We start from the raw sequence: 144,179 nt of genomic DNA, 5'->3' as shown, positions 1-144,179 counted from the left end.
GAATTTCACATAACTCACGACTTTGAAATGTTTAATCGTTGAAATGTTTAGTCTACTATGACAGCGGCAATGCCATTAGCTACCACACAACTCGCATACTTGCATAACTAGTTCTAGAATTAAACAAGATTTGCAATGCCTAAAATGCATCATTGTCGATTTGTCTGGGTTCTGCAAAATTCAATTGGACTCAAATTCTCCGCCAATCATCCCTTTGCAATGATTTGTACTATTACCAATCAATAAAGAAATTGCCATGACCTAAAGAAATTGACCTATTTGTCGTGCAACTTGTTAGGCGACTAAGGCGAGTATTCGTATGACTTGGATAAAGGCTGATGTTTGTATTGCATATACCATATAAAAGGAGTTTTAAGTTCATAAATACCAGAAAAACAAAAACCTAATCAAGTTGAGGATTGGTCCCAAGATTGATCATGCTGCAAGCGTTGTTGTAAGATGAATAGTCATTTTTATTTATCTTAAATTTATGATTGTCATTTTGTATATGTTAAAGGAACTTTAGCTCATAACTTTTCACTTATATTTTAGTAAAAATTTAAGTGATTTCAATGAAACCTTTCTTTTTTATTTAAATTGTATCCAATAAAAAAAGCTATGTTTTTTCATGCTTGATTTGGTATCATCTTCTTAACATGTAACATTACTCGCATACATTTGCCAAGAGGAAGCAAAACCATATCATGTATCTGCACTTTCACTGTAGAAGTTTTTATACCGTCAACCAATTAGCAATCATGTTTAGTATGACTTGCAAGGTAGATATTATCTAAGTAATCAAACTTATAATGTGTTATGAGGAGTGTTAATAATACACTCTTTAATACACTCACTTTCATTTATTAGAATTTATTGAAAACTATAAAATCAAAAGAGATGGTCATTAAATAGAGCAGGAGATTCACTAGATTTTGTGTTTTTCAACAAATTTTAACCAATTAGAGGTTGTATTTAAAAGAGTATGTTAGAGAATGTGTTGTTAACATATCTCATGTTTTAGTTTATGGGATGATGGTGTAAAAATATTTTACATATATTTACTCTTGTATATTATATACACGAGGAGACTTGTTTCAGTAAAAGTGATAGGCTCCAGGATTGCAAGATAGCTTTGCATTTTGAATTCGAAAAAGGAAGAAAAGCTAGATGCTATGTTGGATGGAGAAAAACAATGATGAACAAGGTAGGCTAGTAAAAACTGAAGTGTTGGAAAATGGAAACGAACCTTTTGTTAGTATCCAATTGCAAGGTATGGGATGTGAGTTTCACATTGAAAGTATGAGATTCTAGTATAAGATTTATAAGGCATTGGATTTTCCAACCCCAATAGCTAGCTTTTGTGGTGTTGTTCTTCCAAGATTCTTATCAATTGGTATGAGTCATCCACCATGTGTCCCAGTTGTGAACGAGCAATGTGGGTGTTGACACCGGCATTGCAATGTTCACCCAAGTCTAGTCAAAGTGGCTAGTACACAGCCAGCTCGTGTGGGCGCCAGGCTCATGGTGGGATGTTAGATCCAATTGCAAGGTATGAAACTTGAATCCTATATTAGAAGTGTAAAATTTTAGTGTAGGGTTCATAAGACATTGGACTCTCCAACTACAATTGCTAGTTTTTGTGACGTGGTTCTCTCAGGTTCTTATCACCTTTTGTCAAATGTAATTACTTCTATGCTTATGTTACCTTCAATTTTAGGCTGTTTGGATTATAGTTTCAAAAGTGATTTTGTGAATTCTAATGCACATATAAAGAAAAAAATTGAACTTTTCCAACTGAAATTCAAACATGCACTTAATTAATACAATTCTTGACGGCACCTCCAAACTAAAGGGGAATTTTCATTCTAAATTTCTAACTCTTGGTAATCTTGATTGATTTTATTCGATAAAGATTCGGTGAAAATGCATCCCTTATATCGAGGAAGCATACAATTTGATTCCTGAAAGATGCCACTTGTGCTGTTTTGGTTTCCCAAAGTTGTACAAATTGGCTCGAGTGGGTGAACTTTTTAGTAAGTTGGTAACTTGGCAATGTTGAATACATACACAAACATAATTGCAATTGTTTAATTTCTGAGTATTTGAATTTGTAAGATGATGAACGCACAAGTATGCTTTATTTCTCTGTTGAGTCAACGGCTGCAAAATGTTCTTCTCTACTAAAGCAAAATATGTTATAAATATATATATTTTTTCTTTTTCTGACTATTTATGAATCAATACCAACCATATACAACTATGTAAACCGTTAGTTTTACACCAATGCAACTCTTCTGTCATTGTTTCTGGTATCTATTTAACATAGTGTCTCAGAGTGATAAGAGGACATAGTAGGTCAATGCCACTGGCAAGGCCATGAGCATTCCCAGCAAGACCCTGTGACCAAAACAAGAACAACATCTAATCTTAGCTAGTCTATATGCAAAGGCTATCAAAGAGGTATGCTAAGAAGTTTTACTGACCCAGTGCTTAAAATGCCTGGATGGACATTATACTCTCTGGCAAAAACAAAAGGAACAATTCCTTGGGGTAGAGCTGCCTGCACATACAAAACCATATAACGTCAAGTATCTTTCCATAATCTGAAAAGGGATAAAATTTCAGTGTTTTAGGAGTATGTAATCCTTCCATTAGAATCACGACACCTGACATTTTTTTTTCCCAATTTTAATTTTTTTAGATAAATATAGGGGGAAATATTCAAACTAATTAAATATTATTAACTGACAAAGGAGGGAGTAACCATAATAAGATTTTAAAATTTGTTCCTAAACAAGAGTACAAAAAGGAAAGAAATCATCACCTGAACAATTGCCACTTTGAGCATTCTATCTCTTAATCCAATCACAATGGAGGCTACAGCCATTATGGCAGGCCCAACAAGAAATTTCAGGCCCATTGCCATCAGTGTCATCCTTGGCCCACATGTTATGATGCGGGAGTTTGATGCCATAAATAGACCTGTTGAAATTTCATTCGAGAAATAGGTAACAAGGCTTATAGTAGTAAGTTTTAATGCAACTCTTGATTTGTTATTTCAATAGTTCATAACAGGAACCAATTGATTCATTCTCTTACCTAAGCTGAAAGTTGCCATGCCTAGACCTCCACTGGCCAATATGTCTATCGACTGATTAACAACATCTGGCATATCCACTCCCCACCTGCAATAATAGGCTTATCTAATTATCCTTATTTCTCCCTTAATGATATGTAAATATAGTAAGATTTTAATTTCTATGCACTATCGGCTTAAAAAAAATCACATTGTCAGATCACTGTTGATATAACTTTTAAATATTATTATAAAATTAATAAACTTATAATATATGCCAAGTTAATGAAAAAATTATTTCTCATATAATGATTTATATCAATGACTTGAGTGAGGGAAACAAATTTGATGAGACATGATAGAACTTTATGACTCTTCAGTTTACTTACCTGAAGTGTATGCTTGCCCAAACAAGACCAATGAAAGTTGCATAGGTATTGGGATTAATGATTAATTTATTCCCTACTTTCATCAGAATGAGCAACATCCTGGTTTTCCTCTGCGTTCCATGTTCTGTTTCTTCGTCTTCTTCTTTTGTTTGTATTTCTTGAGAAGTCTCAGATTCCCCTTTAAGCAGAAAGCAAGAACATATAAATAACACCACTTCCATTGCAGTAATAGTAATGTACGTACAACCATAATAATGCTTTTTACCGGAATAGTTTGTATATAAATAACACCACTTCTATTGTATTATTTGTCTCTTAAGCACAAATTACAATGATGAAATGATTCTCTTCAACAAAAGTACTCTTATTAGAAGATTTAAAATGTGGTCACAAATTAATTGAGTATTGAGGCTAAATGCGAATAAATGAATAATAAATATTTAAGGAGACATTTTATATGCAGCGGAAAGAATACTACTAACATGAAGCTCAAATATTTAAAAGTCACAGAACATTGTTTAACTAATTTAATGCACTGGCAATAAGATAGATAGTTTGTGAACTTTTAATTGCATTTTAGAGGAATAAGTATTCAAATGGAATCTGATCGAAGAGAGAAAGAAAGAAAAGAATAGAAAAACAAAGAGAAATATAAAATTGGTTCTGGCCCCACTTTGATTGTCATACATTACTTCAGTTGACTGAAAAAGAATAATTTTTAAATACTTAATTTAAAACTGAAGAAAGGGTATATAATGTTATTTATTGTAACAGATATCAAGTAAATCAATCAGTTTTGGATTAGGATGTGCTTGAAAATCGGAAGGGGAAAAATGAAAAAAATTTGTCATTTTTCAGTTTTCACACCCCTTTTTATTCCACTCATACCGCAATACACTTTTCAACATAACATGCAAATCAACAAAATCTACATACTCACCTGTTTCTTGTGATTGAGGAGGCGCAACAACAGGCATGGTCCTTGCAGGAATTGCAGCATCAAGCTCATGAAGAAACAACAACAAATTGTACCACACCATGCTCTGGAGAAAAATAATCTGGGGCAGGAGAACAGAAGCCTCATCTCTATACATAGCCTTCATGAGTGGAATTCCAAGGATCAAAGTATTAGGAAGTGTTGATAGTGAGAGACCAGTTATGATCCACTTCAAACCCCCTCTGCCCCTGATCTTGATGATTGCTGTGAACACTAGAAATGCAAGCAGCTTCTGGACAAAGTCTGCATACATGAGTTTGAGGCTCATTTTGAAAATGTTGTTGGAGGAAATGACTTGGAAGGACAAAATTGGGACTGAGAAATTGGCCACAAATTTGTTTATGCCAGAACATTGCTCTGGTGTGAAGAGCTTCCACCACTTCACAGAGATGTAGGCTAGAAACATGGTCACATATAATGGGACAGTGGCTGTCACTACATGATAGACATCTGCTAAGGAAATCATGATGATGCCTAAGCCTAACTAAACTGTTGAAAAAATTTGGACATCTACAGCTTATAATATGCTATCCTACATGCTTTTTTAGGCTACTTTGCTGAATTTTCAATTACTAGGATAGAATAATCTCACTAGGAGTAGCATAGAATAATCTATTTTACAAGATGCTTCTTCACAGTGACCTATCACCCTTTTCTCTATTCTTCTCCTAATGGCCCCCTGCTTTTTTGAGCCATAATAATGAAATAAATAGGCTTTCTCTTTTACCCTGATTTAAATATGTGAATTTATTAATTATTCATTTCTGAAATATATATTTTTCTTATACAATAACAGCAATGAGGTTCGAAAATTTAGGAAATCATATAAAACTATTTAAGTTCCCGTTACTAGACTAACCCTCTTTGATTATGTATTATAGATTTCGGTCTATATTTTTCAGAGTGAGATAACTAGTTTCTTTAAGTACGTTTTTCTCATTTTTTAATACATATCTTATAAAAAATATTTGTTAATTCGTTATTCAATTAAATGAGACTTTTTTTTCCCTTAATTTTTAAACAACACAAATTTTATCAATTGTCATATAATATAATTAGATGTTTACAAATTACAAGAGAAAAATAATCTTTTTATTTTTGTGTCTTGTTATGGATATCTTTAATCTATTAGGTCAGAAACTAATATCGCTTATAGTACTGTGAATACTCCTGACTTATTTTTGCATGATGTCTTAAGTATTTATTGGTATTTTCTAATCACCTAGAGAAAAATAATCTTCTATCAAATAAGCCATTTTTTAAAAGAAGAATAATATAAATGTTTTGAAAGTATGTATTGTTATATTTTACTTTACGTTTTTATAAAAATAATAATATATCAATTAATTAATCTTCTATTATGTTTTTCTAACGCATATTTGAATATTTTTTATATTTTAAAAAATATTAAAATAATACATGAAATACTTGCTAATATATTTGAAATTAGTACCTTGGTTTTTTGCAATTTGTAATAAATAAATTCCACTGACCCTGAAACTGATAATTGCATGTTTTTGATGCGGCATATATTTCTGTTTATGTCTCTTCTGTATAGAGAATCTAATTGATTTTTTTGGATATCATGATTTTATAACTATGCAATAAAAAGGAATATTAATCAATAAATAAAAGTGGGGGCATTTATGTTCACACGAGCTAAAGAAGATAGATTCTGATTTTGATCTTGACATTTCTTTGGATTCATAGATTCTTCAGCGAATGAGACCTATAAATATGTAAAGATTTCCAATTGCATGCTCACCCAAAGTTCATAAATCCTAGTTAGATCGATTGGAAAATCATCATAGCTTAATTTGGTTCTTTTTGATTATTTTTTTTTTCCAAAGCCAAGGATAAAAGTATTCATGTGCCCTATTTTCCATTTATCTTCTACATACAAAGAAACTTTTCAATGCAGAGAAGAATAAAGAAGTGAATTGCAAGTGAAGTAATGAAGGACTTGGTTAGGAGCAATGTTAATGTGAAGAAGAATAATTTCCTAATTTCGATGAAAAGTGCAAGAATATGTGTTCCAGCAGGGAATTTGCTTTTCCAGAATCAGATTTTTTTTCGCCACAAAAAGACCCATCTCCACTATTTTTAGGGTATGTGAATGCATAACTATCCAAGGTAATAATTATTATGAGTTCAAGGTACTAATTGTGGTTTTGTTAACTGTTTCTTTTAAAGATCACAAAAAATGAACAATGGAGAGTGCTAAAATGTTGCCAATATAATAATTAGGTAAAAGACAATCATTATTTTGCAATATTTTGTAAATGCTATTAAAACTAAATGTGTCAGTCTTAGTATGTCTGGATATAATTTAATCAATGTTATTAATTTAAGTAGAATTAAGCTTGTGTACCTTAATTAAAAGTTTGAGATTATAGACTAATGAATAAAAAAAATATGTATTTGAAAAAACAGACTTCATTTAAGATAAATAACTAAATTTATTATGAAAGATTAATCCTTAAAAAAATCGATAAAGATTTTTTTTTATAATGATAACAGTTAAAAAAGAAAAACTAGAGTTCAGGAATTTTACCCTTTCCTTCGATGCTGCAACATTGCACATCCGTCAAAGAGCATAATCAGAGCAAAGAAAACTTATTGTCTACACAAAGTTCCCAACAGAATGCTTATAGGCCACACAAATCACAACTTAACTATTAATCCAGAATTGCAGGCTTTAATGTTTCCAATAAAGTTTTATATTGCTAATAAACTATTTCATTTAACAACTTTTAATTTTTAAATTACAAACTAAAGAAAGTCTCAAAACAAAAACAAAAAAAAAAGTAAATAGGATAATAAGACATTTTGTTTAAATTAAGTGCAATTATATACATTTATATTAGGAATAAAACAACTTATAAGATTTACATAGAATACACATGTATGTTTTAATAGTCACATATAACATTACAATTGTATCTATATTATAAATATAATATATATTATTAAAAAAATGTAAATATATACTATAATGATAAACAATAAATATTATTAAATCTCATTTAAAATTAACTCCAAAATTATGCATAATTATATGTTAAATTGATTTATACTTACATACATTGTATCTATCAAAACATTTTTTATATATGTCACTATATATAACATTTCTAATAATATAATCAATTTAAAAGTCATGTATATTTATTCTATATTAATTTTGATCATTTAAATAAGATCTAATAATAAATATTTATTATTCTCATTTATCTGAATAATTAAATATTACATATATTATCATTAATCAAAATTTCTTAATTAAAAGTAGAGATAAAATTGAATTAAAAATGAAATGGAGACTAAAAGTGTAATTGTAGCATGAGAAGCTTTTGACTATATATTAGCCTATCACTTAGATTTATTTTCTGATGTAGAACTCTACCAAGTAGACTATCAATGCTAAAATTAGTCTTTTGAAAGAGATTTAATCATCTATAAACCTTGTTGTACATTCTTTAAGTAAAGCCATTTTTCTCGGCGATTCTGTATTAGAGAACTATGTTATTGCAAGATTTGGCTTTCTTTTCCGGTCTTTAGGTATTGTTTATATATTTGGCCTTTGGGAGATTGAAAAAAGCTCAAAACAACATTCCTTTCCTTGTTTTTAAAGTTTAAAAGTGACGAACTTTAATTAATTCTTGCATCTCTTTTTTCTCCTATTTTAAAGTTTGCAGCTCATATCAGAACCTCTTATAGCTCATATAGGGGTCTTTTCCTTAAGAAGAAAATTAGACTTCCCTTGAATTTTAGCTAAGGTATGAGAATAATTGTTTATTTAGTTATGACAATTTGTCTCCTCGTTTTACTATCCAACTAATCCATTTTGTTATTGACTTCATAAAAGTAAAATTTACATGTTCGACTCATCACATTATGTTATTAAGTATTACATAGTTAATAATAGTCATTCTAACTTCAAATATTTTTTATTTAATTATTTTTGGTCCTAGCAGTATAGTTTGTTTTTTAGTCCCTATTAAAAAATATTTGATCGCTCCAATGATGAAAAATATAAACTTTAATCATACAAAGATCTATATATACAAAATTATAGCATATTGTTATATAAATATAGAAAGAATGAGAGAACAGAATTTATACAACTTAATAAAGTATTTGTTTGTCTTACTCTTCATGAGATTCAAATAAATATTATAAAAGGCACTTGAATGAGAAAATTATCTTTAGTTACAATCATATTAGTAAATAAAACATTTTAACCATTTGTTGGGATAACAATTAAATAACTAATTGTATGAGGATAGGAACCTCTCATTAAGTATTGATGAATAGTCTAACCTATCACGGACTATTCAGAATAAAAACTCAATACAACATCTATCCGATAATTAGGTGTTATAACAATAACTAGTGGCCATTATTAATTATTAATATATTAATATTAATAATTAAAAAATATTTCTTAATAATTGATTAAAGTTAATTTATAAAATTAGATTAATTAAATAACTAATCCAACAATCTCTCACTTGGATAACATTAGTCAATTATAAAAGTATAAAATTTTATAATTAAAATATCAATTATGGTCAAAGCATACACCAATTCAAATGACAAAAATACAAACATTTGACATTGCATAAATAATTCCCATAAGGACATATATCATCCATGCCAAGAAGCTTATATCTCCACCAAGAGTAAGATGGATAAAAAAATTATTATTAAATTAAAATAAATATGTTAGTCCCAAAATGGTCTAAGCATCTAAAATGCTATAAGAGATATGTATAAAAAATAATGTTATTTTATACATACCTCTAATGGTATGATTTTAGACTCCCATTGATCTAAAATATCAAAACTTAACCAAATAATTAATTTATATATTTCAATAAACTTTAGTAGTTAAGCATTTGATCGGTGGACTCACAATATGTTTTCTTTAAAGTTCAACTAATTATGAAAATTGTAAAGGCCAGAAAGAAACATTGTCCACATGTATTTTAGTACTCTTAATAGCCTAATACCAAATCTAAATACATATGGTTATATCAATAATCAATAAATGTTATACAATATTTAACATTTTATTAATTTGAGTTTCATAAAATAAGTGATTATGTAAATTCAGAAGCAATTTGGAAAATTATATATTTCCTATTAAATAAAAAATGTTACTCTAGATTAATGTGGCCACAAAATACCAATAAGGAGCAAGTATATAAGATCATTAGTTCAAACATAAAATTTGTAAGTATTTATACGGTGCAAATTTGTACTCGATAGGAGTACTATCACAACAAGCACTTTTATAGTGTAGAAATTATATTTGATAGGAGTTTTGTATCTACAATGTACTTATAAATTTTGACTACACAAAATTTGAATTCTTAGGTAAAAGAGATGCACAATATAATTGCATGTAAAAAATTTAATTGTTCAATTCCTAACAAAATGGTCTTAAAATTCACACAATATACTTAAATGCCAAAAAATTAATTGTGCAAATGGTCATAACATTTTCTTAAGATATCTACCAAAATACAATAATTTTATATATCTCAATATAATAGGACAAAACTAAATAACCAAGTCCTTTTTAGAGTATGTCAAATGATCATAAACTGTGCACACAAAAAAATGTCAATATTAGTTAATTTTGATAAGTCTTGAGACATAACAAAAGTTACATACTTCCACTAATCCGCCATATATCAAAATAAGATTAGAATTCTCATTAGAATCCCACTAATCCTAACATAAAAATTTAGGATACTTCAACTGACATTGAAATATGTTAGAATAATAATTCATATTAGTGGTAGTTATTTTGTTTGTTTTAGACACATGGAGTATTGAGACTGCCTGTTATAAATAGTAATACGTGAAAGTGTGTATACGTACATAACTTCATATTCTTTATAGAAAATTTTATTCCTGAATTTTCTCTCTTTTACTTAACAACTGGTATCAAGAGCTATAACGATCCTAGGAATTAGTTCAAGAATGGGTCAAAAAGGTGGCAATCTTCTGGCAAATCTATCGATCCTCGACGGCAAGAATTGGCATCGGTGGTATGCACAAATGAAGGTGATACTTGGGTATCAGGAAGTCCTTGAGATAGTGGAGAAAGGGTATTCACCGCTTGCAGAAGATGCTACAAAAGAACAGAAGGTCGCATATAATGAGAATAAGAAGAACGACTGCAAGGCCCTATGTTTGATTTACCAGAGTGTGGATAATGCCCATTTTGAAAAGATCGTTGGAGCAAATTAAAACCTCATCGGAGGCATGGAAGATCTTAGAGAAAGGAAATGAAGGAGCGGAACAATTGAAGAAAGTGCGTTAATGCATAGACAATTTGAATTGATGCAAATGGAGGAAAATGAGAGAGTGGCTGAGTTCTTTAATCGTGTCATTACTCTGACTAATGCAATGAAGTCCTGTGGTGAGAAGATCACTGATCTCACCATCATAGAGAAAGTTCTACGTACCTTGACCCCAAAATTTGACCACATTCTGGTGGCCATTGAAGAATCAAGAAATGTGGAAATCTTGAAAGTAAAAGAACTCCAAGGCTCACTCGAAGCTCATGAACAACGACTTCTTGAGCGCTCAGGTGGGAAGGCACCAGATCAAGCACTCCAAGCACAAACATACAGGAAAAGAGGAGCTCGTGGTCGAGGAGGGGGAAATAAAGGAAGGGGTCGTGATAGGGAAGCCAAAAATAATTCAAATAAAAATAATGAAACTCAAGATATTTCAAAACTGAGCAAGTCGATGTACCTGAATCTTCAAGAAGAGGAGGGTACAAGGGGTATGAAAATAAAAATAAAATAAAATAAAAAGGTTGACCAAAAGACACTTAAGTGTTTCAATTGCGAAAAGATTGGACACTTTTCATCTGAATGTCAATACCCAATCCAAAATCAGAATAATGGAAAACAAGGAAATGAAGCAAATATGGCCAAGGAAGTAGATTCTGAAGATGATGTTCTCTTGTTAATGATGAATGATATTAAAGAATCTGGGGGCTCAAAAACCTGGTATTTGGATTCGGGATGCTCCAACCATATGACTGGTCATAGAGAGTGGTTAATACACTTTGATAAAAGCAGGGAAAGCCAAATAAGGTTTGTTGACAACAGGATTATACAAGCAAAAGGCACTGGAAACATTTTGATCAGGAGAAAGGATGGCAACCATGCAATGATCAAAGATTTCTTGTATGTTCCAGAAATGAAAAGCAACCTCATCAACATTGGTCAGTTGATTGAAAAAGGCTTTAGTATGAACTTGCATAAAAGAATCTTGGAGTTGTATGACCCCAAGCATAGAAAGGTTCTCAAAGCCCCACTCTCAACCAACATAACATTTCAAGTCACAATTGATACACTAAACTCCCAATGTCTATCAGCTGAAACTGAGATGAATGACTCTTGGATATGGCATATGAGGTATGGACATCTTAACTTCAAAGATTTAAGCATGCTGCATACTAAGAACCTAGTCAATGGTCTCCCTCAAATTAAAAATCCAAAAGTTGTATGTGAGATATGTCTTGTTAGCAAACAACCTAGATCAGCATTTGGGTCTTATGTCCCTAGTAGAGCCAGTGATTTGTTGAATGTCATTTACTCAGATGTATGTGGCCCCTTTGAAGTTTCCTCTCTAGGTGGGAACAAGTATTTTGTCTCATTTGTAGATGAATTCAGCAAGAAGTTATGGACCTATCCACTTAAATCTAAGAGTGAAGTATTTGATAACTTTAAGGTGTTCAAGATACTAGTGGAGAAACAGTTAGGGAAAAGTTTGAAGATCCTAAGAACAGATGGTGGAGGGGAATTCACTTCTAGAGAATTCGAGAATTTTTGCAGAGAAAATGGCATAATCCATGAGATCACAGCTCCATATACACCTCAACATAATGGTGTTGCTAAAAGAAGAAATAAAACCATTATGAATATGGTTAGAAGCATGATAAAAGGCAAAAATCTTCCACTAAGTTTTTGGGCTGAGGTAGTGGAGACAGCTACCTATATACTAAATCAATGTCCAACTCAAAACTTAGTTTTACTAGTACCAGAGGAGGTTTGGTTAGGCAAAAAACCATTAGTTCAACATCTCAGGGTCTTTGGAACCTTATGCTACACTCATGTTCCAGATCAAAAACGAAGAAAGCTAGATGATAAGAGTGAAGCCATGATTTTTATTGGCTATCACCCTACAGGCTCATACAAACTCTACAATCCCAAGAAAAAGAAAGTAATCCACAATAGAGATGTACAATTTGATGAATTAAAATACTGGAAGGAAAAAGACAACCAGAAGGAGCAAACAATTGTCAGCGTGCATGTACCTATGGAGAATTCAGTTAGACATCAAGATGAAGCTATACCACATGAAGAAGGTGATGTTGAACAAAACACAGAACAAACAAGATCAGAAAGAATAAGGCTAAATGCCTAATTTGGTCCCTTATAATATTTAAAAGTTTTAATTTAGTCCTACTTTAATTTTTAGTATCAATTTAGTCCCAAATTATTTAAAATTACTGCAATGTGGAACTTTCGTTTAAATTTCACAAACGATGTTTACGAGTGTCCAACGTGGAAATTCCTACATGTGGCTTCCTTTCCTGCGTGGCTTCCTTTCTAGCGTGAGAGAAGAATCAGTCCATTATTCATTGCAATTCCAACGTGGCTTCCTTTTCCATGTGGATCCCCAAACTTGTCATTACATAAAGAACACCATATTTGCCTACTTCAAATAAAATACCCTTCTAAATTGAGCCAAGTTGTTACAAATTACATACATTAAGACCAAATTCAACAACAATAGAAAACCAACAACAATTATCAACAACTTCATCCACCATTTTATTGACTTCATAAAACTTTGGAGATTGTTCATCTTTCTCCTTTGTCTAGCTATCAACAAATCCCTTTCATCCACATATTCCTCTAAAGACCACTTGAAAAAGTTGCATCCTTATTGTTTAGCATCACCAAACTACAAAATTTTTAACCGAAGTCACAAAACCCAAATAAAAAACTAGGGCAAAATAAAATTAATTAACATACATTACATACCTTGTAATTTGGACAACCCCAAAATCTTTTACTGGCATTTGCAGACGTCATTGTTGTTTGCAACACAGCAACCTCCCCGCAGTAGCAACAAGGAACAAAAGCCCTACTACCTTCAGACGCACCTAAATTTGTTGAGTTCATTGGGCGTGAGTTAGATGACATTCGCAACATTTTCGTTGTAACACACTAAACCATAAGTTCAAATCCCACAAATCGCAAGATGGGGAGAAGAAAAACTAAGAAGAAGAAGAAAAAAAAAAAAGAAGGAGGAGGAGGAGAACAAAAACATAAGTATCAGAGCATTAAAGAAGAAGAAGAAAACCTAGCCACGAATGCATCTACTTGGCATCCACGTTGTCAACATTTAACACCGTTTATGGAATTTGGACGGAAGTCCCACATTGCAATAATTTTAAATAATTTGGGACTAAATTGAAACTTTAAAATATTATAAGGGACCAAATTAGACATTTAGCCAAAGAATAAGGAGAATGCCTGCAGGACTCAAAGATTATCACATGTTCCCTGACAATGCAATCACAGATGATGGTGAGTTTGTGAATATAGCCTTAATGGTTGCTATAGAACCTGTACAATTTCAGGATGCCGTTAAAAAGAAAGTATGGTCAGATGCTATGAATGAAGAAATAAGAGCCATAGAAAGGAATAAAACCTGAGAGTTAGCCACTCTACCAATTGGAAAAACTCTTATTGCAGTCAAGTGGGTTTATAAAACCAAACTGAAGCCTGATGGTAGCATAGACAAGCACAAAGCTAGGCTAGTAGTTAAAGGGTTCATGCAAAAGGAAGGAGAGGATTACTCAGAAATATTTGCACCAGTGGCTAGATTTGAGACTGTGAGGTTACTAATAAGCTTGGCAAGTTGGAAAATTTGGAAATTAGATGTCAAATCTGCATTTCTCAATGGCCCTCTAGATGAAGAAGTTTATATTCAGCAACCCCCTGGATATGAAGTCATAGGTAGTGAAGACAAGGTGTACAGACTTAGAAAAGCTCTGTATGGACTGAAACAGGCTTCAAGGGCTTGGAATAAAAGAATAGGCTCTTTTCTACATGGTGAAAACTTTAAGAAATGTACTGTGGAGCATGGTATCTATGTAAAGGAAATTAAAGATGGTGGAGTCCTGCTAATATGCCTCTATGTGGATGATTTGTTGATTACAGGGAGTAATTCAGCTGAGATAGAAAAGTTGAAGGACAATCTCAAATCTGAATTTTGAAATGTCATATTTAGGCTTGTTATCATACTTCCTTGGTATTGAGTTTGTTGAAACTAAGGATGGAATAGTGATGCACCAGAAGAAGTACATTAAAGAAGTATTGAAGAGGTTCAACATGGATCAATGTAATGAAGTATGTATTCTAGTGTGGAAGGAAATCTAAAACTGGATACAGGTGATCATAAAGTTTCAATAGATGCCACGTTGTTCAGACAACTAGTGGGATGCTTGAGATTTGTTTGCCATAGTAGACCAGAAATCTCATATGGAGTTGGTCTTGTCAGTAGATTCATGAGTAATCCAAAGCAGTTTCATTTGGCAGCAGCAAAAAGAATTTTGAGGTATCTCAAAGGAACACTTAATTATGGCATATTGTTTCCTCATCAAAAAGAGAAAGGTGATCTATACCTGGTAGCTTATTCTGACTCAGACTGGTGTGGGGATAAGGTGGAGAGAAGATCTACTTATGGCTATGTGTTTCTACTTTGTGGTGCCCCAATTTCCTAGAGTTCAAAAAAATAATTTGTAGTTGCTCTGTCTACTTGTGAAGCTGAGTACATTTCAACTTGTAATGTTGCATGTCAAGCATTGTGGATCATGTCCCTTATTTCAGAATTGAATCTGAAGATTGATGACTTTGTGGAGCTGCAAGTGGATAATAAATCTGATATTGACTTAGCGAGGAATCTTGTGTCCCATGGACGTAGCAAGCATATTGAAACTAAGTTCCATTTCTTAAGGGATCAAGTTAGCAAAGGGACAATAAGGTTGAAACATTATAGGACAGATTTACAACTTGCTGACATAATGACAAAGGCGTTGAAGGCTAATAGATTCAAGTTGCTGAGAAATATGTTGGGTGGTGCATATTTGATGTAATGTTGCTTGTATAGGAATTAAAGGGGGTGTTAGAATAGTAATTCCTATTAGTGGTAGTTATTTTGTTTGTTTTAGACACATGGAGTATTGAGACTTCCTGTTATAAATAGTAATACGTGAAAGTACATATATGTACGTAACTTCATATTCTTTATAGAAAAATTTATTCTTGTATTTTCTCTCTTTTCCTTAACAAAATATTCTAATGATATAAAACTTATTGTGAAATCATAAGGATTTCGAGTTATATTTGATGTGAGTCTAAAACTCACTATGTTTCTCACAAACTATCGCAATCCTTAATATAAGTCTCCAAAACAAAGTGACACAAATAATATATTAAGAGAAAATTATATCATTGAATAAACACATTATATAATAAAAAAAATTATATAAATATTAATACACTGATAGGATATAATTATTATTAGTATAATATAAAATATAATTAAATTTAACATTTAATTATTTAATTTCAAAAATATGCATAATTATACTTAATAGATATATAAGTGTATTGCACAAATTATCAACAATTATACTTGACAACAATGTTATTGTTTATATTTTTAAAAAAAATCATATTCATCTCAAAATAGAGCTTTAGAATTAATAAGATGTGAAATCCTCCCTCTATAAATTAAAATCAAAATAAAATTATGAACTATAATATTATAATGAGAAACTAATAAATTGATTGTAGAGTTCAACAATTTTATAATATTATCATATATAACCGGATATTTATAATCTTAAAAGGACAAACATCATTTATTTACAAATTTATCCGTATATATATATATATATATATATATATATATATATATATGCAATTATATAATAAGTTAAAAGATATTAAAGATTTTACTACTAACCTCATAGAGTTGTATAAGATCAATGGACTTTAATGACTCAATAAAATATATAATGTCATCACAAAAGAAAAGCTCCAAATATAAATCATTATATGTGATTCATATAAAACAAAATGGTATAATTTATTTATAATGAATTATAACCACACATCTGTTGCTTTAATAATAATAATAATTATTATTATTATTATTATAAAAATAAAATGATTACTAAATACTAAAAAATTATTATTCTTCAATGACCTTTCATATATTTTGCAGCAACTTTAATAATGTATTAAACTTGAATTCAACGACTAGGAAAAGTAAAACTACGAACTGTTTATATTGTTGCAATAAAGATCCTTTATTATATATCATCATTACATAATATACATGTATAAAAAAAATGTATACTTATCAAGGGTTTTGATGCACAACAAAAAAATCAAGAGAACAATTAAATAAATTTTGCATATCATTTGTTTATTAGCAAGAATTTTGAGCATACATAAATTGAGGTTTAAAATAAACTTACAAAACAACTTTTATTTCTCTCAATCTAAGAGATGAAATCACATGATTTTATAAAAGGGTTCTCTATTAAAAGGAAAGAATCATCGATTAATTTTTGGTTTCATGAAGAAAAGAATTAATGCAATTTATAATAATAAAAAAAATAAGATCACAATAAAATCATATTTCTCTCAAATCAAACAATGACTTACTACAATATTTAAGGTTATTTTCCATGTATTAACATAAACTCTCAATTAATTTTACAAGAGACAAACAAAATGAATATATGAATCTTTGGGTTAATTTCTTGAATTAGAACAATAAGGAAATTAAACAATAACATGTGGTAAGATTTGTTATACTATTAGCTATAAAATTTACCTAAGTTCGCTCTCATACTGATTGATGAAAAAATTTAAGCCCTAATATATACAAACATCATATAGATACAAAATTATAAAATATTATTATATAAATATAGAAATAATGGGAGAATAGAATTTGTGCACCTTTGTAAAAAATCGACAAAAATGCATACTTATCAAGGGTTTTGATGCACAACAAAATATCAAGAGAAAAATTAAATAAATTTTGCATATTATTTGTTTATTAGTAAGAATTTTGAGCACACATAAATTCGAGGTTTAAAATAAATTTACAAAGGAAACAACTTTTATTTCTCTCAACCTAAGAGATGAAATCACATGATTTTATAAAAAGGGTTCTCTATTAAAAGGAAAGAGTCATCAATTAATTTTTGGTTTCATAAAGAAAAGAATGAATGCAATTCATGAAAAATAATAATAATAATAAGATCACAATAAAATCATATTTCTCTCCAATCAAACAATGACTTGCTACAATATTTAAGGTTATTTTCCACGTATTAACATAAACTCTCAATCAATTTTACAAGAGAGAAACAAGATGAATATATGAATCCTTGGGTTAATTTCTTGAATTAGAACAATAAGAAAATTAAACAATAACATGTGGTAAGATTTGTTATACTAATAGCTATAAAATTCACCTAAGTTTGCTCTGATACTGATTGATGAAAAAATTTAAGCCCTAATATACAAACATCATATAGATACAAAATTATAGAATATTATTATATAAATATAGAAAGAATGGGAGAATAGAATTTGTGCACCTTTGTAAAGAATTTGTTTATCTTGTGCTTCATGAGATTCAAACAAATATTGTGGAAGATACTAGAATGAGTCTTCAATCACAATTAGCTCAACAAATAAAATATATTAACTATCTATAATGATTAAATAACTACTTGTATGAAGGTAGGGACTTCCCATTGGAGATAAATTGAATAATCCAACCATCACAAGTTATTTAGAACAAAAGTCTAATATAACATCTATCAAATAATTAGATGTTATAATAATAGCTATTGAGCATTATTAATATATTAATATTAATACTTAAAAAATATTTTTAATAATTAATTAATGTTAATATTAATTAAATAAAATAATTCAACATCTACATCTGTTTTTATATTATTTTTTTCCTCTCATTATCAGTGAGATATTATGTCCTTAGATGGTGTATACAAAACTTTACCTCAACCTACTATTTATTTATTTAGTTTTGCAAATATTTCATCTCGCATTAATGTCAGTTAATTAGTACACACATAATAAAAAACGTAAAAAGAAAAGAAAAATTTGTCGGTGCAATATAACAATCAAGTTCTTATATGTAAGAGAGAGAGAGAGAGAGTGAGAGTGAGAGAGAGACTAAATTATACATTTGATCTTTCTATTTTTGTCAATCTGTAGTTTCGGTGTCTTTATTTTAAAATAGAGACATTTAGGGGGGTGTATTGGTTTAGGATTTCGTAGGATTTTAAAAGACTTTTTTTGAGTAAAAAAGTTCATTGGTATTCAATCAGGATTTTATGTCACTTAAAAACAATCCAGTGGTATTCAATCTGGATTTTTAGGATTTTTTAAAGAGTCCATTAAAATCTACTGGTATTCATTTGAGATTTTTTACAACTTAAAAACAATCCATTGGTATTCAAAAATTTAAGGATTTTAAAGGATTGTTGTGTGAGAGGGATTTTGAAAGACTTTCTAGTGTTATCTATAAATACCAGATTCATAAAACAATCCCATCCAAACCCATCAGATTTTGAAGGATTGTTTGAAATGATTTTTCAAGTGTTTTAAGAATTTTCAAGTGAGTTTTTCATCTTTTTTTTCTATGCTCCTGTCTTCTCCATTTTTTCTCTACTAATAATACTACACTATTGTTCATTGCTCATATATAATACTATTCTCATACCATTCTCCTATTTTGTGAAACTCTAATATGTAAATGATAGTGTCATTGACTTGTTTTATTTTTCTGTTCGTTCTCTTTAATTGACTTACTTTATTTTATTCTATGTAGTTGAATTTGTTCCTTTATATAACACAAAAAAATACTTGAAATTTTAACTTTTAAGTGGTAATTTTTTTTATGACACACGTTAAGAAAAGAAAAAGGTGAAAGATGAAATTGATATCATAATCTCAACAATATATATATATATATATATATATATATATATATATATATATATATAAGATGAATTTGTTAGGGTTTTTGTGAGTAGAATGAGATAAAAATGGATCTTATTAGGGGGAAGAACCCTTTTAGCATAAAAATTGCGAATTCTCTCTTTCCCTTGAATTTGTTACTCTTATCCCTCCTCCTTTTATGACTCAACAATTATTTTATTTTTTTTACTATGAATTTTTCTTTTTTATTTTTATATTATGAAATTAAGATTTTTTATATTTTAAAAAAAGAAAATTAACATAAGACATTGCAATATCTAATTTTTTAGGGTTTAGGATTTATGCCTTCATTAACTTATTTTTTAAAAAAGAAAATATTGTTAAAATATTTGTTAGAATAATTTATATTTATAAATATCGTTAAAAATTATCATATATATATATATATATATATATTCTCTATATCTAAATACTTCTGTTTATATAAAAAAAATTATATATCTAAATATTTTTTCAGTATCGAATATACTAATTTTTTTATATAAAAAATTATCTTATGTTTCTATATTTTCGTTTTTACATTTTTTTTTATAATAACTGAGGTATTTGATCCATTTGGATAGCAAAAATATATTCGATCTTGTATGATGGTGTGCTTCTAAAAATAATAATATAATTTTATTGATTTTGTCTATTATCCGTAATTATTTATATAACTATTTTTTAACATATATTGTTTTAGTAATTCAAATGGGAGATTCACAAGGAAATAATAAAGAAAAATGAAAAGAGAAAGAAAACTGTGAAGCTTGGAATAAGGATGATTCCGATGAATTGTTACAATTGATAATGGATGCTATAAAAAGAGGATAGAATATTATAGAGAATTATTATTATTATTTATCTAGACATTATTTTTTTTATTTATTATTTTTATCTTTGACTCTTTTTAAATTTGAATGTATAATTTTTTTTAAATCTTATCAAATGTCAAAACTCCACAAAATCCCACAGAATCCATTAAAATCCTAATTTAAAAGTCTTGCAGAATCCATTAAAATCCTGATTTTAAGTCTTGTAGAATCTTGCAAAATCTTAAAAGTCATGAAAATCCTGCAAAGTCTTTTAAAATCCGCAGGATTTTTTTTAACTAAAAAAGTCCTTTAAAATCCTAATCCAATACACCCCCCTTAGTCCCTTATTTTTTAAAAATACAAAATTTTGGTCCTACCATTAATTTAATATTTGTTGATCCTTGAACTTTGATGTTATTTGGTAGTTTGTCATCACTTAAGTAACATGATATTCAGCAATGTCACATATACGGATAAAAATTAAAAAATAACATACAAAAATATAGATATTTTCATTTTTTAGTTTTTTTATTTATAAATATCATGTTACTAAATGTTACATCACTTAAATATGAATAAACATTAAAACTTAATGATTAATATATGTCAATTTGACGGGAGAATTAAAATTTCATATTTTTAAAATTAGAGAAATTAAATATCTCTATTTTAAAATTGAGAGACCAAAATTGCGGATTGATGAAAGTAGAGGGACTAAAAGTGTAATTTAGTCAAAGAAAAACATAAGAAAAACAACTTGATGGGTTAATCTAGGAAAAAGAGAGATGTCTCAACAAACCAAAAACAGTTTTCACCTAGATGAAGAATATTATGCTAATTCAAAATGATGTAGATGTGGAAAAAGGAGGGTTAACAACACATTTTTTTAATTTATCACACACTCCTTTTAATAAACATTTTATTATTGGTTAAAACTTATTAGAAATCACAAAATGGAAAGAAAGACATTAAATAACGAGGAGTGTGACCCAATAAAAATTTACACATTTCAACAAATTTCAAACAATAGTAAAAAGTGTGCTCAAAAAAGCAGTGAAGTCTCTGAAGGACCAATAATGCAAGTGGTGTATGGTGCACCACTTTTATTTACCATTAGATGTATCCAATCCTATTAGCATATTATACATCCTATCACACAAGATCTAAACCCTCCACTGTTACCACTTACCACACTATTTTCCTCCGAATATTTTATTGAAATAATATTTTTTTAAAAAAAAATTTACCCAAAAAGCATTTGTTCCAATTTATTTATACAACTAGCACGCTTTATTGTTTATGTTCAGAACGGGTCGTTCTGATATCAGAACGGGCCGTTCCAGATAAAAAAATAACACATGACGAATGGATTAGAACGGCCCGTTCCAGATCAAAATGGCTCGTTCTAGATTCAAAAATAACACATGACCAGTTGAACCAGAACGGGCCGTTCTAAATTCTGAAGAGTCGTTCTACCCAGATGGGTTGACATATGGAACAACAGACGTGAGCACACATTGATGGGTCATCCAATGCAAGGCCCATTGTTTCACACACGAGAATACATGGAATGGCACATGGCCAATTCCATCTATTTCCTATTTGTGCTACGACTACTACAATGCGTTAGTCTTCTTCAATGATGAAATCACTCAAACAAACGAAGGGGATACTTTTATCCTCTAACCCAATATTTTTATCAGTTAGTTCACGTATCACACTTGATGCGTTGAAAGCTAAGATCCAAACACTACAAGAAAAATGCCGATTTCCGACGAAAACAGGTAAATTTCCGACGGATTTTTCTTTTTCCGACAGATTTCCGACGGATTTCAATCCGTCAGAAAAAGTGGCGTCGAAAAAAAATCCGTCAGAAAAAGTGGCGTCGGAAAATAACAACTCTCATATTTAGCCTCTCAAGGGTTCTATTTCACAATATTTCACTATTTAGCGTGTTTTATCCTTACTTGTGCAATTTCTGGAAAACTTCCCAGAAGGTCATCCATCCCTGTACTACTCCAGGTCAAGCACGTTTAACTGTGAAGTTCTGATGAGTAAGCTACCGAAATGTATATATATGTTGTCAGTATAACTTGTACAAATTAATTCATTTAAGTCATCCTCAAATATACAATCTCATATTTGTACTATAATAATAATATATAATAATTTTATATTACGAATAATAATAATAATATATTTAATTATTCTTTATTTATATGTACTTACTTTTATAATTAACATCTACTTATTTCTATTTAAAATTATAATTTAAATTATTTAATTTTATAATTTATAATGATAATATAATTTATAAAATTATAAATATTTATTTATTACATACTTATAAATTAAATTTTAATATTTTTAATAAATTATTAATTAATTTAATATATTTATTTACCTTAAATCAAACATATAAAATTCAAAAAATGTATTTATCCTTGTTTTTTTTCTTCTAATTATCAACTATTAATAAAATACTAACTTAAAATCTTATCTAATTATATATAATATTCTCATATCAAATTTAAAACTAGATATTAGTTATACAAAAGTATTAAGATCATATAGTAAATTGTCAATAAGATTTTACTTAAATAATTTAAAATAATTAATGTTTCAATTATATTGTTAATTAGCAAATAATTTATTCCAAAACTAATTAATTTTTTTATATTAATTATTAGTAAAATTTAATAACTTTTAATTTAACAATTAATTGGATCGATGAAATTCAACATACACCATGAGTTATTGAGTGGAATAACTTTACCAAGAGTTATTTTGTAAGTTATCTTAAATCAAACATATAAAATTCAAAAAATGTATTTATCCTTATTTTATTTTTTAATTATCAACCATTAATAAAATACTAACTTAAAATCTTATCTAATTATATCATAATATTTTCATATCAAATTTAAAACCAGTTCTTACATTTTCGACAAATATAAATTTGTCTGAAATATTCTATCAATAATATAGCTTTTCCTACAAAAATTTTCTCATCGAAAATATAAATTTTCCAACAGATTTAATTTTGTTTTATAAGAAATCATCTTCGATTAATATAACATTTTGTATATATGATTTAAGAGTAAAATATTTTCAATTTAACGGTTAAATTTACAAAATTTACATTTAATATAAAGTTATTGAGCGGTGTAAGACTTAGTAAAATTTACACCATTGTAATTATAACCCCCCTCATATATATATATATATATATATATATATATATATATATATATATATATATATATATATATATATATATATATATATATATTAAATGTGACTTTTACTAAGTATTACACCGCTCAATAACTTTATGTTAAATGTGAATTTGGTAAATTCAACTGTTAGATTGAAAGTTCATATCTCTTATAGATTATATATACAAAACTTTATATTAATCCAAGATGATTTGATACTTCATTTTTATAAAACAAAATTGATGTAATATATTCATTTCAAAATACACTAAAATATTAACACTTTGATTACCTTCCAGTTATTGTTCAATTTTAACAAAATTTGATATACACGTATAAGGTGATATGAACTTTCAATTTAACGGTTGGATTTACAAAATTCACATTTAATATAAAGTTATAGAGCGGCATAATACTTAGTAAAAGTTACACTGATATAATTATAACCTCCTATATTATAAATATATATATATATACATACATATATATACAGGGACAGATGCACGTTTGGAATAGTGGGGCACTTGCCCCACTACTATTTGACATATACATAGTTTTTTATCTAAAAAACTAATATATTTTAAAAAAAATTATATTCTAATAAAATAAATATATAGATTCAGAAAAAATGTTTATTTATTTGATATCTGTCAAATTTTTTAAGGAAATTAATTCTCATGTGATAAAAAAAATTTCTTAATAATGAATTAATTTTTTAAAAAAGTTTAATTATAATATATATATGTATATATATATATATATGTCTTAATATTCACATATATAATATATATTAAAATAAATAATTTTTTGATAAAATAAAATTTGTAGCATGCATTTTTATGTTTTGTGTTTTTTATTTATTGTATACGTTGATTGAAAAAATCAAAATAGTAAAATTGTATACATTGATTAAAAAAATAAAAATAAGAAAAATCAGAAGATTTATGTTCCATTTAGAATTGTTATTATAAGATATATTTTAAAATAAATTATCATCTAAAAATATATATTAGATATTAAAAACATATTTATATCATAAATAAATTAAACTTTATTTTTATAAAATTTAACATATTTATTTTTATATTTTTAATAGTGTTAAATTATTATAAAATAAATCTTTATGATTGTAGTTCTACCCAAACATTTAAAAAATGTCTATGATAGATAAATAAGTCATACTTAAAATATAATTTTTTAAAGAAAGTTAGGTTCAAACCAACTAAATTATAATAAAATATAGTGTGACCTAATTTATTTTCATCTTTAATACTAATCGTAGATATAAAAAACTTGTAATAAATAATTATAATATATATTTATACCTTTAAAAGATATATAAAATTTTTAATACTACAAATATATATAAAATTAAAAATAATAAATTAAAAATAAGAAATTAAAATAAGAAATTAAAAATAATAATTAAAAATAAGAAATTTCCGACGGATTTATAATTTTGTCGGAAATTTTCGACGGAAATATAAATCCGTCAGAAATTTCTGATGGAATATTCCGTCAGAAATTTTTCGTCAAAAATTTCTGACGGATTTATTTTTTTGTCAGAAATTTTCGACGGAATTTTCTGTCAGAAAGTTTCCGTCAAAAATTTCTGACGGATTTATATTTTTGTCGAAAATTTCTGACGAAAAATTTCCATCAAAAATTTCTGACGGATCCATACCCATCGGAAATTTACATTTTTCTTGTAGTGAAAGAAAACTCAACTTACCACAACCACATTGAGTTGATCAACTTTACTTTCGATATCCACAAGTGGTAGGCGGAGGAATGCTTAATTTTTGGGTTTTCAAGCTTACCGATGACGAAGACGTTCATGGTATGATTCAAATGATTTGTGCCCTTAAACATCTTACTTCTGCTCAACTATATGCAGATCTCACACCAATAAATTCTTCCTATGAAAACCAACCTTCTTCCTATCAAAACAACCTTCTTCCTATCAAAACCAACCTTCTTCCTATCAAAACCTACCTTCTTCCCATGAAAACCAACCTTGTTCATATGAAAACCAACCCTTTTATTATGAAAACCAACCTTCGTTAGACGAATTTTATACACATGGCTCCTTTACCAACCTCCTTACATACATTTGGAGTCCCACAAGAAGAAGAAGAAGAAGGAGTCCCTAAAGTTGGAGTTCTTGAAGAAGAAGTTGGTCCTTTCAGTGAGGGGGAAGACGATGCAAGACTCCAACAAGACGGTGAACAAGACAAACAAGATCTTCTTCTACAACAATCTCAGCACGTAAGCACATTCATTTTCCCATCACACATGCATAATGTTGATTTACAAACAGATTTCACCAACCCTGAGTATAAACATGCACTTGACCATGTTGACGTCGAGTACTCTTTTGACAGCCTATTTTAAGGCATGACTTTCAACACAAAGGAGGAAGTCCAACATGTTTTAAATGCATACCATATAAAGAAAGGTATGTATTACATGGTGGAGAAATCTTCACCGACATTAATTGTTGCACGCTGTGTTAACATTACATGTGATTGGAGGTGCAGAGTGGTTTTTATTACTAGAAGCCAAAAATGGGAGCTTTGTAAGCTATCAGGTGAACATTCTTGTTCATCCCCTATTATCACACAAGATCATGTTAACCTTGGCTATGTATATATCAGCAAAAGTATTCTTGCTTTGGTGGAGAGTGATCCATCAATTTCAATTCCAACAATAATAGCACACATCAAAAGTGCTGAAGGCTACACAATCTCATACCACAAAGCGTGGATGGCAAAGCAAAAGGTAATTGAAGACTTACATGGCAACTAGGAACAATCTTACCATGATTTACCCAAGTTGCTCAATGTCATAAGTGGATTTCTTAATGGATTTGTTGTTGAGAAACAAACAAGGCCACTATACAACCGACAAGGTGAGATGGTTCATGATTATGTTCAATTCCATAAAGTATTTTGGACATTTAAACCTTGTATCGATGGGTTCAAATACTGCAAGCCCATTGTTCAAGTTGATGGCACATTCTTGTATGGAAAATACAAAGGAACTCTCCTTGTGGTCGTGGCTCAAGACGGTAACAAAAAAATCTTTCTAATTGCCTTTGCAATTGTTGAGGGTGAAACAACAGATGCATGGTTTTTCTTTCTACATTATCTCAAAAGACATGTTTGCCCTCAAGATAGCCTTCGCTTAGTTTCCGACAGGCATGAGTCCATCAAAAATGCCTAGGCTAGACAAGGTAGTGGTTGGACACCCGAGAATTCAGTGCATGTGTTCTGTATTCACCATATTGCCCAAAACTTCATGAGGCATTTCAAGAATGCAGAACGAAAAAAATTAATCATCAATATGGGTATGTACTTCTTAACATTAATTACTTTTATTTGTTTGACCATATTTCAACAATACTAAATTGTTCATTTTTTGCTAATCTCATTTCACAGCTTATGGGATGACTGAACCAAGATTCAATTACTACTACAACACACTAAGGAGCGAACCAGAAATTGAAGGTGTAATTGAATGGCTCAACACCATACCAAAAGAATAATGGACTCTTGCATGGGACGGTGGTCGACGATGGGACACATGACTACCAACTTGGTTGAGGCAATTAACTCCATTCTTAAAAAAATAAGAAATTTGCCAATTTCTACAATTATCATGTCGACTTATAAGAGATGTAATGCCTTATTCATCCAAAGGGGGAAGGAAGTCGATGCTAAACTTAGGGCTGACCAAGTTTATACTGAAATAATCAATAGGGCCATGAGAGATGCAGAATTAAAGGCTAATAGTCATCATGTTCTCGAATTTGATCGTCACAGTACACATTTTCTGGTGTAAAAGACCATTAACCCAAGGGAAACACGACCTACTGGAAATTTCACGGTTAGACTACATGACAAGTGGTGTGACTATGGGAAATTCCAGAAGCTACACATGCCATGCTCCCATGTTGTTGCTGCATGTAAGCATGTTCACCATAATTATAAATCTTACATAGATCAGGTATACACATTAGAGTATGTTTCAAATGTGTATAATGAATTATTTGGTAAACTGTCCAATGAATCTTATTGGCCGGATTGTGAAGAACCACAAATCATACCAAATCCGGAAAAAATTAGAAATAAAAAAGGTCGTCCAAAGTCATCCAGAATACGCACTAAAATGGATATGGTTGAACCAGGACAACCAAAAAGATGTTCTCTCTACAGGAATGTAGGTCACTCCAAGAAGAAATGTTCTTACCGTCAAGGTAGTTCAAGTTAACAAGCTTAAAATGTTTTGTAATTCCAAATGTTGTACTTTGTTTTCTATTATTTTATATAAAAATATTGTCTTTTATTTAATTATTTAATTTTATTCTAAAAACTTAACTAAATAATTTTTTAAAAAAATAGTATAATTATTTTAAAAATCTGAAAATTAAAAATTGAAAAACAAAAAAATAAATATAAAAATATGGAAAAAAAACAAAAAATGAAAAAAAAACCCAAAAATATGAAAACAAAAACCAAAAAACAAAGAAAAAAAACCAATAGAGAAATCGGTTACTGGGTAACCGATTTCTCAAAGGGTTTTTAATTTTTTTTAAAAAAAACCCTTTGAGAAATCGGTTACCCAGTAACCGATTTCTCACCTAAGCCTCAAAAATGGGTTATTTACGTAAATAATAATGGGCCTAGGTTATTTAAATAAATATAAAAAAATAGTATATTAAAAAAAAGTCCATTGGAGAACCAGAAGAAGGCATATTAGAGCAACTCCAATGAGAGTTGTTTGTCCCATGAGCAACTCAAGCCTCGGTTTTTTGCCATTGGAGGACTCTGACATGACAACATGAGTTGCTTGAAGAAAAGAGAGAGTTGCTTCCTGAAGCAACCATTCCTTATTGAACATATTTGGGAACGTTTCAGAAATAATAATGATAAAAAAATAATTTTGTATAGTATTTATGTATTTACTATTGCTTTATTTTATTTTTAATATATACTTATTGTGTATTTTTTTCTCGTAATTTATTTTCTTTCATTGTAGTGCAATTATCCTTTTTAATAAAAAATTAAATTTGGTTCATAAATGATTAGGAAAAAAAATTCTAAAAGTTAAATTTCTTAAAATTTTTTACCATTAAAGTAAATTTGTGTTTGAGTTGCTTTTCATTGGAGATGCCCTAAGGAATTTGAATGGTCAGCGACAACAATGTCGTCAAGGATAATAATTAATAATATTGTTAACAATTTTTTAAATAAGGATAAAATTGTAAATTAAACACAAACAATCTCAATCATCCAATTATTTATTTATATATCCAATGATTCTGATTTATACTTCATTCATGTACCACCTAACAAAAAATTTAAACTTACAAAACTTCCTACCTCACGAAGCACATTAGTGGTGCTTCATTTTAGAATTTTCCAAGAAAAATATATTGTTAGCATTATCTTATACAAAAATGTCATGCATTTATATACTGCAAAAATATCATGTAAGAAGAAAACAACTTTTAAAGGCGAATTTGAAACAACATTTCAAGACTTTACTGGAATCTAGATAATGTGTTTTGTTCTCGTTTTTGACACTTAAATGTTTTCCAATTGGGGAACATGTAGGGACCATGAGATTCTACTTACTTCATATATATGGTTAGTTTTTGCAATTTTTTCTCTTTCAATTTTGTGTCATGTAGGACCTTAAGATTCTAAATTTTTGTGATGGAAATTTTTTTCTACAAATTTTATCTTCTTTTATCAATTGGGGTTATGTAAGGACCATCATAGTTTATTTTGTTTTCAATTATTTACTTATGCAATTCATAGTTTATTATAATATTTGTATGAATAACTTTTTTGTTAAAATATTCATTGTGATGGTGACATTTGGATGAGACTCAACACTACAATACAAAGGTGGACAAGTCCACATAATTGATGATGTAAGAATATTCTATTTAGTGAGCATATATCATCTATTTGAGAAATGATCTTATTTAAGGAGTACTAACAAAAGAGTTTGATTAATGTGAAGTTGATTAGTAAGGATTTAATAAGAAAAACTCAAAGAAGGTCAAGTAATAAAAATACAAGAAAGAGGAAGCGTCCAAAATTTTGCTAATCATTATACCTACACAATCTTAATTATATTGTTCTAACATGCCCTGTTGTGTCTCCTCCTAGTATATATTTTTAGGACTAATGTTAGTGCTTTCATTTTGTAATGATTTTGTTTAGTCATTGATTTTAGCATTTCATTAGTTCGTTTTCATGTTGTAGAAATGTGTCATCCTCTACCCAAGAGTTTTTGTGAATCATATCCTATTAAACTTTATTTCAAACTCTTTTTGTCATCTCCTTTATTATATATATATATATATATATATATATATATATGAGTGTATTAGTATATGGGTAGAAGATGTCATAATCATTCTCACATATCACAGATGATGGATTTTGTGGCCTTTTCTGTCTGTTCCACAACCATTGGTTCCTCATGAGGTCTTCATTGAATAGAGATATAAGGTGTTTTTTCTTACTTGTTGTTCCTTCTTTCTCTGACGTTGTATCTCTGTTAGTCTTTTTGATCTTTGAATCGTAGTAAAGATTTGCATTTAAATTCTTTTATATAATTAAGCCTTTTTTTAATATTAATATCTAGAAATCACGTATATGACAGAAAATTTGCAAAGACACAAATATGCCAATAACATGTTACAATTGAGAAAAGCGAACAGTGAGGGATATGTATGTACATTATGTTATGTATATATGTAATACGGTTAAAGCACCACTTATATAATGGATAAATTATCAACTTTTGAACTCTTTAATCGAAAATTCAAATCTATATGATATATAAAAGAGATAATGCCCTTTAATTTTGACATTTTTCAGACATTTATATCTTTTTATTATATATTATTTTTTTCTCACCATTATATGTTATAAAGTTAAAATAGAAAATAAAATATGTATAAAAAAATAATTAATCCTATCAAAAATGATTATTCTCTTAAGATTATTTTACTATTTTTCAATTATATATTACACCCAAAATCATTTTAGCTATTATAACTTGCAATTTTCTCGATCAGAACAAAATTTACACCGTAACTAGACTTGACATTTTTATTTTTATTTTTTTGCCAATCAGCCAAACAAATTTTCTTTTCCTTAACATGCAATTCACAGTGTCACCAATTAGGAGATACATGCAATGCAAAGTGCAAACGAAAATAATTAAACGCTTGTGTATTTTGAACACCAAATTACTTTTCATAAAACACCTCGATAACACTTCACTTTTCATTTCTAATTATTTTGTTACCTCAATCTTTTCACGTAGTACACTAGAAGAAGGAAAAGATAATGTTTTAAGGATGTCTTGAGAAACATTCATGTTAATGAAAGAAGCAAAAGAAAGCTTGTAATAATAAAAAAAAATGGAAGTTAATTTATTGCGATTTTAACCCAAGCAACAACAAAACCTTTGGTTTTTTGTGTCCTCAGTCTTGGAAGAGCACAATATTGTGTGTGTTGCAGAAGATATACAAGAGGTCTACGTAGGTTATATCCTCCAACTAATAGACGATACTGAATTCATCATGCTCATGCATCGGTCAAGGGTCAAGGATCCTAGAGGATTATCCTACACATCTTCTGAATAAAAATAAGAAAGCAAAAACGAAATGTTGGTTCTCTAACAAGGCCTGCCAACGAAGCAATCTAGGGCACCAGCATGGCGTGTGAGCCTGCTAACGTGAGTGCCATCTCTGGGCTTCATGATGAGACCCTTGTTGTACGTCAACTTGATCGGTGACCCTGAAGAGATGAAGGTGGCCCCGTTCATGAAGAGGTCCATTTCAGATTGCCACTGCCAATTCTTCCACACATCGGGTTGGGCGTAGTCTCGGTGCGTGATCACCTTCGCGGCGTCGTTGTTGGGAGCGATGAAACGGTTTCCTTGGCTCAGAATGGTTGGCCCTGAGCTTCCTCCGATGGCGTACATCATCCAGTGAGTGTAGTCGTTGTTGAGGACGTGCACGAACCCCCACCTGCACCTCGGCATCCTCTGAATCAAACCCTGCCCGAAGTGGTTGAACGCCACTGTTATCTGCATGATCTTGTCCTTGTCGTACATGTCATTCGCACCGAACAGCATGACATCGTTGTGTTTCGTCATGTGGCAGTTTGAGATGGTGATGGCGGTCGAGGCCTGGATCACGTCGATGAGGCCGTCGGCGCAGTTAGAGAGGGAAACGTGGTCGATCCAAATGTTGGAGGCTCCGAAGATGGAGATGGCGTCGCCGTCGCTCCTCGTCCTGAACCCGACGTGGTTGTACGAGTCTCTGATCATGCCACCGTCCTTCGGGACAACGTTCTTGATGCGGATTCCGTGGACGATGACGTTGTTCACGAACTGCATCGTTATGCCAGCGCCGTCCTTTATCTGAACGTTGGCGCCGCGGCCGTCGATGGTCTTGTCGGAGGAAATCATCAGCTCCTGTTTGAGAGTGATGATCATGCTGCGCTGGAACGTGATCCACAGTGGGCCCTGTTGGGTCACGCCGTACCGGAGGGTTCCGGGCTTAGGGTTCTCCATGTCGTCGTCGGACTCGTCGGTCACCACGTAGATGGGCCCGCCCAGCCCGCCCACGGCCCTTCTTCCGAACCCTTTGCCGCATTTCGCCAACTTGTAACGGTCGTTCGCCCAGTTAGGGTCACACCTCCAGCATGTGTCTATGGGGTTTGTCGCCTCACATGCCTCATCTCCTGTCTTCCTCTGCCTTAGTTCCCTCCTCTTCAGTGTCGCGTTATTCAATGCCCTGCATTGAACACAAAAAATCTAATATCAAATCATGAATTTATCAGATGAGCAGCTCAACAAGTATCATGGTTGACAAGTGGATCCAAATTTAAGATTCTTTGTGTTGAAGGTTTTCCTAACGATAACTCTGTATGGAAGAGAGTTTAACATGAAAGGTTAAAAGATGTGTCTCATTGTCGTGAGGTCATGATGGAGTGTTAGTACAAGTACTTATGGCATTATCGGATAATACTCGTAAATTAATAATTTCTGTTGCAAAGGATAAATTATGGGCTATTGCTCCGGTGCCCTCTTATTTGAAGGGGTTTTGGTGCCCCTCAGTACAAAAGTTGGGTTTTTAGGGGCAATAAGGTAAATTGATAGCCTTCGGACAATTTATCAATTTACCTTGTTGCCCCTAAAAACCCAACTTTTGTACTGAGGGGCACCAAAACCCCTTCAAATAAGAGGGCACCGGAGCAATCTCCTAAATTATGATCTCTTGTTTGAGAAGAAGATTATTAGGATGCAAGCAAAATTTCACATCATTCAAACAAAAAGATGGACATGAATTTATATATACAGAATTGTTTTTATTAGTAGAAAGATCTTTTGGATGGTATTCAAAAGTAAAATCATGAGTTTTAGAGTTCAGAACGGACAATATCTTAGAAACATACATACATGAGTATATGTTAAACACAAAATAAATGATACTAAAACATGTTTTTGAACTAGAATTCATGCAAGCATATATGTTGCAACGTATACGTACAAGTGAACATGGAAATTGAGTTCATCGGTGACATCTATAGGCGATGGGATGTAGGACTCTAGAGCGCGTTTTTCTGCTTCTGCAGCTTGGGCTTTCAGAAAATCATCGAACTCACCAATGCCAGCCTCAAGGCATGGAATAATGGCGAAAGTGGCCAAGAGGATTAGAGCAACCTTATTTGCACTTCCAACCATTATTCTTCCCATGCCTTGTGCTTTTCTTTTTTTCTTACCTTGGCTCTCAAGACGTGGCTCTTTTTGCCTTTTTTATTTTTTATTTTTTTTATTTTTTTAGGCAAGGTTTAGCCAAGGTCTTGGGATTTGTTGGTTAAGCCCTTAACGCTCAAAATCAACAAGACCTTGGCACGCCTGTACCACTCAAACCAAAGTAATTACTTGGGCACTTAGCATAATGCTTGGTTGAGTCCATCCTTCATATAGCACCAACATGCTTATATAACAATGGTGGCCCTTGAAAAGTGTCGTATGCTTTCAAATTTAGCCGCGCAAAGAGTGCCCAATTATTCGTTCTGTTTTAGAAAGTTTAATTGTAGTATTAGTTTGATTTGATGCATTCTTTGACAGTTTTCCAAATATTCAATGTTTTATTATTGGCCTCATGACTTTGTCAACATTGCCAGAATGGTACATAATGCACTCCTTTGGAGAAAATATTGGATTGTATATTTTTCCCACCCTTTGGTTTAGTTGGTCAACAATAATTTATAGTATATATATATATATATATTAACTTAACCTCATATAAACGGATAAAATTGTTCAAACTTTGATTGATATGTTGATAGTAGTATTAATATTAGTCTCCAACACGTGTGTTACTTTGGCCTATTATGAGCAATGCAATCCATTTAATTTCATAATATTCTAGAAAAATATAATATAATATGTCATATATATGGGTTTTTATGTTTGATATATTTGAAAGGATGGAAACTATAGCCATATTAAAACCGGTTCAGCATAACTAGTTAATTTCTCCAAGTATTGAAATTTTAATAAGTATTGAAATTTTAATAGTGTGTTTGGATGAGAAATTTTATAAATTCAAGGAATTTTAAATTATTGGTATTTGAATTACTTTGATTTCAATTTCTATCATTCTTAAAATATTTTGTTTGGATGAGTCAATTCAAATTTCTTAAATTTTAAATTGTTAGGTTGAATATGATAATTTGATTCCATCATATAGTAAAATTGATTTTAAAAATATATTTATATGTTGAGATTTTTAAATTAAATTTTATAAAAATAAATATTAATCCATTTTTAAATATTTAATAATTTTAAAAATTAATATTAGATAATATTTAATAATTTGAAAAATTAATATAAGATAATATTTAATAATTTTAAAAATATTTTTGAATATCCAATAATTAAAAGAATGAAGAGATAAGATAAAATATATAAGTGAAATAAGAAAAACAAATATGAGGAATTTCAAATTCTCCCATTTTTGAGAGAATTTGAAATTCTACTATTTTAAGGAATTTCATAAATGTTTGGATTTTAAATTCTTTGTAAATTCCTCATCCAAACAAAGTATTTCACCTCAAGAAATTTAAAATTCTTCAAATAAATGAATTACCCTATATAAATTCCTCATCCAAAGGAATTACCTTATATAAATTCTTTAAATAAAGGAATTTAATAAGTGTTATGGTGTGTTTGGATGAAGAATTTTACAAATTCAAGGAATTTTAAATTCTTGGTATTTGAACTACTTTGATTTCAATTTCTATCATTCTTAAAATATTTTGTTTGGACAAGTCAATTCAAATTTCTCAAATTTTATATTGTTAGGTTGGATATGATAATTTGATTCTATCATATGATAAAATTGATCTTAAAAATATATTTATATGTTGAGATTTTTAAATTAAATTTTTTAAAAATAAATATTAGCTAATTTTTAAATATTTAATAATTATAAAAATTAATATTAGATAATATTTAATAATTTTAAATATAATTTTGAATATTCAATAATTAAAAACATGAAGAGATAAGAGATAAGATAAAATATATAATTGAAATAAGAAAAAAAAAATATGAAAAATTTTAAATTCTTACTCTTCTGGGAGAATTTGAAATTCTACTATTTCAAGAAATTTCACAAATGCTTGAATTTCAAATTCTTTATAAATTCTTCATCCAAACAAGTTATTTCACTTCAAAAAATTTAAAATCCTTTAAATAAATGAATTACTTTATTTAAATTCTCTATCCAAACACACTATTACTTAATGTATATATAAGACATGGAAGAGAAATGGAAACCTGATTTTAACCAGGTGTAATTTCCATTAAGGTGCAGCTCCAATGAAACAAGTTATTTTTTTAATACTAATATTATAAGAATCATAATAATGGTCTATAATTGACTAAAATTTTATTTTTATAATTTTATATAAAAAACAAAACATTAGAGATAGAAAGTATGTGTTTGCTTCTTTGTGGACGTCGAACCATGTTTATTTATATATTCACGTAAGAATTCTCAATTTAACGTGGAAGAAAGTAAACAACTTTATATTGATGCATGTTATATTTTCTTCAAATATTACCCTCTTTCTTAGGTAGTTATTAAAATATAAAAACTATTTAAGTAGTCTTAAAAGTATTAAATGTCATGGTAAATAATCTTTCGAATATCAAAAAATATTTTAAATTTGTTTTCAAATTTACTAAAAGAGAAAAAAATAACTTACTCCAAATGTAAATCTTAACTTATTTCTAAAGTTTACATTAAATTACAACAATCTAATGATTTATATATTGATCAAGTCCACAATTTAAAAAAAAAAATACATAATATGTAAATTAAAGTAAGAATATTTTATATATATAAACTTAAGAATTATATTAACAAATTTTAAATGTTTTATAAATTACTTAAATCAAATATTAATTTGTTCTACGCGCTTTATAAATAAAGTTATATGATATAATTTGGAGAAAAAAGAAATATTTTTTTAAAAAAGTAAATATGAAGTTAAATCTTAAAATATGTGTTGAATTGGAAAAGGCATGAGGTTTATACGTAAAAATTATATATCTTAAAAAGGATAGAAAAATGTTTATCATATATTAATAACCATATATTTCCAAAAAAATAATAGTCATGTGTATAATAATATTTGTATACCTTCAATAACAAACATTTTAATTAAACTAGAGTAACAGCTTGTGTCGTGCATGAATATTAAGTTTATAGTCTTTATTTTTATATTATTGTGATTTTTATGTATTTTTATAATTATTTTTTTATTTTAGAATAAATTTATTTTAGTGTGTGTGTGTATATATATAAAATTGAATATTGATAAATTTAATTTATATAAACATGCATCCCAAAATTTATATATATATATATATATATATATATATATATATATAATTGGTTATGTAAGTACAAAAAAAAATGTGTTCATGTATATTGAAATTAATATAACATTAAATTAAAAAAATAAACAGATAAAGAAAATAACAATCTAAACTATTCATGTAGCATTGCTACGCCTTGGATGTTAGCAAGATACAAAATGATCGGTGTCTTCAAACACTATAAAGACTTCGTTACAAGGAGCACCCTGTTTAGTTAGGTAGGCGCAAACATTCTCCTCTCCGAAGGGGAAGTTAGAAAAATGATAAAATAATATAATAGACTAAATTATATTTTTATTCTTTATCTTATTTTTTTATATTCATTTTAATTATATTTAGATTAATTTATTTTTTAAAATAATAATTATTTTAAATTTAGTGACATAATTTTAAATCAATTTTCAACTGATTCAAAATATGAAACTTGTAATATTAGATTTAATAATATAAGTTAATTATTAATCAATAGATATTAATATGAAAAGACTAGAAATTATCATACATGAAAACAAAAAAATAACAATTATAGGCCTCCAACCCCAAGTGTTACTGTTTTTCTATTTGTAATCTCCTTGTTAATCTTTTTATATGTAAATATCAATGTTTATGCCCCCCTCTTACCCCAAACGCACTTTCTTTTGTTTTACTCGATGAACAAAAAATATTTGGTGGCCCAGACGTGAAGTAACACGTGAAGCTCCATGCATTTTTTGTGTACCTCTCCCCTCCCCTATCTGAAAAATAACAAGTAACACGTGAAGCTCCATACATTTTTTGTTTTATATTGCTCTACCACAGAGCCTGGATTCAGGAGTATTTTGTTAGTTACACTGCCAACATGACGAACTATTTATTTGTATAAATAGTTTTTAAAATTATTTATTTTTGATATTTTGAATTTTTTTATTTATATAGGCCAAAAAGCCTATTATCTATACAACATCTACTTTTCTTCTTTCTTATCTTCCTTCTATTTCTGTCTTCGTTAGTTTTTCTTCCTATATTTATCTCACGACATTCAATTCGTCGAAAAATCGTTACAAATCCTAGATCAGGTCACAAACTTCATAGGCATTGTCATTTTAGCCCATATGCTAATAAATTGGGCTACAAACACGGATCATTAATGTAATTAAACACAACAACTTAGTCACCACAGCAACCTCACCTTCCCCTGCCTTCCCTAAAGCCATGCAAAGCAACTGGCGTTTCCAACTCCCCAGATTACAAAACTTTTGAGCACGTTCCAGTGACCTTTTACAAGTTATTATCAAGACATTTCAAAAGGCATAAACTTGGGTCATTTTACGTGAGTAGTTAACTTAGCCAGCATCTAGAAAACTGCATAAACTAGCAGGATTTTTCACAATTTTGAAAACAGCCTTAGGCACTGTCAGAATCATTTCCTGAATCAATATTCATGGGTTGGGGATTCTTGTACCCACTAATCTCATCTTTGTAACGTTTTTTATCTGCCCGTGCTTTTTCCTCGTATGGTTCCTTCTCTTCCACTGTGCATTCAATAAGTAAAACAATATACAGTTTAGTCCCCAAAAAGTATAAGCTCGGATATAAATGATACTCAATGGAACAGCATGAAATCAAACAATCGGCAACCATACCTGACATCTTTTTCCATTTCTCTCCAAGTACTCTTCCCACATCCGTAAATGAAATTCCAGGATTAGTTTTCTTCAGATTCTGTCAAACAAAATTCAGGGAATATTATGTAGAGAGAACTATTTCGGGTAGACTTTGTTAAAGGTCATTTGGCTACTGAGTCCGGTCTTAAAAGCATGCCTCTTTTACTTGCATTAATTAGAGAGTTTGTTGGATGATCTCATTATTATCTATTTTACCCGGCATTGTAAAGATTTTTTTTTTTCCTTTCCCAGCCTGAGACTTCTATGTTCTCCACCAAAATATCCAGTAGAGCAAACAAAATGAAGTACACAATTCTACATAAACTACCACTGTAACCCAGAGCTATGCAGAAGTGATGTGATAAATATTCCCATCCAAAAACATACAGCACATCTATATGATATACAATAGAACACACCTCTCTTTCCAATTTAGAAAAGAACATGAAACCAGACATTGCCCTCTTCGGTGCATTTGGGTCCTTTTTCTTCTTCTGTTTTTTCTTCTTTCCATCTTCATCATCTTTTGGTTTCTTTTTAGAAGTAGATGCCTTAGAAGGCAGGTCCTTCTTTGATTCCTTTTTGGCAGGCTTCTGAAAATTGGTCATATTAAGCTTGTCAGACACCATATATTTAAAGAATATAGAAGAATCACAAAGATAACAAACAAACGCAAACAAAAATCACTTGCCTCTTTCTCATCACCACTATCACTGCCATCAGAATCGTCTGCCCCAGAATCATCAGTGGGAGAACCTTCATCATCCTTGTCAGCAACAAAATCAGAATCCTGTAGACATTTACCACCATTTAATGTATACAGAAACAAACACTAGTGAAATCCGGCCACATTTAACCCCCCCAACCAATGACCAAAATGGTGCCAAGATGCATAGAGTCCATACTGAAAACGTGTACAGAAGCAAATGTCAAATGCACACAAACACAATAGAAAGCAAAACAGACAAAATGAATAAACACTTAAAATAGAAGAAAGATCAACTGCATGAATTCAATAATTGCATAAACTGAAACCTAAGCTTTAGGTTCACCTCAAATTTTTTCACAGCCAACTATTTTCAGATGTTGGTCAACATATATAAATTTGTCTCCTTGATTTATAAAACTAGAAAACTTATTAACTAAATGCTACTCAAACTGAAAGATAAGGATGAAAAATATATAAAAATATCTGTTTGATCACCTCCTCATCACTTTCATCTCCACCAGCTTCATTTTTTATGCGCTCAAGATGTGGATCAACAGCATCATCATCATCATTCTCGAGAACCTTCTTTATACCAACAGTGGGTTGGGCATCTCCCAAGTTCAAAATTTTCAAGCCCTTCGAACTGCATGTGCAAGAAAAAAAAAAGCAAATTATTTATATAACAATTAGTTGTGTGTAAAATTTGGCATTAAGCTAACAGTTACCTGATAAATTCATACAAATTGTGGTACTCGTTTCTCTGAATATTACGGAAGAGATGCTCTTGTTCAGATTTTAATCTGATAAGAAGGTCAAAATAATGCATATTGGAACCACCAGCAGCATGCCGCTCAAATTCCACATAGTCAATCTAATAGGAAAGGAAAAAACAATGAAAACCTCCATTGTGTAAATATCATAAGCGAAATCTATCAACCAGTAATTGACATCTGGTCCTCTGTAAGCACAATCAGATTTTACCTCTTCATGAAGAATAAGAGTTGGAGGTTTAGGTAGAAAGAAGAAGCTCTTCTCAAGGGGATACAGAATTCCATCTTCAGCTTTTAAAGATGATTTCACTGCATAACCATCTTGACAACTCCTAAATTTTCCAGGCTTAGTCACTTTAGCACTGGACAAGCCACGTAATATTGTGGTGAACACTTCATGAATAAGCCCCTGATTATTATTTAATTGAAAATTAAATGCATCAGCAACTGCATCATGTGACATGTATGACCAACAGTTACCAAATTCATGTCATCTAAAATATGCAAGCTACTATTTTCCATTTTCTCAGGCAATCCTATTAGAATAGTATCTCAGGTTTACTGACATGCGACTCAATCAATACTTTAAGCAATACCTTATAAGACAGCTCCAACTTGTCTTTGTACTTTGAGTTATAAAGATCTTCATTTATTGCCAATTCACTTTGAACAACATAATCAGTTTCAAACTATACAAAAATGAGAAAAACAATGTCAGATTCAGAAGCAAGTAAATAAACATCACATAAATTGGCAAACAATGAACCAGTTAGCAATTACCTGCATCACAATATGAGGGTACAAAGTTTGTCCCTTCCGAATAGGGGGATCAAGACTAATAATGACAAAGGTATGTGGTTGATTAGACTACAGATACATGGGAGAAATTGTCAGTACACTTAACAAGTCCAAAGAAAAGCATCATCAATTTAACGACAAAACTGGCTAATGGCATCGAAATTTTACTTTTCACAATCATTTAATATGAAAACAAATATTAGTGAAATGAAAGTACAGGACCAGGAAATGAACCTTTGGTAGTAAAAATAGGCGAACCACACTGCTATACTGGATTTTGAAATCATTAGCCTGTCCCTGAAGCCGCAAGAATGACATGTGTAACTCCACACTGTATCGTCCCCTGCATAAAAGTACAATTTTTTTATTAATAATACTCAATATATTTATTGAAAGGAGATATACAATCAATACAAAAGACAACAATATGAAGCCAAAAATACTTGTATGATATGTCAATGCATTTAAAGACAATACCTTGGTGTAAGGATTGCAATACCCTCAAATGTAACAACAGCATCTTCACCTCCTGCGCCAACATCAGCCATAGACATTATTTTGTCACGGAAAACCTGAAGCACAAAAAATTTAAATGTCAGTTAACCAATAAATTATTATAATACAGGATCTTTCGTAGTCAGGAACAAACTCACCTGAGCAGGAGGACGATTTTCATCACCAACAAACTGGGTGTTGGAATTTGGTATGTGGAAACTTATCTCCATCAGTGAATCTTTCTGAGATCATAACATATACAAAATTAGACCATAAAAAAACTCAATTGAATTGAACCTAATAACTAGAGTCTTCAATATTGTGCAAGTCCAAACTTGAATGAGAACAATTTTCTTGCAAAAAATAACCGCCAGGTTGGCTAAACTCTATGAATTTGTTACAACATATAAGACAACATAAGTGCATGAAAATATAGATATACCTCATTAGCTCCGGTTGTGTCATCCACATGAAACTCCAAGATCACATCATTCTTCCCTTGAAGCTGCGTTTGAGAGACATCCGCTAAAGACACCTCAAAAGCTTGCTTTGAACCAACCATAAAAGCCAGCATATTTCCTGAAATGGAAATAGAAACATAAGGACATCCACTACTCTACTAGCAGTATTGCTGTAAAAGAAGTCGAGTCAAATTTTATTAAACAACCTCCACCATAAAGAAAAATGCTTTGATTGCAAAAGAAGAAAACAAAAGAGATAAAGTTGATCTTTAAAAATTCAACCACCTCCACCACCCAAACAAATACACAAACATTTTTTTATACTTAAAATTGCACTTAATGTGATTACTGAAGTGGAGGTAGTGGTGCCTAAATGCATTTGACACTAGGTAGTAGCACCACATAAGTTCTCAACCTTTCTTCAAAAGTTCATATATGGAAATCATCCAAGAAAAAACAATGCCCTACAGGAACAAACTGGATCATATCAACAGAATTTCTTTCAAAATAGGAAAGTTCTACCCTTTACTAAAAACACAACATACAATTTCCTCCAAGAGCTGCAGTATCAAACAGAACATAGTGCAAAACTAACTTTTTCCAGAGACACTAAATTTACAAAATTTATAGCAAATAAGGATGACAAAGAGAGATGCTTGAGATATATGTGTGATGCGTCATGCAGATAATATTAATTACAACTCATAAGTCGGTTCATATATCACCAACCATTTAGATCAACTTCTCCCCAATTACGCCCACTAACAGAAAGCTGCTTCTCCTCTACCGTTATTCCACAGGTGTTTTGGAAAAAATTGGTCAAACTTGCAACATCCTACAAAATACATATAAAAAGAAATGTGAGAAATTAAGACCCAGCATTCAATAGCAATCCAAGTCCTCTATATATAGATTTGTGTTAATAAAAGGAACAAAACATAAGAAACCAAACCAACAGTTTGAATTCTTATTTCCACATCAAATGTAGGAAAATATTCAGGAGGGAAAAAGTGAGTAACCTGGTCACGAAATCCAGTGAACTTGTAGTACAACCCATCTTTGATTTGAACACCAAGTTGGTTAGTCCTTGGAACCTTCATCCATGTGACCCCCATTATGTCGGATTTATCAACTTCAATTAATTTGCCACCACCCTGTCTCTTCCATATAATTCCTCCAGAATATATTTTTATCTGCCCTGGATTCTGCAATCCCAATTACATGAAAAGAGAGGTGTCACACATCTCAAGTGCTAATTTTGGTCTCATATTCACAAATTCAGCAGAAGTTTTCGATTCATTGACTCTAATTACTATTAATTTTAGTTAAAAGTAATAAAACTGGTAAAAACTTGAAATGGAACAAGCAACGCAACTATGAGTAGGGGCTATGTATATTGGGTCTGTTCCTACAGACTATTAAATAAATGGCTCATAACACCAAATGAAATCACCTACTTGTAGAAGGTAGAATAGTTGGAGCCAAAAATAACTTTGCATTAACAAGGGTTGTTAGCGCAAGTGGTTCAATAATCAATGATCAAGTTCAATCCTTGACTTCAACATAGAGTCACAACTTGAAGTACGACTGTACCTTGTAAAAAGGAGTTATACCTCTTTATTAAACCCCAAAAAAAATACAAACCTTTGCACTCACTTGCTTGGTAGTTGGTATAACTAAAAAAAATGATCCGAATGAAAAAAATTTAGATTATCTATTTTCTACACAGGTTTTAAAAAAACCTGTCCAAGGCAGCGATTTTGCCACCAATGTCAAGGCTTTTGGAGTCTCCACGACCCCAATTCCATCCGATTCGACTTCATTCGACCGCAATTTAAAACATTGTTTTCTCCCGCCCCCAATTTTCATCTCCTGGATAAAGCACTCCCTTAGGGTTTTGAGAGCGAAACGAAACAGAACCCACTAGTGCACAAATTTCCCGCAGTAGACACCAAAAAATAAAAAAGAAACAGAATTTCTAACTTACTTACAAAACAAACAAAAAAATCTAACCTACTTAGAAAACAAACAAGAAATGTTGTACAATAAAATAATAGTAACAGCAAATAGGGATAAAGCAAAGGTGTGAGCGATAGATGTAAAACGAAATGGAGCAGAAACAAAAAATTAGGGTTTAGAAAAGAGAGAGAGAGAGAGAGAGAGAGAGAGAGATTACGGTGCCTCCGCGGCCTCCGAGGGTGATGTTGTTGAAGAGATGACCGTCCGTCATGGCTGAAAGTGAGAATGAAGAATTCGCATACACACTTTTGAAGGCTTCTCAGTTATTATGAGATTCAGATAAATGGCTGTTATACAAGTCGAACGCGCCAAGCCTTCTAGTTCTAGGTTTCTCTTACCCACGCTTAACTCTCCAAAAAAAGCAATGAATACGTATTTCGTTTCTACACTGTATTAAAAGAAAAATATGTATTTTTATAAAATAATTTTAAAATATAAAACAAAATGCAATAACTTATGAGAATTGAGAAGATTCATGATGTAATAAATAAAGAAAAAATATATATATTGTATATTGATGCAAGAAAAAGTAGTTTCGCAAGGTTATAGAAAATGAACAAATATTAAAGTAATTCATATAAAAATAAAAATCAAAAGAAATTATTGAAAGAGGTATCATCTTTATATAATGGTTTAAATATTTTCAAAATTATGTTGTTATCTTATAATGATATCTTATCATGATTTATAGTGTTGCAACCTAGATCGCAACGGGATCATAAAAATAAAAATTAAACCAATGAAGTCGTTACTAATGTTTATTTTTATGAAAAAAAATATTAAAAAAATCACGAAATAGAAAATGATCTACAAAAATTAAATTTTTGAGTTTGGGAGTCAATTACGTGTAAGGAATGTATTAGCATCTCACAACATTGGTCTTAAGACGATTATCTTTAATTAATTAAACAAATTATTTATAATATTTATCTCACCCTAAATTAATTGAAATTAACTAATAATCAAATGTTTTTTATTTAACTAGTGTATTTATTTTATAAAAAAAATCAGAATTACTATATATATATATAAAGATAATATTATTTTTTGGGACTCGACAAGATTTATTTCTTGCTCCTACGTATCTCCATGTGTAATAAAGAATCAGAGTCACGTAATTTTTTGTAGAAAATATTTGTGTATTGATATATTTTTTAATTAAATTTTAATTTTTATTAAATTTAGGATTCTTGAACTGTCCCAGCTCATTCACCCTAAAATATAAAATTGATTGAGGTGTACACCAAAGTCAATTCAATAAAATATTTAATTTTAATTATAATTATTGATATTATTGTTACTATGGTATATACTTAAAAGATTTTTGGTTGGATATTTTTATTTTGGAGAAAAATCTAAAGATATCAAGTTGTCATAATTTGTACCTTAAATTCAAAGGTTAAAAAGATGTCATATCTAATTAACTATTCCTCAAATAAAATCTTTGATATAATAACTTCAAATATTTATGTTGAATATTGTGATAATATTTTTTTCATATTTAATTATGCATTTTTTAATTTTAAATTTTTTTTTAAGATAATAAGTTGTCATAACTTACATTCTTAAATTCTAGGATTAAAGGAATATCACATTTAAATAATCTCCCTTTTTTATAGATATAATTAATACTAATATTAATAATATAATATCACAGTAATTATTATTATTATTATTATTATTGTCGTTGTCTAAATGGATTAAAAATTATGTAAATATCTGACACATTTGTATAAAAAAAAACTTAATCAAATAAAACCAATTAAACTAATTTTGTTAAAATAAGAAACAAATACCATCATCTAAGATTAAGGGAATGCCACATTTAAATAATTTGTTTTGTTTGTTTTTTTTCTTAAAAAGATAAATATTATTAATATTAATATAATAATAGTAATAATAATTACTATTATCAATATCTTTAAAGTAACATGAGAACCTAATATATGGATGCAAATAAATTAATTAATGATTTTTTAATCCTTTGTTGTAAAGAAAAAACAAATAAGATAAAATTTGTTAGTCATATTCATATTTGCGCATCTTGGAAAAAGGAAAAGAAAAAATTTGATTGAATGGTTCCAGGGCATATTTGTTTTTAAATGGGCTTAGCCCACATAGTTCCCAAAAACCAAAAAAAAAAGAAGAAAGAAAACAGTGGCATTAAGCCACTTTGAGCCCAGAACGCCAAAGCATAAGGCATGTATAGAAGAAACGGATACAAGGCCAAAGCATGCTGCCAAAAAATAACAGCTTGTGTAGTTTGCAGTTCCAATAATTACTTTATCCATGACACCAAAGCCAGATTTTTACACTAACATAGAAACCGTAAAGGATAAGGAAACATATTTGTTGATACAGAGGAAGATTTGACTTCCCTATTTTTGTCTTTTTCTGATTTTTTATTATTATTTTTATTTATTATTTATGATTATTGTGTGTATTTTTTGAGTTTAAATCTAGTTTGTAAATTATTAATTTGAAATTTTTGAGAAATAAATTAATAAAAAAATTAGTGGAATATATGGCTTGACTATTTATCTTATATAATTAGTGGATTTTTATTAAAAATAAAATAAAAATAAGATTAAATGATAAAAGTATGTAAGTCCAAATTTATCCTTAAACTTTAAAATTTTGAATTCAAATCTTAAATTTCATAAAAATATTAATTTTAAAATTTTTAATATATAAAAGGGATAGTCTTTTTAATAACTACTTGATTGATGGACTATTATTCCCTTTTATTTATTAAAAATTAAGGGTGTGTTTAGTTTTGAAAAACATTTATTATTTTCATTTAGAAAATAATTTTCATTTTCTAATTTTAAAATTTAGAAAACATGTTTGGTTTAACTATTTCAATAAAAGTTCATAAAATATTTTTGGCATAAAATTTACAATCAAAATATTCTCTATATATGAATTAGAATAATATTTTTTTAAATAGGCATCAATTTAATAAAATGACTAGAATTTTATATTTTTTTTAAAAATTGAAAGATTAAATGTCTCTATTTTAAAATAAATAGACCAAAATTATGGATTAACAAAAATAGAGAAATTAAAAATACAATTTAATCTATAAATTATTTATCGTGAATATAAAATATAATTTAATGTTTAAAATATCTATTATACAAATTTTAAATTTGATTTATATATTCAAACATAATATTTATTTGTGGGTATATAATTTATTATAAATTTTAATTATATATAACAAATATTTAACTTATACATTATAGTGAGTAAAATACTAATGTGTGTGTATATATATATAACTAAAAATATTTTTATCAAGGGAATCTAAAGATATGATAGGCTTTATTAGGGTTTTGGAGGAGTCCTTTGTGGAGAACGAAGACTCTTTGACATGTTGCACCAAGAAAGTGAAGATGAAAGATGACTAGGTTGGATCAGATGCGATTATGTTGGAGAAATAGGATTAGGTAGGAAGGAAAGTTGCTATCAAGAAAACTTATGCTAACTATCTTCTTTCTTTTGATGGTGGAAGGATATTTTTGGATTTTCAAAGTCTCATCCAAGAGATGAAATTTTTCGATGATGAAAACAAGTTTATGGACGATGAAATGACATGGAACGCAAGAGAGGTTGATCCTCACCCTACTATTCCTATCTCGCCGAAAGCATTTGAGAAATGGTACTCTCTTTAGAAAAACTTTCTCATTATCAATGTATTGGGCAAGCAAGTCACCCTCAAGATAATAGAGGACAAGATTCAACGAGAGGAAGCTAAAGCTGGTGGATATGGGGCATTTGGTAGAGAAAAAAGTTTTTTCATACCCAAGAATCATGAGTTTTGGGAATTAAAATTCTTGGGATATAATTCCTAGGAATAGCTAAAATCTGTTTGGTTACTCATAAAGGTTATTGAAAATAATCGGACGGGATTCTCGAGAATAAAAATTTTCATATTTAGTTACAATAGTATATTTTTTGGTATATAAATATGTTTTACAAAAATATCCTTTATTAAAATAATCTCATTAGATATATTTATTTACTCAAATTTTATTACAAATAGGACATTAAACTATTTTAAAAAGTTGAAAACTTATAGTTAAAATTATTTAAATATAGAATTCAACAAAATAAATAAACAAAGAAAAATGTTACATAATAATTAAGAAGGATAAAAATATACTACTACATTTTATTCCAATATAAATAAATAATTAATTAATTATTAACAAATACTATTAAATTATAAAAACAAAACAAACTTTAATAATATTATTAAAATTAACAAGGTTGATAAATACTAAGATATAAAAAAAAAAAAAAATAAAGATATTGGAGTGACTAGGGAGAAAGAGAAAGTGATGGCATCCTTGCTTGCATTGATGAAGAGATGACACTCAATGGCAAGGGACACCTTAAACTCCTTGGATCATAGCTCCTCAAGGGCATCTTTGATGGAGGGATTGGCGGAAATGGAAGTGTGGATGAAGTGTTTGATGGAATGCTTGAGAGGTACTCTAGGGTTTGGCTCACTCAAAGGTAGATGAAGGTCACTCCTAGGGTTTTTACTCAAGGTGGAGATAGGTAGGTTTCTTGGCCGAAAATGACCAAGAAAGACCAAGGAAAATATAAAGGCACAAAAGGCTTACTCTATATTAATTTCCAAAGTATTTACAAGAAGGCTAGCCTAGGGTATTTACAGAAGGGGGGATGCATTTAGGGTTACATTTGATAGTGCATGGCCAAGTAATGCAATCCAAATGCACTTCAAATGAAACCTAAATTAATCCTAGATGCTACTTGGTGCCCAAGGATGGAATCTTTGGGTTTGGTTAAGCTACATCCCTAGGTGCCCTCCACTCACTTGGGCCTAAGCCTTGCCAAGTCAAAAAATAAATCCAATGCCACCAAAAAATCATGTCTAGGCCTAGTTTCCAACCTTAATAAAATACCCTAGCTATAAAATAAAATCCTATAATCTAAGACACCCCATAATACAAGGGTAAAATGAGAAATACAAGTAAAAATAAATTTTATGACTAAAACACCCCAAAATACAAGGGTAAAATAGGAAATTAAAGACAAGGAAAAAAATAGGAATAAATACTATACTAATAAAAACTTAGGAGCTAAGGCCCAAAAGTAGTCTCATTACTTTTAAGGTTTTCAAAACTAACCCATTCATCTTTCCTCCTTCTATATATCACCTCTTGGTCTTCTTGGCCTTAGTGTGATTCCATCAGAAAGAGAGAATGAAACGGAGAAAGAAGGAGTGAGAGTGACAAAGAAAGAGAGGGGGAAAGAGAAATAGAAGGAGTGAGAGATAGGGAGAGGGGGAGTGTGAGTGAGAAAAATGGAGAAAAGGGGAGAAAGAAAGAGATAGAGGGAAGGGGAGACGGAGTGATAGGAAAAAAGGGGGAGTGAGAGAGACAAAAAGAAAAAGAATGGAAAAAGAAAGACTTTTTATTTTAAAAAAAGATATTGTGTTTTTTTTATATACTTACAACTTTCATCTTAACTCGAAAAAAGTTGGATTTTCACCTGTTTATGAGAATCTTTTCGTGAAAAAATGAGATAAAAATGGTTATCGATAAATTACATTCTTGGGAATTGTTTTTTAAATAACTACCAAATATGAAGAATCAAGATTCTCGATTTAAGATTTTTAAGAAAGAGAAAAACATTTTGTGTATCAAATGCTCATAAGAATAGCTCTTGGTAAAATTATTTTACTTAATAACTCACGGTATATATTGAATTTCAATAATAAAACCCTTAAAATGAAAGTTTTCAATGCATAAATTAAGTGTATAGGTTTTAAAAAATTTGAAAATTATTTGATACCTTCTTTCATTAATTCAACTTATTAGATAAAAATATTTTATACGTTGATTTGAATCTATATAATAGAGTATCATATGATTTTAAAATTTTTTAAAAATTTGTTAACTTTATATATACATTAAGAACTTTTAATTTTCAATTAGATTGTTAAAATTCAACATACACCATGAATTATTGAATGGAGTGATTTTATCAGCGGTTACCCTTGGAGTAATTTGATCAGCGGTTACCCTTGGAGTAATTTGATCCCTCAGTTTCATCTATTTTTAAATATAAAATATTAAATTGTATTATTATTTACTTGTGATTTTAAATTTAAAGTTTGTTTTTTGCTAGGCAAAAGTGAATAATATTAAAAAGGGAGTACACGGGGTACTCTAACCCATACAAAGCTAAAACATAACAGAGTACATTAGTAATAAATCACCAATTCACCAAACAAGAACCACTAAAACAAACCATACTTCTGAATAAATATTTAAGCTAATTACAAAGAAATTTACCAAAACTCCAACAGCTAATAACTGACAATTCAATACTTGTGATACACCAAAACTAGATGTAACAAACTTGTAGCACATGGACGTGGAGATAATGACAATTAAAAAAACCACCAGCCAAAACTTATGATGTCGAAACAAGGAGCCAGAGTTTGCAAATTATAACCAAAACAACGGGCACCCCTTCACGAAACAACAATCACAACAGGTAGCAAGCTCATCTTAAAAAATTAAGACATGCACATGGTTGTGTATACCAATAAGAGAATTGATAGCAAAAATTGTGGTCTTTAGCCTTTAACCATTTCTAGGAGTGAAGCTTTATCAGTTCAAGCAGATCTGTTGTAGAAAAAATCTTATCGAAAAAAATAACTGCATTCCTTGCTAGCCATAAGCTCTAGAGGACAGTCAACCATATCATGGACCATTTATATCTCATGTTTGGGTTACAATTGGGCAACCCCAAAAATTGTGCAAAATGAGTAGTGTATGTATTTGGCAAAACAGAAGAAAAACCACACCATTCCAAACAAAGCATCCATATATTGTAGGCAAAAGAACACTCAAACATAATATGTGAAGCAGTCTCCACCTGATGTGTACACTACACACACCCAACAACAGAATTTGGGATAACATTCCTCTTAGCAAGATTTACCTTTGAAGGAATTCTATCAAGCATCACCTTCCAAGCAAAACAAGAGACCTTAGAGGGAACTAGTCTGCACCAAATAAACTTATGCAAAGGTATCTCCGCATATATAGAGTCATTTATAATGGCATGATAAGATGATTTGACAGAATAGAAACCTTCAAAGTCAACTTTCCAACACCAAGTATCATCAATATTATCATGAAGTTGAATCATACTCAAATCCAGCAATAGCAAGGACAATTGTGATAACTCCCACTGAAATAATGACCTTCTCCAACTCCAATTCCACCCAAATCCACCTTCTCTACGAACAAACATATTCGAAACTGAAATGTCCTTAGTAGTAGTAATAGTAAATAGCCTACTATACCGATCACAAAAAGGTGTTGAACTACACCAAGATTCTCTCCAAAAAAGAAGTGTTTCTCCCGTTCCCCATAATTCTAATACACCGTGAATAGAACCAATCCCAAGATACATTAGCACCCTCCTCAATGCTCCATAAATCTAACCACCATCTAGACCCAGTAACCCTCATACCCTCCTTCCTCAAAGCAGACACCACATAAATAGATGTAACGACTCTATTCCAATAAGTCTCCCTCTCAACTAGTAGTCTCCACCTCCACTTTCCTAAAAAAGCCAAATTAAAAGCTCTCAAATCTCTCAAACCCAAACCCCCAAGGTGTTTATCTCTACATGTAACATCCCGAATTTTCTATTGGTAAATAGTTAATTATTATTTATTTTATATTTGTGGAGATTATGTTCTTATAGTTATTTTAATGGGTTTTATAGAATGTTTTAAAGGTTTTTAATAATTATTAGTATTTTGATAATGAATATTTATGAAAATTATTTTTGTAATATTTTGATTTTTAGTAGTCCAAAATGGGTCGTTCTCAAACTGGAACGGGTCGTTCCAGACTACTAAAATGACCTAAAAAGACTAGGTTGGAACGGGTCGTTCCAACACACAAATTTATGAGTAATATGTGATCCCAAAATGGGCCGTTTTAGTCTAAGAACGGGCCATTCTGGATATGAAATTTGCGTAGGACGAATGAATCCAGAACGCGCCGTTCTGGATTCGAAACGGACCGTTCTAGCCACATCTGATGCTTATAAATAGAATGCTCTGGTACTCCAGAAATGCATTTTTTTTCACTTTTGACCTCTTTTCTTCTATACTCTATGAAGACCAAGGGAAACTCAGAGGAGGAGATTAGCAAGGTCTTATTTTGGTTTCAGCTCCTACATATCGAGGTAAGGGGGGAGTGAGAAACCTTGCTCTGGGTGTGGGGATGTATGTTGGGTAGTGGGATTGACCCCCACTCCTATGTTTGTTATATGCTTATTTATGAGGGATTTTTCCTAATTATATATGTTCCTTCTGTTTGCTCTGTTTATATGTAAATATAAATGTGTAATTTGAGATCTCTATGGGTTCTCGTGGGAAACCCTAAGGAAATGCATTGGTAATTATAAGAGACAAATTTTAAAAGTTTTGTTTTACCTTCTGAGTTTTCTGTTGTGTTCCTTGATGTTTGCTGAGTGTAAATATGTGTCTAATTTTGAAAATAAACAAGTTTTGATATGAATTAGAGTGCTCTATGGGTTCCTGTGAGAACCCTATGAGAAACAAGCATATTCTTAATATTTTCTATTTTACCTTCTGATTGTTCTGTTGTATTCCTTGTTGTATGAGATGTATGAATATGTATTTAATTTCGCAAATATATGAGTTTTGATATGAATTAGAGTGCTATGTGAAAATGGTGAATATGATGTGATAATGTGATAATGTGAATGTGATGATTTGAATATGATCATGAGAATATGATGATGAAATGTGATGATGAGATGTGATGATGTGATGTGTTGGTGACATGATGATAATTAGACATGATAATGTGATATGGGAATGAGACATGATAATGTAATATGGGAATGAGACATGAAAATGTGATATGAGAAAAGCATGGAATCTTGATTGACATGCATCATATGCATAAATGTTTTTAAGGGTACGATATGGAATACACCGCTAGAGAAGGCCCCTTAGTGTAAAAGCTTTGAGGATTAGTCCTTGGGGATAGCTTGGTTTGTAAGTCCCAGTCTCGTCCATTGTGTGAATGGGATGTATCTTGCGCGACTTAGCTATCCCGACGAGACTCTGGTAATATGTCCTTCTAGTGAGAGTGCGCAGAGGGTGTGACCCGGCATGTACTCCTAGACTACTCTTCATGTATTGCTAGCGGCAATATGCCATGTGATATGTTACTGACGCCACATGCATGATAATATGTAGTCCGTGTCCATACATGTGCATTTTTAATGTTATATAATAAATTGATATTTTTATGTCTTGGATGAATGAGATGTGATATTGTTGTTAATATATCTATGTTATACCTATTTTGTTTGTGTTTGACTATCCGGCGTATATTTCTACACTGTGAGCCAGAGTGAGATGTTTCTCACTCCCTTTTCTCTTGTGTTGTTTTTCTTTGACTGTCATACAGGTGATTATCAGCATGAGGCTGAAGATGTTGGTGATGAAACTTAGGCTTCTATATTGGGATTTGCTATGATAGGACATGTGACATTAGGCGTAGATAAGATTAGATTAAGATATTTTTATTAAATTATTTTGGAAACTTTAGTTTTATTTCTTTGTAATTTCCGCTGATTTTGTTAAGTTATGGATGTGGTACTCTCGTTCTGAACACGTTTGATATTTTAATTATGAAATATTATGTTATTCAAATTTTATTATTATATGTTATGGTATGCGGGGTAGAGGGTGTCACACTACATACCTCATCCCATGAGACCCATGCTAATTTCCTATGTTCATCATCCCCTCCCCCAAAAAATTTTTTAAATAAAGATTCAAGATGAGAAATGATACCAGAGGGAGCCTTGAAAAAGGAAAGAAAATAGATCAGAATGGATTATAGTACTGATTTCAAGAGGACTAGCCTACCACCAAAAGACAGCATTTTGCACTCCATTTAGATAATCTTCTCTGCATCTTTTGAATAACAGGTTGCCAAGTCTTCAACCGCTTTGGATTTGCACCAATAAGTAACCCTAAATATGAGCACGGGAAAGACCCAACTTTATAATTAAGGAATTGTGCCATAAGCTCTAGCCACTGCAACTCAACATTTACTCCCAGAAGCTTACTTTTAAAGAAGTTGACTTTTAGGCCAGCCACTAACTCAAATAGCTGTAAAATAGCTTTTATAGCCCAAACATTGCTTAAAGAAGCATCTCTCACAAAAATTGTGTCAATTTTAAATTTAAAGTTTGAACATGTAATATTTGTCAATTAAATAACAACTAATATTTTAGTTTGTAAAATACATAGACTAAATATTTATTATATGTAATTAAAATTTACAATAATTATATATAAATAAATATTATATTTAAATATATAAATCATATTTAAAATTTATATAAATAAATACTTTTAAACATATAAATTATATTTTAGATTTATAATGAATAATTTATATTGTAACATAATATAGTTTTTATTTATTGATAACTTATTTTAAAAATATTAACATTTAATTCATATATAATCATAATAAATAAAAACTAAATTAGATAAGAAGTTAAAGAAAATTCCTAAAAATTCTCTTGACAACAAAAAAACTACTAAATGTTATGAATAATGATTAGTGGCTCAATTAGGGGATGCTAATATTCATTATCAATCATTATCATTTATATTTTCGTTATGTATTATTCCCTTTTTGTGTAATTGTTCAGTTATCACATGTACTTATAAATAGGTTAGTCCTCTCCCAAAAATAATACATCAGTCAGATTCTTTTTTTCATCTCATATTGTTTTGTTTGTTCTCTCTACTTTTTTTTTTTTTTATAACACGTTATCAGCACGATAATATTTCCTCTATTGGTGTTATAACTACAAGACAAAGCTATGAAGAATTTTTATGAAGAAAGTCATATTTTTCAAAATAAATATTTCAAGGTTAGCTATTCATCTTTCATAATAAGAATTTTATCAAATATTTGTATTGTTTACATTGTTATGTATTAAAATAGTTTTGAAGACACTATAGTTGTCCCGAAGACACTATTAAATAAAAAAATTTATACATCCTTGAAATGTGTCTAGAAGATACTATTAAAAGAGAATATTCAATCTCTTTTAATTTATTATTTTTTTCTCACCAGAAGTGAGAAATATCAATATTTCATTGACATAATATATTCTGTCATTATTATGTAATCATGTTTTTCATATTATGTATTTGATAAAATATTTGTATTTTTATGATTGTAAAATTTATTTAAATATAATTGATTTTAAAGACAAAATAAAAAAAAAATTACAAAAATATTTTTGTAACGGTCTAAAAGACATTGTCAAATAAAGACATTTTAATATTTTTTTTTCTCACCAAAAGTGAGAAAATGATGAAAAAATGAAAACGAAAGAATAAATTTTCTCATTAGAAGTGAGAAAATAATATGAAAAGTGAAAATTAAAATAAATTTCATTAGAAGTGAAAATTTTGGTATAAATATATTACATTGTATTTGATCCTTTGATATAAATGAGGTCACACCGGAAGTGGAATAATTCTGTCAATGTCATAATTATAATGTTGAATAATATTTGAGACACTTATAAAAATTGACAAGTGAAACGTGTCCTTAAGCCTATTTAGGTTTTGTGTGATTTCTTAAAAGGATTATGAATTTTCCTACAATTGTAATTTGATATTGTTCATGATTAAATTGATTGAAATAATCAACTTGTCATGTAATTAAACTCATGTGTTACGTCATTGAATCTTAAAGAGTTTGCCTTCAAATCCTATTGATAAAACTGATATTATTTATTTTTATGTTATGTGTCTATTATTTTAATTGATTGAGATATCATTAAATTATAATTTGATTATGATTTGTATAAGAATGATAGATTTTAATAAAACATGATCAACTTTTATTTCCATAATTTTTTTCGATATAGCATTTATTGGGAAAATAATTTTCCTAATTTTTAGCATTAGTTTTTTTCCCTTTAAAATTAGCCTAGCAATGCCATAAATATATTTTTTACATATATTTTTAGAAAACATTTTATCATTTTTTATTAATTATTATAATGAGAAAGTTTTTTTTCTTAAATAAGAGAAAGATGTAAACATTAAAGAGCTATGATTTTTTGAAAAAAAAATATAATTGTGTTGTATGATTACTGATAGTTAATTTTAATATTTTTTATTTGTCTTGTATCATTCATTTCCTAAAATGATAAAGCAGTGTTAGTGAGATATATCTTTTAAATATTTTTTGTATGAAGCATTTATTTGTAGATAATATACATGAGATGATATAAAAATTAGTATAGATTTTGACATTAAATTGATGTCTAAAGATACATAACAAGAATGTCATTTTTATAATTAGTGATTTCTTAATTTGAAAAATATACTATATTTTTTATACATCTATTTTGTTCCAGAAGTAGCAATATTTTAAAAAAAATATATTAAGAAATATCCTTAGTTGATTTGTTGTCTCTTGAAGACTAAAACAAAATATTGGGATTTTTTTATGCAAGAGACCATTTTAACTAACATTATTTCATTCCCTGAAGTGAATGTTCTAATGTATTAATTTTTATCTTCTCATATTTAATTATGCGATAAATTAATGTTATATGGTACTACAAATATAATTAAAGGCTCTTGAAGAGATAATATATTATTACTAAAAGAAACGAAGTTGCATATTAAAAACGCATTATATTTTTCTAAGTCAAACAAAAACTTATTAAGTTTCAAGGATATTCGTTTAAATGAGTTTCATATTGAAACAAACAATGAAGGGAATGTAGAATATCTTTATATCACGAAACTCCACTTGAATAAAAAAAAGTATTGGAAAAATTATTTGTTTTCTCCTATAGACTGTATTGCACGTATGTTAATACAATTCAAACACATACTATTGTAAACTAGAAGTTTACTAATCAAAATAAATTTGGTGTTTGGCATGATCGATTGGGTCACCCTGGGACTATTATGATGCGAAAAATAATTAAAAATTCATGTGGACATTTATTGAAGAGTCAAGAGATTCTTCAATCAAATATTTTCTCATGTACTGTTTGTTCTCAAGGGAAGTTAATAATTAAACTATCACCAGCAAAAAAATGAGAATGAATCTATCTTATTTTTAGAACGGATACAAGGTGATATTTGTGGACCAATACACCCTATGTGGATCATTAATATATTTTATGGTTTTAATTCATGCATCAACAAGATGATCACATGTTTGTTTATTATCAACTCGCAACCAGACATTTGCGAGACTATTAGCTCAACTAATTATATTAATAGCTCATTTTCCTGACTATCCAATTGAACAAATTCGTTTGGATAATGCTGGTGAATTAACATCTCATGATTTTAATTAGTTGATTTTCCCAACATTAGGGGAGAACAAAAATAGCAAGAAAAAGATATTAGTTGGAATGAATTATCACTATCTAATCTTGATCCTCGTACAAAAATAATGTGAACTAGAAATTCAAAAGATAATTCATTTGCAAAATCTAGCCAACCAATTACCAAATGTATTCACAGATCCAAAAAGGGTGACTAAGTCATATGTACTAGTGGCTAATGCTCCAATAAGAGTCGAAGTCCCTGTTGGACAATCTAATACTGCAAACGAGTCACAAATACGCCTGAAGCGTGGTAGACCAATTTGTTCCAAGGATAAGAATCCTCCAATAAAAAAGGGGGTTAAAGAACAAAATGACCAAATTGAGGATATAAAAACTCAAAAAGATTCCTTTGACATAACTAATATTCTAGTTCTAGAAGAAACTCAAGTACTTGAAATTATTGAAAATGAAGATATCTCAATAAATTATGTTATGAATGGAATACGATGAAATCAAAATAATGTCAATATTGATGACGTGTTTGCATATAATATAGCACTAAATGTAATAAATGATATTGAGGATCAAAAACCAAAGTACATCAACGATTGTCGACAAAGAAATGATTGGCCAAAATGGAAAGATGCAATTGAGGCAGAATTAGACTCGCTTGCTAAGCGAAAAGTTTTTGAACCAGTACTACGTACACCAAAAGGTGTAAAACCAATTGGATACAAATGAGTTTTTGTGCAAAAACGAAATAAAAATGGTGAAATTGTGAGATACAAAGCAAGATTAGTTGCTCAAAGTTTTTCACAAAGACTCGATATTAATTTTGAAGAGACATATTCACATGTAGTGGATGTAAGTATTTTTTGATATTTAATTAGTTTGGTTGTACATGAAAAACTTAATTTACACCTAATGGATGTAGTTACAACATATTTATATGACTCTCTTGATGTTGACATTTATATGAAACTCCTAGAAGGATTTAATTTGCCTAACAATGCAATTCCTAGAGACGATTATTCAATCAAGTTGAATAAGTCCCTATATGGGCTAAAGTAATCAGGTCATATGTAGTATAATCGACTTAGTGAATATTTGTTACAAGAAGGATATAAAAAAATCCAATTTGTCTGTGTATATTTATAAAAAGATCTGAAAATGGATTTGCCATAATTGTAGTTTATGTAGATGACATAAACATCATTGGAACTCCTAAAGAGCTTTCAAAAGCAATAGATTGCTTAAAGAAAGAATTTGAAATGAAGGATCTAAGAAGGACAAAGTTTTGTCTAGGACTGTGAATTGAATACTTAGAAAATGGAATTCTTGTGCATTAAGAAACTTATATAACAAAGGTGCTTAAAAGATCCATTTAGACCCCAAGAAAAGATGAAGAAATACTTGGTCCCGAAGTACCATATCTTAGTGCTATAAGAGCACTAATGTACCTTGCTAATTATACACGACCTGATATAACATTTGCTGTTAATTTGTTAGCAATACATAGTTGTTCACCTACATGAAGACATTGGAATGAAGTTAAACAAATCTTTCGTTATCTTAGAGGTATAATGGATATAGGGTTATTATATTCAAATGTTCACAAACTAGAACTAAATGGTTATGCAGACGTACGTTATTTGTCAGATCCTCATAATGGTAAATCACAAACAGGATATTTGTTTACAAGTGGTGGTACAACCATTTCATGGCGATCTGTAAAACAAACCATATCAGCCACTTGATCTAATCATGCTGAAATTTTAGCATTACATGAGGCAACTCGTGAATGTGTTTGACTAAGATATGTGATTCAACACATACGAAAAACTTGTGGTTTATCTTCTGGAAAAATGACATCGACAGTTATATATGAAGATAATGTTGCATGTATCACACAATTGAAAGATGGATATATAAAGGGAGATAGAACAAAACATATTCTACCAAAATTATTTTTTTACTCATGATCTTCAAAAAAATGGTGATATAAATGTTCAACAAGTCCACTCAAGTGACAACCTAGCAAATCTATTTACAAAGTCACTTCTAAGAAAAGTTTTTGAACAATTGATACACAAGATTGGACTCCGTCATCTTAAAGATTGTATACACGAGGGGGAGAAATAAATATTTATGGATGATGTGTTCTTTTTCCTTCACTAGGTTTTTATCCCACATGGTTTTTCCTAATAAGGCTTTAACGAGGCACATTTTAAATATTGGACATCTAAGGGGGAGTGTTATGAATAATAATTAGTGGCTCAATTAGTAGATGCCAATATTCATTATCAATCATTACCATTTATATTTTTGTTATGTATTATTCCCTTCTTGTGTAATTATTTAGTTACCACATGTATTTATAAATAAGTTAGTCCTCTCCCAAAGATAATACATCAGTCAGATTCTTTTTTTCATCTCATATTGTCTTGCTTGTTCTCTCTACTTTTTGTTTCTTTTATAACACTAAAAACATTTTTGTCTAAGATGAATATTTGTATTTAATATTAAAAATCGATAATTTAAGATTTAGGGTATGAAATATATTAAATTATATTAATTATATATTTTTTAATTCTTTTTAATATAAACCAGTTTAATTAATTTAATAAGTGACATTAACTACAACTGCTAAACCATCAAATCGTTAATCAGATTCCTTGGATAATTGATTCAATTTTTATAAGTCTATTTTTTTTCTTTTATTATACATTCCTTTCACTATCATAATTAACTGTTGGAATAAATACTTTATATTTTGACTACATTCTAAAGTTTTTTTTTTTTATCCATAAGAATTAGAGAAATACGACATTCAAACTTAAGTCTTTTTGCTTTTATTTCCAACCCCTTTTACTCTTTCAATTACTAAACTCTAGTGATAACATTCTAACTAAAACTTCTAGTGATAACATTCTGAATAATATACTTCATCATTTAGTGCAAAATAGAAAAGTCATCATGTCTTAAATTTTCATTTCATTTTATTCTTCTTTACTTTATTTCATCTGCTTCAATTTATTTAATGTGATAAAAGTTGAAACTGGGAAGATATTCCACCAAAGCTTGGAGCAAAAGAAATTCGCTTTGAAATTTTCAATTTAAATTGAATTCAACCATGGCTTGGAGCAAAAGAAAATATTCCTTTAAGTACATCAATCCAACGGCCATAAACTTCCATAACCCCACTCCATTTCCAAATCAAACGGTCCACGTCTTCTTCCCCTCAAATAAATAAATAAATAAATAATCATTTTCCGAAATTAGGGTTTCAACTATTACATATATTTTCTCCCCCAAAGGGTTTCTATTGTTCACACTCTTCTTCGTCCATTTCCATTTCCAATTCTCTGTGCAGAAGCCATGTCTAAGGGTCCTGGTCTCTACTTTGACATTGGCAAGAAAGCCAGAGGTTTTTCTCTCTCTCTCTCTCTCTATATATATATATATGATTCTGTTTGGATATTTTAGTTCTTTAGTTTTTTAAAAATCTGCTTTTTGATTGTAGATCTTCTATTCAAGGATTACCACAGTGACCAGAAGTTCACCATCACCACCTACTCACCAACTGGAGTTGTAAGTTATTTATTTATTTATTTATTGTTATTATTATTATTTGCATTTTGAATTTATTTTTAGGACTGATTGAGCCGTGTTTATTTATTTATTTATTTTTGTTGAAGTGTGTGGTGGTGGTTGGGGTGAATGTTGTATTGGAAGATTTCTTGTGTAGGGAAGGGTATTTTTGTTGTGGTTTGTTAGTTACTCTTAAAATTTGCGGGGCTTGGATTATTGTAAGGTGATGGTGTGTTGTTCTGATTTCTGAGAATGACACTGACTATATCCGTGGCTTGTGCTGCTTCAGGCTATAACATCCTCAGGGACCAGGAGAGGTGACCTTTTTGTGGCTGATGTTAACACCCAGTTGAAGAACAAGAACATCACTACCGATGTCAAAGTGGACACTGATTCTAATGTAAGTTCAACCTTGCTGTTTGGAATGTTTTGTTCTTCTCTGTACTTTAGGGCCTGCAAAAATTGTGAAACTAATTTTGGTGGTGGATATATGTTTTACTACTACCCTTGAGAGGTGGGATTTTGGTTGGTTTCGATTTGTTGGTATATGTTCATGTTGCGGAAGTGATAAAATGGTCACTTCTGGCTGCCTTTTTCAAGGTGTTTATTTCTGTTTTCTAATAGTGTGTTTGGGAACCTGTTTGCAATTTTGCATTTGCAAATGTGAGTTTTTGTTTTCCAAAGCATAAAATGAAGAAGCAAGAATTTGTGTCTTTCATGTTCAACATCAGTTTCCATCGATTCAACCGGCAACCAAAGACACTATAATTGTTTTCAAACCACACACTCAACTTTTTCAACTAGTCCACTTGAGCCCTGCTAACTACTTATTTGTAATTTAAGCTAAAAGGGATGTGCAATATATGTAAGGTAGAACTGCAGTCTAATTTTCCAACATCACTATATCAAATTAAGAGATTGGCTAAGGAGATTGAAACTAGATACTTTTAGAATAAATTCCCAAGTTGATAAATATTGTAATTTAAATTGGGGGGCTCTGGTTACATGCAGGCTGAAATTGAAGTGTGTTTTTACATGTTCCCCCTCCTTTACTGTATCTGTTTGTCTGTAATTATGCCAATATCCTTGATATTCATATCCATTCAATACAAAAGAGTTGTTTGTTCTAATTTTAATTTCAGCTTCAGTTGGCTGAGGAACCCTGTCGGTCCTTCATGTCTGCATATATGACTATTAAAATTCATAATTTACTACAGATATCCAATGCACTATGCCTAAACTTGATTTACATGTGACCATTAGATTGATGGGGATATTTGAGGAATTTTGTTTGTACAATTTGTGCATCTTAACCTGCAATTTATTTGTTTAAACTTTAAAGCCAGCATCATGTCAGGCTAATTCTTGTGCTTGGTGATTGATATTGAGTAATCTCAACCAAAATCATATGCTTCCTGCTTCTATATCAGTTTGCTTTTATCTTATTAATTTACCCAGACCTGTTCTATTAAATGTAATTTCACTGAAGTTGATAATGCATTTGCATTGCAGCTTTTCACAACTATCACTGTTAATGAGCTTGCTCCTGGTCTGAAGACCATTCTTAGCTTCAGAGTTCCCGATCAAAGGTCTGGAAAGGTGAGATAAGTTGGTAACTTTGTATGATAAGGTTTGATTCTTCACAGGAAAGCATGATATGATTTACTAAATTTGAGAAACAAACCTCGTCATGAAACAGGTGGAAGTTCAGTACCTGCATGACTATGCTGGAATAAGCACCAGTGTGGGTTTAACAGCCAACCCAATTGTCAACTTCTCTGGCGTTGTAGGAACTAATGTACTTGCCCTTGGTACTGATCTTTCTTTTGACACCAAAATTGGGGAGTTAACTAAATTCAATGCTGGATTGAACTTCACCAAAGATGATTTGGTTGCCTCATTGACTGTGTAAGTAATTTTTGTCCCTTTTTTAGAGGATGCCTCTAATTGAAGTGTCAGCATTTGTTTCATTTGGTCACTTCGCCTTCTATAAGTTTAAGTTATCCTTTACATTTGAGAAAGAACTTTGGAATTTTTAAATTGATCTTGAGCTTGTTCTGCTTGTTAATGATTTGGAGAGAAGTACTGTTGCAGTTTTCTAATGCTTCAGAGCTGATTAGCAAACCTTCTGAAGCTCCATTTTTCAGCAGTTCTTTCTTTCCACTTCCCCCCCCCCCCCCCCCCTCCCCCCCACCCTTTTAGTTGTCTGTATACATGCTTCTGGCTTCTGGGATAAGGTTACTGTTGTTGTTGTTGTCGTCATCTATTTGCATGTACTGACTTCACTCAGTGAGATAAAGTTTTGAGCCTGTTTGAATACGAGTTTAGAAGAGTTTCTGAAAGCTTTTCTACTGAAAATGAAAACTTTTTTCAGCATAGGAACTCTGAAAAGCTCTTTTTAAGCTTGTAGCTAAGCAGGCTCTTTGTTGTATTATTTTCCTATTTGAATATGCTGAAAAACTCTTTTTCTCAGGTCAATTGTGTTTTAACTGATTGATAGTATGAGCTTACATGTTTGGTGGTATGATGAATTGTTGTGTGCAGGAATGACAAAGGTGATACCCTGAATGCTTCATACTACCATGTAGTCAATCACTTGAGCAACACAGCTGTTGGTGCTGAGGTAAAACACAGATTCTCAACCAATGAGAACACCCTTACACTTGGCACCCAGCACGCGTTGGACCCCTTGACAACTGTGAAGGCTCGTGTCAACAACTTCGGCAAGGCAAGCACTCTCATCCAGCATGAGTGGCGCCCCAAATCCTTCTTCACCATTTCTGGGGAGGTTGACACCAAGGCCATTGATAAGAGTGCGAAGGTTGGATTGGGTTTGGCTCTCAAACCCTAGGGAATTAATTTTGAGCCATTATGGCAAGAGCATTGAGGTAGGCATTAGGAAAGCACATAGTTGTCTGTTGGACTGAATTGTTTGTTTGAGGTTGGTTGTTGTTTTGAACGGAAGTGTTCGTCATATTTTGATTGCATTTGAGCAATTCAAGGTTGTATAAATAAGTGATAGACTATTTCTATAAACCAAATGTTACTCGTAAATGAACACGAGATTTTGCAAATATCCTTTGATATGGGGAATCATTCTCATTATTGATGTTTTAACCCGTCAGATTCATAATTAGTTTTACAGGTGGAGTGTATCGATGGAAATTGAACTCCTGCATTTAGAATTGACAAATGTTAGTGATAGTACTTTTTAGACACATTTTGAACTATTCTGACTGATTTTGTTTTGGAAAATATAATTTGAGGGTCTAACTTATTTAATTACTCTTAAAATTTGGTAGTATCTAATAAATTTAAATTAAGTGTTATTGTTTTTTTTTTTAAATTGAGAAAACTATCTTTCTTGTTGAATATTATTTATTATTGCTTAAAATTTATTAGAGATTATGAAATAATGGCTGGGAAATCATTAAATAAGGAATTGAAATTATATATTTGTTGATTTTTAATAAATTTTAGTTAATAAAAAAGGGTGGTTAGTATTTCTGTTAGAATTTATATTTTGTAGCTTATTCAATTGATATAAAGTATAAACTCGTACAAACATTTTGGGACGTTTTGTATTTTATGATTTGAAAGCTGTCATACTCATTCGCCTATTCAATAGTACTCGTTTGGTTTTAGGAGCAAAGTGCAGTCACAGGGATAGTTTCCAGTTGAGATGAAAGATTTCACTTTTTCTGTCGAAAATAGTTGATTCTACACACGATACTTTTTGTTTAATCATTACACGAGACCTATTAAATATATATGTGGACATTTAAAAGTGATATTGTTTTATTATTCAAATAAAATCAACTTATTTCTAGTATTTTTTAAATAAAATTTATTTGATCTTTTGTTTACGTGTGATGAAGAAGAACATTATAAATGTTGTTATGCTGCTTTCGGTTTCTCACTGATGTCTACTTTTTACAAGTTTGTAGGCTTTGGCATTGTAGGGGCACCCATTTACATTGTCCTTCACCCCTCTATTTTTGCTTGTATTTTTTCCCCCAAAATAACAGAATTTGTGACATCATATATCTCACATGTCATAGTACATAATATATTGAATAATTGAATAATCTCAAATATAATATATAAAGTATAAACTTCAAATCATACAGGTAGAGATAATCACAATTTAATATAAACTAAATTCAGTAAAAATATTAAATTATAAAAGAATTAAGATTTAACTACTCAAATTAAATAACATAAATCAAATTTTAACTAATCTTAATTAATTCTTTGATGTCATGTGTTGTATTAGAGTATAATCTTTCTAAGAAAACTAAACCTTGTCACCAACATCTAGGCATGACATCGGGGTGAGGGCGGGTATTAACATCCTCGTCCCTGCTCCCGATTTTATCAATTGAGGAAATCTGAACTCGAACCCGAACCTGATAAATATGGGTTTTCCCAGTCCAAATTGGGGCGGGTTTGGGCGGGTACTCATGAGGACGGGTTAGATTTTCATGCCTACTAACATCCTCAACATCATGCTGAAGATCACTTGCAATAATATAAAAAAAAAGTAACACAAAACAAAGGGAGTGAGAAATATCTCGCTCTTACTCATAACATAAGATGCAGTCAGACAATCAAACGCAAATAAGACATATATCAATATAATATAAAAATATCGATCATATAACATATTTCATTCATTCACAATATAACAACTAAATATCAAATAATATTAAAATTTACTTTATGAACATTTATCTTACCCCTAGAAATAAATACTTTTCTCTAGATTTTATTATTATATTTTTTACAAATGAAAGAAAACTCTTTTTGTACCTTTTTTTATAAAAGAAACGATTTTTATAAGAATTTAAACTAGCAAATGACTAGTTGTTAAATTCTCAAATTTGATAACATTAAAAATAAAATTAACATTATCATTAATAACCATGGTTGACTCCTAAAAAAAGACAACTTTTATCTTACTTTATGCTCAAAAGTTTATGATAACAAAAGACTATTCTGTAAACTTTTATGTCCACATGATATCGAAGGTAAAAATGCTTCTCAATTAATATCATGAACTATTGCATAAGATAAGATAATTTACATGTAAAATAGCCTCTTTTTATTTTTTATTAAAAGAAGAAAAATTTGGATAAAGATTTAAGTTAGTAAATGGCTAATCATTAAAACCTCATGTCAACGTTAAAGATGAAAACATCATCCAAATAATGCTATTAATTGTTGTGTTTATTCTTTTAGTATTACTAATCTAAAAGATAATGGTTTCATATTTTGATATTATCCATAAACAAGGATTTAAGTTAGTAACTGACTAGTTATTACACCCTCATAACCAAATAATGTTAATGATAAAATTGTTATTCAATTGACATTATTAATCGTTTAAATATTAGAATAACTTTTTTTATAAAAAAATATTTTATCCCATATACAAAATTCATTATAGTAAATGATTATTCTATAGACTCTTATGATTTAAATAATGTTTAAGAATAAAAATTATCACAAAAATAATTTTGTCGTACAAGTTAAAATATTATTCATTAATACAACATTACACAAAATATTAAAGGAAACCTTTTCGTAAAAAAAATCAGATTTTATATTCCATATTCAAAATTATAATATTTTGATGAGAAAAAGAAAAATGAAAAGGAAACTATGGATGTAAATGATATCACATATACGTTATCAAATTATTCTCCATACCCGAAATCTAGAAATAAAAGGAAACAAAAAACGTACCATCTTATAGCTTAAAACAAAGAACGTTGAAGCTACCTAATCCATTTATATTGTTCTCGTAATATCGTTTCACATTAATTCACAAAAAGAAATATTACTCCATGATTACTTTATGCGAGTTATGTTGCTGCTATCTCATTCTTGATATTTGTGAAAATGCATATTAATACTTTTTAAACTTCTATATTTAGATTATATAAGACAAAATCAAATAACAACAGAAAAAGATAAACGACATATTTATTGACATCTTAAAAGAAAAAAAAATTAAAATAACACACGTAACTTCTGACAGAAGTGTCATTCATAAGGGTATATGTTTACAAAAAAACCAACTGATATGTTACTTAAAAAATGAATAGTTAGCTGAAAAATGGAAAAATAAAATAAAATTAAAAGATGGTGGAAAGTTGATAAAAGTAGAAATATTTGTTAAATTAAAGGTGGAATTTTATTAAATTAAATAACATAATATTACGGAAGTGTTATCAAATATTGAGGATAAAAGTGATAAGAATGATAAGATACAAATTATTAGTTAAAAAGCTTGGTATAAATAAAATGAAAAGATCTTAAGCTAATAAAAAAAAGTTTATTTACTAAGCAAACAAATTTACAAGCTAATTATAAACAATTTATAAATTAATTAAAATATCTTTCCTCTCTTTCAAACAAATCATAAATCTCAGTAGGGATATGAAATTGAGTAAATAGCAATAATAATAATAATAAAAAGTTGTAATCACATTGACTAAAAAATAAAAAGCTGACAAATAAAGTGACACTTAAAGAATTTATTTGGATATAAACTTAAAAACATTTTAAAAAAAATTCCTTATTGAAAAATACTCTTTATTGTTAATAAAAAAACTATCAAAATTATTTTAATTTATATCCAAACAGCCTCGATCAATAATTCCAACATTGCATCAGATGCTAAGTTAGGCACACGAAACTTAACTACTTGGCAGAAGCTACAATTCAAACCAGTAATCACTATCATATTAAGCCAATAGAAGCTGAACAACAGTCAACAAAACACCAGAGAGAAAAACAGCTAGTCCAGTAACACGACTTATATCGATAGTAAGCAAATAACTAACTAATAGGCATCTACTAACAAACTCTTCACTGTTTTCCAACTAATTACGTTTCTAATAAGTATGATTTCGCATATACATTAGGAAAAACTAAGGGGCACTTTCAAGAAGCCAAGAAGGCAAGAAGAGAGAGGTGAACTAAATTGTATACATAGAGCACTGCAAATTTACACATTCACTTCCAACTTACAAGATAGGAACCAAAAAAAGAAAATCTTATGGGAAGCAATTGTTATATAACAAAGCCTCCAACAGTATGATTGACAAGCAACTAGACAATAAAACAGGAATTCAAAACTGCACATCAGCACTTCAGGTATAAAAGTAAACACACTGCTATAAGAGTAAAGACGCAGACATTCAAAGTTTACACACAGCATTTCCTGATAAAATCTGACACATACTATTTGTTATTTACAGCCCCAGGAAAGCTTAATTTGTCGCGCTTGCCTGAAGAAGACCATCCCGAATCTGCACAGCGATGTCCTTAACCGCACCAGGACCGTGTGGTATGAACACTGATGAAGACTTTGAAGATGCCCCTATCTCCTTCATGGTGTCAAAGTACTGAGTCACCAGCACCATGTCCATGACGTCTTTAGCTGTTGTCCCGGGCACATTCTCAGAGAATGCAAGAACACTGTCCCTCAGTCCATCCACAATGGCCTGACGTTGGCGAGCTATACCGAGTCCTGACAGATATTTGGATTCTGCTTCTCCCTCAGCTTTCTTGATCTGCAGAATTTTTTCCGCTTCAGCCTTCTCATTTGCAGCCAACCTCAATCTAGCAGCTGTTGATAAAATAGTGTTAAGATAATTCTGTTTAGATAGACTAGTTTATCTTCTCCTAATTCATCCTTAGTCAGTTTTATCTAAATTCCTAAACTTTAGGGATTGATTATATTTTATGCCTATTTATTTTATTGTACTCATTCAGATTCATAATAAGAAATTATTCATATTCAAGTTGGTACCAGAGCACTCTGGTCCAGGAATCCTAATCCAGCAGCCAACATCTAGGGTTTCTAAGGTTTTTTAGTTTTGTCCGCGGTTGCCGGAGTTGACACCGCCTGCACACTCAGAGGTCGCCGATCAGCCTCCCCGTCGCGTGCCGCCGTCAGCCGCCGTCTCACGCGCCCTCACGCGCGGTTATTGTTGAAGAAGCTCGCCGGCGCGTGGGCTTCACGCGCCGCCCTCCCAGCCTCCGTTTGCGACGCGGTTCACTCCGTTGGACTCGCCGGCCCTCCCTCTTCCCGTTTTGACCCTTTTCAGGTTGTGGATCACACTCTAGGTGGTCTGTTGGTGGTTGTTTGGTTGCGGCTCGGAGTTTCATGGTCGTTTGGTTGCTGCCTCGAAGTTTCGTGGTTGTTTGGTTGCTGTCTCGGAGTTCCGTGGCTATTTGGTTGCTGTCTCGGGGTTCCGTGGTGGTTTGGTTGCTACCTCGGAGTTCCGTGGTTGATTGGGTGCTATCTCGGAGTTTCGTGACTGATTGTTTGCTGTTTTTCTTCTTTTTCTCTTCATGGCAGAGATTCCTAAGGAGAATCCAAAAATTGAATCTTCCAAAAGGGGGCTGGTCTCCTTTGCCTTTTCTGGATCACCTACTATTACATCTGAAAAGCTTAATGGTAAAAATTATTTGGATTGGTCCACTGCGGTTGAAATGTGGTTTTTAGGTCAGGGTCTCTATGATCATCTTACTAAAAGGGCGTCCGAAATTGATAAAGAGGTGAGAGATGAATGGCAACGGGCAGATTATCAACTTGTATCTCTATTGTGGTAGTCCATTGAGCCTAAATTAATGGTGCATTTTCGTCCGTACAAGACATGCTATGATATTTGGAAGAAGGCTCGAAATGTCTATGCCAATGATAACCAAAGAATATACGAGTCTGTTCATAGTCTGGCAACTCTTCGTATGGTTGATAATGATTTGCCAACGTATTTGAATCGTGCTCAATCCACTATTGATGAGCTCAAGCTAATGTTGGTTAGTGATGATCCTCAACAAATATTAAACAAACTTGATAATATGTTTATGGTGTTTATCCTTCAAGGACTCCACAAAGATTACGGATCTGTTCGAGATCAAATCTTGACAAATCCTGTCATTCCTACAGTAGAAGAACTCATAGATCGACTGATTCGGGTCCCTTTACCAGAGGCAGATCCTCACACAGAATCTGAGTCCTCTACTTTTATCTCTAGTACAGCTGACCGTGGAAGTCGAGGGCGTGGTCGAGGTCGTGGTCGTGGTAAAGGGGGTAGAGGAAACCTCCATTGTACCTACTGTCAGAGAGATGGACATACACGAGACAAGTGTTATTCCTTGCATGGCTTTCCGAGTAAGACAGCTAATGTGGTTCAATCTCCAACTTCAGCTCCAGAGCTCAAGATTGAACCGGAGGGCAATCATCCAATGACATTATCTACCGATGATTACCAAGAGTATCTTCAATTGAAGGCAACTAAACAGGCCTCCTCTTTCATCACTGTTGCTCATACTGGTAATTCTACAGTTTGTCTCTCTCATTCTACTTCTATTGGACCTTGGGTTTTGGACTCCAGTGCTTCTGATCACCTAACTGGTAATGTCTCCCTTTTCCCTAACCTATCATCACCTAAAACTCCACATCATATCACTCTTGCAGATGCGTCAAAAGTTCAAGTCACTGGTATTGGCCAAATATCACCTCTCCCATCACTACCATTAAAATCTGTTTTACTAGTTCCTGGATGTCCCTTTAATTTGATTTCTATAAGTAAGTTGACTCGGTCACTAAACTGTGTCATAACCTTCACTTCTGATTCTTTCTTGATACAGGACCGGAGTACGGGACAGATGATTGGAGCCGGATCTGAATCACATGGTCTCTACTACCTTCAGCCTTCTACCTCTACCATATGTGCATCTATTGAGTCTCCTGGTTTAATTCATCGTCGCCTGGGTCATCCAAGCTTGAATAAATTAAAGAAAATGGTACCTCATCTCTCACGGTTGGTGTCCTTAGAGTGTGAGTCGTGTCAATTAGGGAAGCATGTTAGAGCTTCTTTTCCTAATAGTATTAATAGTCGAGCTATGTCTCCTTTTGATGTTATTCATTCTGATGTTTGGGGTCCTAGTCGCATTCCTTCTCTTTTAGGACATAGGTATTACGTCACCTTTATTGATGATTTTTCTAGATGTACTTGGATATTTTTAATGAAAAATCGTTCCGAGTTATTCAATATTTTCCTAAGTTTCTATTCGGAGATCAAAACTCAATTTGGCAAAGTAATTCGGATTTTACGAAGTGATAATGCTAAAGAATATTTTTCAGATTGCTTCAAATCATTTATGGCTTCCCATGGCATTCTACATCAATCTAGTTGCCCTCATACACCTCAACAAAATGGTGTAGCTGAGCGAAAACATAGACATATTGTGGACATTGCTCGTACTCTTTTATTGAATGCCAATGCACCCCCAAAGTTGTGGGGCGATGCTGTCCTCACTGCAGGATATTTAATAAATTGAATGCCATCGTCTGTCTTGAATGATCAAGTACCTCATTCCCTATTATACCCATTGGATCCCCTTTATTCTGTTCATCCTCGTGTCTTTGGCTGTACTTGTTTTGTCCATGATCTTTTCTCAAGAAGTGCTAAGTTGTCTGCTCGGGCCATCAAATGTGTGTTCTTAGGATATTCCCGTGTCCAAAAGGGGTACCGTTGTTACTCTCCTACTACGCATCGATTTTACACCAGTGCAGACGTCACTTTCTTTGAAGATACACCATATTTTATTGCCACAGATGTCTCTCTGATTGACTCAGATCTCCTCTCTCAGGTATTGCCTATTCCTCATTTTGATCATAGTGTGCCTCCTACCACACCTGCTACTTTTAGAGGCACCAGATCCTCCCGCACTAGCCGGGTCTGACCATCCTCTACACCGATTTGGGATAACCTATGAGCGTCGATCACATACTGTTGTTCCTCCCAATGATTCTTCAATTGAGCCATGTGATTCTACTCCTGCTTCAGTCTCCTCACCTACTCCGGCCCCACCTACCTCAGTTGACTTGCCCATTGCTCTTCGTAAAGGTAGTCGTTCTACTTGTAATCCTCATCCTATTTATAACTTTCTTTCATATCATCGTTTGTCTCCTACCTATTATGCTTTTGTCTCTGCTATTTCCTCTATTACCATTCCCAAGACAGTACAGGAGGCCTTAACCCATCCAGGATGGCGACAAGCAATGATTGATGAGATGACAGCTTTAGACTCCAACCACACTTGGGTACTTGTCCTACCTCCGCCTGAAAAATCTGTTGTTGGATGTCGGTGGGTATTTAATGTTAAAGTGGGCCCTGATGGACAGGTGAATAGATTGAAAGCTCGTCTTGTAGCTAAGGGATACACGCAAGTATATGGTTTGAATTACAACGACACCTTCTCTTCAGTTGCGAAGATGGCCTCAGTTCGTCTCTTCTTAGCTATGGCTGCTATGAGGCATTGGCCTTTGTTTCAATTAGACATCAAAAATGCCTTCTTACATGTTGATTTGGAGGAGGAGATTTATATGGATCAACCTCCTGGGTTTGTTGCTCAAGGAGGGTCTGGTCTTGTATGTAAATTGCAAAAGTCCTTGTATGGCCTCAAACAATCACCTCGTGCTTGGTTTGGTCGGTTTAGCAAAGTTATACAAGAATTTGGAATGATCCGCTGCGAGACAGACCACTCTGTCTTCTTTAAACGCTCATCGACACAGATTTATCTATCTTGTTGTTTATGTAGATGATATTGTGATTACAGGTGATGATCAGGAGGGCATCAAGGCTCTGAAGCAACACTTATTTGAACACTTTAACACTAAGGATTTAGGTCCCCTACGTTATTTTCTCGGGATTGAGGTCGCTCCGTCAAAGTCCGGTATTGCTATTTCTCAGAGAAAATATGCCCTTGATATTCTAGAAGAGACCGAACTTACAGATTGTAAGCCAGTTGACACTCCCATGGATCCTAATTTGAAGCTTATGACTAATCAGGGGGAGCCTTATTCTGACCCAGGGAGATATCGGAGATTAGTGGGAAAATTGAATTATCTCACCATGACCAGACCTGATATATCCTTTCCTGTCAGTGTTGTAAGTCAGTTTCTTAACTCTCCATGTGAGAGTCATTGGCTTGCAGTTGTTCGAATCCTTAGATACATCAAAAGATCACCAGGAAAAGGACTTGTTTACAATGATAGAGGACATACAAACATTGTTGGATATTCAGATGCAGATTGGGCAGGTGATGCAAGTGATAGGCGGTCAACATCAGGCTATTGTGTCTTCATGGGTGGTAATCTTGTCTCATGGAAGAGTAAAAAGCAAAGTGTTGTTGCACGATCAAGTACAGAAGCAGAATATCGTGCTATGGCTCACACCACATGTGAGCTCTTGTGGCTAAAATTCTTAATTCAAGAGTTGCAGTTTTGCAAGGTTGGTCATATGGAACTAGTTTGTGATAACCAGTCAGCTTTATACCTCTTCTCTAATCCAGTTTTTCATGAGAGAACAAAGCATATAGAGGTTGACTGCCATTTCATCAGAGAAAAGATTCTCTCGGGTATCATCAAGACCTCCTTAGTTTGCTCCAAGGATCAACTTGCAGATATCTTTACTAAATCTTTACGAGGTCCTAGAATAACATATATATGTAACAAGCTAGATGCATATGATATATATGCTCCAGCTTGAGGGAGAGTGTTAAGATAATTCTGTTTAGATATACTAGTTTATCTTCTCCTAAGTCATCCTTAGTCAGTTTTATCTAAATCCCTAAACTTTAGGGATTGATTATATTTTATGCCTATTTATTTTATTGTACTCATTTAGATTCATAATAAGAAATTATTCATATTCAAGTAATAGTATAAAGGATGAGGATATAATCATGATCCACGAAAGGCCTATAAGAACACATGCTGCAAAACACAGATGTTTGTTTGGATGCAGTACTGCAACTTTTAAATAATAATTTATTTTGGATTTAATGGTCATGCCCTGTCAATGAAAAGCTTTTGCATTGCCAACCAATCAAAAACTACTAAAATATGACTATTAAGTTAGTTATTGTAAAAGTCGATAAACTTACTAAATATGATAGTTATTATAAAAGTCAATTAACTTACTATATATGATAGTTATCGTAAAAGTCGATAAACTTATCATTTATGATAGTTTGTAATTGGATGACAGTATAAAAGCGTTTTAAACTGTTAGCTTGTAGCCTTTTTTCTCATTTATTTTATGCTGAAATTTTTCTGTTTTTTGGGATCAAAACTTAGGTTACATGATTAAAGCTACTAAGAAAACCATATTGCAAATATGCTTATACACAAAATCTGTTCCATTAAAAACCAACACAACAACTAAGAAACCGGAAGTACAACAACTGCAACATGTATTGTACATCTTATGCAATGTAAAAGTAATTTGATACAGGAATTGCAACATAAGTGTATTCACAACTATGTAGCAAAATGTTCTTTTTTTTTTTTCAAGGAACTAGAAATATTACCTGCATTAATCTCGTTCATTGCTCTCTTGACATTAACATCAGGCTCTATATCCACAATGAGGGTCTGGACTATCTCATATCCATAAGTTGACATGGCCTAAAACATTAAGGTTGAATTAACTTGTTAATAAGGATGATTAAAATTTACAACCTTCAATGGTCTACTAATGAATATTTTATATTAAGTAAGAGAACAGAAAAGTGAATATTGAAAAGAATGAACACCTTCTCAAGCTCCTCCTCTACAGCCTTTGCGATATCATTTTTCTGCTCAAAGACAGAATCCAACTCCAATTTTGGTACACTGGCCCTGATAACTAAAGAAATGCAAAATATTAGTAAACTGCTTTACAAATGACATCTGTAACACCCAATTTTTCATAATATATAATATAAATATTTTATTAATAATTTTGATATTTTATTTTATTAAAAGGGGCTGTTAAATATTTGTTTTAATTATGTCATATATTTTAGAATATATAATATGATACTTTATTAAAGAATAATATAATATATATTATTAAAAAGGGAAGGGATCTTTAGGATAACTGTGGTTAGTGTGTTTTAACACAAGGTTAGATTTTTTTAAAAAAGAGGGGTTTTCTAATCAAACCCTAAATCCTAAACCTTTTTTAGGACTATATTTTCATGTACGCGTTTCAGAGCTCAGAGAACAAGAGCAGAAAGGAAATCACCCCGAAGTCTTACACCCGTCATCTAGAGTTTATCCAGGTAAGGGGAGAGTGAGAAACCTCGCTCTGGATGTGGGTTTGTATGTCAGATAATGGATTAATCTTCAATCCTGTGTTTGTTGTATATTCATGTATGACGGATTTTTTCTAATTGTAATGCGTAGAGTTTGTTTGCCATGCATCATGTGCATAAAATGTTTTTGTAAGATACAATATGAAATGCACTGCCAGAGAAGGTCCCTAGTGTGAAAGCTTGGGAACTAACCTTGGGGATAACTTGGTTTGGAAGTCTCAATCCTACCCTCATGAGCATGAAATGTATCTCGCACAACCTAGCTATCCCGCCGATCAAACCCTGATAGTATGTCCTAGTAAAAATACGTCGAAGGTGTGACCAGACATGTATTCCTAGACTACTCTAGTGTGTTGCTAGTAGTAATGCACAAATGTTATGTTTTTACTGGCACCACATGCATGATAACATATAATTCATGTCTATTACATATACATTATAATTATATCTGTTGTTGTTTATTATGTTGTGGATAACCTAAGTATGATGATGTGTAACTGTGAATGTTATATCATGTTGTATGTGTTGTTTTTGTTTGACTAACCGGTTTGCATTCTTATACCGTGAGTTAGAGTAAAATGTTTATCACTCTCTTTTTCTTTGTGTTGTTTCCTTGTGATTGTTACAAGTGATCATCAACATAGTGTTAAAGACGTTGGTGATGAGACATAGTCCTCAATGTTGGGTCATTTTGATAGAACATGTGACATTGGGGAATAGTTAGGACTAATTAGAATTTGATTCATGATATTTTATTTCCTTTATAATTTGTTATTTCCTCTAAGTTTAGTTATGCTAAAATGTGATTCTTTTTACCTGTATAAATTTTGAGTTTATTTATTACATTGAGGTTAATCAGATTATATTATTCATATGTTATGGTATGCGGGGTAAAGGGTGTCACAATAGTCATCTACAAACCGAGTAGATTAATCCATGTGAATGAAATAATTGCATTACACACCATTTCAAAACAGAATGAAGTAGAAAATTCATCCTACATACCATCAAACACGTATGATTGGATCTGCTCCCGTGTGTTGGTAAGCCTATAGAATGCATCAGAAGCTTTCTCAGACACAGCACGATATTGCACAGATGCAACCACAGTGACAAAGACATTATCCTAACAAGTTAATAACAGTCAAACTTTAACAACAGATCATGATAAATCACATAGGAATTATCATCCACATTTAGAATGAAATGATGTTACAATATCATAATAAATCACAGGAAATTTCCTGAAGCATAAATCCAAAGAAAAAAATTGATCAAGAGGAATACAAAGAGGATAGGGAAAAATGAAGAGCATTCAAAATTCAATCTCAAATTACAGAAAGTTTTATCCATTACAAAGACCATTAACAATATATATTACCAATAAAACTCTTTCTGTGAAGTTAATAGAATGGAAAACTAGAAATTCACTGGTAAATCTTTCCGGAAAATTATTATTTCTGTCATTTAAGTATAAGCAGACAAATGTTCAGAATGGAACGTTTTCAGGATGGTAAATAGAGTAACTAGAAATCATATTAACAAAATAATTGTTTCTGGTAAGAGTAAGGCAAACTAAAGAACAGCACCATGAAACAAGGTAGGTGGAGGAAAAGAAGGTGCAGATACCTTTGTTTTTGTCTCACATCGAACATCAAGTTGCTGCACACGCAGTGACAAACGACCAGCAATCTGATACCCAAAACACCAAGGCAGGCAATGACATCCAGGTTCTAGAACATCAGAAAATTTTCCGAAGTGCTCCTTGATAGCCACATTTGACTGATCTACTTGATAACAACCGAATGCTTGACCCATCCTTCAATTCTGTACTACAGTAGAAGTATTCATCAAACTAAATTAAACTTGGTGAAAATTTGTATTTTGCTTCCACCATTCTGTTTTAAGTTCAAAAATTCACATCACCAGTTCGCCAAGAAAGTATTATAGTAAAATCTGAAAACACGGGTAACTATAGAAAGTGATATAGATGAGATTCATGAGAATCATGAAACAGTACCATCAAGGATGAACAAGTAGCGGGAGATTTGGATAATTTGCCAAAAGTTCAAAAATTCATAAGTGTAATTACAAAGAAACAGTGGGTAAAAAACATAAATACGGGAATAAAGATTCATAACCAAAAATATAAATATTGCAACATAAATCAAGAGAATAAAGGCAACACAAGCTTTTATTTTCACACGAGGCTTTTTTCGGAGAAAGAAACACAATAGAACTGAAAAATTACAGTCTTCAAGGACCAGAAATCCTCCTTTGTATTCCTAAGAATTATGCAGAAAACCAGAAGAACAAAAACAGTACCCTAAAAAGTCAGAAACAGTGAAAACCGAATTGTCTATCAAATCTTAAAAATACCCAAATTTAAAAAAAAAATGCAGAAAAAAATCAAACCCCCACGAAAAAAAAAAAAAACAAAACCAGCAATTTTGGGCTTATCCCAGAAAGCAAAAACAAAAATGAACTCAATCCCTTTTTGACAAAAAAGATTAAAAGAACACAATTCAATACCATATCATGTGCATGACACACAAGAAAATTGAAAGGGCAAAAGCGGTTCGTTTTCCAGCATCCAAAATCAAGAAAAAAGAGAAGAAATACACCTTTTCGGAGAGAAACGCTGTATTGAATCTTAGTATCAATAACCCCCTGCAAGTAGATGAGAAGTGCAAAACACACTTGCTTATAAATTTAAATTTAATTAGTGGATGGAGATTCCTTGTATATTTTATTCAATAATTAAAAGAGTTGAAGTATTTTGTGTTTTTAGAAATTATAGATAATTATTTAAAGAAGGTTTCTTTTCGAGAGTTATAATAGTTTACTAAAAAATAAGGACTAAAAAATAATTATTAAAATATATTTCATTTATAATATATATATATATATATATATATATATATATATATATATATATATATATATATTAGTGGAAAAAAGATATTTCGTGTTATTGTATTAAAAGATAAAAATAAAAAAAATAAAAAAAATATAAAATTTATAAAAAAGTAATTATTAAAAAATAAATAAAAAATAAAATGATCCATGTAAAAATAAAAATAAAAAATAGTTATTGAAAATGATATTCTCTTTATACATTAATATTAGTATAGACTCATTAATTTCAAGTTCTTAAATTTGATTAAAAAATATCTTTTTTTAAATTTTTAAAATAAAAAGAATATAATGGTCAGAAAAAAGTGAAGTCAAGGTAATTACTAAAAAGGTATTCCCTTTATATATTAGTATATATTAGTATATATATATATATATATATATATATATATATATATATATAATGAGAGTTCAAAAGATATCAGTGTAACTTTTACTGAATATTACACTGCTCAATAATTTTATATTAAATGTGAATTTTATAAATCTAACTGTTAGATTGAAAGTTTTTTACTCTTAAATCATATATACAAAATTTCACATTAATTCAAGATAATTTGATACTTCATTCTTATAAAATAAAATTGACGTAATATATTTATTTTAAAATATACTAAAATATGAATACTTTGATTACTTTCAGGTTGTTGTTCAATTTTAACAAAATTTGATATAATATATAAAATGATATGAACTTTCAATCTAGCAGTTAGATTTATAAAATTCATATTTAATATAAAATTATTGAGCGGTAATACTTAGTAAAAGTTACACCAGTCTAATTATAACCCTCCTCACACACTCTCTCTCTATATATATATATTAACGCATTTAAGTTGATTAAACTTGTTCTTTGTTTGTTTCACCTACTAAGGGTTGTCTTTGTCACGACTCACAACTTACATAAACCATAGATTTCTTCTTGGTTGTAAATATAAATATCTTCTTCGCACATATTTATATTTAATAAAAATAAAAATCAATTACCTTTATGGAATTTCAATTAAAAAAATCTTATACAATTATATTATTGTTCTCTAGAGCACTAAATTAAGCATAAAATATATCTAAATATATAATTTGTTACGGTATAAAGTAATAAATTAACTACAAGAACAATTTATAAAAATAAGTTAACTAATGCAGTTATTTTAATTTAACTATACTGGTTAGAGATGTTAAAATAACTTATTTATTTCATCAAAATAAAAATCTTAGAAATAAAAAATATAATTACTTTACCCAGATGCAAGATTTTTAAAATGCAAATTTTCAATTTTTTAACTAAAAAAATAAAAATGAAATAAATTAAAGCAATTAAAATTATTAAAATTTAAAAATCTTTAAAATTCTAAAACCCTTGGTCCGCACACAACATTAATGCTAAAAATATCTTAAGTGGAAACTTCATCCCAACTTTGATAAAGACTTGATAATGATGTTAATTATGAAAGTCTACGCTTTTGTGTTTTTTATGTTTGTGCTTTGTGGTTAGAAAAGTTTATTTATGCACTAACATAATTCTCAAAATAAAATAATATTACAATAGTTTTTTAATCTTTATTTTTATGTAATTTATTTAGATTATCAATCAATTAAAAATATAATAATGTAATTTTAAAATATTTGTTATAAAAATGAAAAGTTATTATATATAATAATTTATTATTAAATAAAAATATAAAATTATATTTTTTTTAATGAACTGTTGATCCAACGAGTTTTAGTAATTGGCCAGTTCATGTTTACATTAAAAAAAAATTGAAACATCCTTGAATATGACTCTAAATTTAAAGAATAAACTTGTGAAACTATGACAATTTGTGCAATGAAATTTTCAAAGTTTTTAAGATATGATAAGAATTTCTTGATTAGGGCTTTTAAGTATGAAATTAATATTATAGATAATTAAGCTTTTTTTTAAGTATATGTTTGTAAGTGTTCAATTAATTAAGTATGGATATGGAGAAAATTTGTTTGAAAGAGACAACATTCATTTTGATGAACACTTTCTCTTGAAAGAATTTGGCCTCTAATAATCGATCAAAATAAAACAATAATGTTGTAACAAGATATAGTATTGATAATCATTCAATAACTAAACCGGTACCAAGTTGATAATTAATACAAAATTGGTAATATTAACTGAGTTTCCTTCCAAAACACTATATCATGTACATAAGCAACCCTTTGTGCCACATCATGCCACATAAACTTTTTTCCACTTTTTTTTAAGCACTTAAGTTTCTACAAGCAACTTTGCTAAAATTTAAGTAACCCATAAACAATGAAAAGAGCTGATGTGGCATGATGTGGCACATGTGATTGCTTATAAGTAACCTCCACTGCAGATGCTCTAGTAATTAAGATTTATGGTAATTTGTTTTTGGTAACTTTTTTTTAAAACTTTTTATTTATGGTTTGAATATGTTTTTAATTTTTGTAATAAGTAAGTTTCAATTTTAATCAATGTAATTTTTTTTTGTTTTTCTTCCTTGTATATTTGAAACTTTATTTTTAATTTCTATTATTATATGATTTTTTTGACTAGTTATATTTTTATTAAAAAGTTAAGTAACTATTCAAGCTAATAGTTTTTAATAATTTGTTAGTTTATGTTACTTCTAAATTTATTAATTTTATATACCTTAAAATAATCATTGATGACAAAAAATGATAATTTTTATATTTTACAGGGGTGAAAATCATATAAAAATATTATAAAGACTAATTTAAATTATAAAGGAGAAAGTCTTCGGGAAAAAAAAAAAAACCATTAAACGCAGATAGAACCTAAGTTGGCGTGGCGTGTTTGGATTGTGTGAAAGTGAAACGGAGTTTGCATTCTGCGAAATTTCGTGACAACCAAATACAGGTATGATACAGCACATTCGCCATAGGTCTCATCGATTTCAGCATAGTATAAACAATTAAGTATGAATGGTATAAATGGGTTTGAAAATTTCATTTTTGAATTCATTACAAAAGAAGAATGATGTAGCTGTTGCCACATTGTGAAGTTCAAATTGTTCTGCAAAATGCTCCAATTCTTGTCACTAGTGTTTTACATGGAATTTGGACATATACTCAAAAACCACAATGTCAATGGTGACATTTCAACAATGGTGACAAGGCCACACCAATATGAAAGTCACTAAAATCACAAAATTTTTTAAGTGTTTAATAAATTAATTGCAAATACTATTACTTAACACAGGCATAACTAAGGTAAGTTGTTTGATTTTGTATTCAACTTTTAGATAAACAATTGTGTTAAATATTTAAAAAGAAAGTTTTGTTGCTTTACATTAATTTTATTCGGTTATAATTCCAAGCGTGTAGTTCAGCAGTAGGGATTGATTCACGCTTAAGCAAGATCAGGGGGTTCAAATCTTGCCTTGTATATGCAGTCGCATTAAATTTTGGGACCAGCTATACCACCCTTTGAGGTGCCTCCAACGTAGCAAGGAGATTAATCACTGCTATCGGCGGTGGATACTCCAGGGATGAACAAAAAAAAATCTTATTCGATTATCGAGATATATAACCATTGAACTTAAAAACTAATTTCATTTATTTCTTCTTAAAAATGCTTAGAAATTAATAGATCTTATATAGAGTCTATATCAAAATTAATTGCAAAGATAAAACAAATGCAGGCTAAAGCTTGGTCCCCTTTGCCAACTTAGCATTCATTGAAGTTGACTTTCATTGTAGCTACCAATGTAAGATATCTCTCAAATCCAAACATAAAATAACTAGCAACTGTTTCTTAAATTTAACTAAAAGTTAAAAAAAAAAAACATACATAAATTAAAAGAGAAATATATAAGATAAAATTTAAAACTATAAGATAATATATTCATAATTAATTTAAGATGAAATACAAAAATATATTTTGAAAAATATGAAATTAAAAATTTTATAAAAGAAGAAAAGTTCATAACAATACGCATTATTTTTTTTCCTTAAAAAAAGTAAACAAGATTAAAAAAAAATGTAATAAGAGGGATATAATTTTCAAAGAGAATAGACTAAATGATTCTTCTCCACAAAGGTTTATATATTGAGATGAGTATGTTATTAAATTTAGAATAAAATGAGAAGATTTTTATAATTTAATACAAATTAAGCAGTTTCTTCTCCTCTCATTTTCTACTTTATCCGGAAGATCGAAATTCTAGTGGACCCTATATTCATATCCTTTTGATTCTTTCTCTCCATTTTCCATGCTTCCAAATGGGACCATTTTTTAGAATCGTTCTCTTCCTCGCGTATTTCTTTCTTGAATAAATCCACTCTCCAATTGATACGTTAATGTCAATTATCCTATCAAAATGGCTTATATTAAATTAGTTCTAAAAAAGACAAATTTGATAAGATTAATTAAATTATTGTTGACATGTTTGGTATGAGAAAAATAAAGGGAAGAAAGGAGAAGAGATATTTTATAAGTATTTAGTTCAATTTTCATGAGGAAAAAGGAGGAAAATGAAAAAGTGAAAAATCTATCTTCATCTAATTATAGTCCCTTTCAATATTTGAAAAAAAAAAATTATTTGAAAGCATTACAATAACTATAAAATTTAAATTTAAGATTATGTGTATATTATTCAAATTCTCGCCATTAAGTCAATTTTTATAGTTTCAATATTGGAAAGATTTAGAGGAAAGAGGAGATAATTTAACATATTTTTGGTTTAATGTCTAAAATATTCTAACTTATATTTTTAAAATTCAAAATAACAAAAATACAAAGACAAATTAGTTTTTAAAATCTCTTTTCTCTTTTTGTAAACTAATTTTTTTAATACATTATTTCCCCATATGGTAGAGTTGGTTAAAAAAAGATAATCTATAAAGTTAAAACATTTGTCAACTCCTTGCATACGGGTGAGCAAAGGATGGATCGGGACATATTTATCCTTGTCCTTAACTTGAGTGAAAAATTGATTGAATTATTTATTTAAACTCAAATCCACCAAATCAAAACTCGAAATGTATGGAATGAGACCAAGTAAATATAATATTTTAATTCAATATATTAATATTAACACCTATATAGTGTTGTACATATACGATATTTTAAAAGAAAATAAGATTTAGAAATAATTTTATTTTGATTACATTAAATTATTTTTAATTAATTAAGGAAACCTTATTTGAAAATGGCAGTTTGATTTTGTCATTAAAATCTTACCGTTACAAATTTGGATTAATTTTTTTTTAATTACTGAATTAATTTTCTTTAATTACCTGATTTATTTTCTTTAGTTGCTGAATTAATTACGTGATTTTTTAGGATTTTTGAGACTTTATAAATAGAGGCCTCCAGCACACTATTTTCTTACCCTAAAATTCATTTCTCTCTTCCTTCTTTATAAGTTTTCAAATTCTATAATTGTCAGTTCTGCTCCTCAATTCCTTGAGATGACTCTGTTATATTCTGGGGGTTGCGCGTATCCCACGGATAAGTCCTTAAAGTCAGTGTCATCACACACCTCAGGAAAATTTTACTAACGTTTGTTCAGTGTTTCAAGTTGCTTATAGCTGCGTCCGCAATTTTATACAACATATAGGTGAATTATGAAATAAAAGAGATATACATATTTTACAACATATATTTGAAAATAAATAATATCATTTTACATATAATATAATGTTATAAGAATTTATTATGAAAAACTATACATTTTAAAAAGAATGAAAGATAAGTTGGTATGATCCAAAGTATACCTTAAACCCATTCAAAAAAAATATATCAAGCTTAATTTTAAGATTCAAACTCGTTCAAATCAATAAAGGATCAAATTTAATCCATGAACAGAGTTAGATCATACTTATCCCTAAACTCGCATGTTAGAGTAAGTTTGGTTAATTCAAAAAAATCAATTATAATTGGATTGATATTAATATAACTAAAGGATGTCTACAAGTCACACACCTTAATTACTATCTCTAAAATTAAAAAGATTTGAGCTATACGATTCGTACTTGAAATAAAATAAAAAAATATTTATTGTAATCCTCAGTTAAGTTTTCTTCTTGATGTATGTTTATTAATTTCGTTAAATTTTTGTCTATAGTAAGTGATTTACCAAATAAGATTGTAAAATTGTGCGAATTTTAACAAAGTATTTCATCTTCTTATAAATTTTGATTAATATTTGTTGTCTTACATACTAATAAAGAAAACTAAAACTTCAAAACTTGTTGATAAAAGCTTATCCTAGCCAAGTGGCCAACCGTGACTCTAAGCCAAGCCTGTGAATTGTGAAGCCACCATTTTGGAGATATCATGTATATCTTGGCCACAACAACCCAACTTGCAACTTGTCAAATTGGACTTTCTAACCCATACCTACTACCAAATCTTTTTTCATAAAAGATGTTGGGTAGTTGGATTTTGAAATAAATAGAGGAAGACCATTTTTTAATAAATATTTCCTAATTTAACAATTTTCTAATTATAAAAAAGTTGATGGATTTGCATAAACTTAATATCCTAATATTTGACTTGTTCTTGTAAATATTATAATTCTCTTAATTAAGAAATAAATTTATTGTCTCTCTAAAATAAGTCAAAGGGAGGAAAAGGGCACCCAATTCCAAGGTCACGGCATATTACAATAAATTTGAATATTTCCAAAAGGAATTCATAATTTTTCTTCTATTCTTTAAATGTTTTTCTACTATTAAAATCATCCTTTTTTGCTTTAGCTATTGCATGGTTCTTCCTTTCAACAAACATTCTAAATGGCACTTAGGATAGAATAAGTTTATTCATAAAATAAAATTTTCTTATGCATAAGTTAATTTGTAAAAATTCTCTTACTATCTTTCTTAAAATATTATTTATAATTTATGTATAAATTAATTTTAATTATAAAAGAAATTTATTTCAATTTTTTGCCTTATTTTTTTCCCCTAGATATGCACAAGTTTAGGGAAAGAGACTCTTTGTCACATTTATGCATTGTGTATGCAAATTGTAAAGATAGCAGTTGCCTTTACTACTGCTATACAACTGTCTTCATTTTGAGTTTAACAACAGAATTTAAAGTGAGAACACCTAAACTATCAATCAAATAACCAATACATTACCGAGTTGGGAATGCAAGAAAGTTGAAGGTTACATTACACGCACTCTTGCTGTAGAATAGAATCCTTTGTGCATAGCAACACAGCTCTTTCTAAACAAACAACATATTTGACACACCAAAAAATAAACCACATGCCTAAAAAAGTCACCAAAGAAAAAACAAACAAAACCCTGCATTACTGCATGCCCATCACTTTTTAAGTCACTCAAAAACATCTTTCTAGCACAAATGTTACATCAATGAGTATTTACTGAAATGTATATTGTCCAATGAGTATGTAAAAATCTGACTAACTCAACACCACAATTTTTTTCTTCTTTACAAGAAATACATTCTGAAAAGAAGGAAACCTGAGAAAAGGTGGAAAAGTTAAACAATTTCAGTAAATAACAGTTTCCCACTTGAAAGCTGTATATGACAAGTCCTCCCTACTAACTGTGTAATATTAAACTGTCTCATGCACTTACCTTATTTGAGATTATATAATGACAAGAAGACTTCAATGATACCCTCAGGTTTCAGATAAACTCTCCATACACAACAGTTGCTGTACAGATGATGGCCTAATTTGTGGGAACTGAATGAATGGAGAATCAAATTAAAGATCGTGAACAATGATTCTTACCCAATGGGCTTTGGAGATTTGGTATAATGAAGATATGGAGAACCATGTGTACCATTTGGACTAGACAAGGTCCTCACAGGTTGACCCTTCCTAGGTACAGATACTAACTGTGATCTAATGCCATTTTTATGATTTGGCATGGACATGGTTCGGTCTACTCGATTAATCTGGAAGTGATAAGATGAGATAGCCATGTCCTTGAGGCTTGGCAAAGGCTTTAAAGTTTGAACAACTTCACTCATCAAGGGTCTAGATTTTGGATCACGGCTAAGGCATTGAGCAGCCAGCTGGGCAGCTTTCTGTGCTCCTTTAACCGAGAAGTGGCCTTCAAGGCGGGGATCAATTATCCGGTAGACTGTCCTCCGGTCCCTGAGTACAGGTCTCGCCCACTCCACAAGATTGTGTTCACCGTTTGGTCTTCTCTTATCAATAGATCGCCGGCCTGTGAGCATTTCAAGTAGCACTACTCCAAAGCTGTAGACATCACTTTTTGATGTCAAATGTCCTAATCAGAATTGCACATCTCAGGTTAATATTGAAACTGCCTATGCACAAAGGATATGAATCATAGGGTAACAATTTCTAGGTACCATTAGGCAAAACCTGTTGATCATACATTTTCAAAAGAACATTCAATAACTTAACAATATGAAACTTTTAAAAGTCCCCTGGAACCCTTCCCTTTTTTACCTGTTTGACGGTAGAGTAATTGAGGCATATCCAATTATCGCTATGCCACCATCATATTTTCGAAAATTGAAATAATTGTTGATATTGATCCTTTTCTTATCAGAGTTTGTTAAATAATGATGCTAACAACTTAATCATGGTCATTCATCATACTTGGCAAATGAGTTATAAAGTGAAGGATAAAGCAGATCACATGGTTGGACAATGTAATGTCATTGAAAGGTTAAAATAAAATAAAAAATTCTGCCCTAAATGGTCATGACTTGAAGAACTAAAATGTGGTTGACAGTTTGTTACTGACATGTTAGAGTATTTGCAAAGGGTTTTAATGGCAGATTTTTCACTTTATACTATTGTGGTTGTGATTTCTATTGATATAATAGCTATCCTTTATCTCTCATAAAAATATAATGTTTTTAGTTCGGAAAATTTATACAGTATCAGGGTTCGATCTTGGCTATCACTATGCCTATAGTCATAGATAGTACTTGGAACTTTGATCCTCATTTAACTGTTTACAATTTTAATTAAATTATTTATTGGAGAACAATGTGTGCACGTGGGTAAAGAGTTAAAAGTGGAAGAAAATGGGGGATAACTCAAAGGGAGCCTAACAAACTTGTTTGTTATGGATCACAAAAGCAGATATTCCATTTCAAACACTTTCTCTATCTGAATGCCATAAGATGTAGGTGGAAAACAAGAAATGCCTTGCCCTTTTATGTTTAAAAAGTGCATCGGCAACAGCAGCATTTATTTGGGCTATCTACTTCACCAAATCTGAATGGATATCTCAACCAAACTACAGATATACAGTACGGTAGAATTAAAGTAGTGATGAAAAGAATATTTGAGGAACTAGTTTGACAACAGATTAAAAATTTGAGGCCTTTTTAAAGACAAAAATAATCTTTATAGAACTAATATGGTGACCTAAATTTTTGGAGGACTAAGGTGATGACACAACTTTCAAGGATCAAAATAAGGGTTTTCTCACTAAAGGAATCACGACAGCCCAAGAACTTACAAAATGCAAGAGCTTAGTTTAAAATTATACACGTGCAAATTCTAGATAGCATTATCTATCTTGAGTCTCAGTTATATAGTGTAAGTATCAAGTTTAAGTAACATTAGTACTTGAAAAGGAACAAGGAAGGCTCAAAACTCACCAGTCATCACATACTCAGGAGCAGCATAACCATATGTTCCCATAACTCTTGTTGATACATGGGTCTTCTCCCCCTCGGGACCATCTTTGGCAAGTCCAAAATCAGAAAGCTTGGCATTGTATTCCTATAAACATATTTGCTTTTAGTTTTTGGGTTGGAGGATGAATAAGAAATAATTAATACCTTCTTGACTAGTTCACTTACATACCGCATCTAATAGTATATTAGATGTTTTGAAATCACGGTATATTATGGGCCTCTGAGCTTCTTCGTGGAGAAAAGCAAGACCTTTCGCAGCACCAAGCGCAATTTTCATTCTGATAGACCAAGGAAGAGGCAGGGGCCCTTCAACATAAATAATGGTTGTTATCAGAAAAAAGAATTAAGTCTGACAATGAAACTTTTTTAAGAGCATAGTGCCAAGCAAAATGAACAAATGCACTATTGGAAGATAACCATTTTATTCTAGTTTTTGTTTTCTATAAGCATGAAAGACTCAACCTGTGAATCGAATAATACTTGTGGACTCCAACAATTAGTTGGAAATCAATAGCTGGATTAAAATTATTGGTAGTGTATAGAATAAGGTTTATGAATAGGGACAGCAGTTTCATGAATTCAATGGATAATTTAAGATCTAAATTTAATTTTGCTGGTTAGTTTCCTAGAGCTATAGTCACTTATTTGCTAGATTAGATGAATACCTGTTATTAAAAAGACTTTCAAGAAATGTTAAGATACTTAGCCCAAGCACATTGAGAGTAATCTTTTTTGGTTAATTTTAGGCTTATATTGGGAAAAGCAATAGCAACAGCAAGAATCACACTCATTTTGAGCCAAATTTTAACTCAAGACTGATAATTATTATATTGACATACGTCACAACAACTGTCAAGACAATGAAAACATCCAAATTTTCTGCAGTTATAAGGTGTTACATAGAAATAAACAAGCAGTAGCGAAGACATGCAATAGAAATAGAAAAGGTTTACCAAAGAAATACAAAGGTTAGTAGTGTACTTCTAAAGAGGTGGTTCTCCAAACTGCCTCGGGGCATAAACTCATAAACCAATAATCTTTGGTCATCTTCAATGCAGAAACCAATCAATTTAACAAGATTAGGATGGACAAGATCACCAAGATAATTTAATTCAGCCTGAGAAGAAGTAAAGCAAATTTAGAATGTTAACACAGTAAGAATTATGGCATTAAAATTAAGGAGAAGGAAAGGAGATATAAGTTTCATACAAGCCACTCTTTGTGACCCTGATGTCCATTGTGGTTGAGGGTCTTGACTGCCACTGTGAGCCCTGTACCCGGTTTCACAGGTGCAGTTCCATTCTCCTCAATCCAACCCTTGAAGACACAACCAAATCCTCCCTCACCAAGAAGACTCTCTGGTCTGAAATTCCTAGTTGCCACCTTAAGCCCATTGAATGTAAATTTTCTCAAACAAGAAGCAACCTTCAACTCCTCACTAAATTTTGGAGTGGAAGGGCTACTTTCTGCATCACTAGTTCTCGTAGAGGACTCTTGAGGAGCAACTGTTTCCTTTGTTATTTTATCAGATGCAGATTTGTTTTCCTCTGATCTAATTGTCGCTGACTTGACATTTTCACCTAAAAATACAAATAAATGGACATTATTAATTGATTTGATGATGGCATTCTTGACTTTATACAACTTCATGGCAATTCGTTATAGTTGTATAATAACGAAATAGTAAATACAATCAAGCAGTCTTGTGCAAATGGTCAATGCATCACAAACTTGTTCATGCCAATTCAGAGCAACTTCTATAATTTCCTATATGATTGAACAACGATTCTCAGTTTCAATACTAAATTTTCATCACAATTCATTGTATCGTGCGTATAGTGAAGTTATTAAGTACCTAATATAATTGCCAGAACAATTAATTAGACATCGTTTACAAATACTTTTCTGAGCTCTTTACCTAAGATCAAGGGCAGACAGTGCTTAGAAAACAATATGCCGTGGTCCAATGGTAATGCAGAAAAGAACGTGGGTTTTTTTTTTTTTTTTTATATAAAAAAAACCTTTAATAAATTGCAAATGAATTAGTTAGATCTCCGACTTCCTCAACACAAAAATGCACAATAATAATTCACATCACTTTTGCTCCAAGAAACTCAGAATTCATGTAGTTTCTTAAAACAAATTTGCAGCCTCAAACACAAAGTATATTTGGAGACAAGCTATAAGTGTTTTCTGAGAGGTTATTTACGGGGGAATATTTTTTTTTTTGGGTAGAAATACTCTTACAGGTTTGTTTCCAAAGAGACTCAAAATAAGTCTGGATAGATCATATAACGAAAGAAGTAAAGACAAACAACCATATTTGGCCACCCAAAATGATGTCAAATGACAAATAGATCATGAAACAAATTAAGGAACATTGATGTGGAAAGAAAATTACCATTATGGGCACTAGTGCCACTTATGGTGCTATCAACTTTTGATCTTGTAGGTATGCAGCTTCCAAAGAGGCTAAATCTAAACCACCATTTTCTCTCCCTTCCACCACCTTCCTTCTTCTTTGACTTGTCCACATCCAAACTCCCTGCCTGAACTGCATTACTCCCAAACCCCATCTTCCAAAATCTCTCACAAACAAGCTTCCATACTCTGAAGTCTCAAACTTTAGACACAAAGCCACTTAAAGTTCAAGTTTTGAAGCCACCCCAGTTGCAATAATTGAAGAATTTGGAACTAGACACAAAGAAAAACATCATGGTATGCGTACAGAATGTTATGGAGTATAAAGAATGACATGTATAGCGGTGAATGCGTGAGAGCAATGAGAATTAGAGAAGAGAAAGAAAGGGAATTGTGAAGATAGACGAGAGAGGAAAGTGGGGTGAAGGGGAAAGCGGGAGAGTGCTTGTGAGAGAGGGAAGGTTTTTCCACAGCGGGCAGGAGGGGCAGGGTTGGAAATGCGAAAAGTGGGGAGTGGGGCAGGGCGGGCAGGAGAGAGAAAGTGATAGGCATTTGTTTTTGTTTTTGAAAACAGGAACAGGGCTGCCACTTGGTAAATTGCAACCTACGACATATGATATGACTTTCTTTCACTTTGCCTGCCCTCTAAAATATTCCACAGATAATGTTGTTATTTCGTTGTGGAAAATCATTATATACCAAGAGTGAATGTTAGGCTACCTTTGGAAGATCATTGTCAGCATGACGCAACTTAGATCTTCCCATTGAAAATACTTTACATGAGCCTAATTTGGTTAAGTTTAATTTTGTCTCAATTCAATTCCAAGTTTAATTTATATTTTGTATGAATTTTATTTTTAAATTCATCCATTTCTATTCGGTTCATTAATTCAAATTATATGGATCCAAGACTCAAAATTTTTAAATTTTTTAAAATTCTAATTTATTAATAAATTTTAGATAAAATAAATTTTTTTATTTTTAAATAATTTATTTTAGGCTAAAAACCTATTTTGGTCCCTTATAATTGTTTGTTTCAATTTAGTCTCACTTTTATTTTTGGTTTCAATTTGGTCCCTCATAAGTTAATTGGTTTCAATTTGGGACTTCCGTCCAAATTATTTAAACGGAGTTAACTGTTGACCACGTAGATGCCACGTAGATGCATACGTGGATACCACGTGGACGCCAAATTTTGTGAAAACACCTGGAACCAGAACGACCCGTTCTGGATGCACTCTTGGTGTGTTAATTTTGTATCTGAAACGGGCCGTTCTAGATGCAAAATGAACACACCACCAGTACACCAGAACGGTCCGTTCTGAAACTAGAACGGGCCGTTCTGGTTGTAGAACGGGCTGTTCTGGATTCAGAACGGCCCGTTCCAAGACTGAGAATAGAATATTCTTTATTAATTTTATTAAAAAATATAATAATTTTGAAAAATATTTTTTTATGGTAAAAATTTTAAAATTATTTATTTTTATAAAATACAATTGTCTTATAAATAGAGTAATAACTTTTTCTTTTTCTCTTTCTCTCTGAAGAAATATTTAAGTGTCACTTTATAATTTTTTACAACTTATTATATTAGATATAAAAACTTAATTAAAATATAATTAATAATATATATTTTATAAAATTATTAATATTTTATATATAAAAAAAAGAATGAAAAAAATTTTAGTGGGGGCAAGTGCTCCCACTATGATTAACTTAGATCTGTCCTTGCATATGGTTGTGGTGAAATGTTAGTCCTGTGTATCCTCTTCCTTTACTTCAGGTTCTACCTCTTCAAGAACAGGTTGTTGTTGTTGGGGTACATCGTTAATGACTTCAAGAAAAAATACTATGTCATTTCATCCTTTACTGTATAGTGTCAATTTGGTAGTAAGTGGTTCACTCCAGTTTCAAATGAAATAAAATCTGCTACCATTGTCTTTAGTGATACATTGCATTGTCCTTAATAATACACTGTATAGCCTAACTGTTTAGCAATAGAAGTTATCAATTTTCATTGACAATATTACCAAATTTAGTATTTGAAATGCTTTGTACCTTGGGTCTTTTTCCTTCCATGATTCACAACCGTGAACTATAATCATTAATCGGTTATACTTAGCAGTCTGGAACCAGAAAGGCCCGTTTTGAAACCAGAACGACCCATTCTGAAATCAAAACGGCCCGTTCTAGTTGCACTTTTAGTGTGTAAATTTTGCACCTGGAACGGGCCGTTCTAGATGCAAAATTAACACACCAAAAGTGTAACCAGAACGGCCCGTTCTGGTTTCAGAACGGGTCGTTCTGGTTCCAGGTGTTTTAAAAAAAATTGGCATCCACCTATGCATCTACGTGGCCACACAGTTAACTCCGTTTAAATAATTTGGACGGAAGTCCCAAATTGAGACCAATTAATTTATTAGGGACCAAATTGAGACCAATTAATTTATTAGGGACCAAATTGAGACCAAAAATAAAAGTGGGACTAAATTGAAACAAACAATTATTATAAGGGACCAAAATAGGTTTTTAGCCTTTGTTTTATTAGTTTTACAAAATTATATAGTATGACTCCAAGAAAACATAATTATAATTAAAGTCTACACAAATAAAAAAATACTCTCATTTACATAAAATAATAGAATATCTAATTCATAAACATAAAACTCTAATGTGAACACATTATTATTATTATTATTATTATTATTATTATTATTATTATAACTAAGTTTTGAAGTTTAAATCTTTCAAATTTTAACAAGTTAAAATTAAATAGAAAGTAAATTATATATTTATATGTCAAGTTTATCATGAATGAAATGAATTTAATTATATGTAACCCAAATTCGATTCATTTATTTATCGAGTTTAAGTTTGTAAGACCCACGGCCTCTCCCTCTCTTTTTCTCATTTTCTTCACTCTCTTTTCCTTACTCACTCACTCTCTTAAGCCTCTCATCTTGATTTTTTTGTTCTCCTTTCCATCCCCAAGTTGAAGATGTGATCTAGGGTGGTGCACTTCTTGTGGAGCTTGTTGCGGAGCGGAGCTTTCTTCTTCTCCATTCCTTCTTCTCCTTTCTTCTTCCCAGAGCTCGAAATCTTCACACCGAGGTAAGGGAAACTAAGATTTCATGCTGGCTGTATGAAAATGAGTTTAGTAACTCATGAATGGTTTGATGATTTGATGATTTTGGCTGAGAATGATGGAATTGGGTTTTTGGGGTTTTCAGGGTTTTGATGAAATTTGGGGATTTTGATGATTTGTGATTGCATGTTGAAAATGAGCTGGTTTTTGTGTTGTTGGGTGAAAATGTGGAGTTTTTGGCCGAATGCATGTGTTTGGATGACTTGATTATGCAGGTTTGGAAGAAAATTCTTGAACTTGGAGAATTGTTTGGTATCACGCCGGGCGCAGTTCTTGGTGTCGGGCGCGTGACTATCAGAGGGCTCCATTGGTCGAGCCCACCGGGCGCAAGTGGTGTGCGTCGGGCGAGCTAGAGGATGGATGCCCCTGAATGGTTCACGCCGGGCGTGGGGAGAACCACTTGGGAAGCTGGGAGGAAGTCCTACCACTGGTGGAGTTCACGTACAATAATAACTTCATGCTAGTATTGGGATGGCGCCGTTTGAAGCACTGTATGGTAGGAGGTGTAGGACTCCTCTGTGTTGGTATCAAGATGGTGAGTCAGTGGTTGTGGGGCCAAAGTTGATCCTACAGACTACTGAGAAGTCGCCTGTAGTTGTGGTTGATTACAAGTTGAAGGAGTTGAGAGACAAGTCTATCGGCTTGGTGAAAGTGTTGTGGGATGCAGCTACAGGTGAGGCTACTTGGAAAGTTGAGCAACAGTGCAGAGAGCAGTATCTTTCCTTATTCCCAAGTAAGTCTATTTTTGGGGACGAAAATTCTTGTTATTGGGGAGGTTGTGAGACCCGCTCCCTCCTTCTTCCCCCTTCCTCTCAACCCTTATCATTTCCCTTTCTCCATTCACTCTCTTATTCTCTCATTCTCTTCCCTTTCTCTTAGGTTGAGGCAGTGAGCTAAGGTGGTCCTTTTCTTGTGGAGCTAGCGAAGAGCGGAGCTTTCTCTTACTCCTTCTTCCTTTTCCTCTTCCTGGAAGCTCGGAATCTTCTCCTCCGAGGTAAATGAAGTTAGATTTCTTGCAGATTGTTTGGAATGAGTTTAGAAACTCAAATTTTGTTTGATTTCTGGAGATTGATGACCGAATTGATGAGTTGTGCATTTTCGGGGTTTCGGGAAAATTGAGAAAAATGGGGATTTTTACACGTTTGATGGTTGCATGTTGAAAAAAATATGGTTTTTAAGTTGTATGCTATAAATGTATTTCATTTGATGGATTGCATGTGTTTGAGTTGGCTGATTTTGCAGGTTTTGGGTGAAATTTTCGAAGTGGTGAGGGTTACTGTTTGAAATTGCGCCGGGCGTAGTTCTTCGCCCCGGGCGTGATTTGAAATGGGGAATCCCTGGGTGAATCACGTCGGGCGTGGGGAGAACCACGCCGGGCACACTATCAGACGTGAATCTTATGTTTGGGTTATTAATATTGCGCCGGGTGCAGGATAATTGTGCCGGGCGCGGAGACCTCTGTAGGTCTCGGGTTGAGTTTGCGTCCGGCGTTATTTTAATGCGCCGGGAGTGAGTATGTTGGTCTTTGAGTCTTCATAAAATTTGTAGCCATGGATGTTAGCTTTCCAATGGCGCTGGAATCACCCAAAAATGAGGTCTAGAACTCTAGATATGGATGTTTTAGTGAAGAGGGGTTAAACTGCCAGCATTGGTTATAGCTGTTGCCGTTTTTAGAATTTTTAACAAGGTAGATGAAGGAATTAGGACTTGGTGTCTTCATGAGAGTTGTAGGAAATCTTCTTATCTTTCATATGAAATAAGGATGAGCAAAGTAGGAGTAGTATAACTTCTGATAAACTGTTTTATGTGAAGGTTGCCATTTCATAATTAGTGATTTGGTTAAGTTAAAAGTTGTTTTAGGTGCTTAGGTTGATTGGTGTTGTTTGGGTAGGTAATTTGGCATGATAGCTGAGTTGTAAACAAGATGGGTGAGTCGTATTATGTGTTGAATATGTTGTATGTTGTGAAGTTGTTGATCATGCTGTTAATAATGTTAAGCTGAGCTGTGTTGTATGTTGTTTGAGCTGTTATTGTTGTTAAGCTGGGCTGTGCTGTATGTTGTTTGAGCTGTTATTGCTGTTAAGCTGAGCTGTGCCGAATGTTGTTTATGTTGATTAATGATGTTAATGCCATATGATGAAAAGTTGAGCTGTGCTGTATGTTATTTATGTTGTTAATGATGTAACGCTGAGCTGTGTTGTATGATGCTTAAGCTGATTAATGTTGTTGAGCCGATCTGAGTTGTATGTTGTCTAAGTTGTTAATGTTATTATGTTGTGCTGTGCTGAATGTTGGTTTTGAGTTGTGTTGTGAATATAAACTGTTGTAGGCCGTAAGACTGAGCTGTTGTAGGAGATCTCCGAGCTGATATGCGTGATGACGCATTGTGTCACTAGTGGAGAAAATGCTTTTAAAATCGGTTATTTTTAACTTTTAAAATCGATTCCGTAACCAATTTTAAAAGAGCCAATTTTGAAAGTTAGACTTTTAAAATCGGTTATTTAACCGATTTTAAAAGTTAACTTTTAAGATCGGTTGTTTTACAACCGATCTTAAAAGTCCGGGCAGCGAAAAAAAATTAAACTGGAACGGGCCATTCCAAAACTGGAACGGGCCGTTCCAAAACTGGAACGGGCCGTTCCAAAACTGGAACGGGCCGTTCCAAAACTGGAACGGGCCGTTCCAGGTTTTTTAAACTGAGTACGGGTCGTTCTCCTTCCAGAATGGCCGTTCTGCAAGGAGAACGACCCGTTCTCCTAGCAGAACAACCCGTTCTCCTTGCAAAACGTCCCGTTCCAGTTTCGTAGTTTGCCAAAAATGATCCTACAACGAAAATAGAGAAGAGAATTAGAAAACGAAAAGAGACGTAAGAAGAGCATGAGAAGAAGAAAACGAATATGACAACGAAATTTACCTTATTGGAGACTTTAGAAATTGAGAGCGCAAGAGAGTAGAACAATGAATGGAATGAAAGATTAAAGAGAATGAGAATGGAGGGAAATATAAAAGGTTTCTGACGATACTTTTAAAATCGGTTATTTATGAACCGATTTTGTATACTACATACAAAATCGGTTCTAAGATAACCGATTTTAAAAGTAGCACTTTTAAAATCAGTTCTTAAATAACCGATGTTAAAAGTAGCACTTTTAAAATCGATTAAAATTTAACCGATCTTAAAAGTACTTTTAAGATCGGTTATTTAAGAACCGATCTTAAAAGTGATGTCTGATACAACTTTTAAGATCGGTTCTTTTGTAACCGATCTTAAAAGTTGTGTCAGACATACCTTTTAAGATCGGGCATAAAATAACCGATCTTAAAAGTGTTCATATTATTTACAAAATTGCCACTACATCACTTTTAAGATCGGTTACCCTATAGCCGATCTTAAAACTCCGATTTTAAATCCAATTTTTGCACTAGTGTGTGTTTTAATGCTATTTGTGCTGAATGATGTGCTGATAAGCTGTAGTTGTTTCTAATTGTTGTACTTATATATTTTTATATGTTGATTCTTTTCACTAGTTTATCCTTTGTTGTTTTCATGTGGTTTGGACTGCAATGATTATACTATGTATGAGAGTAGAGCAGGGACAGGCTGGTGTGTAGAGGCAGATCTGTAGCTGACAGATGCAGTAGATGTAGTTTTGATATTTTGCTGTTTAGCTACTTAGTGTAGCATTTCTGGATGTATTTTGTATACTCTGATTTTTAAGCCCTAAGCTAGACCTTGTGTATATATTTTAGCTGCTTATATATATATGCATGCTCTTGTCTGTGTGATGCTGTTGTGTTTTGCTGTGTGATGGTCAGGCGGGTCGTTACAAAGTTCAACTCATTTTATAAACCAAGTTTAACAAACTAATTATTGGATTGAATTTCAAAATATTTTTAAATTGATTTGATTTATTGTCACATTTATCTATACTTATTCAATCCAAAATTTTGAATAAACCATTTGTTTGAATTTACCCCAAAAATATAAAAAAAGATTGGATCAACTTGACATTTTAATTTAATATATCAATCCTCGTTGCGATCATCTTTGTAATCTTTCTTATCTTTACAAAAAAAACTTATAAAATAAATTATAAAAATTAAATTAAAAGTATATATTTTAATATATATTTAAAAATAAATAATACCATCATAAATATATAATATCATGCTATATAAAATATTATCTTTTAAATATAATAGTTTATTAATTTATAGTTGTTAAAAAAATTAATTTTTAAAAGAATGTAGTTAATTAGACTGAATTGGGACTATTCGAAGGATAACCTGAAATCATCCTTAAAAATGTATCTAGTACAATTTTTAAACTTCAATGTATCTAATTTTCTTAAGAGTAGACTGAGTTAATGCGATGAGCCTTTATTCTCTCTTACTTGTAGATGAGTTTAATTTAATTTTTACTTGAAAGATTTTTAAATTAAATATTAAAAATAATATGTAATTTAATTTGATTTATTTTTTATATAAATCAAAATAAATTTATTTTTGGTAAATTATATTTTTATCCCTCTATTTTTTTCAATCCACTATTTTTATCCTTATTTTTGAAAATATAGAATTTTAGTTTTACTACTAATTTCATGTTTGTTGATCGTCAAATATTAACATCATGTCATCACTTAAGTAATATGATATTTGATAATGATATACAAAAAAATAAAAATAAGAAATAACATAAAAATTTGTTTGTACATATTTTAACAAGTTATCAATATTTATTTTATTAATAAATCTTATTTGCATGAATTTGTTTTTAGTTTTTTCATTTCAAGATGTCATAGTACTAAATATCATATAACTTGAACATGAATAAACTTTTAAATTAAATAATCAATAGATGTTAATTTGATAGAAAGATAAAAAAAATTTTATTTTAAAAGTTAAAGAGACTAGATGTTTCTGTTTTAAAATACACATCCTAAGGGGGTGTATTGGTTTAGGATTTCGTAGGATTTTAAAAGACTTTTTTTGAGTAAAAAAGTCCATTGGTATTCAATCAGGATTTTATGTCACTTAAAAACAATCCAGTGGTATTCAATCTGAATTTTCAAGATTTTTTAAAGAGTCCATTAAAATCCACTGGTATTCATTTGAGATTTTTTACCACTTAAAAACAATCCATTGGTATTCAAAAATATAAGAATTTTAAAGGATTGTTGTGTAAGAGGGATTTTGAAGGACTTTCTAGTGTTATCTATAAATACCAGATTCATAAAACAATCCCATCCAAACCTAACGGATTTTGAAGGATTGTTTGAAGTGATTTTTCTATTATTCATTGCTCATACATAATATTGTAGTACTGTTCTCATCCCATTCTCCTATTTTGTGAAACTCTGATATGTAAATGATAGTGTCATTGACTTGCTCTATTTTTCTGTTCGTTCTCTTTAATTGACTTGCTTTATTTTATTCTATGTAGTTGAATTTGTTTCTTTATATAACAAAAAAATGTTTGAAATTTCAAGTTTTAAGTGGTAATTTTTTTATAAAACACGTCAAGAAAAGAAAAAGGTGAAAGATGAAATTGATATCATAATCTCTAAATATATATATATATATATATATATATATATCTATATATATATATAAGATGAATTTGTTAGGGTTTCTGTGAGTAGAATGAGATGAAAATGGATCTTAGTTGGGGGAAGAACCCTCTCAGCATAAAAACTACGAACTCTCTCATTCCCTTGAATTTGTTACTCTTATCCCTCCTTTTATGACTCAACAATTATTTTATTTTTTTTACTATGAATTTTTCTTTTTTATTTTTATATTGTGAAATTAAGATTTTTTTTATATTTTTAAAAAAGAAAATTAACATAAGACATTGCAGTATCTAATTTTTTAGGGTTTAGGATTTATGCCTTCATTAGCTTATTTTAAAAAAAATGAAATACTGTTAAAATATTTGTTAGAATAATTTACATTTATAAATATCGTTAAAAATTATCATATAATATATAACTAAAATTAATATATATATATATATATATATATATATTCTCTATATCTAAATACTTTCGTTTATATAAAAAGATTATATATCTAAATATTTTCTCAGTATCGAATATATTGATTTTTTATATAAAAAATTATCTTTTGTTTCTATATTTTCGTTTTTACATTTTTTTATAATGATTGAGATATTTGATCCATTTGGATAGCCAAGATATATTCGATCTTGTATAATTGGTGTGCTTCTAAAAATAATAATATAATTTTATTGATTTTGTCTCTTATCCATAATTATTTATATAACTAGTTTTCAACATATATCTATAATAATATTTTTTATATATTAGTGTATGTAATTTTTTTTATAATAAAAATTTTATATGCAGTATATTAGTTATATATTGAATTTGTTGCATAAATTATGCATATAATAGTAACCAAATTTCTTTTTTTTAGTAAAGTTATAAGTTCTTTTGTCTTTTACCTTAAAACTACAAATTCAGTCTAGTTTTTTTTTTTTAATCAAGATATTTTAAAGAACTTTTGATATACCGATATTTATATTTAAAGCTGACAAATGTATTTGCATGTTTATAAATATATATAATGATTAAAAATCTTATGATGCACGCACGCACCAATTGATACTTAACTCACCTAGACGTTGCCTTATACAAAGAACCAATCATTAAACTAAAATTAAAATGATAACCACATAGAAGATAATGTGCTATCATGAAAAATATATATATATATATATATATATATATATATATATATATATACTTAAAAAGAAAGTCTAATTAAATTTATTTTACTTAATAACTCATATTTTATATTAAATTTTAACAATCTAATAACTACGAATTTTTAATGAATATATTAAATTTGCAAATTTTTAAAAAAATTAAAATTATTGGATATTTTATTTTTATTAATTCAAATCAACATATAAAATATTTTTATGATTATCTGTCTATTTAGATTAATGAAACACAATATCAAATAATTTTTATTTTTTATAAAAATATTTATAAACTTGATATGTGCATGAAATTTTTTTAATTTAACATTTAGATCGTTAAAACTTGATGTAAAATATAAGTTATTGAGTAAAATAAATATGTATAAATAAATTTTTTCTTATACATTTTTTTTTAAAGTAAATAGATCCCTTTCTATATATATATATATATAATTTGGTAGCTTATCATGGTGCACTACATTTGCTTTTTCTATAATTTTTAAAGTCAATGTAATTTAGGACTTAGGAGCACTCACACTACCATGCATTCATGTTTAGACATGTTATCTACATTTATTGTTTCTTTATGTTTGTTGATTATTTATTTTGCATATGTTGGCAATGACACTCATTGTGAGGCTAACTTTTTGGAAAGTTTAGCGATCTAATTGAGGAAGGAAGAGACAATGGAATCAATCAATCATTGTCATGGTGCCCTTGATGCCTTTAAAAGATTAGCTTGAGTCACTTTGTGGCCTATGTCTTTCCTTCAAACCAATTTATATTTATAACTTTATTATGAGATTATTCTTGGATCCACATTTGTAGCATAACTTGCTTGTGCATGCAGCCATATCAGCCATGATACTGCGGCACCTTAGTCGGATCGTAATTTTTCTCACCCATTTTTTTTTTTTAAATTTTATGAATTTTTTTATCAAACTTTTAAAATTACTTATTAAAGTTTCAAAATATCAAACATTTTTTTACTCAATTGGTTAACCATTTGACACAGTCAATTGGCTGCAGATATGTCATATTAATGGTTGACATACATGTTAATTATTAACATAGTTTGTTGATATCATACATAAATATATGATGACATGGTATAATATGTTCTATCAATATTTAACATATTATGTTAGTAACTAATTAACAAAATTAGAATGTTAATTCATAAGGTGATAAAATATATTAAAAAAAATTGAGATTTGAGTGACAAAATATGTAATTTAAAAAGTTGATAGAAAAAACCGTAAAACATATGTGGTTTAAAATATAATTAAACTAAAGTTTTGAGGTTTAAACAAATCCAATCATAGTTAATTTGTATACTCTTAATATTACTTGTATGTACATATTATATTTAAGAAAGAAAGAAATACAATAAAAAATATTTTTAATTATAAAAATGAGAATTTTATTTTATTAAATAAGAATAACTTAAAAGACTATTGAATTTGAAGAAAAATATTAAAATAAATTATTTAAACTAAGACATTATTTATATAATTATTATACTATGAAAATAATTGAAAATTTAAATTCAAATTACGCTCAATTAAACTTATGTAATAGTATTTTAAAGTAATATATAAAAAATTAACGTATCACAAAGTCTCTATTATTTTTTATTTTTTAATTAGATCATCCAAGTAAAAAATAAGTTGTGTGATTGCAATCTTTTAAAATTTTAAATTTAATAATAATATGAATCCTCCAATTGGATCCTTAATCTTTTAAATTTTTGTAACTGAATTTGTAGAATTAATAAAACTGCGACATATTATTATTTTTAATTTTTTATGGTGGTTTTAATTAAGTCATTATAAAACAAATATTAGAGATCCAATTAAAGAAATAATCAAGGATTCATTTTTTTTAGTTTTTATATCAAAATTATTTTATTCCTTCTTTTCAACTTCTATTTATTTCTCTGATATCAAAGAAAGTAACAAAGAAAGATTTTTTCTTTTTATCTATAAAAATTGAATATGATACTAATAGTTCACAACACTTATGCACCATAGTTAACCAACAAAGCTAAATCCCTTGATAATGAGGATAGTTTGAGATGTTAGAGATATTCATTGGCTAATTAGAAGGGACAAAAAGTGTGCAAAATTATCTTACAAAGAGATAAGAGAAAGTGATGAAAATCTTTAATTGAGACATGAGAGTGAGAATTTCACTCTAAAATTAAAATTTATAAATTTTAGTAAAAAAGTATATATGAACGATAAAAATGAAAATGATATAATATATTCATAGAATTTAATTTGATATGATAGATTTCTTAAAAAGTCTTTACACTTTCATCTAAATATATATTAGATGTTTAGTGAGAGTGTAACGATCCATCATAGTCATCTCATTTCACAACACCAAACTAACTGCACATATGAATATATACCGAAGATAGTAATATAATATATGTAACAACACTACTAATATATATATATATATATATATATATATATATATATATATATATATATATATATATATATATATATATATATATATAAACATACAAATATGTTACTTGTCTAGCAACTACCTACAAATATCTACACAAAATGTCTACCCACAACCGGGAGACTAGAAAATAACATCCAACTCCGAGCATCACCAGTTACTCTACTGCTACTTTCCAGCCTATCCCTGCTCTGCTCTCATACATAGTATGATCATTGTAGTCCACACCACATGGAAACAGAAGGGTAAGCTAGTGAAAGGAATCAACATAAATATATATAAGCAACTCATAACATAACAACACTATCATCCTTCTCAACAGATTCAACATACAATGTATGGCAACACACAACTCAACACATCTTCACAACTTATTATATATATATATATATATATATATATATATATATATATATATATATATAGTAGAAACTCTTTAAATTAATACTCGGTAAATTAATAAACTCTCTAAAATAATAAATTTGTCCGGTCCCGACTTGGGCCAATGTAAAAAATTGAAAAACTCGATAAAATAATAAGATAATAATTTTTCGGGAAATCCCTTTATAATTTTCGGTCCCAAGAAAATCATAAATTAATAATTCATAGAAACTGAAAAAAATATATTACACTCTATTGAAATATGATTTAATAGTTGTCTGTTTTCCTTTAAAGTTCAAGTCTATTTGGAGCTCATCTGTAACTTTTCTTATTGCATCCAATAGCTCAGGTGTTGTATTTTTGTATTGTATCATAAAGTTGTGAAGAGTGTTCGACGCCATAAGTGCTTCCTTTCGCGTAACAGGCTCCAAAGACACTGTATCATCTTCGCTGTCATCCTCTGCATTGTTCTCAATGATAGTACCCACAATATCTTCTAAACTCTGAACCTCCGAACATGCTTCATTTTCACCTGGGTAGTTCATTAGATTGTCGATATCCATCTTATTACGATAGCCACATTGATTGATCATAGTCTCGAGGTCTTGAGTTTCTTCATCAAAAGTGGATTCATCCAAATTTCTTGCAACGTCACTAGCTGAACGAATTTTACAGTGTCGGAAGCAATTCGCTATTGTTTCTTTTCGAACATCTATCGTCCAAGCTGGGATTGCCAAATTGATAGCATCAAGGACATTTATCTTCCCTGGATCAGATTGTCCCACCTCATAACCTTCCAATATTTTGCGGTAAAACCTTCTACGGTAATGCATCTTGAAAGCTCTTATTATCCCAGCATCGCAAGGTTGAATCTTTGATGTCATGTTGGGTGGTAAGAAGAACAACTCAACGCTTCTTAGCCCTTCAATATTTCTTGGATGTGCTGGAAAATTATCCACCACAAGTAGAACTCTTCTACCATGCATCATTTGGTCAAATGAACGAACATATTCATCAAAAAGCACACTAGTCATCCATGCTTTTTTGTTAGCTCGATACTGACAATTCAAGCTATTCATGTTGACATTCTTGAAGCAACGAGGCTTTTCATATTTCCCAATAATCCATAGAGAGATTTTTTCAGAGCCATCTTCATTGCAACAAATAACTACCATCAGCCTTTCTTTATCTTGTTTTCTTCCTTCAAGTTGTTTTGTTGCCAGTGAATGATCAGCTTGTAGCCTATAAAACAACCCAATTTCATCCATATTGAAAACATCTTTCATAGGGAACTGATCAATTTTCTCTCGAATCGATACCAATTTTTGCTCCATGTCTTATACATTAACAGACCCACTCTCGCCAAAACGACGAAATGACTTTATGCCATGTCGGTGCTTGAATTTCCCAAGCCATCCTATAGAGAAGTTAAAATCTGAATCATCACGAGGGTACAAGAGTTTCATTGTATCTCTTGCCTTCTGCAAAATTAATTCTCCTATGATATTCACACAATCTTGATGCTTGAGAAACCACTCATAAACAACCTTCTCCATGTCAGGATATTTTGCTGGTTTGTGTCTTTTGATCTCTGCTCTTCCCTTTTCTATTTCAGCAGAGAGATAGTCATCTGACCGCTTAAGTGTGTTTGATATTGTTCCTTGACTAACTTTCAAATGAAATTTTCCCTCAAGCCATCTCTGCAAGTCTTTTTGTGTGCTTGCAGTATTATCTCTCTTATACTCACACAACTCCTTATGTATTTGATCTGACATAGTTGATTTTGCAACACCTTTTAGATAAGAAGTCATCTTGTGAGATATGGTTTGGATACTCTAACACATTCATGTAATTTATATATGCCAAACTTGCTTAAGAAGTACATTGAACACATTTGTTCCTCTTGTTTATATTTACTGTACTTCAAAAGTCATTATTGATTTCCAATGCATATGTACTTCAAAAGTTACTAATTTACGTTGAGTCCCAAGGTTCGCTGCAACGTAATTCTAAGAGGCATAGACTAATTTTCCTTTTTATTTGGTATGTACAGTATAATTACTTAAAAACTCTTTAAATTAATAATTATTAATTTATCAATAAATTAATAACTCTCTGAATTAATAAATTTCTCTGGTCCTGACATTATTAATTTAAAGAGTTTCTACTGTATATATATATATATATATATATATATATATATATATATATATATATATATATATATATATATATATAACTCATGTCAACACTACATCAACTCATCAACAACTTATGCGTCGTCACACATTTCAACTCGGAGATCTCCTACAACGTGGGTGAGCAGTCTAAGTAGCTAGGTCCTACCGAACCGATAACACAGAACCTTTTTGGGCTTGCTAGGTAAACAACAAATTTGGATAAAAATCCACAACACGATAACAGTTTAAACAAGGAAGTATAGTACTCTATCAGGATAGGACAACTAGGTTTAGGCCTACCACGACATTAGCTAGCTTAACTAAGCCACCTATGGGATTAGCCTACTGACTATCCTCCAAATACTACAACCCTCCGATACTCGGTTAGGAACTAAGTTCCCGACTTCGTTCTTTACTCAAATTGGTCGCTTGTAATCGGTATAGCTCGACCTGGCCCCTATACCGTGGTCGCTTCATACACGTGTGTCTCGACCTTGCCCACACACGAGACCAACTAAGTCCTAGAGGAGAACAACACATCATCCACTCCAAGGGACAACTTTTCAAGGAGGATTTTTCAACAAATTGGGCTCTTAGAGCACTACAACTATCTCAATCCACACAATGGAATGAGCAACTTCAAAAACATCTCCTCTAGTCCTAGTGATCAACAACTCATCATCACAGCTTAATCAACTTACATCTCAACAGCACAGTTCAGCTCAACAACTTGGAATAACAACACAACAACTCATTATATTGTTCAACATAACAACTTAAACAACACACAACTTTTCAACTAATACATATATAATCTCTACTTAGTCACTCCACCACATAATCAATTTAAAGCACTAAGCTCAACATGCATCTCAATGTAACTATACAACTTCACAACACATTTATCATACAACATCTCTACACTTATTTATCATCATTTAACATTCATAAAACCAACATGATCACGCCCGACGCAAATCATTTCGTGCCCGGCATCATCCAAACAGAGATTCACAAGAGTCTCCATGCCCAGCACACTCACTCTACGCCTGACGTCGTCTACACAGAGACCTACAGAGGTCTCCACGCTCGACACACTCACCCTGTGCCCGGCGCCACCCCAGGTAGAGACCCCCAAGGAGTCTCCACGCCCGGCGCGCTCAGATCACGCCTGGCGCCATATCAGTAACCAAAAACACAATGCCAACATCTGATATCACGCCCGACGTGGTTCTCCCCACGCCCGGCTGGACGTCATCCAGAAACTCCCATTCTCAATCACGCCTGGCACAACTAACCTTGCGCCTGACGTGAGTTGAAACTGGGTGCTTCAAATGAATGCGCGCCCGACGCCAAGAACATGCGCCTGGCGCAACTTCAAACAACCAACCCCAAAACTTCAAAATTTTCTTTAAAAACCTGAAAATCAGCCAACTCAACCACATGCAATCCATAAAATGAAATGCATATGCTCCATACAACTCAAAAACAAGCTTAGATTCAACTTGCAGCCATCAAACACATCAAAATCATCGGAAAACCCCATTTTTCCAAAACCCAAAAAAAAAGAGAGAAATTCTTCAATCCAACCACGAATTCTCAGAATTCATACATCAATTTGAGTTCCTAAACTCACATGCAACCAATCAATCTATAATCTAGCTTCCCTCACATGTAGATTGGCTCAAAATGGCCAAGAATAGGAAGAAGAAGAAGATTTCTTTCGAAGCTCAACCCACGGACTTCAATTCTCTGGAACAAGCTTCTTCGCCTGAATTTCAAGAAAAGATAGAAGGAATTAGTGATCTAGGGGAGAAGAAGAATCAAATAGAGAAGTTTGGGAGAGAAAGGAGCTCACGGACCAGAGTCCTTCTCTCTAAAATCTCTTTCTAGGTTTCTTTGAGAATGAGCTTATGAGGCTCTGTTATCAGAGAAAGCCTTAAATACTCTTCCCTCTAGCATCCACTAAACCTTGAACCAACTCACTACTTTACAGGGAGAGTTTATCTTTACTTTTTAATTAGTAGAAAAATAAAAACAATAAAAGAAAAAAAAAAAGAAAACAAACTAACTATCCTTTAAATACAAGGTTCTCATCATATTTCACAATAACAGTGAAAACATTTTTATTAAATGATAGAGGGGATGATCTCCATAACTACCAAGAAATCAATGACATGCTAAATAGAATAAGAAGGTCACATGATTAAAGTATCAGATAAGATATTCTCGATCTTAACAAGAGAGTCTACTATTTTATTCTCTTTGTGAAACATGATGGAAAGAAAAAATCCATAACAAACCTGAGAAAGCTTTAATTTTAGTAGTTAAAGGAGCATATAAGAGTGCCATGTTTGGATGGAAGATTTTTATGGAATAATTCAATTTTTTGAAGAATTTTAAATATTTTTGTATAAAATATTTTGTTTGAATGAAAAATTTACAAAGAATTTCAAATTCAAACATTTGTGAAATTTCTTAAAATTGTAAAATTTTATATTTTCTCAAAAAAGTAAGAATTCAAAAATTTTCTTTCTCTTTTTTTCTTGTACCTCCTTCTCTCTTTCAAAGTTGATATAAAAAGTATCAAAAGTTTTTTTAATTATTGAATATTGAAAATTATTTTATAATATTTTTTAAAAATAAAATTAGCTAATATTTATTTTTATAAAACTAAATCTTAAAATTTTAATATATATTATTTAAATTCAATTTTATTTATGGTGTAAATTAAATTGCTCTATCCAAACTAAAAAATTAAAATTTTAAAAAATTGAATTAACTTATCCAAACAAAGTATTTCAAGAAGGATGAAAATTAAAATCAAAGTCATTCAAATTTTAAGAATTTCAAATTTTTTAAATTTCTAAAATTTTCCATCTAAATACACCAAAAGGAGTAACAATGTTTAACTAATGAACACTAAATATAAAACATTTTACACCATTATAACTAATTAGAAGTCATTATTATGTTGGCTTATAAAATAGTTATTATAAAAATTAATGGATTTGCGTTATATAATAATATGTGATTGGATAACATAATTTTTTAATTTAATTATCAGTAAAATCATTTACCTTTATAATAACTATTTTAAAAGGTATATATAACATTTTTTTTGGAGAAAGCATTTTTTTTTAATTTGTTATTACAGTGAAAATCTTGATACTAAAATTATACCAAAATTAAACTACATGTTTGTTGTTAAAGCACGTCATCTTATTCATTCAATATCATTTACATTTTCCTGGGGAAGACCTTTGGCTTTATTTCAAACTTTAGAATCACATGTAATTTCTCTTTAAATTCTAATACAGGGCCCAATACGTTAAAACAAATGCTAGGTTCTTGCTCTTAATGACTTTGTACGTCTCCAACGATTCTTTGTTGTGTCATAACCTACGAAACTGACTTGGGATATGATTCCTATATTTTAAACTTATTTCTAATAAATTTTATAGCCAAATTTATAACTTAAGTAACAATAATATAGTGGACATTGAATGTTATAATCTATAGCAATGACTCAATGAGATAATTCAACAGGTCCAGAAAGATAAAATGAAACAAGCTTAAAACTTCCATTTCATGATTTAAAACCAGTTTTCAGATCACCTAATAGTTACTTTGAAAGTTATTAAGAAAAAGAAAAATATTTTTAAAATATTTATTAATTATTATCACTGTAACAGTAAGATACTAGATGTTTGTTTATCCTGAGGAAAGCCTCTACTGAAGTGCAAACCCTAAACCCATAACAAGGACTATTGGTGCTTCAATTGATTTGTCATTTTGTAAACGGAACTAAGCCTTATAACAAGACGTGAATGATGGTTGCATCTGATTTTCAATAGTACAAATAAAACTAACCCTTAAAATGGTATAAATAATTTCATGTTACAAAAGTAGACACAGAAAAACACAATCCACCAAAACAGCCAGAACAATCATAGATTATGGTCTTGCAAAACAGTCCTATAGGTTTAAAGCATATATTTGTTGTTGCCCTATGCTCATGCACAGTTCATGCATAAAACTCTACATTCTAAACAGTGTATACTTGCTGTATAGTGTCAATGTCAAGGCCCTCCAGTGTGTGCAGTTCTCTGATCAGTCTGCAAAGAAAAAAAATTATATAAAAACAGGTGCTCGAGCTGAAGATTCTTTACATGTAGAAATCATAATAAGTTAGACCGAGACAGAAAAAGAAAACCACGAGAATGAGCAGGTTTAGAAGCATAACAAGTTAGATATGGAATTATTCATGTAGTTTCAACCATAGCTTTCGCTTCATGTTGACCTTGAATCTCCATAGTCCATACTATTTACAAGGTTTACAACTTGAGTGGGAAATCGATTAGATGTGTTAGCAAATCTTGATTGAAAAATAGGTTAGACACAGTTTAATATCAAGTGAATTCCAATTTCTTTTAATGTCATATTTTTAATAAAATCTAAATAAATAAATAAATCTAATAAAATTATTTTAATAAAGAATATTTTTATAAATAATATAATCAATAATATACTATTGTGATCAAATTGAAAATTTTTAATCCCTTGAAATCTTGTATGAATATTTTCATGAATTTTTATGAGTAACTAAACAAATTTTAAATATTTCTAATAATTATGATTATCAGGATTTGTTATTTCCAAAAGCATAATTTCTAACTATAAAAAACTTCTCTCTTCCCACATATTTCCTAAGTACATGATTGTACCAACTTTAAAAGTACTTTTAACCTAATTGTTATAAAAATTATGTTATTCTACAATCATGCTTGATAGAATGACATAACATTTTAATTTAATTGTTGGTAAAATTTATCCTTACAATATTCTCTTCAAACTTAAATATAAGAAAAATATCTACACATTTACACATATTAATAAAAAATTATTTAAATTTATTTATTTTCATTATTTTTATATAAAAATTAAATTTCATTTTTTAAACTATCTTTAATAATATTTCTTAAAAAATAGTTATATTTAATTTTAAAAATATTTTTGAAATGATAGTATAAATTATAGTCAAATTAGTTAGACAAAAGTTTTAAGTACTTTTTTTTGTTCCAAAGGGAGTAACTATTTTAAAAGGTATACTTTAAATAAATGTTAGTAATAACTTATTAGTGTAACATTGTTGATACTAAAGTTGCATGTATGTTATTGGTTAAAGCATATACTCCTTTGAACTTATATTTAAGTAAAAAAAAGTATTTTACACAAATTAAGAAAATTAATTAAATATATTTAATTTATGCAATTTCATATAAAATATTCATTATATTTTTTAAAATATTTTTAATCACAATTATCGTAAATAGTATTTTCAGTTAATGTCGTAAAGATATTTTTGAATTAAAAATATTAAATGAAGATAATCTAATTAAAATTTACTTAACAAAAATTTAAACAATAAAGTACCATTTTTTCGATATCATTTACATTATTCTATGGAAGTCCTTTTGTATTGTTTCAAACCTTATGACTATACCAAGTTATAATCACATGCAACTTCTCTTCAAATTCTAATACAGAGCACAATACTTTTACGCGTATTTGGACGAATTAATTGAAGGGAGTAAATCCTTTTTTTAAAGAATTGTAAATTTTCTGTAGTTAAATAATTTGTTTGGATAAAAATTTTAAAAAATTTTAAATTATGTCATTTGTAAAAAGAATTTTGATTATCTGATTTAGTAGAATTTGAAATTCTAACAAAAATTAGAGAATTTCAAATTATTGATCCTTTGTGACACTTGCTCCTTGACACTCATTCACACTATCACACTACAATAAATGTTACATATAGTGACATACAAAAAATGTCATTATAAGTATAATATATGTAGGTATATATTTATTTGGCATATAATTACACATAATTTTAGTGTTGATTTTGAATGAGATTTAATAACATATTTTGTGTGTCACTATAACTTATACCCACATTTTTTAACAATATACTAACATACATTATATTTGTAAAAGTAGTTTTTAGTGACACTTATTGTATCACTATAGGATATGTATCACTATACGACAATTTTCTTATAGTTTCATGACCCTCACTCAATCCATCCCTGTTAACTCATTTCTTTTTCCTTTGACATGTTATGTTCAATCTTTTTTTCTTTTGGGTTCAATTAGATAAATCTCTTGGATACAACTAATTATGTTATTTTGGATGATACTACCCAAATAATATAAACATATTACTCAAATTAGTATAAACTATAATACTATTTGTGTTTTTTACTAGTAAAAGTTGTAAAATGACAAAAACATGAATTGATTTAAAATTATTTTGTAAATTTATAAAAGGACAAATAATTAAAAATAATGTGAAGTATTATTTTGAATTGTTAAAAATTGTTTGATATAATTATTTTTTTCATTTATTAAATATTATTTAACATTATTTTTTAATAAAGTTTAATATTAAATTTTTATTCAAAATAAATATTTTAAATAAATTTTGTTTATGATAAAAATTAAACTACCTTATCCAAACTAAAATGTAAAATAATGTTACATTTGTCTAATATTAAAATTAATTTTCAATTATTAATTTTTTTTATAAAAATTAATATTAAAAGATTAATTTTTTGAATATATATTTAAAAATGAAATTCTACTTGTTGAAATTGAAATATTCTATCCAAATAAGATAATATTAAAATTACTTTATCCAAATAAAATATTAAAAAAAGAGAGAGAGAAATTCAATTGAGAATGATTCAAATTTTAAGAATTTAAAATTCTTTAAATTTTTAAAATGCCTCATCTAAACACAACACAACATTAAACAAATGCTAGGTTCTTGCTCATAACAACTTTGTACGTCTCCAACGATTCTTCGTTGAGTTCTACGTGACAAACGAAACTGACGTGTGATTCCTTTATTTTTAACTTGATAAGTATTGGTGGTTCAATTGATTTGTCATTTTGTAAACGGAACTAAGCCTTATAGCGAGGCATGAATGATGGTATTGGATTTTCAATTGTACAAATAAAAGGAACCCTTAAAATGATATCAATAATTTCATGTTGCAAAAGTAGGAACAGAAAAACACATCCACCAAAACTGCCAAGAACAAACATAACAGATTACAGAGTGCAGAGACATATTTAAAGCATATATTTGTTGATGCTCTATGCTTACACTGATAACGACATTATACACAGTTCATGCATAAAACTTTACATTCTATACAGTGTATGCTTGTTGTATAGTGTCAATGTCAAGGCCTTTCAGTCTAACCACAGACTCAACATGGCCCTTCAGTGTATGCAATTCCCTCAGTCTGCAAAGAAATAAAATATTATATAAACACCAGTGCACGAAGCTGAACATTTTCTTTACATTTACTTTCACAAATAAATCATAATAATAATAAGAATTCAATGAAATAATAATGGCTATACTACAGATAAATCAACTTGGACCGAGAGAGGAAAAGAACACCAAGAGAATGAGCAGGTTAAGAAAAATGTCAAGTTAGATATTATTAGGGTACACCAAGGAGAGTACCTCACACACATTATTCATTTTGGGTCTAAGCTCTCATGATTTTGCTTTTAATAATCTTTTAAAAGACTCCATACCAATGAAACATATGTGCTTTATAAACCTATGAATTCTCCTTCTTTTCAAATGATGTGGAACTTTGATTGTACTTTTCGATCGATATGAAATTAGCTTATTGAAATATGCTTAAATCAACTTATGAAAATATATTTTTTCATATGCTCTCCCAAACAATTGGGAAAATAGTTGATTTGGATGCAAACTTATAAGAGCATTCGAAAACCTCTCTACTAAAAATAAAGAGTTTAATCCAATAAACAAGCTCTCAAAATTACTTATAATTGGTATCCAAATAGGCTTAAAGTGTCTATGTCACAAGATAAGTCCGAATAAGTTGTAAACAAGTACTTTTAGTGCATATTATCAGCAAAAAAATCTCTTGGGGGTAACATGCAACGTATGAGAGGGTATGCATATACAACAAACTACCTCAAGAGTCAAGACCAGATCATCATAGAAACACAATTACACAAGCATGCATACCTTGCAATCTCTGCACGTCTTTTAGCCTCTTCAGCCATCTGATTAAGTTCTGTGTAATTTGTGCGTTCACCGAACATCTTACTCTCCGGTGGGTGAAGGCCATGGAGTGTCCTCTGTGCATGTGCCCATTTAAGTTCACGTTCTTCCTTTCCAAAATCTTTTTTCCTTGTAAAAGCAATCTGACAAAGATTCCATACTAGAAAGTAAGCAACAAGTTCAAATGTTGAATTAGTCCTTCTAGTTGATAGATAACACATACCCTTTGTTCAATAACAAGATCCCAAGCCCTTCCACTCAAGGCATATCGAATTATGAACTTGATAAAATCAAGTGGAATGAAAAAGATGAGGTTATAAAGCCAAACAACACCAGCCCAACCCCATCCAATCCCTTCAATTGCAGCAAAACTCCAATTTGCATAAACTGCAATTAAGGTAGCTATCTGTTCATCAGAGAAGATGGACAAGTTGTTATATCATTACTATATTTATTCCCTATGTACATATGCCAAAAGTAGTGTTGTGTGAATTCACTCACCAGCTGGGCAATAACAAATGCTGCTACAAGTAGCAACCCTGGACGCTCAATGTAAGACCAACTTCGTGCTCGTGTAACGAATATGAGGGCCTGACTAATTGTACTAACTTGTAGGTATATTGCTGAGGCAAGCTTTCTAATGTCATCCCTATCCTTTTTCTGAAGACTTGAGACCCCAAATGTTTTCTGAAAATTTCATAATGAATGTTAGCACAAGTAATTGAGCAAAGTTGGTGATTCAAAGTAAGCAGTAGATATCATACAAAATTCTGAAAAAAAAATAAAAATATTAAGGTTAGCAGTAGATATGGACAAAACTGTGATGTGGCTATATTGTGATCAGACACTTAAAAAGGATATATATAATATATCTAATAATGCATCAAAACATGCACTAAATGTAAAACAATGCCATTCTTGGAAGATATTGGCGGAAATATTTCTTCAGATGTCATAATTAAAATTTGATTATAGAGTATTTCAAGGTAAACATCACTTCTTACTGTTCAAGAGAATTGCACCTATTTTCTGCTTAGACGTAAAGACAATGGAAGTGATAACAAGTTTCATATTTACTGATTGAACACACATGATACAATTAAGTTGATAAAAAAAATGTTTCTTACTGGGAAAAAATCTGTTTTATATGCTGCCCAAAAGAAAATGACTGTCATCATAGCCAAATAACCACCAAGAATTATTCCAGTCGTAAAGATCTCTGCCAACTTCCAGCTATCGGGATATGGAGATGGTTTTACCCTGTCCTTCGATATTGTCATAATGGTACCTGACATGTTCAAAGATTGGATTTGTTCAAGAGGGGAAGAAGCAGTAATAAGGTTATTTGACATCAGAAACAGGATCACTTTGACAACATCAATGAAAAAATTGAGAAACATGGGATTTCACATTAATAAATTACTAATGGTGATCATAATATCCATGACTTAACAAGTAAAGAGGGAACGTTAGTGCTGAAAAATAAGGTACTGACCATCATTAAGAATAGCAATAATCAGCACCATGAAGGGTGGAAAATCAAATTGCCATATGAGGGCCAGTAACATGAAACCAAGCTGTCACAAAATAAATTCATAGTCAGTAATCAAAGTCTGCAAGAATAATAGCTTATGCTCATTCTTAGACTATACAACTTACCACAATACGGATTGTGATGGAAACTGCATAGATCTGTGCAAAAGGCAACCAATAAATGAAAAGTGAAAAGATTAAATGATACTTAATGGCATGGGAAGATGATGGTTCAAACCAAACTCAAAATAAGATAGAACTGAATGTAGGCTCACTGTGTAATTCTTCATCCTTTGGAATATTGCTCGACTGGTCAGTACAGCACTGATGATAACACTGAGACCAGGTTCTGTCAGAACAATGTCAGAAGCGCTACGAGCTGCATCAGTAGCATCAGCAACAGCTATCCCAATATCTGCTTTTTTAAGAGCAGGAGCATCATTAACCCCATCACCAGTCATTCCACATATGTGTTTCCTAGCTTGTAAGCGCTTCACGATCTCATACTTGTGCTCTGTATTAAATAAACTTATCAGTAAAACAAGCAGAAGAATATCATATGAAAATATAACATCGTTAGCATTTCATGCGAATATCATGGCAGAAGGGAAAAAACTGGTCCCTGGAGGTTGTGTCTCCAAGGTATTTAATGGATTCTAGCTTGTTGCTAGTTTCAGCTAAAGCAAGGTTATTGAATGTCTGCATATGTTCCTCAATACTAAGAAATTGAAGAGAAAAGAAAGATGTTATACCTGGAAAAACACCAGCAAATCCATCAGCTTTTTCAATCAACTCATCAACTGGCAAGGTGGCAATTGCTTCATCCTTGTTTTGGCCCAATAAAGACGATGACGGGTACATGTTGGTTCCCATTCCCAAACGGCGTCCTGTTTCTTTTCCTATTGCTAGTTGATCACCTAAAGAAATTGGACATAAAGATATTATTCAAAAACATGAAAAAGAAAAACTTTGTCATGCAAGACATTAATTCCTAATGTCTGAATAATTTCAATTTCTCCATGCATAGGTATTGAAAAGGTCAAATATTAGCACTAGATCCAAAATTTAACTCAACAAGAACTCCCAAATTATTTCTATATGCACATTATCTCATAATTATATATGACCTGCCATTGGATTTGCTGATTTCAAACAGAACTCCTTTTTGTTGCTAGTGTGGGGTCCTTTCCTTCCTCAACAAGAGAATTTGTGCAAATAGCCTAATAATACTTGAGAATCTTGATCTCTCTCTCATGTAGAGAAAAATCTTATAGAATCTTAAAGAAACTACATGTGCAAATTCCCACTTAATATACCCCTGAAGGGAGGTCAATAAATTTGAGATTATTTTATGGATTTGTTTCTAACCATTTCAAAACCTCAAGAGAATTATAGATAAATCTCACCTCCTATATTATGTCAAAAGAAAAAGTGATGCATCTATGAGAAACAGGACTTTTGGTACAAAGATTGATGTACAAACTATACAACAATAAAAGAAGTGAATCAAGCCTTTGGCCAAGAAGACAAAAATGTTGATACTAGCCACAATTGTAATAACAAGTGCTATTCAAGCTGGCAACTAATTACTTAACCAACTGTTAGTCTAATGGTTTACCAATACCATTACAGCAGTTCCCCATTACATTTTTCCATGTTATAACTTCATAATGAAGTTTAGAGCCTTATAAAATTTACAGATAATGCTGATAATTTTCAGAAATGCAATAAATATGATGTATTACTTTCTTCCTTTTAATATATAATATTATGCAGAGGACAAACACCTGTTATCATTTTAACATTTACTCCAAGATTTAATGCCCTTCGTATTGTCTCAGCACTATCATGTCTAGGTGGGTCAAATAGAGGCAAGAGTCCAATAAATTGCCAAGGCCCTCCTTTGTTTTCTTTCTTTCCATCAGGAACTTCCTGGAATATATCGAAAAATGCTGTCAGTAATGACATGCATCGTAACTTGAATTTTCTACCTCTACCACAACAAAGAGTACAAATACACACGTACCTGGTAGGCAACTGCAAGAGACCGTAAGCCCCGCTCTGCAAACTTATCAATGACAGAATGAACTCTACGTTCTATCTCTGATTTATTGTGTGCAAGATTCAAAATCTATTAGTCATGAAAAGTATGAATAAGTTATATAGTCACATGGAACAATTAAACAAAGACAATGACTTGGCTCATAAAAATACCTGCTCCGGTGCACCTTTGCTAACGCGATGCATTTTACCTTCATTGTCTATATAGGTCATTGCAGTCCGCTTGTCAGTTGGGTTGAAGGGAAGGAAGTGAACCTCTTCAATACCAGCCCTTGCCTAATTTTCAGACATTCAGATACAACAGCTTGTAGCAAATAGAAAAGCGAATGACATTGTAGATTCCCTTTTATAGAGTAAAACAACACTACAACAACTAAAATTCAACAGCATTTTTTGGAAACATGAAAAAGAGATATATTATCATAAACGAATCTACCTCATTTGGATCACCCAACATCCCTACAATAGCAGCATCTATGGCGTCTTGGTTTTCCATTCTGGCAGCACGAGCAGCCATTAGAACAACAGTATCTACATCAACTCCTTTAGCAAAAACCTTCAGACAACATTAAAAACTTGTGTAGGAATACCACAAAGCAGATAAAGAAACAACACAAGACAACACTGGCTACTACTAACCTCAATAAGATTCTTGTCAACAGTTAGTTTATTCAATGTCAACGTTCCGGTTTTGTCACTACATAATACATCCATACCTGCCATCTCTTCTATTGCTGTCATTCTTTTAGTTATAGCACCCTACAATGATTATATAAAGCACAATCTATAAAGACTAACATTTAGTTGATTAAAACTTGAGACAACTACTTTTCGAGAAACATTAATGTCTACCTGCTGGGCCAATCGATGTGATCCAATAGCCATTGTCACTGACAAAACAGTAGGCATGGCTATTGGAATTCCTCCAATAAGAAGCACGAGCAGATTGTCAATACCAGGTCGATATTCTCGGTGTTGAATTGGATACATGACAATGATCTCTACTATCATTCCCACAGCAATGGAACATATGCAGAAGTTCCCAATAGCTGTCAGGACCTATTTAAGAAATTCAGAACAAAGCTCAGTGTCAATGCAAAGCATATTATTATTATATATATAAAGGAGGAATCAAATCAAAATGACGCTGGCTGAGAGCCAACTAATTTTAAGCACATATTACTGCATGTTTTCATAATCTTTTATTTTTGGTGACATGTAATTGCATTTGCTCCAGTGAATTGTTCATTTCTTTATTATTTTTGGATAAATATAACCGCAAAGAGATTTAGGTTTACCTTCTGAAAATGACCGACTTGATTTGTGGAGTCTACAAGATGAGCAGCCTTGCCAAAGAAGGTATGAACTCCCGTGGCAATAACTACTGCATTAATCTCTCCCTGTTTACATGTCGAGCCTGAATAAACACTATCACCAGGGCCTTTCGTGACAGGAAGAGACTCGCCTGTAAGTGCAGACTACAACCCAAACCAGAAACATAACCAATCAACAAAACAAAGATGATAACAAGATAGCAGCACAAAAACAGGGAAGTTTGCAACATGCACCTGATCAATCTTCAGTGGATCACCATCGAGTAGGCGAGCATCTGCAGGGATAATATCCCCTAGCTTAACACTAATTATATCACCAGGAACAAGAATGCTAGCATCCTCCTCAATCCATTTCCCATTTCGAAGGACCTAAATAAGTATTTTTTGGAATATTATTAATAAAAGTTAAACTAAGACAAAACATACATGAACCGATGTTTATATTTAAAACAACCAAATTCCATAATTACATGCTAGCAACAAACAACGACATAGCATCTCTTAGGATTCACATTGACCCAACAGAACACAAGTTATGAAGGAAGATCAGTGGCTGAAAATCTGAGATTAATTAGTGCATGAATTATGAGGTGCATCAAGTGGAAGCAAATTCTTTTCACTTTCATGAAAGCGAGTTACCATACAAACAAATAGACCTATAATCTTTTAATAACTAATACCTTGGCTTTAGGCGCTAGACGAGCCATGAGAGCTGCAGCAGCATTACCAGCATTGTTCTCCTCTATGAAACTTATTGTTGAGTTGATAATAAGGAGTGTGATAATACCAACAAAGTCTTGCCAATCAGGTGGTTTGCCCTGAAGAACATGAAGATAAAAATTCAGGAAATAGGCAAAACCAATATCGTAATATAATACTAAAAGAACCTTGTACAACCACTTTTTGAAAGTCTTTAATTCTGTGCATTCACAAGCATAGAAATCAAAATAAACATTTTCAACAAATCAACGATTAAAATTTTAAAAGTATGAAGCAGCTTACTCCTCCGTTGGCCAAAGCAATGGCCATGATTGCTGCAGCTTCCATGACCCATGAGAGAGGATTCCACATAAATCCCAAAAACTTCAAAACCTTGCTCTCCTGCAAAATCCATAATAAAACATAGAACCTCACAAACAACAAAAGCTCACCAGACAAACTAAAATTGGAACTATCAACCAACTTCCAATTAAGGCAGGAGCAACTCTCTTTCTAAGTTCTCCAAACAATTTTTATTAACCAACAGTCCATTCTTATAAAAAATAAAAATAAAAATTAACCAACACTTCATAATACCCATATCATATCAGTGTCATATTTTGATAAATATACACTTACTTTTTTCTTTCACCTCTTTCCATCTTATTTTCTTCTTCTTTTTTTCATCACATCACTTACTATATCTTTTTATTTTTTTCGTACTTTTTCTATTTTTCCTTTTATCTATCTTTTCAATTCACCCAAGCCAAAATGGGTGCACTTGCATTTTCCCATCAAATAATGGAGAAAAGGCGCTGCAACTACATACCATCTTTTCACAATCCACACTGACGAGGGGGAAAAAGAAAACAAGAAAAAAACATGAAGGGAAAGACCTCTTTCTCCTCAAGTTTGTTGTGGCCAAAGATGGCCAACCTCTCCTCAGCAGCATCTGTTGTGAGTCCATTGGAATCACACCTCAGAGTCTGAAACACCTCCTCAAGAGGAACGTTTTCCTGCAAAGAAATCCAAGCAAATGAAATAATGCAAAAGAATCAAACACAAAACCCCAATCCAAACAAAAATAAAGAAAACTTGCCAAAAACAGAACTTAAAACTCCCAAGTCCCAACACCAAAAACAGCAAAACAAACCCAGAAGCAGTCACCGACTCCATGATATCTTTTTTCTCTTGAATTTTTTTTTTTTTTTGCAAAATCATGGTATGAGAATCAAACACAAACAGTTCAAACAATTCCATGAACAAGAATTCAAGAAACAAAAAAGAGAGTAATGAGTTGCTCTGTCTGATACCAAATCCACAGCTTCCTTCAAAACAGCATGCATGGCTTCTTCCTTGTCAGCCATCTCAACCAAAACGCAAGCTTTGGATGATCCACAACAGAAAGGTGTAAGCTTTAGGTGAATATAACAATACCCAGAGAAACCACGCAAAGAAAACAGAGCAAACAGAGCAGTTCCTCTGTTTTCCTTCACCCCAATATAGAATGTGTGTTGTGACGTTTCTTCTACTTTTGGTGTGTCCTAATCCTTACTCTCGATGTGGCAGCTTTTCAAGGACAACATGGTAAACACCTCTATGAGGATTTCATGTACTTGCAGGTACACTCTGCTTCTATAATATTCCACAACTGTTCTTATTGTGTCTTTATTTATTTTCTTTATTCTTTTTTGGCTTTTTCTTCCTCAAGTATTAAATGCAGAACATTAATGATAAATAATTATAGTAGTTTTGAAACTTCTCATTTTTTTGTTTTTTCAACTTACATTCTTAATAATGTAATGTTATTTATGTAAGATTAGTCCATGTTGGGAGTTAAATTTTCTAAAATTATTCTTGAAATTAAAATAAATTAACAATATTTTATTAAAAGAATTTATAAAAGCGACAATGAGAATCCAATATAAATCTTCATATTATTATACCTATTCTACTAATTAAAAAAAATAAATTAAGAATTTACTTGTATAAAAGAATATAGACAAAAAAATCTTTTTATTATTTTTTAAGATAAACATTATAATAGCGATAACAAAATTTCAACATAACACCTTGTACATAAAAATTTTTTATTCTTATTTTGAATAAAACTTAATACAATATTTGAGATGTTTTTATTCTTATGATTAATTAAAATTATAAATTCACTTTACTTGGGTCATAAAAAAAATAAGTTTTAAGTTCTTGTAATATAGTTATTCTTAATTTATTCTTTTAAAAAAATTGTCTTGATTTCAGTATTTCTTCTTTTTTTTTTTGTCTTATTTTAGTTTTTGTAAAAATATTAATTAAAAATTGACTTTAATTGTAAAATATAAAACTTTGACTGTAACTAAAATAGTTTAAAAAATAATAACTGCACTTAAATTTTCTATTACCATGGGGTCTGGCGGATCATTTTCTCAAATGACTATAGAGAATTTATATTTTTATAAAGTTTTTATGATGACAATACAATTGTTTAATAAAAAAATTTATGGTATATATTAACAGAGTTGTTGACAAACATACGTAAAGAGCACAACAATGAAGAAGATTAAAATATAGATGTGTAACCTGCGTACGGTGTGAGACCCCTCTTCCCTCTCAACTTTTCCCTTCACTCTTTTCTTCTTCCCCATTTACTCTTTCTCTCTTTGCCTCGTTTTCCTTTCTCTCTGACCTTTGGTAACTTTAGGTGCTGAGCTAGAGTTGGGTGGTGCTAGCTGAGTGTTCGGAACCTTCTCTCTTCTTCTCCTCCTTCGTTGCTCAAGCTTTTTGGTGAGACCCGTACGGATTTGTTCTCCCTTCCCTAACTCTCTAACCCTTGGTTCTCTTTGCTCACTCATTTGATTGGGACCCTTCTTTTTGGCTGATTCAAGGTGGTAGAGCTGAGTAAGTTGGGTGCATAGCTGGTGTTCGGGGTTCACTCTTCTCCTTCAGTGGGTGTTCAAACTCTTCTTCATCTTCTTCTCGTTGTTTTATTCCCGGAAGCTCGGATTCTTTACCGAGGTAAGGGAAGCTAGGCTTATGGTTGTTTGGTTTGTGAATGAATGCATAATCACATATGGTGTAACTGATTTTCGTGAAATTGATGAGCTGTGGTGAGGAACACTCACCTTCGGGGTTTTCGGGGTTGGGTGAAAATTTGGGGGATCTTCATAATCTGTGAATGCATGCTGAAAAGGAGATGTTTTTCATGATGTGTGATGAAAATGTGACACTTTGAACCGTTTGCATGAGGATTTTCTGTTAAGTTTTGAAGGTTTTGGAAATTTTTCGAACTTGGGGGAGTTACTAATGAGTTCGCGCTGGGTGCTGTTCTTCGCGCTGGGCGCGCGACCACCTGGAGACTCTGTTTAGGCAAGCCCGCCGGGCACAAGGTTGTGTGCGCTGGGCGAGCTTGCAAATGGGAGTCTCTGGTTGGCCCGCGCCGAGCGTGACTCGAGCTGCGCCGGGCGCGATATCAAGGGTAACATGTTTTGGGATACTTTGGTGCCGCGCTAGGCGCACGTTTGGACTCGCTGGGCGCGGAGGCTCCTTGGGAGTCTCTGCCAAGAGCACGTCGGGCGCAATGCGAATTGTGCCGGGCACGAGACCTTGGTAGGTCTCTGCCTTCCCCACGCTGGGCGCGGGTTAGGCCACGCTGAGCGCACGAGACTCCTTGAGTCTCTACCAGGTAGGCGCTGGGCGTAATTTGGAATTGCGCCAGGCGCGTGAGAGCCTTGGTGCTCTCGGGTTGAGTCTCGCCGGGCGCGAGCACTCTTGCGCTGGGCGCGATGGCCCCTGGTGCTCTCGGGTTGAGCCACGCTGGGCGCGACCTCGAACCCGCCGGGCGCGAAAGGGGATATTGAAATATATGCTGTTGGCTGTTGAATTGTGCTGAACTTGTTAATCAATGTTGTTATATGCTGAGCTAAGTTATATTTGATGAATGTGTTGTGATGACTAGGTGATAAAGCTGAGATAATAATATTTAGCTGTATTAGAGGTGTATTGTTGAGCTAAAAGCGATGAATTGATATGTAAAATTTTATAGTATAGCGGAACCACAGTAGGTTGGGCTGAATTATGATAAACAATAAGTGTGTTGAATTGATGTGTTGTGTTATGTTGTGTTGTGTTGTGCTGTGCTGTGCTGAGTTATGTGATGCTATAGCCGCTAAGTCGGTGCTGTTATTTGCCACATATGTGGTGCTGATATAACCGTTAAGACGATGTTGTTGTTGCCGCTTTGCGGTGCCGTTATAGCCACTCGAGTGGTGCTGTTGTTGCTGCTAAGCAGTGCTGCTATTGCCGCATTGCGGTGCTTATATTGTTGAGGGGTATAAGCTGTACGGGTGTGCTGATAACTGTAACTGTTGTTTATTATATTGCTATATATATATATATATATATATATTCATATGTTGGTTTTTAATTACACTAGCTTACCCTTTGTTGTTTCCATGATGTTGGACTGCAATGATCATACTATGTATGAGAGCAGAGCAGGGATAGGTGAGTGTCAAATGATGAGTCTTCGGTGGACCAGTGGAGCTGATCGCTTTTGTGACTATTTTTCTATGTAGCTACTTGGGATAGTAGCATTGATTGTACTTTGTGTTGTACACCTTAACTCTAGTTGGATTGGAACATTGTATATATTTATATTCTAGATTCTATAATTATATACTCGTTCTATTCTGTCTAGTGTTTCCAGTGTGCGGTAGTTGGAAGTGTAGTGACCAGCTGGGTCGTTACACTTTAGTGGTATCAGAGCAGGTCGAGTCTAGTGGACACTCTTGGGGGTGGTCCCTTTAGGCTTTTGTTGTGTTAACTCTGTGCTGTGTTGTCTTGCTGTGATGTTTGTTGTGCTGAAATTGTTGTGATGATTTGTTGTGCTATTGATTGTTGTGTGGTTTAGCTATTGTTTACTAAAGATGCTGTTACTTTTGTAGACGATGACTAGGACCAACGAGCAGATAGCCCGTGCCATAGAGATGATGGCTATGGCTATGCAACAGCAAAATGCCTATTTTGCTAGGATAGAGGCTAAGAGAGCTGCAGCTGTGCAGCAAGACCTACAGGGTCACAGGAAAGCTAGGATCTTGTTGAGTTTCGGAAGTGTAATCCTCCACAATTTGCAGGAGATGCGGATCTAGAGGTAGCTGACCGCTGGATCCGTGAGCTAGAGAAGATCTTTACTGTCCTGGGATGTCCTCCAGAGAGGAGGTTAGCATATGCTGTGTATATGCTTGTTGGGGAGGCTGAACATTGGTGGAGAGACACCTATCAGATGCTTGCCGCTAGAGGAGTCACAGTTGATTGGGAGTGCTTCAAGACAGTGTTCATGGAGAAGTACTTCCCTGAGAGCGTGAGGCACGCTAAGGAGGCTGAGTTTATGAGGTTACACCAGGGAGGGATGACAGTTTCTAAATATGCAATGAAATTCGAGCACCTGGCTCGCTTTTATTCGCAAGGTATAGCTGAGGCCTGGAAATGCAGGAAATTTGCTGATGGGTTGAGATATGAGTTGAGGAGGGTGGTGGTGCCTATGGCCATCACTGAGTTCCCGACCTTAGTGGAGAAGGCGAAGGTGGTGGAGCGGTTGGAAGGTGGTAACCGTGCTGTGAGGACTACTGGGGGGCCATCTGGGTCCAAGAAGGGTGAGAGTCATAGGAAGTCGTATGACAGGCCCCAGTCACAGCAAGGGGTTCTGTTGCTCGACAATCTTCCAGTGCTGCTAGTGGAGGTAGACAGAGTGGAGGTGCCATTCCGAGATGTTACAGGTGTGCCGGACCCCACTTTGTCAGGGACTGTCCACACATGGAGAGCCGTTGTTTCAGATGTCATTAGATGGGCCACGAGTCGGCTAGCTGTCCTACTAGGAGCATACCAGAGAGGAGCACTCAGAGGAGTGAGGTGCAGAGGGCTGAGACTCAGAGGAGTAGTGCACAGAGAGCTGACACTTAGAGGGGTGACAGACCCACTACTGCTGGTAGGGTATTTGCCTTGACAGGTGCTGAGGCTTCGACTTCTTCTGATCTTGTGAAGGGGAAAGGCAAAGCTGCTGGTAAGGATGTGATGATTCTTTTTGACTATGGTGCTTCACATTCCTTTATATCCTATGCATGTGCTGCTGTGTTGGGTGTACCTGTGTGTGATTTGGGGTTGAGGCTGCTAGTGTCTACGCTCGCTTCTGCTTCTGTGATTGCTTCTGAATTATGTGTGGGTTGCCCGGTTGTGGTGAATGAGAAGAAGTACAAGGTGAACCTGATTTGTTTACTTTTGGTGGATATTGACATAATCTTGGGAATGGATTGGTGGTCTGCCAATCGCATTCTAATAGATTGTGTCAATAGGCGGTTGATCTTTCCTCAGAAGGAAGATGAGCTGTTGATCTCAGCTGGCCAAGCTGAGTCCTTGCTGAGAGATGGGGCAGAGTGTTGTCTTCTACTTGCTGCATTGAGTGTTGAGACCGAGCGGGTCATCTCTGAAATTGATGTGGTGCGGGATTTTGCCGAGGTGTTCCCCGATGAGGTGCCTGGGTTGCCTCCTGTTAGGGAGATGGAGTTCAGCATTGACTTGGTTCTAGGTGCGGGACCAGTGTCGGTGGCTCCCTATAGGATGGCTCCTGCTGAGCTGGTTGAGCTGAAGGGTCAGTTGGAGGACCTGTTGGAGAAACAGTTGGTGCGGCCGAGTGTATCGTCGTGGGGTGCTCCTGTGTTGTTGGTAAAGAAAAAGGATGGAGGTAGTCGACTGTGTGTTGATTACCGGCAGCTGAACAAGTTGACCATTAAGAACAAATATCCGCTTCCCTGGATAGATGACTTAATGGATCAACTGAGGGGTGCGTCGGTGTTTTCTAAGATTGACTTGAGGTCAGGATACCACTAGATTCGGGTGAAGGAGGGTGACATACCGAAGACTGCTTTCAAGACTAGGTATGGTCACTATGAGTATGTTGTGATGTCGTTCGTTGTGACCAACGCCCCCGCAGTGTTCATGGACTACATGAACAGGATCTTCCGGCCGTTCTTGGATAAATTCGTGGTGGTGTTTATTGATGATATCTTGATTTATTCAAGGACCCCGGAGGAGCATGGAGAGCACTTGAGGACAGTGTTGGAGATTTTGAAAGCGAAGCAGCTGTATGCTAAGCTTTCAAAATGTGAGTTCTGGTTGGAGGAGGTGAAGTTCTTGGGCCACGTGATTTCAGCTGAGGGGATTGCTGTTGATCCGGCTAAGGTGGAGTCGGTGTTGTAGTGGGAGCGCCCAAGAACTTTCACGGATATTCGGAGTTTTGTGGGCTTAGCGGGTTACTATCGAAGGTTCATTGAAGGATTCTCTAAGATAGTAGCGCCTCTGACCCAGCTGACTAGGAAGGAGCAGCCATTCATTTGGACTGATGCCTGTGATCAGAGTTTTGTTGAGCTGAAAAGGAGGTTAACTACTTCTCCTGTGTTGGTGTTGCCGGATTCTGGTGAGTCTTTTGACGTGTACTGTGATGCCTCTCATCAGGGTCTGGGGTGTGTGCTAATGCAAACCAGGAGAGTGGTGGCATATGCTTCAAGGAAACTGAAGATTCATGAGAGGAATTATCTCACTCATGACTTGGAGTTAGCAGCTGTGGTGTTTGCCTTGAAGATCTGGAGGCATTACTTATATGGTGCTCGGTTCAGCGTCTTCAGTGATCACAAGAGTCTGAAGTACTTGTTTGATCAGAAGGAGCTGAACATGAGGCAGAGGCGATGGATGGAATTTCTGAAGGATTACGATTTTCAGTTGATGTATCATCCGGGCAAGGCCAATGTGGTAGCAGATGCGTTGAGTAAGAAATCCATCCACATGTCGAGTATGATGGTGAGAGAGCTGGAGCTGGTCGAGAAATTCAGAGATTTAAATCTCTGTGTGGAGTTAGCTCAGGATCACATTAGTTGTGGGGCAGTTACCATAACTAATGAGTTCTTGAGGCAGGTTGGACTCAAGCAGCTGCAGGATGAGGAGTTGGTGAGACTTCTTGGTTTGCTGGGTACCGAGAAAGCTGCTGGTTTTGAGCTGGGAGAAGATGGGATCTTGAGGTACAGAGGCAGGATTTGCCTACCTCAGGATGCTGAGCTGAGGAGAGCTGTATTGGAAGAAGGTCACAAAAGTAGACTTAACATACACCCGGGTATGACTAAGATGTACCATGACCTCAAGAAGACTTTCTGGTGGTCTGGTATGAAGAGGGAGATAGTTGAGTATATGGCGGCCTGTCTGACCTGTCAGAAGGCGAAGGTTGAGCATCAGAAGCCGAGTGGGTTGATGCAGCAGAAGAAGATTCCAGAATGGAAGTGGGATAGCATTACTATGGATTTCATCGTGGGGTTTCCTAGGTCAGCTAGGAATAGTGATGCTATCTGGGTGATTGTTGATCGGTTGACCAAGTGTGCACATTTCTTACCTGTCAACATCAAGTGGTCCTTGGAAAAGCTGACTTAGTTGTATGTAAAGGAGATAGTACGGTTGCACGGGGTGCCTTCTAGTATTATCTCTGATCGAGATCCAAGGTTCACTTCCCGATTTTGGTAGAGTCTACATCAGGTCCTAGGCACGAAGCTGAAGCTGAGTTCTACTTATCATGCACAGACGGATGGTCAGTCAGAGAGGACAATCCAGTCCTTGGAGGATCTGCTGAGGGCCTGTGTGTTAGACCATTTGGGTAGCTGGGAGGAGGTCCTACCGCTGGTGGAGTTTACTTATAACAACAGCTTTCATGCTAGCATTGGGATGGCACCATATGAAGCCTTGTATGGCAGAAGATGTAGGACTCCTCTGTGCTGGTATCAGGATGGTGAGTCAGTGGTTGTGGGACCGGAGCTGATCCTACAGACTACTAAAAAGGTGAAGATGACCCAGGAGAAAATGAAAACTGCTAAGAGTAGGCATAAATCTTATGCTGACAGGAGGCGTAAGCCCTTGGAGTTTGCCGAAGGGGAGCATGTATTTCTGAAGGTGACTCCGACTTGTGGTGTGGGAAGAGCGCTGAGGGCAAGAAAGTTCACACCAAGGTTTGTGGGTCCCTACCAGATAATACAGCGTGTGGGTCCGGTTGCTTATCGGTTGGCTTTGCCACCATCTCTTTCAAACCTACACGATGTTTTTCATGTATCCCAGCTGAGGAAGTACGTGCATGATCCGAGTCATGTGGTGAGCTGGATGATGTACAAGTGAAGCAGAACCTGACTTTTGAGAAGTCGCCAGTAGCTGTGGTTGATCATAAGCTGAAGGAGATGAGGGGCAAGTCCATTGCTCTGGTGAAGATACTGTGGGATGCAGCCACTGGTGAGGCTACTTGAGAAGTTGAGCAGCAGTGCCGGGAGCGGTATCCATTTCTTTTCCCAAGTAAGTCTATTTTCGGGGACGAAAACTCTTGTTGTTGGGGAGGTTGTGAGACCCCTCTTCCCTCTCAACTTTTCCCTTCACTCTTTTCTTCTTCCCCATTCACTCTTTCTCTCTTTGCCTTGTTTTCCTTTCTCTGACCTTTGGTAACTTTAGGTGCTGAGCTAGAGTTGGGTGGTGCTAGCTGAGTGTTCGAAACCTTCGCTCTTCTTCTCCTCCCTCGTTGCTCAAGCTTTTTGGTGAGACCCGTACGGATTTGTTCTCCTTTGCCTAACTCTCTAACCCTTGGTTCTCTTTGCTCACTCATTTGATTGGGACCCTTCTTTTTGGCTGATTCAAGGTGGTAGAGCTGAGTAAGTTGGGTGCATAGCTGGTGTTCGGGGTTCACTCTTCTCCTTCAGTGGGTGTTCAAACTCTTTTTCATCTTCTTCTCGTTGTTTTATTCCCGGAAGCTCGGATTCTTTACCGAGGTAAGGGAAGCTAGGCTTATGGCTGTTTGGTTTGTGAATGAATGCATAATCACATATGGTGTAACTGATTTTCGTGAAATTGATGAGCTGTGGTGAGGAACACTCACCTTCGGGGTTTTTGGGGTTGGGTGAAAATTTGGGGGATCTTCATAATCTGTGAATGCATGCTGAAAAGGAGATGTTTTTCATGATGTGTGATGAAAATGTGACACTTTGAACCGTTTGCATGTGGATTTTCTGTTAAGGTTTGCAGGTTTTGGAAATTTTTTGAACTTGGGGGAGTTACTAATGAGTTCGCGCTGGGCGCTGTTCTTCGCGCTGGGCGCGCGACCACCTGGAGACTCTATTTAGGTAAGCCCGCCGGGCACAAGACTGTGTGCGCTGGGCAAGCTTGCAAATGGGAGTCTCTGGTTGGCCCGCGTCGGGCGTGACTCGAGCCGCGCCGGGCGCGATATCAAGGGTAACATGTTTTGGGATACTTTGGTGCCGCGCTAGGCGCATGTTTGGACTCGCTGGACGCGGAGGCTCCTTGGGAGTCTCTGCCAAGAGCACGTCGGGCGCAATGCGAATTGCGCCGGGCACGAGACCTTGGTAGGTCTCTGCCTTCCCCACGCTGGGCGCGGGTTAGGCCACGCTGAGCGCACGAGACTCCTTGAATCTCTGCCAGGCAAGCGCTGGGCGTAATTTGGAATTGCGCCAGGCGCGTGATAGCCTTGGTGCTCTCGGGTTGAGTCTCGCCGGGCGCGAGTACTCTTGCGCTGGGCGCAATGGTTCCTGGTGCTCTCTGGTTGAGCCGCGCTGGGCGCGACCTCGAACCCGCCGGGCGCGAAAGGGGATATTGAAATATATGCTGTTGGCTGTTGAATTGTGCTGAACTTGTTAATCAATGTTGTTATATGCTGAGCTAAGTTATATTTGATGAATGTGTTGTGATGACTAGGTGATAAAGCTGAGATAATAATATTTAGCTGTATTAGAGGTGTATTGTTGAGCTGAAAGCGATGAATTGATATGTAAAATTTTATAGTATAGCGGAACCACAGTAGGTTGGGCTGAATTGTGATAAACAATAAGTGTGTTGAATTGATGTGTTGTGTTATGTTGTGTTGTGCTGTGTTGTGCTGTGCTGAGTTATGTGATGCTATAGCCGCTAAGTCGGTGCTGTTATTTGCCACATATGTGGTGCTGATATAACCGTTAAGACGGTGTTGTTGTTGCCGCTTTGCGGTGCCGTTATAGCCACTCGAGTGGTGTTGTTGTTGCTGCTAAGCAGTGCTGCTATTGCCGCATTGCGGTGCTTATATTGTTGAGGGGTATAAGCTGTACGGGTGTGCTATGTAGCTACTTGGGATAGTAGCATTGATTGTACTTTGTGTTGTACACCCTAACTCTAGTTGGATTGAAACATTGTATATATTTATATTCTAGATTCTATAATTATATACTCGTTTTATTCTGTCTAGTGTTTCCAGTGTGCGGTAGTTGGAAGTGTAGTGACCAGCTGGGTCGTTACATACGGTACATCATTGAAATCAAAAATCATTAATATAAATTACAGAGTGGGACTGTGTTCACAATTATGCCATTGAGTTTAAACAAATTACATTCGGTACTGAAAGTTAATTTTTTTAATAATATTTACTTACATTATTTTCTTTTATTTGCACTATATGAATAATCAGAAATTTATTTATTTTAAACATATAAAGCGATTGTATTAAACTTTATTGATACCTTGCTTTGATGTTATATAAAATGTTTTTTCAATAAAAGAAAAAAAGTTGATATATTAAAAATAAATCTATTTGTTATTTTTAGAAAAAAGTTGTAATTGTTTTTATTAGCTTTGTCCTTATTTTCAATATTATAATTTAATATGATAAGGAAAAAAATGGACCGAATCTAACGATAATAAAGGGATTTTTTTTAAAAAAATATAAGATTTTTAATCTTTATTGATCCATCATAGTCATTACACTATATAAAATCTTCACTAATAACGAAAATTAGATTATTAGAATATACAATAAAATAATGGAATGGGAATGTGTCATACATATATATAGAATATAAATATAAAAGTAAAATAATGTACTAATACAAACAAATTGTCTATATGTATTGATATATACATATAGTAATTCCAAAATAACCATATGTCCAATGTCGATTAAGTACAACTATACAAGCTACATAAAGTAGCACCGACACCGATAAAAGGTCACACCACTTGCTAGTAACAACTCCTTAAGTCTAGCCTTAATCTGTTCTCTTACAAATTATCATCATCGTCGAAATCAATATGAAAATAAAAAAGTAAGCTAGAGTTCAAAAAACATATAAGTAAAGAAAGCAAGTATATATCATACAACAAATCATGCACATACTTGAAAACCATACATACAAGTCGTCAAGCATCTCATGCAACCGTGTCAACAAGACATCCACGTTATGCATATGAATACACCACACTACATCATTACATGCATACACCTTAATTAATGCGTCTTCATGCATTCACCTACATAAATCTCCTAACACCTAAGCAATCTGAGTGACTCCACCCTATCGAACCAATTCAATCATTTTCGCAGTCGAAATGTCGGCTTGATCACAACAAAATGGAATAATAATTCCTCCCCTAGTTTCTTAGATTTTGTCACTCGTACTAGAAAAGTTTGGTTCCACCGTTATGAATAGTATAATTTGGTATAAGCTTATCACGACCTTGACATGTATTACAAAGTCACATACAAAATTTATGCACTAATTATCATAAAGGAATCACACAACCTTTTCAAGTACTTGGTTAAGAGTTGTAGCCCTCAATCTCTTATCTTATTCAACCACCAATTAAGGACCTAGAGGAGGTTCAACACACCTCAAAACCATCTCCTAGAGACATGCCTACTCAAGGACGATTTTTCAATAGTGGTCTACCTGAGCACCACTCCAAGATTTACTATATGTAATCTTCAATTTTTTTTGAAAAAAAATAATTTGCTCTCCTCAAGTCCTAAATTAGTCAATCAATGCATATAGAGATCAGCGTACATTAACTATATACATCACATCCAACCAATGCATATAAAGATCAACAACAACATCATCCATACATGGCATATCAATGCTCCCCAAAATCATACATTATACAGTCATATATACATACACATATATATATATATAACATCCTAGATCAATATACATAGAACTATAATCCTCATACACCATATTACATGCAATAGAATAAAATAATCTACTTATATTCATCATACAAATACACCAAAAACATCAACATATCATTTGTGCATCTTGTGCTTGACACAACATATCTCGCACTTGACACCATCGAGGTAGGGAACTCTCTATCTCGCTCACGTCCAACGTCATCCAAACCATGCTCAACATGATCGAGGTGGAGACCCCCTAAGACCTCACACTTGACATTGCAAAATCCATGCCTGATCTTATATTAAGCAAATAGCCTTTGCTTGATTCACACCTAGCGTCACCTTAGTGGCGCCCAACATCGTTCAGACAAGGAGCCTTTGTCTTGATCACGCTTGGTGCCACCTAGGCCCAACGTCATTGAGTCAGAGACTTTCTCGTGCTTTCATGCCTAACGCCATTACAACCTGAGATGAGTGTCTCTCCTCACGTTGGCATCATTGATCCTACATCCGATATGAACAAGACAGAAACCCCTAGTTGGAACTGCACTCGATGTCACAAAGATACACCTAATGTGATATCTTAAATTTGTAAATGTAGATCACAAAAGTCATCTCAAACACCTGAAAATCAACAAATCCAACACATACATTGCGTTAGAACATACATATACACATCATATGACTCAAATTCACCAAGAAACAACACATGCAATTCCAAAGGAGATCAAAATCACCACTTATGCATCATTTTCCTAACCGTTACCAAAACCCCACTCAAAACAACCTTCAAGATTTGAAAATCATCTAACTCATGCAACAATTGAGAATGTCACTTACATGCAACTCGACCAATTGATCAACCCTATATCCTAGCTTCCCTTACCTCAAATCCTAGCCACTAAAGATGAAGAAATGAGGAAGAGGAAGAAAAGAGCTTCAAGAAACTCCGCACCTACACCAAATCCTCAACTCCAACAACTTCAAATCACTATCTTGAGGATCAATAAGAGCCTCTCAATGCTTCGAGCAATCTAGAAAGAAGAGAAGAAGTATCAGGACTCCAAAGCTTCTTACTAGGTAAATATTAGAAAAAACCTTATATATTTCCTCCTCTTAAGGGTCAACTAGACTTTAGAACAAAGACCCTCACAACACAAACTACTACTAGGTAAATATTTATCCTTATTTTTAATATTATAATATAATATAATAATAAGGTGAATTTTCTTTTAAATAATTTCTGTTGATAAATGATAAAAAAAGGTTTCCAAATAATTTATATTAATATTAGAACCTATTACCATCTTATCTTTTCTCACAACAAATATTTTATGGTGCATTAGAGAAAGAAAATAGAGGAAGTACAGGGAAAGAGAAAAGTAATAGTATAAAAAAATAAAATAAAAAAATAAAGTGAAAGTTAAATTTTTAAGAGACATAAAAATAATAAATAAATATTATTTTAATATAAAATAATAAATAATAATTATTATTATTAATAATATTATTATTATTTATGTATCATTATATTTATTATTATTATTATTTGTGGAGATTGGGATTTGAAAGTGGATGGAGGTAATGAATTAAAGATTTAGGAGAAGCAACGAGTAATCTATTATTTTAGTGAAAGATACATCTGTAACAATATAAATGATTTATTATTTTACTATATATAATTTTTAAGACATTTTTATATTTTTATTTGTTATAATAACTGTACACTTTTTTTAATATAAGATAATTTAATAATTTAATTTTATTAGTTTAAATAAAACTTATTATTTATATAAATAAAAAAACCTACATATCCCATAACTGTGTTTTTTTTTTTATAGAAAAAGTGGAAGAACTCTTAACCGATTTACAACGGAAGAAATATATATATATATATATATATATATATATATATATATAAACAATTATGTTGCATTTGTAGTGCTATTTTTTTTAAAAAAAATACCATTTTGTTATAGAAAAAAAATTGCGGGACCCTTGTCACTTTTTTTTTTCTCTCATCCTATTTCGGTAGTCACTTTTATTTTTATCTTTTATAAAAAAAATTATTTCATTAGTTTTATAACCTAAATTTAATGTTTTTTCTTTCTTTCCTTTCCTTTTTGTATAAATGTTCTTCAATTAAAAGAATATTTACAAAAAGACATACAGATAATCCTATCACTTCAAGTTCTTGCATTAAAGTTTTCGTCTTTTCTAGAATATAGTTTTCGACTATATTCTAGAAAAGACACTTCATATTCAAGTTAATCCTCAATTTCGTATAAATAAATGTAATTTAAGTTGTAATAAATATTAATAATATATCTTCTCTTTTCTAACTTTGTAACGACCCGTAGGTCTCACATTATCTATAACGTCCAGATACAAGTATAAAATAAAATTTCACTACTAAATAATTATATATATAATAAGAATACACAACTAAAAAGTTTCATAATATATATAAGTGAAAGTAAGGAATAATACCCTATATAACAACTAGGTAGTCAAATGCTACCAATCAACTAAATACAACGTTAGCTCTCCTCCTGAGTCCCAACTAAAAAGAAGCTCACTCAGTCCAGTAGAGCACCTAATCCTAATCTACTCGCATACCAAGGTATGGTCATCGCAGTTCCAACCACAAGGGAAAACATGTTAGGGTAAGCTCACAACAATAATCATAAAAAAATAACATATAATAGACAGCAATAGAATTCTACTTTCAACTTGTAACTTAAAGCAACACAACACCTACAACAATAGATATACAACATCAACAACACTTTCAACACATCGCACTTTACTCAAATTGGCCGCTTGTAATCGGTATAGCTCGGCCTGACCCCTATACCGTGGTCGCTTCATACACGTGTGCCTTGACCTTGCCCGCACACGGGACCAACCAAGTCCTAGAGGAGAACAACAAATCATCCACTCCAAGGGACAACTTTCCAAGAAGGGTTTTTAAACAAATTGGGCTCTTAGAGCACCACAACTATCTCAATCCACACAATGAGATGAGCAACTTTGAAAACTTCTCCTCTAGTTCTAATGATCAACAACTCATCACAACACAATCACATATTATTTATCACAATAGCTCAACTATCAACTCATTCATACAACATTCTTGAATGCAACAAACCATGCAACATCAACTAATGCGTCGTCACACAAATACAACTAGGAGATCTCCAACAACTAAGGTTGAGCAGTCTAGGTAGTATAAACCCTATCGAATCCAACGTTTGACCTATCTCAACCAGGTTAGGTACATGGCATCCTTAGAAACTCCGAAGAAAATCAGGTATAGACAACAATAGGTGATTGCTCAAGTGTGCCACTTAGACTCGGAGGTCCAATACTACTGTCAGGGCAGAAAGGTTCAGGTATGAACCTACCACGGCCTTGGTCTACATAACCAATCCACATATGGGGTTAGTCCACCCACTACCCTCCAAGTGCCACGTACCCTCCAATACCTACTCAAAGACTACATTTCTAACTAGATACCTTACTCAATTTGGTCATTCAACCATGACATGGATCGACTACTTCCATGTCGCCCACACAATATTAAGGGATTTAGCTTTAAAACAACTTTCAACTTATCACCTTAGAGCATCTGCAATGGGGTTGCTTATAAGCAACCCTCATTGGAGATGCTCTTAGTACTATGTATCTCAACATAGGACATATATCTTCACCATATGTCCCCAAGTTTTCAACTTCACAATAATAGACAATTTTACAACTTTACAACAATAGGCAACTTTTACAACTTTACAACAATATGCAACTTATACAACTTTACAACAATAGGCAACTTATACAACTTTACAACAATAGGCAACTTATACAACTTTACAACAATAGACTACTTATACAATTTTACAACAATAGACAACTTATACAACTTTACAACAATAGACTACTTATACAACTTTACAACAATAGGCAACTTATACAACTTTACAACCACTACAAGAAAATGACGATTTTGCGACAGTTATATGACCTACATTGCGACGGTTAAAACTGCCACAAAGACACAATTGCGACGGTTCACCAGTCATCGCAGAAATGTCCGTCACGAGGGAATTTTGCGACGGTTACTGAAACCGTTGCACAAACCGTCGCAAAATTGGAATGGCGACCCTTACAGCACTTGTCACACCAACTGCCTCTAAATCAGTCGCTAAATATTTATTTTTTATTTTATTAAATTTTTTAGACGTCTCAAATTCGGTTGTTATTCTTCTTAAGGATTCTATTTTACAATACTTCACTTTTTAGCATGTTTTGTCCTTACTTACACAGTTTTTGGGAAACTTCTCAGAAGGTCACTCATCCCTGTATTACTCCAAGTCAAGCACACTTAACTGTGAAGTTCTGATGAGATAAGCTACAGAAAAGCATATACATGTTGTCAGTATAAGTAATACAAATTAATTCATTTAAGTCATTCTCAACTATACAATCTCATATTTATACTATCTTTGGATCCCTCTCATTCCGGTGTGTCCAAATCGTTATAAATATATAATAATTATACTACTAATAATAATTATATATATTTAATTAATCTTTATTTATATATATACTTACTTTTATAATTAACAAACTACATATTTCTATTTAAAATTAATATTATGATATTATTTATTATAAATTTAAAAGTTTAAATAATAATTTATATATTTTAAAATGAGAAAGGTTATAATAACACTGGTGTAACTTTTACTAAGTATTACACTGCTTAATAATCTTATATTAAATGTGAATTTTGTAAATCTAACCGTTGGATTGAAAGTTCATATCACTTTATATGTTTATATCAAATTTTGTTAAAATTGAAGAACTTGAAGGTAATCAAAGTGTTCATATTTTAGCATATTTTGAAATATATATATTACGTCATTTTTTTTACAAGAATGAAGTATCAAATCATCTTGAATTAATATAAAATTTTGTAATATATGATCTAAGAGTAAAAAACTTTCAATCTAACGATTGAATTTATAAAATTCACGTTTAATATAAAGTTATTGAGCGGTGTAAGTAAAAGTTATACTGATGTTATTATAACCTTTCTCTTTTAAAATATTATTTTTATAAATTAAATTTTAATATTTTAAATAAATTATTAATTAACTTAATTTATTTATTCATCTTAAATCTAAGATATAAAATTCAAAAAATGTATTTATTCTTGTTTTATTTTCTAATCAATTTTTTCTATATTAATTATTAGTAAAATTTAATAACTTTTAATTTAATAATTGGATCGATAAAATTTAACTTATACCATGAGTTATTGAGCGGAGTAACTTTATTAAGAGTTACTTTGTGAGTCATTTGATATCTCCTCTCTCTCTCTCTCTCTCTCTCTATATATATATATATATATATATATATATATATATATATATATAATTTTTTTGATGATAATTGTGTATCTTATATTAAACAAAATATATATAAAATTGTTAATAAAATATAAGTTTATTAAGATAATAATACTTCCAAAAGAAAAATATTACTTTTGGTCTAACCTACTATTAAATGTATTTTTAATCCTAAACTTTATCAAATTTCACCGTAATTTTTGAACAAAATAATTTAGTTTGTACCAAAAATAACTTTTAAATTCTAATTAAATAGGAGTTATATATGTGTGTGTGTGTGTGTGAGTGTGTATTATATTCAAACCTAGAAGTGATTTTTAAGTTATTATTTGTGAAAAGATAATTAATTTATCAAATATCTCATATTTAATTAACTATTAAAATAATAAATTATTTATTATTTTTTCAATATTTTCGATTTAATCCACAATTAAGATGTATTATTAATTTCACTAACACATAAAAAAATGTAACATATATATTTTTTTTTAATTTTTAGCTTCATAGGATTAACATAAAACTTTTTTATTCTAAAATAATTTAAAAGATAGAGAAATAAAATTAATATAGTATATTAAAATATTTTTTCCTTTTTAACATTTCTAAATGTAATTACATGTCATTATTTTTTTATTTTTTATTTTTTATTGAAAGTAAAATTATATAATTTTGGAGTGTGCATGACTTTGTGTGAATTTTTATTTCAATTTTTGTCTTGTAAATTGCGACGGTTGGGAGAAACCGTCGCAATGTTTGAAAATTTTGCGACAGTTTTGAGAGAAACCGTCGTAATGGTGAAAAATTTTGCGACGTTTGGGAGAAACCGTCGCAATGTTGGAAAATATTGCGACGGTTTTGGGAGAAACCGTTGTAATTTTGAAAAATTTTGTGACAATTGGTAGAAACCGTTGTTTGAAAGGTCACAATATCAAAACGACAACGGTTTCAGGATAACCGTCGCAATTTGTCCGTCGCAATTCATCATTTTCCTTGTAGTGAACAATATACTATTTATACAACTTTACAATAATAGGCAACTTATACAACTTTACAACAATGGACTACTTCAACTTATACATCTCAACTTATTAATAATTCAACAATAAACAACATAAAAACAACTTAGTTTCACCAAATACACAACGTATAGCAACTTTAACAACATATCACATATTATCAATATACAACATATGAACAACTTAAGTCAACAACTACTCAACTCATTTTCATCAGGCAACTTAGCAACTTAACCATGTTATAAACAACTTCTAAAACACAAGAACAACTACATGCAACCACTAATTTAAATCAATCATCTCTTTTTCTTTCAAACAACAAAAAACCAACTTTTTAACTCAATCCGCACCCAACAACTCAGCCATTTCAAGAAAAACAATGCATGAAGCTTCCCTAACCTGAAAATTGGCTCAAAATAGCCAAGAAATGAGAAGACGAAGAAGTTTCCTTGAAAGCTTGACTCCCGGACTTCAGTCCTTCAAAAGTAAGCTTCCTAGCTGACTAGAGTCCTTCTCTCTAAACTTCTCTCCCTTCCTCTCTCTCTTTCTTTTCCTTTCTCTCCCTCCTCAACGCCTATTTATAGAGGTCAGGAATGACCAGAACGGTCCGTTTCAAATCCGGAACGACCCGTTCTAGGCTCCTTCGTCATGTATAAAATTCACATGCAGAACGGGGTCGTTTTGAAACCAGAACAACACGTTCTCAACTAGGATTTACAAGCTTTTTTAGTAGTCTGGAATGACCCGTTTTAGTTTGGGAACGACCCGTTCTAGACTACTAAATCACCCTTGTTTTAGTAGTTTGGAACGACCTGTTCTAATTTTAGAATACCCCGTTCCCGTCTACCAACTACGGTATAAACTTGGTATTATTTATACTTTTGTTAGATTTGGATCCATGTGATAGACCCAACCATTATTACCATATTTCTAATGAAGTCTTTTTATTATTTACATATTTATTTGATATTTAATACGAGTTGGGGAGTTTTCAATTCTATCTTTCGATATAAAAAATACATACATTTCTTTCATACTACTTGATTATTGTTTTCAAGACATATATTGGTTTATTCATATATATATATACCTTAGTATTTGCATATAAGACAAAAATGAAAATGATGAAAAGTTTGTTGAACAACATCATAGACCTTCTCAAGCTCAACAACTTTCATCCATTAACATTTATCTTTCAAAGGATATATGTGTAAGTACGTTATTTTTAAAAATAAATTATAGTTATTAATTAGTGATAAAGTTGCAAAAAATTAATCTAAACCACACAATGCTTTACTAATAAATCTAACCGTTATTAAAAATTTGTTTATCATAATTTCATAAATCATCTGTCTTGTTGATCTTTTCTAACTGTAGTCTCAAATAAAATCTTGTAATATTTTTAGTTTGCATAAACTATAATTTCAAGTTTAAACTCTATTACCATCTATATACACTAAAATAACATTAAAAAAATACTTCCAATATGCATAAAATTTAATTATTTTATCTTTAATTTTTTATTTTTCTTAAATTTCTCTATTTTTTGTTTAATTAAAAGTTATTTTTATGTTGGATCTTCTAAAAGAGAATAAATTCGAACCTAAAATTTATACTCAAAATGTTATTTTTTTTATTTAGCACAAAATTAAAAATAACGTAAAAACAAAACAGAGAAGGAATAGCCTTTTGAACATGGATAGAGGTGTCCACACAGAGACCATTGATGATTGCGCATTGCAAAATACAAAAGTACAAACTAATCCAATTCGTTTCAACCACTTTTTTTTTTTTACAAATAATTATTAATTATAATTAGTAGAGATTAACGTGTACACTCTTCAATTGCTACCCTGCTTTTAAGAAATTTAATGGTTGATGAGTATTTGACTAATTAATCAAATTGCTTAACCAAACATCTCCATATTTGATTTTGATTTTGATGATATTGATTTTCATTGAGATGATATAAATTGGGTTTGCGTCATGCAAAATTCCTAAACTCGATACTCATTCTAATCACCTCAAATTTATAAATTTCTAATTTCAATATAAACTGTCAAGCAATTCAATTCAATCTGACATTTTTTAGTCAAATTAATCAGATTGTTCCATACCCAATTCATCATCATCTCTAATATTGAATTTTTATATTAATGCTACGTCATTGTAATATTGCCCATAAATCATAAGGTGTGTTTTATTTGTTTAAAATTATAGTATTGTGCAAAAATATATATGATTATTTTACTTTAAATTTATAAAAAAACAATGATACAAGATAAAATCAGATGAAGAACAAGATAAAACCTATATTTGTTTTATTAGTAATAAATTATAGAACAAATTTTTATCTCAATTATAAAATATTTAAGAAAAAAACATCATTATTATATTGGAGTGTTGTCTTCATTAATTTCTCCTTTTATTATTATCGATTTATCTTGTTCATTGTTTTTATTACCGATAACATTATTAATATTGATATTATTATTTTTATTAAGATAAAAATTAATAAAAATTCATTCAAATAACTAATACTAATTAAAAAGGGTTCTAAAGTAAGTTTTATTTAATTTTATTTGTGTTATTTATTGTTTATCAAATAATGTAAAATTATGTAACTTAAGTATTTGTTATGAGTGATTTTTTTTTGTATTCTATCTTAATACACTCTTAATTTCATTTGTAAAGAATAAATAAATTATATATAATTCTCTCAAATATCAAAAAGTATTTCATAAAATTAATAATATAGTTATAAAAAAATAACCTCTTGAAAATTAAAATTTGTATTTAAAGTAGTTTTAAATGTTACTAAATATATCATGATAAAGCGATTGACATTCAATATTTTAGAAATTACTTATATAATTATACATACTGACCTAATATACACACACCCAAGAGATCTATGTGGCTTGAGCTTACTTGTACTATATTAAAATTTATGTAAACAAATGAAAAAACAAAAACATTGCCTTTTAATTAAGATAAGAAAATAGAGTCCTTTAATGGCGTGTCCCATTTGGATATCTAAAGGCCAAAGTGAGGTTAGAAGTGGAAATAAACGTGTTGCTTATCGTGTCCATATGAATGAATTCACATTGGACAAAAGAGATGAAGTGAGGTTCACAAATACTTAATAATCAATGGATTTTGGTGTTATTTTATTCGTAGCATAGCCAAACCATTACGGTTTCATCAAGGAACTACATGTGTCTTCTAGGGTTCTATTTAATTATGGATTATTTGACTAACTATATACATGTGTTTTTCAGCTTTGACTGCTGAGTTATAGACACTTCAATTGAATTTTTACTTTTATATATTTTTTAGGGTTTAATATTTTTCTATACAACATTGAATATTGATCTAAGAATATTTTGTTTCAGTAAAATGGATAATAAACTTTTTTAAGAGTATTTAATATAACATTATATTAAAAATTAAATATGAAAACTAATAATTAAAATAAATCCTAAACTTTAAACTCTAAATTATTGATTAAATTAAAACAACTTACGTCAATTATTTTGTATGTTCGGTCATATTTTTAGGGTCAATATATTATTAGTTTATAAATAACAAAATAACTAAGTACCATCTTTCTTAATTACTGCATAGTACTACAATTTGGTGAAGTTTTATTTATTTATTTATTTTATTTTGACTTAACAAATTTTTAAGATCACTCACTAGTGAGTGTTGAGTGTGTTTCTTTAACATGAAAAGTAGTGGATTTGGACCATCAAAATTTGTATACATGAAATAATAAAAAGAAAATAGGTGATGTACAAACATTTTCATTCAATCACAAGTTATTTTTAAGAGAGATTTTTATAAAAAAAAAATATAAGTAAAAAATATTTAATTAATTGACAATGTAAAATTATTTTAAACAATAATAAATTAAATAATATTTTGAACGATCACAAGCCATCTGTAAGTGTATCACCATTAAAAATAATAAATTGAATAATATATTCAAAATTTTGAACACTTAAATTAAATTGAGGCCGCATCACTACTTTTTTCCTTGAAGTTTGCAAGTAAATTGTGTACATGTTCATTAATATGTTATCAGAACAAGTAAGGTCTAGCATAATTAATAAATAATTGAACTTATTAAACATGTTGTTTGGAGTTTAATTTATAATAAAAATATAAAAAAAAAATTGTTCAAAGAAGAAAAATTATTTTAGTGATTTTTATATTTTAAATAAATTAATATTTAATTATCAATTGAGTGATATCATTTATGTAAACCAAATAAAATATACTTTATTGCAACAGTCTCGATAAAAAAATGATTTACATTATGAATTCAAATTTTGCGGTCACTATTTTTGACTAAGCTTCACTTAACTATTATTTTTTGTCGGAGTTTAATTTCATAATTTTGGTTATAATATCTAGTCGAATGCAAATGTGTGTATTATACTCACTTTTTTTTATATATATATATATATTATTAATCCAAAGGGAAATATGTTATTTGTTGTAACTTCTAAATTATGTTTGATAGATATTTATGCAATCAATTTTTTTTATATAAAAATCTGGAAGCAATATTAAATATAAATATTTCTTTTATATGCATATATCGTGTCATGTTCTTAATCTATACCTTTTAAAAAAACATATAAATATTTCCCTTTAACATTTATAATGACTAACATGCATTCACTTAATAATTTTTTAAAACAAGCATAATAATAAGGTATATTTTATTTTTCATAAAATAATACTAATTGATAATTAAAATTAGAGCTTCATTTTGACAATATTTATTAATTTACTGTAAATTAGGTATTAAAATAAAATTTAAACCATCAATAAGATGTTTCTAAATGATAATTAGAAAAAGTTGGGTTTGAGTCTTGTAAATAAGTAAAAAAAAATGCAAGACTTAACGATAATGATCAATTAGATTTTTCGGTATTAATTATCTAGGATGTGGATGTATATTTTATATTAATATCTTAATTATTAAAAAAATTAATTTAAATTTAAAAAAATAAAAAAAACTGCTTTTTTTTTTTTAATTCTAGTGACTAGTTAATATTAATTAATGAATGATCCATGTATGTGCACGAATTTGTTTAAGAGTTAATCACTTATATATTAGTATAAATTTTTTTTACAATAACAACTAATTATATTTTTTAATTATGTCATGTTACTGTTAAAAGTAAATATGTTTACAGTAACATGACATAATTAAAATATATAATTAATTATTAGTATAAAAAAAAACTTTATACTAACAATGTATAAATAATTAACTCTTTATTTAAATAGGTTAAATCAGAAAATTAGAGACGCATTGTTTGAAGTGTGAATCCACTTAGTATGGCATGAACACAAAATTCATGGAAATAATAATAGAGTGGGAGATAAGAAAGGCTTTCTCTCTCTTTTCACCAACTTTTTCAACATGTATCTATTTATTTATATCGACAAAACTATCATACACAACAAATTTTTAATGACAAAAAAATGGTGTAATGAAAAGAATAAATAGAACAATAGGATAAAAAAAAATAAAAAAAAAAGTGAAGAAGTGTTGAGATTTGAGAATTCCATTGTTGGTAAATTAAATATTAAAAGAAAAAGAGCGTAAGAGTTTGAAAGGGTTTGTAGTATTGAGTTTGTGTTGACACGTGTGATGTGGAGTTCTCACTTTTCGGAAAGAGTGGTCCAAACCGAACAGTAAACTTCTAACATCATTTTGGTGTTTTCTGTCACATTTTGTTGTCGTTTTAAATTTAAATTATGAGAGCCTTCATCTGCCAAAAATAAAACGTGTCAACAATTCTTTTTGGCACTCTTGTTCTTGTCTAAGCTCAAGAAAGAATTGCTATTCTTAAAAACATTAACAAAAACTGTTATTTTCATAAAATCTTAATTGAAAACAAATACTGAAAAAATAACGGCACTAATAAAAGTGTTTTTTTTTTTCTTTCAAATTATTGGTCTTAGGTTTGGCCTCATAAACCTCAGTTTATATAGTTCTTTGATTCACAGAAGTTTGTAAATGCAATTTTCAAGTTTGGTAAGAATGATCGAAGTTGGAGGGTTTCACTTTCTGACTAGTATAGGGGTCATTGAAAAAATTATTAGTTTAGAATATTGATACAGATTTTCTTCTTGAAAGGTAAGAATGAATAATGTTGATTGACTCGTTGGTAAAGGAACATCGCCCTTTCCCCACCTTTTAATCTTAATGACGTAAATGGCACTTTAATGATACGTTTATGTGACACCTAAATCTTCATGATTTAGAATATAAGCTTCGTCTTGTGACTTTATGATAGCGTCTTCGCCATTATTGATTTTATGTTGCTTTTTACAGGATCATCTTAAATATGCTATAGGAAATTTAACCACTACTTCCTTA

At 31.4% G+C, this 144,179-nt stretch overlaps 7 protein-coding genes and 1 pseudogene across 9 annotated transcripts; 1 reads left to right on the top strand and 7 right to left on the bottom strand.

Moving 5' to 3' along the window:
- Positions 1-2,116: 2,116 nt before the first annotated feature.
- On the bottom strand, positions 2,117-5,075 carry LOC109813063 (auxin efflux carrier component 8). The gene is made up of 6 exons (XM_020377177.3): positions 4,406-5,075; positions 3,466-3,643; positions 3,100-3,185; positions 2,825-2,982; positions 2,484-2,560; positions 2,117-2,397 (listed from the first exon to the last, which is right to left on the bottom strand). The coding sequence occupies exons 1-6, from the start codon at positions 4,926-4,928 to the stop codon at positions 2,331-2,333; spliced, it is 1,089 nt and encodes a 362-aa protein (XP_020232766.2). The 5' UTR covers positions 4,929-5,075; the 3' UTR covers positions 2,117-2,330.
- Positions 5,076-31,070: 25,995 nt separating this feature from the next.
- LOC109813056 (pectate lyase) lies at positions 31,071-33,650 on the bottom strand. The gene is made up of 2 exons (XM_020377168.3): positions 33,222-33,650; positions 31,071-32,465 (listed from the first exon to the last, which is right to left on the bottom strand). Exons 1-2 carry the CDS (start codon positions 33,425-33,427, stop codon positions 31,340-31,342), a joined length of 1,332 nt encoding a protein of 443 aa, XP_020232757.1. The 5' UTR covers positions 33,428-33,650; the 3' UTR covers positions 31,071-31,339.
- A 4,012-nt stretch (positions 33,651-37,662) lies between these two features.
- Positions 37,663-43,889, bottom strand: HMG (high mobility group). The gene is made up of 16 exons (XM_020377167.3): positions 43,681-43,889; positions 42,524-42,709; positions 42,234-42,339; positions 41,486-41,622; positions 41,202-41,285; positions 41,026-41,120; positions 40,783-40,891; positions 40,531-40,617; positions 40,347-40,439; positions 39,962-40,159; positions 39,706-39,851; positions 39,476-39,623; positions 38,963-39,061; positions 38,691-38,864; positions 38,251-38,329; positions 37,663-38,139 (listed from the first exon to the last, which is right to left on the bottom strand). Exons 1-16 carry the CDS (start codon positions 43,732-43,734, stop codon positions 38,012-38,014), a joined length of 1,923 nt encoding a protein of 640 aa, XP_020232756.1. The 5' UTR covers positions 43,735-43,889; the 3' UTR covers positions 37,663-38,011.
- Positions 43,890-60,226: 16,337 nt separating this feature from the next.
- On the top strand, positions 60,227-63,665 carry LOC109813040 (outer plastidial membrane protein porin). Its single transcript, XM_020377149.3, has 6 exons — positions 60,227-60,384; positions 60,481-60,548; positions 60,838-60,948; positions 62,061-62,147; positions 62,248-62,456; positions 63,093-63,665. The coding sequence occupies exons 1-6, from the start codon at positions 60,336-60,338 to the stop codon at positions 63,397-63,399; spliced, it is 831 nt and encodes a 276-aa protein (XP_020232738.2). The 5' UTR covers positions 60,227-60,335; the 3' UTR covers positions 63,400-63,665.
- A 3,858-nt stretch (positions 63,666-67,523) lies between these two features.
- On the bottom strand, positions 67,524-77,495 carry LOC109813046 (hypersensitive-induced response protein-like protein 2). 3 transcript variants are annotated; one of them, XM_020377151.3, is made up of 6 exons: positions 77,339-77,495; positions 76,344-76,541; positions 75,720-75,840; positions 74,172-74,263; positions 73,947-74,043; positions 67,524-68,187 (listed from the first exon to the last, which is right to left on the bottom strand). In XM_020377151.3, the coding sequence occupies exons 2-6, from the start codon at positions 76,530-76,532 to the stop codon at positions 67,829-67,831; spliced, it is 858 nt and encodes a 285-aa protein (XP_020232740.1). In that variant the 5' UTR covers positions 76,533-76,541; positions 77,339-77,495; the 3' UTR covers positions 67,524-67,828. The 3 variants fall into 3 exon arrangements, with proteins under 3 accessions (XP_020232740.1, XP_020232741.1, XP_020232742.1); XM_020377152.3 differs by having other exon boundaries at positions 76,344-76,546; positions 77,339-77,490; XM_020377153.3 differs by having other exon boundaries at positions 77,247-77,367.
- Positions 77,496-84,708: 7,213 nt separating this feature from the next.
- On the bottom strand, positions 84,709-90,323 carry LOC109813047 (serine/threonine-protein kinase PBL34). Its single transcript, XM_020377154.3, has 6 exons — positions 89,658-90,323; positions 88,466-88,836; positions 88,238-88,373; positions 87,426-87,562; positions 87,218-87,341; positions 84,709-85,863 (listed from the first exon to the last, which is right to left on the bottom strand). The coding sequence occupies exons 1-6, from the start codon at positions 89,830-89,832 to the stop codon at positions 85,355-85,357; spliced, it is 1,452 nt and encodes a 483-aa protein (XP_020232743.1). The 5' UTR covers positions 89,833-90,323; the 3' UTR covers positions 84,709-85,354.
- Positions 90,324-102,454: 12,131 nt separating this feature from the next.
- On the bottom strand, positions 102,455-104,222 carry LOC145955228 (CENP-B homolog protein 2-like; annotated as a pseudogene).
- A 7,385-nt stretch (positions 104,223-111,607) lies between these two features.
- LOC109788025 (plasma membrane ATPase 3) lies at positions 111,608-119,968 on the bottom strand. Its single transcript, XM_020346654.3, has 21 exons — positions 119,654-119,968; positions 119,237-119,356; positions 118,644-118,742; positions 118,322-118,459; positions 117,876-118,010; positions 117,606-117,785; positions 117,160-117,366; positions 116,947-117,066; positions 116,744-116,863; positions 116,461-116,583; positions 116,273-116,377; positions 116,034-116,178; positions 114,999-115,163; positions 114,522-114,760; positions 114,373-114,405; positions 114,209-114,290; positions 113,841-114,001; positions 113,215-113,400; positions 112,937-113,119; positions 112,678-112,856; positions 111,608-111,910 (listed from the first exon to the last, which is right to left on the bottom strand). The coding sequence occupies exons 1-21, from the start codon at positions 119,705-119,707 to the stop codon at positions 111,814-111,816; spliced, it is 2,871 nt and encodes a 956-aa protein (XP_020202243.1). The 5' UTR covers positions 119,708-119,968; the 3' UTR covers positions 111,608-111,813.
- Positions 119,969-144,179: the final 24,211 nt, after the last annotated feature.

Source organism: Cajanus cajan, chromosome 2 (genome assembly GCF_000230855.2).
Source record: "Cajanus cajan strain Asha chromosome 2, NIPB_CcT2T_4, whole genome shotgun sequence".
NCBI classification, from domain to species: Eukaryota; Viridiplantae; Streptophyta; class Magnoliopsida; order Fabales; family Fabaceae; genus Cajanus; species Cajanus cajan.
The sequence above is the reverse complement of the archived record's forward strand: the minus strand, read 5'-3'. Positions and strand labels throughout refer to the sequence as shown.

Coding starts and splice junctions, on each gene's coding strand:
- LOC109813063 (XM_020377177.3), bottom strand. CDS start 4,928: ATGATTTCCTTAGCAGATGTCTATCATGTAGTGACAGCCACTGTCCCA. Junction 3,644..4,405: donor TCCTCAATCACAAGAAACAG/GTGAGTATGTAG, acceptor TTCTGCTTAAAG/GGGAATCTGAGACTTCTCAA. Junction 2,398..2,483: donor CCAGGCATTTTAAGCACTGG/GTCAGTAAAACT, acceptor TTTTGGTCACAG/GGTCTTGCTGGGAATGCTCA.
- LOC109813056 (XM_020377168.3), bottom strand. CDS start 33,427: ATGGGAAGAATAATGGTTGGAAGTGCAAATAAGGTTGCTCTAATCCTC. Junction 32,466..33,221: donor CTCAATTTCCATGTTCACTT/GTACGTATACGT, acceptor TGTTCAATGCAG/GGCATTGAATAACGCGACAC.
- HMG (XM_020377167.3), bottom strand. CDS start 43,734: ATGACGGACGGTCATCTCTTCAACAACATCACCCTCGGAGGCCGCGGA. Junction 40,618..40,782: donor GCCTATTTTTACTACCAAAG/GTTCATTTCCTG, acceptor ATGTATCTGTAG/TCTAATCAACCACATACCTT. Junction 38,330..38,690: donor TTTCTAAATTGGAAAGAGAG/GTGTGTTCTATT, acceptor TTTGTTTGACAG/AATCTGAAGAAAACTAATCC.
- LOC109813040 (XM_020377149.3), top strand. CDS start 60,336: ATGTCTAAGGGTCCTGGTCTCTACTTTGACATTGGCAAGAAAGCCAGA. Junction 60,549..60,837: donor CCTACTCACCAACTGGAGTT/GTAAGTTATTTA, acceptor GTGCTGCTTCAG/GCTATAACATCCTCAGGGAC. Junction 62,457..63,092: donor TTGGTTGCCTCATTGACTGT/GTAAGTAATTTT, acceptor TGTTGTGTGCAG/GAATGACAAAGGTGATACCC.
- LOC109813046 (XM_020377151.3), bottom strand. CDS start 76,532: ATGGGTCAAGCATTCGGTTGTTATCAAGTAGATCAGTCAAATGTGGCT. Junction 74,264..75,719: donor CCAATCATACGTGTTTGATG/GTATGTAGGATG, acceptor GCATTTCTTTAG/TTATCAGGGCCAGTGTACCA. Junction 74,044..74,171: donor TAGAGGAGGAGCTTGAGAAG/GTGTTCATTCTT, acceptor TTAATGTTTTAG/GCCATGTCAACTTATGGATA.
- LOC109813047 (XM_020377154.3), bottom strand. CDS start 89,832: ATGGGGTTTGGGAGTAATGCAGTTCAGGCAGGGAGTTTGGATGTGGAC. Junction 88,374..88,465: donor AGGGTCACAAAGAGTGGCTT/GTATGAAACTTA, acceptor ACTTCTTCTCAG/GCTGAATTAAATTATCTTGG. Junction 85,864..87,217: donor TCCTGAGTATGTGATGACTG/GTGAGTTTTGAG, acceptor AATTCTGATTAG/GACATTTGACATCAAAAAGT.
- LOC109788025 (XM_020346654.3), bottom strand. CDS start 119,707: ATGGCTGACAAGGAAGAAGCCATGCATGCTGTTTTGAAGGAAGCTGTG. Junction 117,067..117,159: donor CACATCGATTGGCCCAGCAG/GTAGACATTAAT, acceptor TAATCATTGTAG/GGTGCTATAACTAAAAGAAT. Junction 113,120..113,214: donor CATTTGTTATTGCCCAGCTG/GTGAGTGAATTC, acceptor TCTGATGAACAG/ATAGCTACCTTAATTGCAGT.